The following is a 107406-nucleotide window of genomic DNA, read 5'->3' on the forward strand; positions in this document are numbered from 1 at the left end:
AACCTGGTGCGTGTTCGGGAGGGGGATGAGTGGAAGACAGCATTCAGCACAACCACGGGGCATTATGAATACCTGCTGATGCCCTACGGTTTGATGAATGCTCCATCTGTCTTCCAGTCCTTTGTGAACGAGGTGTTTCAGGACATGCTTGGTCGCCGTGTGGTGGTCTACATCGATGACATCCTGGTGTATTCCGCTACTCGCACCGAGCATGTGTCCCTGGTTCGCAAAGTGCTGGCCCGACTGTTGGAAAATGACCTTTATGCCAAGGCAGAGAAGTGTTTGTTTTTCCAGCAGTCCGTCTCCTTCCTCGGATACCGCATTACCACCTCAGGTGTGGAGATGGAGGGAGATCGCATTTCAGCCGTGCCACGGTTAAGGAGGTGCAGCGATTCCTTGGTTTTGCCAACTACTATCGAAGGTTTATCCGGGGCTTTGGCAAGGTCGCAGCTCCCAATACATCCCTGTTGAAGGGTGGGCCGTCCCGGCTCCGCTGGTCTGCTGAGGCGGACCTGGCCTTCAGGAGACTGCGGGATCTGTTCACCTCAGCTCCGGTCCTGGCCCACCCCAATCCATCACTACCGTTCGTAGTGGAGGTGGATGCGTCCGAGGTAGGGATAGGCGCTGTCCTGTCCCAACGCTCGGGCACGCCACCCAAGCTCCGCTCCTGTGCCTTCTTCTCTAAGAAGCTCAGCCCGGCGGAGCAGAACTACGACGTTGGTGATCGGGAGCTGTTGGCTGTTGTCCGAGCTTTGACCATGTGGAGGCATTGGCTCGAGGGGGCGAAACACCCTTTCCTCGTCTGGACGGACCACCGTAACCTGGAGTACATCCGGGCAGCGAGGAGGCTGAATCCTCGCCAGGCCAGATGGGCCCTATTCTTCACCCGGTTTGATTTTACACTGTCATACATTCCGGGTACGAAGAACGTGAAGGCAGACGCACTGTGATAAAGAAATGTGTGAGTAAGATATGACTAAAATGTCACACCCTCAGTTAAACTAATAATGTATGACTATTAGTAGACTAGAGGGAAACGCAAGGTGGTGAGATATTCTATATAGCTTAAGGTAATGTCACCCAATTAGTTATGAAAATAAAAAAATTCCCTATTACAAGGCTATTCAAAGTCAAAAACAAATTCACTATAATTATAGGCTAACTGTGAGCCGCCCTGCACAATAAATGAACCAACATCATCGCCTAGGGCTATACTTTCTCTCCCAGACTAGTGTATAGACATTTTGGAGCGTAGTACAAGGTAACCAGTCCATCCAGTATGCATAATAATACAGTCACACTCAAAGGCGATTACTCAAATGTGTTTATTTTGGGGTATAGGCCTGACTAATTATGTACCAAAGACATCTTAAATCAGTTTTGTTTGATGTTTTTCTGAAATTCGTAATATATGGTAGGCTATGTATCGTATAATGGCACAATCATACTAAAACTTAAAATAAATCGGCCTTGAGCACATAAACCTATCCGTATGCATAAGTTCTAATATGCATATGGTTGTTTTGAATTAATCAACACCTTGGAAAGCGCTGTCTATTTTGTTGTGTTACGCTTTGAAACAACATCCAGAACGACCATGTTTTACACTCAGTTTCAACCTGCTATAGAACTTTCTTCAAACTGATCATCACAGTGAGATACGTTTTTAAAGTATGATACCGTTCTGATGATAAGTGTTTGATGTGATTTTCGATTTAATTTGCATTGAAGTCAGAATGGTTAGAGGGACAATAGAGCCCTGAGTACCAGGATATTAGGACTTGATGGTTGTTAGGGAGTTGGGTACTACCAAATCAAATCACATTTTGTCACATACACTTGTTTAGCAGATGTTATTGTGGGTGTAGCGAAATGCTTATGCTTCTAGCTCCGACAGTGCAGTAATATCTAACAATTTCACAACATATACCCAATACACACAAATCTAAGTAAGGAATGGAATTAAGAATATATATATGGACAAGCAATGACAGAGCGGCATGGACTAAGAAACAGTAGAATATTATAGAATACAGTATATACAGTGGGGAGAACAAGTATTTGATTACATGCTTTGTAAGTAGGAAACACTGCCGATTTTGCAGGTTGAGGTCTGTCATTTTTATCATAGGTACACTTCAACTGTGAGAGACAGAATCTAAAACTAAAATCCAGAAAATCACATTGTATGATTTTTAAGTAATTCATTTGCATTTTATTGCATGACATAAGTATTTGATACATCAGAAAAGCAGAACTTAATATTTGGTACAGAAACCTTTGTTTGCAATTATAGAGATCATACGTTTCCTGTAGGTCTTGACCAGGTTTGCACACACTGCAGCAGGAATTTTGGCCCACTCCTCCATACAGACCTTCTCCAGATCCTTCAGGTTTCGGGGCTGTCGCTGGGCAATACAGACTTTCAGCTCCCTCCAAAGATTTTCTATTGGGTTCAGGTCTGGAGACTGGCTAGGCCACTCAAGGACCTTGAGATTGTTCTTACGGAGCCACTCCTTAGTTGCCCTGGCTGTGTGTTTCGGGTCGTTGTCATGCTGGAAGACCCAGCCACGACCAATCTTCAATGCTCTTACTGAGGGAAGGAGGTTGTTGGCCAAGATCTCGCGATACATGGCCCCATCCATCCTCCCCTCAATACGGTGCAGTCGTCCTGTCCCCTTTGCAGAAAAGAATCCCCAAAGAATGATGTTTCCACCTCCATGCTTCACGGTTGGGATGGTGTTCTTGGGGTTGTACTCATCCTTCTTCTTCCTCCAAACACGGCGAGTGGAGTTTAGACCAAAAAGCTCTATTTTTGTCTCATCAGACCACATGGCCTTCTCCCATTCCTCCTCTGGATAATTCAGATGGTCATTGGCAAACTTCAGACGGGCCTGGACATGCGCTGGCTTGAGCAGGGGGACCTTGCGTGCGCTGCAGGATTTTAATCTATGACAGCGTAGTGTGTTACTAATGGTTTTCTTTGAGACTGTGGTCCCAGCTCTCTTCAGGTCATTGACCAGGTCCTGCCGTGTAGTTCTGGGCTGATCCTTCACCTTCCTCATGATCATTGATGCCCCACGAGGTGAGATCTTGCATGGAGCCCCAGACCGAGGGTGATTGACCGTCATCTTGCACTTCTTCCATTTTCTAATAATTGCGCCAACAGTTGTTGCCTTCTCACCAAGCTGCTTGCCCTGTATTGTCCTGTAGCCCATCCCAGCCTTGTGCAGGTCTACAATTTTATCCCTGATGTCCTTACACAGCTCTCTGGTCTTGGCCATTGTGGAGAGGTTGGAGTCTGTTTGATTGAGTGTGTGGACAGGTGTCTTTTATACAGGTAACGAGTTCAAACAGGTGCAGTTAATACAGGTAATGAGTGGAGAACAGGAGGGCTTCTTAAAGAAAAACTAACAGGTCTGTGAGAGCCGGAATTCTTACTGGTTGGTAGGTGATCAAATACTTATGTCATGCAATAAAATGCAAATTAATTACTTAAAAATCATACAATGTAATTTTCTGGATTTTTGTTTTAGATTCCGTCTCTCACAGTTGAAGTGTACCTATGATAAAAATGACAGACCTCTACATGCTTTGTAAGTAGGAAAACCTGCAAAATCGGCAGTGTATCAAATACTTGTTCTCCCCACTGTACATATGAGATGAGTAATGCAAGATATGTAAACATTATTAAAGTGACTAGTGTTCCATTTCTTAAAGTGGCCAGTTATTTCTATAGGCAGCAGCAGCCTCTAATATGCTAGTGATGGCTATTTAACAGTCTGATGGCCTTGAGATAGAAGCTGTTTTTCAGTCTCTCGGTCCCAGCTTTGATGCACCTGTACTGACCTCGCCTTCTGGATGATAGCAGGGTGAACAGGCAGTGGCTCGGGTGGTTGATGTCCTTGATGATATTTTTGGCCTTCCTGTGACATCGGGTGCTGTAGGTCTTCAAGCTGCTCTGTAGATTCTAATTACTCGTATTTATTTGCACATATTATAAGAAGTGAAATACAGACAGTGAAAAGTAAAACATGGTGAGGTGAAAAAGTCTGAAATTACTATTAAAACAATTGTTTACTTTTACACTTTTTACAATCAGGACAGGACGAGAGAGGAGGGTAGACAAATGACAGCAACATAGAATACTAAGAGATAGCAACAGAAGAGGGCAGACGAGAGACCGTAACAGACGACACAGAGAATGTGATGGAGAGAGGCAGAGGAAGGGTGAGCACACAGTAGACTGTATCACTTAAAGCTGCTCTATGGATTCTAATTGCTGCACCGTGTGTGTGTGTGTGTGTGTGTGTGTGTGTGTGAAGAGAGAGAGAGTGTGTTTGTTTGGGTACTGTGGGATTCTTTAATCAGTTTTGACTCATTGGACAGGTCAGAGTCTGTTTGATGTTGAGTGGTTTTTGGCAATACACTGTAGATGTAGGCTATGTGTTCCAGATTAGAGAGTAGAGTGTTCCAGAGTAGAGAGACCCATAGTAGCAAATGTAATTGAGTACTGGCAGTGTCTGCTGTGGAAGGTGCAAGTTACCTAAAAAATATCTCAAATCTCAATGTTCTAATCTCTCAATATTCATCTCAAAGTGCACCAAATTCATGCTGTTGAAATTCCTCCGGGGGGAGAATGCATCCGGACCCCCCTACTGGCTTTGGGCTAAGCCCCCAATGTCTTCAAATCCTAGAAAAGCCCATGCTAAACAGTGATTTTTGTATTCACTGATGACATTTGTATTTTGCAAAAGGTGGTCTAAGATATGCAAGTCCGGTACAAAGGCAAGAAAATGATCAGAATTTCTGTTCATATATTTGAGCATTTGATAATTGCTGTTCTGCTATAGATACGTTTCCACATAAATCAAAAAATTGCTTGTACGCAATTGAGAAAAACTAATTTATTTCATTAGAACGCAGCAGCATGATTGTACATCCAGACCACCAGAGGCCGCTGTACATAATTTACCACTACTTAGTGTGACAGGCCCGTTTCTGGTTCTATTTCCTCTTCCTTCCCGAGTTTCCACTAGATAGCATAGCCACAAAGTCCAAATGTGCTACATTGTAAAAATTCATGAAAACAAAAATTAGCTTTTTGGTCTTAATTTACGGTTAGGCATAAGGTTAGCATTGTGGTTAAGGTTAGGTTTAAAATCGCATTTAAGAATAAATTGTTGAAATAGGTGGAGTATGACTTTGTGTCTGTGGTAACGACCCTTGCATTTCGATGTAAACAATTTACTAAGCATTTCTCATTCCGCGCACCTAGTTACCTGTGCTGTATTTGAGGTTATTTTCCTGTGAAAAACAGTAAACAATGAAGAAATTTTTCGAGGACATAAAGAAAGATATCAAATTCAAGTCAGCGGGGCCAGGAAAGAAACTCGCAGAAGGCGGCAGGTAAACAAACTTTTCTAGCGAACTAGCAAGCTAACGTAGCCAGCTAACTGCTATGCTCATGCTGTTGACAGTTCAGTTGTTGAAAAGCTGGTTATATCGACACTGCTAGTGTATGGTGTGTCTGATCCGTAGAGTTGCCTTCCCCGTGACTTGGATGGGCTCCGTTATGTTTGCTTTTTTAATGTTCAGGACGGTGCATCGTCATTACATTATCCTGGTTTACGGGACCCACGTGACCACACAGCGAGGAAGACATAGTCAGGAATTTGAGTACTTTATAATTAAATTCTAATTTAATAGGGTCAGTGCTCTCCGGATCCTTGGGACGACCCTACCCTAACCATTTAAAATGTGGCACGGACCAATTTAATAGGATCTCAATGGATGAAGAGCTGTGACTCACTGGTCTGGAAAGGAGGCCGTTTGTTAATGCGATATTCGCTCAGAAATGGAGCCGACTCATTGATTGGTTCTCACAAAAGTTTTTTTTCCTGGGGGGTTGAGACCAAAAGAGAATATTTCTATGTTTGAGTGCTCTCGTTTGGATTAGAAAATTCAACAGTTGTAATGGAAGTGGGCAGCTCTCGGGGGCTGTGGGTGTTTGAGTGAGAATAACCTAACCTATTAGACATAAAATAAAGACACGTGGAGTGAGAAAGACCCAGAGGAGAACCAACCAGTAAAAGCACAGCCCCCTTCATTATCAACGCATCGTGCCAATAAATCAAAACAGCCTTTCCAGACTCTGAAGTCAGGAGGACTTTGAGTTTGGTATCAGCCAGGCCATAGCCTGTTCTATTCAATGCAAACCCTTGTGATTGTAGCTAGCTAGCCATATAACTTTATACATCACAGCTTGCAGTGTAAGTGCAGTCAAATGGTGAACGTGTCCCATTCTGTTCCCTGCAGCTCCAAGCCCCGAGTGGTGCAGAGCACTGGCCCTGCCAAGCCCCGTCATGCTGCTCCCACTGAAGGAGCTCAGAAGGCAGGGGCTGCAGCCCTGGCCAGGATCGAGGGGCAACCACGCCCACGGGTACAAACCTCACAGGATGCCATCCGGCTCCAGGGTGAGATGGATACCTATGCATCCAACAACTGCTGCTTGAATGACTGATGATGTCAAAACTGTGCAGGTGTTTCACAGCAGTGGTCAGAAATAGAGAATTGGTTTGTGGGTTAATGGTCTTTCTTTATTTATCACTCCACAGTGAAAAGAGAGCTTGAGGCAGAAGCTGCAGCAGTAGCAGCGACTGAGAAGGAAAAGACAACAGCTGTTGAGGCAAGGAATACATTACATGAATGAATTTTCCCTTACTGTTGCTCACATACAAATGAATTGTGCCACTACTGCCATTGAGTTGTTATTTACAGCTAGTATGTGTCATCTTTTGCAGGGCTCCAGTGTTAAGGATCTGGCATTTCTCTCAGTAACAGGTGTGTATTTCACCTGCCCGCTTACTGGAGCCACCTTAACTAAGAGCGAGAGAGAAGTGCGCATTAAAGAGGCCATTTTCATGGTAGGTCTGAAAGTTATTCTTCTTTTTAAAGTCATATGATGTCATGATTGCATGATAATCATGATTGCATTATCTGATATTGACTAACATGAAGAATTGATGTAAAAAGCCTTAGCACTAATATTCCCCAAACCCTTTTTCATTAGTATGGTCCTGACTGAGTACACATGATAACCCTTGTCTTGTCCAACAGCGGTTTGAAGAGGATGCAGTGGAGGCTTCCATTATGATGGTTTATACCTTCAACAAGGACAGGGAGAAAGTCAAGGCTGCAGTGGACATCATAAGCAAGTGAGAAACAGAGGGGAATGGAACTGTCCTATTATGCAGGGTTTCCCAAACTCTGTCCTAGGGCCCCCCATGTGTGTACGTTTTGATTTTTGCCCTAGCATTTCACAGCTGATTCAAATAACCAACTCATCATCAAGCTTTGATTATTTGAATCAGCTGTGTAGTGCTAGGGCAAAAACCAAAACGTACACACAGGGGGGAGCCCAGGACTGAGTTAGGGAAACCCTGCATAATGTGTGGTTTACATTGTCCTGTTGACAATAGTTCATTCGATGAGTGTCCTGACACCCCATCATTTTCACCCATCTTGTCAGGTACATTGAAAACATCTGTAAGAACCCCACAGAGGAGAAGTACAGGAAGATCAAACTCAGTAACAAGGTGTTCCAGGTAAATTTGAGACATGAGGGTAATGTGAGACATGAGGGTAATGTTTTCTGTCGGTGTGGTCCATTCACTTCTCTCTCTCTCTCTCTCCTTAGGAGAAGGTGAAGACTGTGGAGGGCAGTCGTGAGTTCTTGCAGGCTGTGGGCTTTCAGAGCATCATGCTGGATGTGGAGGGACAGGGTAAACCTATCCAAATGCACAATCTGTGCTTCCTATAGTCTGTGTGGCCTAGTATGTTTCTGCAGAGGCATACTATAGGGCAGCGATTCTCAACTGGTGGGTCGCGGGAGGTTTTGAATGAGTGTCTGAGTATTTTTTTTAAATACACTATATATACAAAAGTATGTGGAAACCTCTTCAAATTTGTGGATTCGGCTATTTCAGCCACACCTGTTGCTGATGGGTGTATAAAATCGAGCACACAGCCACGCAATATCCATAGACAAACATTGGCAGTAAAATGGCCTTACTGAAGAGCTCAGTGACTTTCAACATGGCACTGTCATAGGATGCCACCTTTCCAACAAGTCAGTTTGTCAAATTTCTGCCCTGCTAGAGCTGCCCCGGTCAACTGAAAGTGCTGTTATTGTGATGTGGAAACGTCTAGGAGCAACAACGGCTCAGCCGCGAAGTGGCAGGCCACACAAGCTCACAGAACGGGACCACTGAGTGCTGTAGCGCCTAAAAATCGTCTGTCCTCGGTTTCAACACTCACTACCGAGTTCCAAACTGCCTCTGAAAGCAATGTCAGCACAAGAACTGTTCGTCGGGAGCTTCATGAAATGGGTTTCCATGGCCGAGCAGCCGCACACAAGCCTAAGATCAACATGCGCAATGCCAAGCGTTGGCTGGAGTGGTGTAAAGCTCGCCACCACTGGACTCTGGAGCAGTGGAAACGCGTTTTCTGGAGTGATGAATCACGCTTCACCATCTGGCAGTCTGATCGATAAATCTGGGTTTGGCGGATACCGGGAGAACGCTACCTGCCGGAACGCATAGTGCCAACTGTAAAGTTTGGTGTAGGAGGAATAATGATCTGGGGCTGTTTTTTCATGGTTCGGGCTAGGCCCCTTCGTTCCAGTGAAGGGAAATCTTAACGCTATAGCATACAATGACATTCTAGACGATTCTGGACTTCCAACTTTAAGGCAACATTTCTGGGGAAGGCCCTTTCCTGTTTCAGCATGACAATGTTCCCGTGCACAAAGCGAGGTCCATACAGGAATGGTTTGTCGAGATCGGGGTGGAAGAACTTGACTGGCCTGCACAGAGCCCTGACCTCAACCCCATCGAACACCTTTGGGATGAATTGGAATGCCAACTGCGGGCCTAATCGCCCAACATCAGTGCCGACCTCACTAATGCTCTTGTGGCAGAACATTCTTTCTCACAGTGTTTTCAATATAGAGTAAATAGCTGCAATATTTACTGGATTTGGTTGATCTTGTGGTCTCAAACCACTGAACTTAACATTCTTCATCAAGAATATGGGCAAAATGGAATTATTGACAATGAAAAAGGTGGGACTGTTGTTCCCTTGTCATATCATTGTTACATTTACTATCAATATAGCATTAAAAATAGTTTTCCAGATTGCATCTTTGACAACAACAAAAAAGTGACACGAATATTGGATCGCGACAGAGACAACCTGGTTCAATTTGGGTCCCGATGTAAAGCCAGTTGAGAACCACTGCTATAGGTGTTACCCGGGGTAATCATTTGCTGATTTATCTTGCCTTCCCAGAGGAGAGTGAAGAGTTCCTGGTGCTGATGGAGCATGACCCGGAGGCCCTGGAGGTGATGAAGGAGAGTAGGGACCGGCTGCAAAGGGGAGAACCAGTCAGAGCCCAGCTGGACCGCCAGCCCCAGGCCTTCAGACCCTCCCCCAATGCCATGCGCTTCGAACTACCCCCAGAGTTCTACAACCTCACTGCAGAGGAGCTCAAGAGGGAGCAGCAGCAAAAGTATGGACTCACTGATGGCACTGATTCTCTGATAAGAATTGTATTTGTTATTGTGTTAAATGATTACTGTACCAGTATTTAAGTGTGAGTAGGGTACACTCCGTTAGTGCACATGATATGTGTATTATTGTTGGGTGATTTGTTCCAGTTATGACTATTGTGTGTGTAAGATAAAGTCATGGTGGTTGTGTGTGGTATTCAGGAGCGAGGCGGTGGATAAGAACGCCATGCTGCGTACCAAGGCCATGCGGGAGAGAGAGGAGCAGAGGGAGAGGAGGAAATACAACTACACCCTGCTGAGAATACGACTGCCTGATGGAAACATACTGCAGGGTCTGTATCTGTCAGCAAACACCTACTTTAATGTGATAAGCAGATGTATAAACATGAGCAAAGAATGTTTCTGGTTTCTAACAGCTGGTGTACTGTAGGTATTCACCAGTCAAATGCATTGGGGCGCTTATAACTTGTTGACACTGACAATCATTCTTAGATACATTTGGCAGGACTCGTAGCTCTGCAAATCTTAATTGCACAAAACCCAAACTACGCTACAATATAACTTCCATGGTCCGTTGGCGAGAATCAGCTTGAACAAAGTGAGGTATACAATCACTGATTTACAAATAGTATTCCTGCCAAATAATAGGTTTTGTGCGATTTAAGATTTGCAGAGTTACGCGTCCCGTGGCTTAGGCGATTCCCCCCACCAAACTCTCACACACAACCAGACATTGATTGATTGGAGACCACTTGGAACAATTACAGAACATTTCGTAGGATTTCCTACCTGCAGCAACACTAGTGGAAATGCTGTAAATACCGGTAAAAGCACAGCTTTACTTATCACACATTATGCCCTTCAGGCACCTTCCTGGCCTGGGACAAGGTGTCTGTGCTCTTCCAGTTTGTGCGGGACTCCCTGGTGGACGGCTGGCAGCCCTTTGAGCTGGTGGCGCCTGGAGGACACAAACTCAGAGAGGACCAAGAGGTGGCCCTGAATGAATGTAGCCTGGTAAGCAGAGACACACGGATAGTATTGTCAGAAATGTAAATATCAGGCAAAATAAGCAATGCAATCCATTTACTTTTGTTGTACAAAGGTGCTGACTAATGTCTCTCTCTTGGAGGTCCCTGCGGTTCTGCTGACATTTTCTTGGAATGCCGCAGTGCAAGCGGACATTGCTGCCGCCGGTGGAAAGGGTCCTGCACTCCTCAAGCCAGAGCTACTGGAGAATATTCGGACCCTTGGCTGAACTGTCCCTGCGTCTCCTATCCTCGTCCTACCACCTTCCTGAGCCTCCACCTCCTAACCTCCCTCCTTCCCAGGTTGGAGATGACACCTTCATCCCCAAACCACATTTCAAAGGCTGTAGAAATACACTACTAATCCTTTAAAGGAAATACTAACAGGGGTTTCTAAGAGGAGACATAATGCCATGCAGTGTTTTTTGTATTGTACTCTGAATGTAGGATGAGGATCTGAAACGGCTACCCTTACACCTATGATTAAGCAATCAGAGCTCAGCATGGTATGAGATCTTGTTGTCAGTGTCACCCTTCTGCTCCGCTTCAACATGCATCCTGCTTACACAACAAATACGCTCAGATATACAATACTAGCTTTACATGTACGAGCGAATGGGTGGTTGAGACCAGACTGGTTGTCTAGTGGTAAGGGTTCGGTTGCTGCTTTTGTGAGCCAGACCAGCTGTGTACCACAATGTATAATGGATAAGCTATTTTATTTAAGACAGAACTTGTAATATTGTATTGGAAATCACTTGCACTTTAAGGTTGCAGCAGCAAGCATTTCAAATGATGTACATTAAAAGTGAAGGTTACTGGACAGAGCTCCTTATGTTTAAGTTCCCTTTGTTATTGAATATGAGGGAAAAAATGAGGGTTTTGTCACAGCAGTCATTCAATTGAGTAATTTCCTATTTTAATTATATTTCTAAATTATCAAGAATGTTATTTGATTTCAGCAGAATGGAAATCTGTGATAGTGGTGGTTGTTCGTTTTTGGATGGTTTGTACTGTATGAGACCAACAATGAAAGGACATACACACAACATGGTGACAAAATGAGCTGAGGTTTATCCCCTAGTCTTTATCCTGGTGGTAGCTGGAATGACAACAACCTACCTCTACTCACAGCACGCATATTCAGGCGTGAATCCAATGTTTCAGTTCAGTCCGGGCATGAACAGCAACAATTAGCAAAGCAGTTGGCTTATGTACCAAGATGTAAATGTTGTTTTCCTAGCCTGAAGGTCATGCTCTGTCTAGGTATCAAAGCTCAGTCATGTGTTTTGTTGCTTTTAAACCTGCCTGTAATAAAGACGACGGTTGCATCAAGATATTGCTGTATCCCCCAAAATTAAAAACATTCAGGATATGCAGGGCCCCATGTAGCTCAGTTGGTGGAGCATGGCGCTTGCAACGCGAGGGTTGAGGGTTCGATTCCCACGGGGGGCCAGTATGAAAAAATAAAAAAATGCACTCACTAACTGTAAGTCGCTCTGGATAAGAGCGTCTGCTAAACGACTAAAATGTAAATATGCAAATGCCTGCACATAAAAGCATGTTCATTTTTAAATAATGCTTTATTTAAAGAAATTGTGAGACACCTTTAATCATACCTGCAAACTGCAACAGTTAGGACAGGACAGCATTCTCTGCCACTGAAAAATGTAAGGCAAACCGCAACGTTTGTAATAATGGACGGCCATTTACTATTTCACCTCAACCATTATTAAGAACACACAAAATGGAAGTTTAGAATAGTACAATAAGCACTGTTTAGCAGCCTGAAAGACAACAGCACTTGCCATATTGAATGAAATCCATTAACAAAACATGAACTACTTCTTGATAGGAAGGATGAGTGGTGGCATGTTGATAAAGGCATCCAGATAAGGCAGGGGGAGGAGGGCATATAAAAGTGCATTACATTTAATCATTATTTATTTTTAATGAATTCAACCAGTTCAAGTATTTATTTATTTTAAAACAAATACATATATAAAAAGGAGGACACTGGGCCTACGGTGAAGCAGAAAGCAACTACTTCAGTGGGCCTGGTCCACTCAATTGGCTGTGGTAGCAGAGCCTTGACTGTCTGAGCCACCTTCCACTCCTCACCAAGCAAAGACATCCATATAAACATGTCTGACAACTGAACCAAGTAATGAATGGTTGAACATTGGAACAAAATACACAATGAGTTTCTTTGTCAGACACTTTCCTTTTTACAGGCAGCTGTCTGGTACTTAGAGGAGCAGAGTGGGGGTGTAATACCGTGTGGGTGGCATATGTGCCACTACCAGAGTGTGTTATCTTGATTGAAGACCTGATTCTATCTGTGACAAATGCACACACCCAGAGTCAGGGGCAGTCATTAGGCGGTGGCCAGGGTGGGAGTGGCCCGGGGCAGGAGGAGAGCAGCTGTGTCAGAGGGGGTCACCTCCATTTGTTCTGTGCTCTCGTTCTCTGTGGGCGAGGTATCTTTTCTGGAGGATCCTGCAGAGGAAGACATTCACTGTCAATGCCTCCCCTCCTAGAAATATCTAGGACAAACTATTACTCTGTGTCTCTCAATTCCTCTTAACTCATGTCTAAAGGCAGACAATATGCCAGGAAACTGACCTTTGTGTGTGCTGATTATGACGCAGTCTGCTTCATCCTCATCTTCCTCTGTGTCTGCCTGGAACCCGTCCGTCTTCATCGCCTCTGCCTGAGAGAAAGGAGTACTCATTAGGATCTGACATAACGGTCAAAGCAATAGGATCAGAACAAAAGTACCTCATATGAAGATTTCACCAGACGTGTCCTACCTGCTCCGGGTTGGCAGCCTTCTTCATGAACTTGGTGATGGACATGCTGCCGGCACTCTTCCTCTTGTTGGAGGGGGTCTTGGAGGAGGAGGGTGTGGTGGAGGGCTGGGGGGTGGTTGGGGAGTTGCCCTGTGAGCCTGTGGCCGCTGGGGCCTCTTCACGGGGCACATGGGTCCCTGAGGTGAGGTAGTTCCACTGGCAGGGTACAGGGAGGGCCTCCTGGATGAAGCGAGCCAGGACATCTGATTTTACGTACCAGCAGCAGCGTCTGTAGGCTGAGCGTTTCTCATACATAGCATTCCCCTTGATAAGGCGCTTGAGACGGATCCTAGAGCAGAAGAGGACGGAAGACCATTTCAGTTATGAAAAATGAACATTTTTATAAAGCATCTGCACATTTAATAATGACTGACTAATTCTGTAAAATAGGAAACATTAAGTAAAATCAGGTATGAAGTCACCTGGTGGGGATGTTGTCTCCTAAGTTCTGAGGGCTGGAGATGGGCGAGGTCGATTGCTGGCGACAAAACTCCTGGAACTCTGTGATGATCACCTTATTGCTGTTCACATTTCCATGGAGCAGTGGCAACAACTGGAACAGCACTGAAGATATGGTATGGGAGATAGGAAGGTTTTAAAAAATCTACATCTAGGCTTATTCATGCAAAGTTTGGGCGAAAGGTGGCATTCAATATGAACATATACTCCCTCAAGCAGCTATTGAGCATCTCAGGTCAGCCATGAAGACAGTTCACAATCAACTGTTGGCACAGTAAATACTAAGTGACTTCGATGCCGCATATAAAGCTGGTCTGAAAACAATACAGATCTCTTATGAGATTGTGAATGGTCTTTAGTTTAGACGTCAGTCTCCCTTGCAGTCTAGACAGCTGTCAATGAGTGCTTCGTGATGAGTACAGGTACATCTCATGTCAGTCTTGGGTGTTCCATCCATCACCACAATCAAAATATAGATTTTGGTGTAGACCAGGGGTAAAGTAATTTGGCTGCTTTCGGTCTTTACCGAGGTCAGGAGGGCCACACTAAAGATGGGTTATATTCCCTTTCCATCCAAATTATTTCCTTTCCGTCAAAATTTGCTAAAAGATGGTGCTCTATCCATTTGTATTTTATTTTGACGCTCCCTGTCTGTGTAGCTTTTGTTTTGGTGATTGTTACCAAGCGGATAGAGTAAAGACTGTTTAGTTGTAGGTCTATTATAATTTCTACAGTTTCGATTTGGTGTTATTCATTTCAATGTAGATTGAGGTAATTTCCCCCCCGGGAAAAAACGATGTGTTTGACACCCCTGGTGTAGACATAAATGCATGCTGAAGTCAGCTAGGGCACAGGTAACTACAGTTTAACCATTCAGAGCTACTCTCAAATAATGTCAGCCAAAACTAACCACGTTTCCATCACAAGTTTTTATGCGAGTAAAGTCATACCGCACAACAAAAAAAAAAAAATCACAACAGCTGTGATGGAAACAGGAATTTTCTGTACATTTTTATAAATGGCGACAGATAATCTTTTTGTCTGTAAAATGTATTATGCGAGAAATGGTGGTGGAAACGCCTTTATGCGCAAATATTGATATAACAACCATCATATCGAAGTAAACTTGTAGTCACGCGATGATATGGTGTGTTGTCTTCCCACTATGACTAGGGAAACCATGCCATTTATTAGACTACAAACTAAATAAGTTCTGATGAACTTCACAGGGTGGTGAAAGTGCACGGTGATCTTGAATAAATATTGAGGGTCTTATTTTGGTGACATGATGATCGATGCTTGACTGCCGTTTGACAAATAAAAATATCCATAATAATCTCATAATGTATCTTGAGCTCTAGCGGTTGGCTAGAGTGCATGTGCCAAGACCAGAGTAGGCACATTTGCTATTTCATTAATGTAACAATTTGTGACAAAACTATCAGTAGAGTCGAAAATGCGATGGAAACACATTGAACTTCAGATTTCTATTCAGTAAATGAACAATTACATTGTGTGCACTAAGTCATCACGCACATATTTTTATCTGCAACAAGTCAGTTTGGTGGAAACACCACTGGTGGGAAAACGCACATATTTTCTTTATGCGAATTTTAGAATATTCGCCTGAAAATCTGTAGCCAATTGGGTGGAAACCTAGCTAGTGACACTATTCGAATAGCACATGGCTCAACCAAATTACTAATTTACATCATTCTGTAAGAACTCAGATAAGCATATCAAAGACAAACATACCCGGTCAGTTTTTCCATACAAACCAAGACCTACATTTTATCACACTTCAGTCAGTAAAACATTATGACTCAAATGATCACTTAGCAGTGACAAGGCTAAGGCCGAAAAGGTGTAAAAGACAATATTGCAGAGACAAATGAACTCTGCTTTTATGCATGATGTTCCCCCGGGTATAAGAATGTACTCACGCTGCTCATCTTCTTGTAGTTTCTGTTGTAGTTTCTGTGTGTTGTCCTCTGGGGTTGTGGGCTCTGGCTTGGGCAGGGGTTCCAGCAGGCACACAGCGAACTGCTGGAAGAGCTCCAGATGGGGACCCTCTCCCTCCCACACACAGCCCCTCACCACAGCCTCTAGCACCTTCACCTTCTTCTTGGCCATCAGCTCATCCCACTCCCGGGCCTTCAGCTTCTGACGCACCTTCTGCTTCTCTGGGTCGCCACCCTCCTAGAATCGCACCACAGGGATAGGAGCAATTAAGTGTGCTAAAAATAAGTAGTGGATAAAGGTCTTCACCCCTTACAATGTAAAGCACTTCAAGCTCTTTATATCTGTTATTAGTCAAACCAGTCCACTGGAAAAGAACATTAAAGAAAATGAATGAGACAAGCATACGGATTAAGGGCAATTTAACGTACCTCTTCCTCCAATGCCCCCTCCCCGTCTGATAGGTATCCATGTGGTACGAAGAAACCATCCTCATCATCATCATCATTTTCACCTCCATCATTATCATTATCCTCCTGCAAAAACAAGAATCAGTTTGGGTCCTCACAATCAGCTATAATGATTCAGTTTGCAACAATGAGCTAATCTTGATATCAAACAGAACAGCAGAGCATCAAACACTGACAGAAGAGTATTCAAAAGAGACCTACCCCTTCACTGTGTGACAGGGACTCTCCTGGCTCCTCTTCCTCCCACTCCTCATCACTGTCCACCTCATAATCCAACAGGTCCTAGAGGGAACACAGACTTTAGTCCTACATAGAAAGCTCAAACATGGAAGTCACAGTACAACTGATGTCACCACCAGTTAGGGCTGGGAATTACCAGGGACCTCACGATATGATATAATCACAATACTTACAGTGGGGGAAAAAAGTATTTAGTCAGCCACCAATTGTGCAAGTTCTCCCACTTAAAAAGATGAGAGAGGCCTGTAATTTTCATCATAGGTACACGTCAACTATGACAGACAAAATGAGGGAAAAAAATCCAGAAAATCACATTGTAGGATTTTTAATGAATTTATTTGCAAATTATGGTGGAAAATAAGTATTTGGTCAATAACAAAAGTTTCTCAATACTTTGTTATATACCCTTTGTTGGCAATGACACAGGTCAAACGTTTTCTGTAAGTCTTCACAAGGTTCACACACTGTTGCTGGTATTTTGGCCCATTCCTCCATGCAGATCTCCTCTAGAGCAGTGATGTTTTGGGGCTGTCGCTGGGCAACACAGACTTTCAACTCCCTCCAAAGATTTTCTACGGGGTTGAGATCTGGAGACTGGCTAGGCCACTCCAGGACCTTGAAATGCTCCTTCGTTGCCCGGGCGGTGTGTTTGGGATCATTGTCATGCTGAAAGACCCAGCCACGTTTCATCTTCAATGCCCTTGCTGATGGAAGGAGGTTTTCACTCAAAATCTCATGATACATGGCCCCATTCATTCTTTCCTTTACATGGATCAGTCGTCCTGGTCCCTTTGCATAAAAACAGCCCCAAAGCATGATGTTTCCACCCCCATGCTTCACAGTAGGTATGGTGTTCTTTGGATGCAACTCAGCATTCTTTGTCCTCCAAACACGACGAGTTGAGTTTTTACCAAAAAGTTCTATTTTGGTTTCATCTGACCATATGACATTCTCCCAATCCTCTTCTGGATCATCCAAATGCACTCTAGCAAACTTCAGACGGGCCTGGACATGTACTGGCTTAAGCAGGGGGACACGTCTGGCACTGCAGGATTTGAGTCCCTGGCGGCGTAGTGTGTTACTGATGGTAGGCTTTGTTACTTTGCAGGTCCCCCCGTGTGGTTCTGGGATTTTTGCTCACCGTTCTTGTGATCATTTTGACCCCACGGGGTGAGATCTTGCGTGGAGACCCAGATCGAGGGAGATTATCAGTGGTCTTGTATGTCTTCCATTTCCTAATAATTGCTCCCAGTTGATTTCTTCAAACCAAGCTGCTTACCTATTGCAGATTCAGTCTTCCCAGCCTGATGCAGGTCTACAATTTTGTTTCTGGTGTCCTTTGACAGCTCTTTGGTCTTGGCCATAGTGGAGTTTGGAGTGTGACTGTTTGAGGTTGTGGACAGGTGTCTTTTATACTGATAACAAGTTCAAACAGGTGCCATTAATACAGGTAACGAGTGGAGGACAGAGGAGCCTCTTAAAGAAGTTGTTACAGGTCTATGAGAGCCAGAAATCTTGCTTGTTTGTAGGTGACCAAATACTTATTTTCCTCCATCATTTGCAAATAAATTCATTAAAAATCCTACAATGTGATTTCCTGGATTTTTTCTCTCAATTTGTCTGTTATAGTTGACGTGTACCTATGATGAAAATTACAGGCCTCTCATCTTTTTAAGTGGGAGAACTTGCACAATTGGTGGCTGACTAAATACTTTTTTCCCCCACTGTAGGTGCCGATACGATATGTATTGCGATTCTCACAATTCTATTCGTATAGCAAATCAATCTTGTGATTTGACGATTGCTCACTATATGTCTGCTGCAGAGAGACAAGAGAGCATGAGAAAACGAGTTTTGATCAGTTAGGGAAATAAGTGCTGAAAACATGTTGGCTCATTATTTAAAAAGATGGGAACAAGCTTTAGGATGAAAAATACCAGAGTTTTGGCGCAGGTACAGCCGACTAGCGCTAGCTAACGATACAAGGTAAAAACATTATTATAAAATAAAACAATTACAAATCTATACCTTGGGTCAAATATAGATATGTAACGGTATCGATCCCCCCCCCCCACATTATTTTCTCATATCGAATATGACAGGGTCAATTTTACATTTTTGTCATTTAGCAGACGCTCTTATCCAGAGCGACTTACAGTTATAGTGAGTGCATACATTTTCATACTGGCCCCCCGTGGGAAATCGAACCCACAACCCTGGCATTGCAAACGCCATGCTCTACCAACTGAGCTACAGAGGGCCTAAATGAGAGCAATATGGCAGAAACTAAGAAGTAAAAGGCTTGAAAAGGATCATGGTCAGAGAATGAGTGAAGCCTCACCTTGTCCTTTCTGAGAGGGCAGCGAGGGGAGATGTGGGGGCTGTTTTTCCTCCACGTGCCCCAATAGGCAGGTCGGTAGTTCTCACGGAACTGAAGGAGCTTCATGCGGCCGTAGCGCTGACGGTCAGGCACACCGTCCGGTTTAGGGCCCTCAACCACCACCATACACTCCCTATGCAGAGAACAGAAAGAGGGGCCAACGACAAAGTCAAAATAGGAGGATACATAAAATGGCCTCTTTCCAGTAGGAATCCCTGATTCTTCATAGTTTCACAAAAATGTCAAGAGTTCAGTAATTCAAGTCACTAATATTATGGCCACGCAAAACTCTTGATTTTTTTCCAGGTGTGATGGTCTCACCTCATAGGGTCTGTGCTTCTGGGCTTGGTCTGGCCTGATCTGCGGGGCTCATTTCTGGTCCAGTCCCTCAGGCCGTCCAGGCTTCCATCAGGTTTAGCCAGGTACCGGTCCAGTTCCTCCAGGACCGCCTCCTCACATTGGACCCGGGTCAGTGGCGCCAGACACATATGCTCCTTTATCTCAAACGGAGCAAACTTTTCACAGGCAGACGCAAGTGTCTGAAGTGGGAGAGACAAAAAGGAAAGAAAGTTTCACATTAAATTAACATGCCACCATTTTGTGATTTAGATTTTGTTTTCTTCTTGTTCAATCTAGTCAGTCAGAGGAATCTTACCTTTGTGGCCTGCTGGGGAGTCTTGGGTTTCTGTAGAAATCGTGTGATCTCGGCTTTCTCTGCTTTGAGCCTCTGTATAGAAAATGTGAAGATGCATTATCAGGTCTGTTACAATTAAATGGCAATTGTCAAGCTTTAAAAATGTCAGTCATTACATTTTGATTTAGAGAATAGAAACACTCCTCAGCATAAAAATGATCAACTCACATCCTTCTCTTCTTTCAACCGTTTCTCCTCATCTTTTTTTCTCTTTTCTTCAAGTTTTGCCCTGGGGGAAATTATATCATCTTAATATGTCAATTGCAAGAATTACATTTGCTTTAATAAATAAACGTTCAATCAATTTTTGCAGTTGCGTCAATATAAAAGTAACAAGACATTTCAGATCTGTTGCTAGCTGGTTTTTGATCAAGCAACACTCACTCTTGCTTCGATTTGCGTTGCTCCTCTTTCGCTCTTAATTTCTCTGCTTTTTCCTTTTCCTCTTTCTCCTTTTTCTCCTTTCTTTCCTTCTCCCTCTCCTCCTTCAGTTTGCGAGCCTCCTCTTTCTTCTTCTCTTTAGCTTCTTTAGCCTCCTCCCGCTGCCGCTCTCTCTCTTTGCGCTGGTGTAGCATCTCCTCTTGCTCCTGCAAACTCTATGGGAGAGAAGAAAGCACAATTCCGTTTTAGATAAGTGTCTAGATGAAGATGTTTAAATAGGCATTTGGATGCAAAAGTATGCCAATTAGCGGTGAAATACCGAAGTGACTTATTGCTGCTAATTATACCTTTAAAGATCGTCTTTTCACAGTTTTCTGCTCTATTTTAGGGGTGGTATTTGGCTCCTGTAATGAGAGGAAGAAAGGTAACATAGATTTATAATTTTTCATATCAGAATAGTGATTTGAAAAGTTAACAGGAGATTGCTGATGTACATTTATTCAAAAATCACTGATGACATTGAATGTTTATTGAATCTAATTGCCATTTTGTACTCACTGTGACAGTAGGAGTGTTCTCGGTCTTAGCAGCCTCTGGGGAACTCTCGGCCGCTGACAGAGAGCTGGTGGATGAAGGAGACAGCATGGACCCATTCCCATGACTGGACATATCAGCCTCGACAGACTCCTCTTGTTCTTCTTCATCCTCCTCTTCTTCCTCCTCCTCCGTGTCAGATCCCTGTGTGGTGTCTAGCTGTGAGATGGATGCAGTGTCCCCCCCTTCCTTCTGTTCATCACCCACCTTGCAATCTATGGGCTCCATCTTGACAGTGTGATCTGTTTTGGTGGCTGTTACAGCACTTAGGGTTTTGCTCAGGTGGTTGATTTGTGTCGGAGGACACGAGGCAACAATGGGTGTCGCAGGTTGCTTCTTTAAAAGGTCACTTGAATTGGAGTCCTCAGTGAGATCAATAACTATGCTTTTGGCAGGGGACGCTTGGGTGCTGCGACTCATGAATCCATCCAGGGGTCCGCGGCCATTAATCAGGGCCGGTCCGTGACGCACGGGTAGGGGGGAGCAATCGGATTCATTCTCCCCATCTGACAGCCCAGGCTCTGAGCGGGAAAGGGCGCAGGTCCTTTTGGGCTCAATGGTCTCCTTGGGCTCTAGATTTAGACGCTTGAATGGAAGGCGAGCTGAGGAGAAAATATCCTTTATCATCACTGATGTTCAAGTTGGACTAAATCCATTTCATATTAACAAGTCTTTGGGCAAACAATAATGACAGCTTTTAGAGTGATAAAGCAAAGACACTAAATTATTACAACGAATTTGATTCATTTGAAATATAAATTTACTAAATTAGAATTTCTATGAATTGTTTCAAATAGTTTGATAGCATTATGTATTATAAGTCTCCTTTTGCTAAATAAAACCATCTAATATGCATTCAAAACACCAGAAAGGTTCACTTACCCTGAACAAGCTTCTTGTTAGCATTGCTGGGTTTGACTTTGCCATCCATACCTGTAACCAAAACAAGGTATGGAAGATGAGATGACAACAATCCCACAACCATCCTCCGGTCATGAAACATTTTCTGAACAAAAATAAAACTCCTACATGCAACAATTTCAAAGATTTTACTCAGTTCATATAAGGAAATCAGTCAATTGAAATAAATTAATTAGGCCCTAATCTATGGATTTCACATGACTGGGAATACAGATATGCATCTGTTGGTCACAGATACCTTAAAAATCGGTAGGGGCGTGGATCAAAAAACTAGTAAGTATATGGATAATGGCGGGAACTGGAACACGCTGTCGTACATGTCGATCCAGAGCATCCCAAACATGCTCAATGGGTGACATGTCTGATGAGTATGCAGGCCATGGAAGAATTGGGACATTTTCAGCTTCCAGGAATTGTGTACAGATCCTTGTGATATGGGGCCATGCATTATCATGTTGAAACATGAGGCGATGGCGGCGGATGAATGGCACGACAATGGGCCTAAGGATCTCGTGACAGTATCTCTGCATTCAAATGGCCATCGATAAAATGCAATTGTGTTCATTGTCCGTAGCTTATGCCTGCCCATACCACAACGGGGCATTCTGTACACAACGTTGACAAACTGCTCACCCACACAACGGCATACACGCTGTTTGCCATCTGCCCGGTACAGTTGAAACCGGGATTAATCTGTTAAGAGCACACTACGCCAGCGTGCCAGCGGCCATCGAAGTTGAGTATTTGCCCGCTGAACTACAGTCAGGTCAAGTCCCTGGTGAGGACGATGAGCACGCAGATGAACTTCCCTGAGACGTTTTCAGACAGTTTGTGCAGAAATTCTTCAGTTGTGCAAGCCCACAGTTTCATCAGCTGTCCGGGTGGCTAGTCTCAGACGATCCCGCAGGTGAAGAAGCCGGATGTGGAGGTCCTGGGCTGCCATGGTTACATATTATTATAATATATTATTATGATATTATATGTGGTCTGCGGTTGTGTGGCCGGTTTGACATACTGCCAAATTCTCTAAAACGACGTTGGAGGTGGCTTATGGTAGAGAAATGAACATTCAATTCTCTGACAACAGCTCTGGTGGACATTCCTGCAGTCAGCATGCCAATTGCACGCTCCCTCAAAACTTAAGAGATCTATGGTGTTGTGACACAAAACCGCACATTTTAGAGTGGCCTTTTATTGTCTCCCGCATGATTAATTTGTATGTCGCTCTGGATAAGAGCGTCTGCTAAATGACGAAAATGTAAATGTAATGATCATGCTGTTAAATCAATTTATTGATATGCCACACCTGTCAGGTGGATGGATTATCTTGGCAAAGGAGAAATGCTCACTAACAGGGATGTTAAACAAATTTGTGCACAACATTTGAGAGAAATTAGATTTTTGTGCATATGGAACATTTCTAGGATTTTTTTATTTCAGCTCATGAAACATGTCACCAACAGAAAGTGCTGTGTATATTTTTGTTCAGTGTAGATCGATTTGTTTTTCAATACACTTTTACTTCACTATCAGTAACTGCAGTAGTACAATGGTTCCAGCTGCAAACATGTTATGAGCCACTTTCTGTTACACAAAACGGATACTAGAACATCAACCATTCTGTGCAGTACCTTTATAAATGTCCAAAATCAAAGGACAACCACAAGAATAGTCACTACACCTATGACTTAATCACCAACTACTTTATCCCCCACTGAACTGTATTCTTGCTATCAGCTAGTTCTTTGTTCTTAGTTTACTCATACTGTTAACTTGACAAATGCATCCAGGTTATTCAAGGAATGATCTGTAAAAATTAAATAAATGTCAGTCAACTAGGGAGCAATCAACAGTTATCTAGACTTGCCACTAACCAAGTAAACGGACTAGCGATGCAGTTCAAATAATTTTCAATATAATAGTTAGTAAAAACTAAATACGAGACTATGGTACAAGTGGTTGGGCAAACTATAGGGAGGTGTTTGCTTTGCTCTCCCGCCATTCGGTGAATCAATCTAAGCCCAGTGCAAAGGCCCGGGTGTAGCTAACGTTACACTCATACCGCGGCGGGGAGAGAAGGTTGCCTCAAAGCATATGTTAGTTCGTTTGTTAGCTAACATGCCAAGTTTATAACAGTGAGATAACAATGTGTGACTCGATGTCTAATTTAAATGATATATTTTCTGACTATCAACAAGCTGGTCAGCAAAACAACCAAAACACTCAATTTTGGTGCACATCAGCTAGCTAGCTTGCTAGCTGAAGGCAACGGGGTTTCTAGCTAGCTCGCTAGTAAGCTTAGCACAAACTCTCATCACATCAGAGCCAAATGACGTTAGCTCCCATGCTGGCTGACGAATAAATTATGAAGATTAACTAGACTAAGGAAACTTCAAGGGTAGATAACTACATGAAAGCTCACTTTACACTAACGACGTTACTAGTTACGTGTTTGAAAATGTTATGACGGTCTGGCTAACGTTAACAACTTAGTGTTAGCTAGTTAGCGAACCTTACTTGAGGTTAGCTAAAGTTACAACATGCTACTAGTAGTTAGCTGGCTAAATACAGCATGCTAGTTAGCTAACCTAGCTAGCAAGACAGAAGTTAGTGTTGACTAGCTATGTGGTCGTAGACAAATTGAAAGCTAAATCAAACAGTAACTAACTACCTCAGATAACTAAATGCCCAAAACATTTGAAGGTTAAAACATAGCTAAATATCGTCGCTACCTCTCCTCCGTGGAGTGGATGCTAAATGCCCGTCCACGGATGGATCTTCCACCGCCAGCATCACCACCACCATCCGAGAACTTCCCTCACTTTTGATATCCTTGTGCGGAAAAGCGTTGCAATAACACAAAACCATATGAAGTAGCAATATTGACAGGTCTTCCAGAGTAACACTAATATCATGCAAATATAATGTTGGCTGGGTATTATTACTTTTAAGACTAAGTTAATTTTATTATATCCGCATCTCCCACACGCTCCCTTTGCTTTGCCTGGATCCCCGTATCTTGCCTCGCGCCCGTCAGTCAGATTTGGCGGGAGTGTGTAGCTGTCCTCAGAATCCTTTGCTGATTGGCTGGATCACTAGCAAACCGAAGGGCGGGATCTATACTTTTTTTCTGGATATTTTGTCAGTCACGCCTTCTTTTGAGATGTTGTTCTTTATGATAGGTTGCTTTCGCTGTTTTCAAGAGAGTACGATTAGTGATTGGATGTCACCGAATAGTGTCGTGGAATAAATTCAAATAAAGTTGTGATTGGACGAAGTCACTCAGTGGGTTTAACCAAGTAAATACTCAAAACATGTTGACAATCAGAAAAAAAGTATGTACTCTGTAGCAATCAAAACACAAGCTTGCATGCATGCAACATTAAATTAATTAACAGAATGTCAGTCTGAATGTCTTTTAATGGGAAAATAAAATGATGGCAAAACAACATGACAAAGAACTGAAAATAATACAAAAGGCAAAACCTCTATGACGAGAGACACATGATGTAGACAAACGTTTCAAGTTTTAATGTCACGTGCACAAGTTCTGTGAAATGCCTTTCTTGCAGTGGCGGCTCCTGAAAAAATTCTCAGGGGGGGCAATTTTTCTGATGATTTAGGTGACCTACACACATTTTAAAAAAGATATGTCCAGCAACAACATGAAGACAGGGGCAGCATATAAGTCAATACCAGAAGCATTTATTGACTGATCTCAAAAGTGTTGGCTTACCAGGGTTGGTGGAGCCCTCAGTTTCATCTTTGCCTCGCAAAGCTAACTCAAACACTCCGCAAAACTTCACACACTGGATTAGCCGGCTGAGGATGTGGCGGTTCTTGCTAATGTCGTAGTAAATATATTTGTTATAGTGAATATGGAATATGATATGTTGAGTAAAATGTTGTGCTAAGATCTATTTAGGTCAGGAGCTGGTTATAAGTTCTGTTCCTATCCAATAACAATGGACAAAAGGGTCCTATCTTGTCAGCCTTGTCAGTTTCAGTTCTCCAGTAAACTTGACTAACCTCATCGTTGTGGCGGCGGACAGCTAGCCTGTATCCCTCATCCAGTTGAGTGGGAATGTTCACTCTCCCCAAAGCAGACAATCTCAAACAGCTATCCATGTGGGTCTTTGACAGCTCATGTTTCTTAATCTTTCCTGAAAGATGGTGCATGTCCGTTACACACCAGTCGCTGTCCAAGCGGTGCTGTCTGCCGTGCCGCCTTCAGGGTGAAAGAGTAAGCAGGGGGTAGCAGAAGACTGCATTAGCTACATCGCAGCCTGCTAGCCAGGTTTTTCGTTCGTACCAATTTTTGGAAAATCCTCGGGTGTAGGACTTCCCCCCTTTAGTAGAAACCTGTTGAATTATTAAATTTGGTCTGGGAGGTCCTAATTGTTTCGTTGCCAATTTATCTTCATTTGTTCGCCGACAAAAATGAACTTCTTTCAAAGACACAATCGAGTTGCACTGAAGCCTAGCCATTTTGATAGTAGTAGTGAATTGATTGACGAGGCTACCCGCTCTTTTCTTAGTTACGTTCATGGTTATGTTACGTATGACGAAAGCGCGTAAGTGCAAGCCCTCAGAAACCCATAGAGATTGTATTGAAAGCTCTGATATTTGAAAAAAATAGATTTTACATGGGAGTCTATGACAGACTTCTGGGCGATTTTCAACCTGACTGAAATCGCCCCAAAAGGGGGGGGGGGGGCATTTGAAGCACGACTTTAGCCTGATTGGACATTTAGTGGCACTGTGGCAGATCAGACGTCTAGATTACAACACTGATAACTACTGTTGCCGTGATATAATTGATTAGAAAAAAAATCCCTTCCTTTTCCCGTTTGGCAGTGCGTCGCCCATATCGCCCTATTGAACACACCGCCCCTGCTTTCTTGCAACCTCTACACCTAACAATGCAGTGATCAATATCAATGTAGTACTAAAAAATAACAACAAAAATAACTAGATGTAACGCTGAGGAGAAAATGAGATCTATAAAAGGAAAAATCATTGATTGTCGATCTCTTCCTCTCACAACAAGGCCATCATGTGAGGAATTCCTCCTTTTTTTTTTTTTTCAGATGCCCTCTCTCAATAAATAGATACAGTTGAAGTCGGAAGTTTACATACACCTTAGCCAAATACATTTAAACTCAGTTTTTCACAATTCCTGACATTTAATCCTAGTAAAAATTCCCTGTCTTAGGTCAGTTAGGATCACCACTTTAATTTAAGAATGTGAAATGTCAGAATAATAGTAGAGAGAATGATTTATTTCAGCTTTTATGTCTTTCATCACATTCCCAGTGGGTCAGAAGTTCACATACACTCAATTAGAATTTGGTAGCATTGCCTTTAAATTGTTTAACTTGGGTGAAACGTTTCGGGTAGCCTTCCAGAACCTTCCCACAATAAGTTGGGTGAATTTTGGCCCATTCCTCCTGACAGAGCTGGTGTAACTGAGTCAGGTTTGTAGGCCTCCTTGCTCGCACACACTTTTTAAATTCTGCCCACAAATGTTCTATAGGATTGAGGTCAGGGCTTTGTGATGGCCACTCCAAAACCTTGACTTTGTTGTCCTTAAGCCATTTTGCCACAACTTTGGAAGTATGCTTGAGGTCATTGTCCATTTGGAAGACCCATTTGCGACCAAGCTTTAACTTCCTGACTGATGTCTTGAGATGTTGCTTCAATATATCCACATAATTTTCCTTCCTCATGATGCCATCTATTTTGTGAAGTGCACCAGTCCCTCCTGCAGCAAAGCACCCCCACAGCATGATGCTGCCACCCCCATGCTTCACGGTTAGGATGGTCTCCCGTGTAGCTCAGTTGGTAGAGCATGGTGTTCAAAACGCCAGGGTTGTGGGTTCGATTCCCACAGGCGGCCAGTATGAGAGGGAAAAAATGTTTATGCACTCACTAACTGTAAGTCGCTCTGGATAAGAGCGTCTGCTAAATGACTACAATGTAAATGTGTTCTTCGGCTTGCAAGCGTCCCCCTTTTTCCTCCATACATAACGATGGTCATTTCTTTATTTTTTATTTCACCTTTATTTAACCAGGTAAGCCAGTTGAGAACAAGTTATCATTTGCAACTGCGACCTGGCCAAGATAAAGCAAAACAGTGCGATAAAAACAACAGAGTTACATATGGGGTAAACAAAACATAAAGTCAAAAATACAACAGAAAATATATATACAGTGTGTGCAAATGTAGCAAGCCAAACTATTTTTGTTTCATCAGACCAGAGGACATTTCTCCAAAAAGTACGATCTTTGTCCCCATGTGCAGTTGCAAACCGTAGTCTGGCTTTTTTTAATGGCAGTTTTGGAGCAGTGGCTTCTTCCTTGCTGAGCGGCCTTTCAGGTTATGTCGATATAGGACTCGTTTTACTGTTGATATAGATACTTTTGTACCTGTTGTTTCCTCCAGCATCTTCACAAGGTCCTTTGCTGTTGTTCTGTGATTGATTTGCATTTTTCGCACCAAAGTACGTTCATCTCTAGGAGACAGAACGTGTCTCCTTCCTGAGCAGTATGAAGGCTGCGTGGTCCCATGGTGTTTATACTTGCGTACTATTGTTTGGACAGATGAACATGGTACCTTCAGGCGTTTGGAAATTGCTCCCAAGGATGAACCAGACTTGTGGAGGTCTACAATCTTGGCTGATTTCTTTTAATTTTCCCATGATGTCAAGCAAAGAGGCACTGAATTTGAAGGTAGGTCTTGAAATACATCCACAGGTACACCTCCAATTGACTCAAATTATGTCAATTAGCCTATCAGAAGCTTCTAAAGCCATTACATCATTTTCTGGAATTTTCCAAGCTGTTTAAAGGCACAGTCAACTTAGTGTATGTATACTTCTGAACCACTGGAATTGTGATACAGTGAATTATAAGTGAAATAATCTGTCTGTAAACAATTGTTGGAAACATTACTTGTGTCATGCACAAAGTAGATGTCCTAACCGACTTGCCAAAAGTATAGTTTGTTAACAAGAAATGTGTGGAGTGGTTGAAAAACGAGTTTTAATGACTCCAACCTAAGTGTATGTAAACTTCCGACTTCAACTGTACAATTAAGAGTTGCAGACAAAATTATCATTGATCAACTCCTTTGAGAATACAGTTGCCAACCAAGTACCATGTCTCAATGAAAATCACCAGAAAATACTAAAGTTTCGGAAAAGTATGAGCCTTTTTGTTGAGGTGTGGGAGGCAAGTTGTAGAGGTAGTGATGGATTAATTAGGTGTGACTGAGATCAGCAGAATTGAAGTTTCTTCACATATTGTTTGCGTTTCTGCTACTGTCGGGTGCAAAAGGTGTTGTAGGACATATTTGTAGGACACAGTACGGTACCCACATGGAAAAGACAGTTGCCTAAGCCTATGGTAAATACAATATAACGTATGTCAAGGGAATCGGACAATAGTAAACTCCTGACAATAGAAAAAACTTATTCAACATCAACTCCACAAAACTGATAGTTGATCAAGAAAATACATCATTGTTAATTTGCCATAACGTAGCTTTTCTTATCTAGGGACAAGAATTATCCAGCTCTCTCTGAAGTCACACGTCTCCTGTCCACGCCCTCTATAGGTTACGGGATCTGTAGTTTCACAATCGAAACAATCGTATTTAAATTTGCTTTGGTGGGACCTGTGTTGAACTACCACTCCCTCAATGCAGTGCGGTGGCTTTGGTTCGACGCGACCCCTAACGGTTTCCACCAGCTAGATACCACAGCCACAAAGTCAACATTAGCTATACCATACAAATTTATGAAAACAAAATGTCGCGTTTTGGTCTTAATTTAAGGTTAGGGTTAGGCATAAGGTTAGCAATGTGGTAAGGGTTAAGGTTAGGTTTATGTGTAAAATCAGATTTTAAGAAGATAAATTGTAGAAATAGGCGGGGTTTATGCCTTTGTGGCTGTGGTAGCTAGTTACGACCATCCCGAACCGAGCTTGAGTTAGTGGTTTTCAGGTAGGTGCTAGCAAAACATTGAATTACAAGAAAATAAGTTACACAATCACTAGCTTTATTTCTTTAACATTGAATCTGCTATTAATCAGTTCATTGTATCCACATGGCAGCTGACCTTTTTATGACATTTCGCTTGAAGACCGCTAACAAATTATTATCTACATACTGACAGTAGTACTAGCTAACTTTACGTTAGCTAATTACCTGGCTAATAGGGGTAGTTAGTCAAAATTGTATCTTACGCGTGGTCTTATTTTCTTGCCTAAATATAGCTAGCTACTTACATTTCTTATTTTTACGAAGTTATCAAAGGTAAGTGTATCTTTTAAACTGGGTTTACTAGAAAATTACCTCCTAGCTAGCATACCCATATCTAGTAGGGACACGTGACCTGACTATCTCATGCATATAATTTAATCTTTGTCATCATCTTGATATCACTGAGAGTATTTTGTTGTTGATTAGTTATAAATCACACACTGCACGTTCCCAGATAATTATTTATTTGAATGTTTATGAGATGTAAAGTATGCCAATTATTTGTGTTATGTTGCAGGAAAGGACACACATAGGATTTCATAATGACAGGTTTGTATCTAAATGTTTTGCAATTGAAGTCTTGCTGTAAACAATGCAATTATGTTCTTCATGAAACATGACATGTACCTGTTACAAGTAATGTATACGCATGACACAGATTATAAGTGACACACTCAATCTTTTTATTGAAATAGCCATACCATACTCATTAGGGCTGGGAATTGCTAGGGACCTCACGATATGATATTATCGCGATACATTGATGCCGATACGATATGTATTGGGATTCTAACGATTCTATATGTATTGCGATTCGATGTTCCCAACCTATTGCTCACCATATGTCTGCTGCAGAGGGACAAGAGGGAGCCATGTGAAAACAAGTTTTGATCACTCATGGAAATAAGTGCTGAAAACAAATTGGCTCCGTATTTAAAAAGAAGATGGAGAACAAGCAATGAAGGAAAAATACTGGAGTTTTGGTGCAACTACAGCCAACTAGCGCAAAAATAATATTACGATTGTCAAAACAATACGATATATTGGCAAAAATAATATCCTGACGTAACTATATATATATATATATATATATATATATATATATATATATTTTATTTTTTTATCGCATTATTATTATTATAAAAAATAATAATTTAATCACAAATTTTCATAGTTAAATTGTGGCCATAAAGATCAACTAATAACACTGACCACTTTCACTATTGTGCCTCACCATTTGTTATATTCCAAAAAAATCTCAAAATTCACCGTATTCTCGTTTCACTGACATCCTGTTTTCCCACGTGTAATCATCCGTTTCCTGTTTTCAGAGCGGGTCAACAACTTCCCCCCGCTGCCTCAGTTCCTAAGAATCAAGCCCTGCTTTTACCAGAATGTGGAGGAGGAGATCCCAGCCCCGCACCGACAGCTGGTGCGCAGGGTCTACAACCTCTGGATGTGTGAGTTACACCAACAATCTTTATTGGGTCACATATAGGCCTACTCTGGGAACTGGACTGTGTTTCATTCAATGCTGAGTGAATATGTTAATGTTTTGTGGTGTCTCTGCTCCTCTCTGCAGTGTATTCAGTCACACTGTGTGTGAACGTGGTGTCATGCATAGCTTGGTGGGCAGGAGGTGGAAGTGCAGCCAATTTCGGCCTTTCCCTGCTCTGGCTTCTTCTCTTCAGTCCGTGCAGCTACACATGCTGGTTTAGACCTCTCTACAAGGCCTTTCGGTAAGGTCCACTCAACAAACGTCAAGCCAAACATCTATAATTTTGCACTCCAAATACAATTTTCTTGACTGACTCCATAACTCCCTTTCTCTTTCCTAGGGCTGACAGTTCCTTCAACTTCATGGCCTTCTTCTTCATCTTCTTCCTCCAGTGTGTTCTTGCTCTCATTCAGACTGTGGGCATCTCTGGTTGGGGTGCTTGGTGAGAATGAATATTTTATATCCTCAAGTCTGGAAGGGACTGTCTAGGATTTTGGCTGCTATATCTGAATGGCTTGTGCCTCACTTACCTCAGGAATATAGAAAAATCTTCACAGCTTAGCAATAAAGATCACCTGTAGATTATGTATCAATGCCACCTTCATTTTACTCACTGCAGTGTCATGCTGTGATAGGTGAATAACTACAGCTGATGTAATCCAGTATTCATGCCATTGACAAATACTAACCCCACTGCTCCACCACTCTGATGAACCCCCAAAGTGGTTGGATTGCGACAGTGCTGTTTTTCAGCTACAACGTGGGTTCTGCTGTAGTCATGCTATTCTCAGCTCTGCTCTTTACTCTGGTGACTGTGTTGATGGGACTGGTTCTCATCAGGGTGAGTCCAACGCGCACACACACACCTAAAAAATGCATGAGCACCTGGAAACACACACACAAATCAGAAAAATACATAACATTTTGACAATTCACTCATTGTAGGCAAGGAAAGAGAATAAACTTTCAGGACTGTATGACTAGTTGGTTTGTCTGCTCTGCTTCTATCAGGTTCATAGGATGTACCGTGGCGGAGGGGGCAGCTTTGAGCGTGCACAGGAAGAGTGGACCAATGGACTCTGGAAGAGCGCCCCTGTGAGAGAGGCCGGCTTCAATGCTGTCACTGAAACTGGCCCAAGCCTACCCCAATACCCTGCTTCTGTGCCAAGCTACCCAGACAATGGCCCCTGGTAAAACCCTAAGTGGACTCTAGATGGAGACAGAGCACTTTTTCCATGGCATGCAGGATAGTCCACCACACCACACTTGTCCACCACATCACACTTGTACAATCTCACCTTGATAATATATGAAATGCATAGCTGGAATTTAAGTAAGAATGTTAAGAAAAAAAGGATAATCAGCTGATTTTATTCAGCAGTACTTCATTTTAGATTTAAAGAGGCCACTGTTATAGACACTGTTTACTGGAGTGGGAAGCTTTTCCAGGAAAACTAATCTAAGCCTTATATTGTTGGAAAAATGTGTGATGGATATCCAAAATATGATCCATTACATATGTTTAAATATTTTTATTTTCTACTCTCAAAATATGAATATGTTCCCTCATATTTGGAAGAGCGACTGAAATAAAAAAAAATATGATTTTCATTTGTACTTGGAGAGCTAGAAAGGGGTCTTGTATTATAGATTGTTTATATTACAGTAGCAGAATTAATACTGTTCAATAAAATTGATATGTCAAAGGCTTGTGCCTTATCTTAAAATGTCTGAAACAGAAAAGAAGCAAGGTGATTTCAAAGTTGTCTTTGGATCAATTTTGGTGGCTATATTCGGTGATCAATTCTTGCCAATTCAATACTGTACTGTATGAAATCAACAAAAGCCTTAACACTACTGGACGTGACTGAAGGATCAGGGTTCTCCTCTTGTAGCTGGAAATATGGATGTTTTTACTTAGTGATAATGTATTGTTTTTTTATTGATATCACAAGTGTTTGTTTTTGATACCTTTTCTTTTTACTTGATCTTCTTTGGCTTGTTTCTGAAAACTAAACGCGCCTTAATCGTACATACAGTATTTGCATGTAAAAAAAATATTTGCTTGACTGTCGCCTTAAGTACTGCTACATGTTTCAGTGTAACTAGACAAAGCCAATGAGAAATGTGCTTAAACACATTTATCACTAATGCTAGATTTCACATCAAAGGAATATTTTATCCTTCTTATTCAACCTGAGCCTTTTATTTTTCACTAATCGGGTGCAGTGTACTGATCTCTTCTTTCTTTGCTTTTGATGGTCAGTGCCCTGTTGTGGAAGCACCCTTCTCTCTAGCCAGTACTCCAAAACAGCTCATCTCTGTCAGTGTGTTCCAGGCTGGAGTCTGGCTGGGAGAGCAGCAGCCACTCATCTTGAGTATGTGACTTAACTTTTATTTTCTATTCAAGTGTTCCTCTCCAGGGTTAACTACCATAATGAGGTTTATTTTTTGTTTGTTTTGTATGGCTTGTCTGTAATGCGTGTCATTCTGTAGTGAATATTTAGACATTCTTAAATGCTTCAAATGCGTTGCTGCAATGACTCAGCCTAGAACAAACCATCCTGATCTTGCAAGCTTACATTGTTTCGCTACACAGATACTGTGTCCGTGTATTGAAACAGAATGTAAGCTTGCGAGATCAGGATGGATCGTATGAGGCAAGCAATGACTCACTAACTTAAACAATTCAGTAAATATTCTTATTAAGACCGTCTGACTGGTGTTATTCAGCTTCTCTTCCTGACAATTATCACATCACGTTTTAGTGTTTATTTCATACTTTAAAGTATGCATTTATTTTCAATATAATCAATACAGTATAAAACTCCATACCAATACTGTATTCACAGCTGTCAGTAGATCATAATGGCTGGCTGGGATATACAACACAGACCTCATCTGTCCATCATTGTGTAGTACAAAAACAAACTCCAGTGAAGTGACTGACATTACGTCAGTTACGTCACACATCTTACATAAAAAAGGTCCAATGCAGCCTTTTTATCTCAATGTCAAATCATTTCTGGGGAACAATTAAGTACCTTACTGTGATTGTTTTCAATTAAAATGGCCAAAAAAGAAACAAAAATAGTGAGAAGTTAACATGTATTGGGGGTATGATATTTGTGATTTGAAACTTTCTCATCATTATTCACAATTTATTCAGGACTATCTGTAATCATGGTAGCATCCACATTAACGTAGAAGTGTTTAGAATCATATTCTATTCTTATTTACAATAAAGCTGACTCAAATGACACAATACATGATTTACCATTAATTTCTATTGGGCACAATACTTTTGGAGCTCACTGTATATTTGCATTATGGCATGACTACACAAAATAAATTCAACCTGGTGGGGAAATGTTTTTATGGACAATTCCTAGAAAAATATTATAACAAACGTGCCTCTAAGTCCAATATACAGAGCCTGACATGGCCTTAGTGTCCTAAATCAGCTGCCTGGTAAGAGAGAAAGAGGGCAAACCCCCAGAGAGTGGTGAACACTCAGGGTCAGATCTCTGACTCGTTGTCAATGTAACCCAAACCGTCCATAGTGGAAATGTTGTGTCCTGGAGAAAAGTGGTGCTCCCCATTCCCTTTGAAAGCTATGACTGTGTGATGGTTATTGTTAGCGTTATGACTGGGTGTAGGTCCCAGCAACTTCATTTCTGAAGTCCTATTGTTTTGAATGTGCATGTAGTCAACTGACAGCCTTTTCACCTGGCAGGCACCTGAGTTCTCTGAAGATCTGTTTCTAAAGCTTCCTTTATACAGATTCCAGGTTACTAGACCAACCAGCATCAGAGAGAGGAGAGCTACCGCCACCTGCAGGCCTACCACCCTGCCATCTTCACTCCGTGACTCAGGAGGGAGAGGGGGCTCCAAAGTATGTGGCACCTCCAGGAGCTCTGGTAGTGGGGTATTGTGGCTATGGGGGGACTCTGTCGTCGTCTCCTCCTCATCCTCTGTGTTAGTGTGGGGCTGCAGTTGATAGACTGCCATAGTCCTGGTGTGCGGTCTGCTGTTCACCTGCTCTACAGACTCACAGGTGTACTGGCCCGCGTCGGTGGCAGAGGCATTAAGAATGAGGATCCCTCCGTTGTAGATGTAATACTTGGCATCAGACGGCAGCTGTTGCCCTAAGAAGAGCCAGTGTACCTGAGCCAGGTTGGAGTCAGGATGGCACGGCAGCTTGATGTTGTTCCCAGGGACTAAGGTGTAGTTCTCTGGCTTCACAGTCTCTGCAATACACACAAAAACGCAAGCATTCCTATGTGCATCTACTCGTCAAAGGAAGTGATGACTACATCTGTTCTTTGTTCGTAGTGTGCTGAACATTTAAATATTGTGAAATCAATTTACCTGATTTTGGACATTTTGATATATTACCATCTTTTAGACTTTGAATCATGTTCCTGAAAGATAAATAAACTTGAAACATTAGGGTATACTTAAATTCTAACATATAGTAAACACACTAATCTTTATTTAAAGTCAGAAGTTAGTCTACAGTGAAAACGTACATGTCAGAGGATGAGCTGGCCACAGAAGAGCAGATGCCAGTGGTGAGGTCCCATCCACAGTAAGGGTCTCTGGCCAAGACACAGTCCAGACACGACTCATAGCGGCCACAGTCACTCAGAGGCATCTGCACAGCTCCATACTCTGAGCCTGCATACAGCTGACCCTGGGGAAACAAGAACACAAACCAATACCACATGAGTGTCAGCAGCTCGATGAGTCTGTTCCACCCACTGTTGGTAACAGCAATGACACAATGCCATTCTCCTCGAATGATCTATTGTAAGTGCCAAGGAAATAAAAAGTAAATGAGTAACCATCGGTCTGCAGAAATGCCAGGAGACAACAATAAACTGCCATTGATCCCGTAAAACCCTTATGTTTACATTGTATGAATGACCACAATATCAGTAAAACGTTGTTTTGCAAAATGCTTCGTAAAATGTTGCTGCACCTTGGGAGTTTAAACCAGAGTTGCCAATAAGAACTTTGTGAAGAACGCATTTGTTAAATGCGCTATACAAATCAAGTTTGATTGACTGAGTTAGTGTTACCGTGCTGGAGGAGAGGCGTAGCGTCCTGATAGCCTCTGGGGTCTGGTACAGCTGTATTTCCTCAATGATGAACATCTCCCCAGCGTAGTTCACTGCCTTCTGCACATAGCCGTTCTCTGTAAGGAGAGAAGGACACCCATGTCATTGTCTGAGATCCACTGCCAGAAGAAGTCTGTTCTAGGGCTGTGTGTGCGCTGTACAGTACCTGTGCCGATGAACATGACTGCGTATCTCTCTCCATCCAGAGCTTGCACGTTGTCCACCACCAGTCGTGTGAACATGGCTCCTTTTTTGACCAGCAGCGGACCCCCAGTCAGAGGGCGCACGGCCTCGTCCATGAGGGGCCGGTCCCTGATGAACTGCAAGGTCTTGTCTGGCAGGTCCAGGGAGCGCTCCATCCCAAGGGCCCGCGCTGCATTGTTAATGCACTGAAAAACAACAGAGGATTGATGAGTGGTAATAACTTGAAAATAATACATTTATTAGTGCTGAGTTAGTAGCTGAACTGTAGAAAAGTAGATCATTTCCTTTTGTGGCCCTAAACCATTTAGATCTTCACAATAATATTAAAATGGGACATACGGCTCCAGGTCTGGGGGTGGGCACCTCTCCACTGTACATGACCCACTTCACATGCGACGTCTCCACAGTCACTGGCGTCTTAAACTTCCCCTTATTGAACACGTCTCCGATAGCTGACACACTGTACGCACACACTGCAGACATGTCGGACAAGCTCCTAGAGCAAACACACAGTCAGAAAAACTTGTTTGATGTTTTCAAACCACCAGTATATCATGGTTAGGTCCCTATGTCTTTCCTGACCACTTGGAAAATACCCTAGGCACTAGTTATAGTTAGCCTTCTATTAGCCTGGGGTTTCTGGTCAGGTCACAGGGTCGGAAAAAACTCCTGGCCCTATGATTATGGTAAACGTGCGTGTAAAGCAACCATTAAAAACATAGTGAGAATCTCAGTCCCCTTCCCACTGAAACAATGTTGCCAACTTTAAAGCCACTGGATTCTACTGACAATACTCACGACTGGGGAGTGAACACTGCGTAGAAAACACTTTTGCTCCAGTCATCGTTTTTGAGTAGGAAGACATCCTGTACAATGGAGGGCAGGCTGGACTCTGGCAGAGAGCAGTCCAGACGAGCCTTCAGGAACGACGTCCACTTCCTCTGGAGCGTCCGCTGGCCGCCCATATCCCCCTACACACAGTGTGAGTTCTAGTCAAACAAGTGAATGCTTTTGGAGAGAAGGGACACATGCACACACTATACCCTTGCACTGTTTAAACAGTGTACACATACTTTCCTTTCTTTATATTTAAAATACCATGTATGGACCAATGAAACTTATTGCAACTGAAAGTAAATTTGTAGCAAGTTGTTACCTTGCATACACGAGCCACTCGTGACACCATGAGCTTGTTGTAGAAGTCATACTCCATGGCGTTCTCGCTGAAGAACAGGTAAACCTTATCATCATCGCCCTCTGGGTTGTTATTGCTCTCGGGGACAAGGTCCATGTACACAAAGTTGGGCTCTGAAATCATAATGAGCACTTATTACGCTACCTATCAGGAACTGTTTTACAGGAGTAGCTGAAGTTTCATAATTCAAAACACAGAGACCTATAGGATCTAGGTTATTACTCAAGGCACATAGAGTATGTAAAATGCTATGGATGCATTTTGCCATTCAAAGTTCATCTTCAGGTGTTAGAGGAGATATGGTGCAGACATTAATAGAATCTAAGGCATGGTGTATAGCAGTATACAAGTTTATAACACAAGTATGAACAGAAAGGGAGAGCTGACCGTTGAGCCAGGAGCTCTTAAACTCGGTGCGGAGTGCAGAGGAAGAGCTGCGGAGAACCACAGGCTCAGAACCCAGGAAGTTGATTGAGGTTGCAGAGTACAGGTCATTTCCTGGCAGATCAGAGACATAACAAGAATCACAACGGGGAAACATAATGGATCTTCAAGCAAAGTAAATAATATTGTAAATATTTGGAGAGTTACAGGTGCAATCTTTAATTTTGCCACTGGCAACTCAAAGTAGTATAAACACATTCAGCCATAAAGCAAAAAATGTGTTCAATTCAAGAAGACCCAGCCCCCTCACTTTACAAACTCTCCCCCTCAATTAACAAACAAGTGCAGCGGCAGCACTTTCAACTGAAAATGAAAGTTAGAGATTGCACCTTTGAAACCCCACTTTTCAGTTGGTGCCCTTTGAACTTCAATGGGTGCACGATTGTGAGGGCAGATAACCAGAGACAGACAGAGAGTCACAGTACATACCGACCATGATGGAAGAGTATCTCTGGAAGGGATCAAAGGGGCATTTCCCTTTTCCCTCCTCCTGCGCTTCCTCTAGTCTCAGCTGTCCTTCAGAGTACGTCTGTCAGGGTCAGAAACAAAGCCACTATTTAGCCTTATTCATTCACATTGTTTCAGGGAGAGAGAAGCAGGAATATACCCCAGAGGGCAAAATTAGTTAACACTCAGTTGCCACTAACAATAGAGAGACGGAAGGCAGATAGGTGTCTGTAGTATGCAAACATTTCACACTCACTGTAAATATTCAGTGACAACTGCCTGCCTGCAGCAGTCACATGATTGCTTCAAACAACAGAGCTATTCTTACAGGAAGATGTCCTGCTGTCCTGTTCTGGCCAAGCTATACTTACCATGTAATCACAGGTGGGACTGAAAGCATTTGTCCCGCACACATACATTCTGCCGTCATCCACTTTATGCAGCGTCCGGATGTAGTTACGGCATTCGATCTGCAAGAGAACAGGGATGAGAAATGTCAAGGTTGATATAGTAATGTATGATTTCAGTGTATGTATCTGGTTCTGTTTGTCATGTCTTCTGTTGGTGTTCAGATAAACAACTCACTTCACACAGCTGTCTGCGGGGAGAACTGTTTCATGATTGATGGAGCCACTTACTTCAGCATGTTTCCCTTTGTATGTGCACTCCATCTGTTTCTCCTCAGTGACCCGCCAGTACACCTGACACAACAGAGAGCTGCACGTCAAAGTATGTTCTAGGTAATGGATTTATGGTTCCAAGGCATTGGTATTAGGTCACCGCAAAGTAGTTACAGCAGCCTTTTATTGCAGTCCATTTGTGATTTATAAAATTGGTGTATGCAAATGATACAGGATTACTGATAGCTAAAGAGGATATCTGAATACCTGTAATAAACAGAAGTTCTACTTCCTACCCATGACTTCTTGATGGAGATATCATTGATGTCCAGGGCATAGACAGCCTCTCGAGCCCCAAGCAGCAGCAGGCCCAAATCCTCTCGAACCAACATGGTGGAGTAGTTACAAATCCCTTGCTCTCTGAACAGCTTCATATTGTCTAAACAGGAAAGCATTTGAAAACTCAATGATAGCTCTGTATCACAAACTGTGTGTGTGTGTGTGTGTGTTCATTCACTAGTTATAAGGCCAACATTTTAGTATTTGAGGAAACTTCACTACACCGTTATGAGAAAACAGGGGAGAAGTGAGAGTGAGGGACTTACCCTGGTAGAGGACACTCTTGCGTGGGATACAGTTGTGAGTGTTGTATTCACTAAGAGACAGAGGAAGGAACAATCCACAGAAAACACCCAGGGCAGAGAGAGGAGACATGGCTTCTTGCCCAGGTGGGAGGGGATGTGTGGGAGCGCTGCTTAGTCTTGCTCACACAATAACACACTGTAGATCAAGGACAGCAGTTCATGTCTCTATAGAGACTCCAATCTTAGTATTCTGATGGTCGATAGCTATGTTGGTATCAGCCTCCAACAAACACTTGCCGCTGCTGCTACCTCCTCTGTAGCTCAGGAGTGAATCCATGCTGTCCCAGGTACTGTTGTAGGATGTGGTAGCTCAAACTTCCCAATTCAGGGGATCTTTATGCTGGTCCAGAGGCTCTCACCTAGGGACATGAGAACACAATACATGAGTGAGAGCGACACAACATAGACTACTATATGCCGTCTAAAGACAAAATATAGAACATGTTGATTTTATGATCCAACTGGCTAAAAGGAAGAAATGAAGAGGTCTCCACCTCCCTTACTCTCTCTTCCTGCCTGTCCTCCCCCAATAATAAGGACCTGGGTAAGGACCTGGGTGTGTGCTTCTTCCTTTTGATTACCAGGATACTAGCAGCTGGGAATATGCTCAGGTAGGGGCATGCATGCAGATCACACTGACTATCTAATATAACTTTCTGAGTTCCCTGTGAGTCACTGGTTTTAATACTTGGGTTGGGTCCCTTCTGCTCCTATGACTAGAGCACTTGAGTTTTTCCATACCATAAGACCTGACTAGGACAAACAGTGGGCCCTAGTTAAGGACTCTCCACAGTGATTTCAGTCTACGCAAATGGAGCTCCGTTTGAGTCGCATTCCAAAAATGCAGCCTCACAAAAGTACTTAGAACTATGTAGAGAGCTACACAAACGACCCTGCGTCGGATCCGTTGAGTAGACTGTGGAGAGCCCTTTAAACTAAACAAGGGCCCATGGAGTTTTTCCAAGACAGGTCACGTGCACAAGAAAAACCTAGGGCCCTATCCATGACAAGCAACACAAAACGCTGATGACTTATTTCTTTCAAAGTTCAAAAACACAGAAATACTGTTAAACGGACTCAAAAAACTGACATGCTGGTTCCTTGTTGTTACTTTAAACACAGAAACATGCTGGTGCATGCTAACGACTGCTCAACTGTTGGCAGAGCAAGGAGAGCACACATACCTTACGCCTCAGGCGAGTGGGGCTACAGTTAAGCACTACAGCTGGTTTGAATGACTACAAGTTGTTATTCACTGTGTTTGACAGACATGTCCAAGCAGTGAAGACAAGCAGTAATGCCTACAACAGGGATCATCAACTAGATTCAGCCGCGGGCCAACTTTTGGATGGTCGGGGGGCCGGAAGTGGATGGTCGGAACATAATTACAAATAATTTGTAGACTGCGAATTGACCGCAAGAAGCCCAAACAGATATAATATTTGACTAAAACATAATCATTTCAAACCTTGCTTACATTTGTATACGATCACTTGCCTCTCTATTATGCGTGGGAATACTTGGGAACAGATTTCCAAAATTAAAAATCACTTGGAGCTGATTTCCTGGTGTTTTTAGTATTTTATGGCAAACAATGAAACATTTAACACGTTGAGAGAGTCAATACAAAACACGTCGTCAAATGATGTCACTGACCCTCCAGTGAAGTTTCACATCAGTCTGTAGATTCGTGAATCTTTTTATGACACCTAAGCCACATCTATCTACATGATCAACCATCCTCACCTTTAGGTGGCTTTCAAACGGCGTGTGAAGTATTTGAGAAACACAATGGTGTGAAATCCGATGGTGTGTTCTTTTATAGGAGATGAATGGTAATTTTTCTAGTACAGCCAGTGAAACCAGCTTGAGGATCTATAAAACAAACAACTTAGAACTACGCAAAGCCCAAGTTACATCATTTGTACAATTGAACTTTTCTCAATTTGAATATATTTTCTAATGCTGACTGCATCATGCCTGATTGTTGTTTACTCAATCGACAGCTCCATAATTGATGCAATTCACCTACAGTTGAAGTCGAAAGTTTACATACACCTTAGCCAAATACATTTAAACTCAGTTTTTCACAATTCCTGACATTTAATCCTAGTAACAATTCCCTGTCTTAGGTCAGTTAGGATCACCACTTTATTTTAAGAATGTGAAATGTCAGAATAATAGTAGAGAGAATGATTTATTTCAGCTTTTATTTATTTCATCACATTCCCAGTGGGTCAGAAGTTTACATACACTCAATTAGTATTTGGTAGCATTGCCTTTAAATTGTTTAACTTGGGTCAATCGTTTCGGGTAGCCTTCCACAAGCTTCCCACAATAAGTTGGGTGAATTTTGGCCCATTCCTCCTGACAGAGCTGGTGTAACTGAGTCAGGTTTGTAGGCCTCCTTGCTCGCACACGCTTTTTCAGTTCTGCCCACAAATTTTCTATAGGATTGAGGTCAGGGCTTTGTGATGGCCACTCCAATACCTTGACTTTTTTGTCCTTGTTTGCCACAACTTTGGAAGTATGCTTGGGGTCATTGTCCATTTGGAAGACCCATTTGCGACCAAGCTTTAACTTCCTGAATGATGTCTTGAGATGTTGCTTCAATATATCCACATAATTTTCCTTCCTCATGATGCCATCTATTTTGTGAAGTGCACCAGTCCCTCCTGCAGCAAAGCACCCCCACAGCATGATGCTGCCACCCCGTGCTTCACGGTTGGGATGGTGTTCTTCGGCTTGCAAGACCCCCTTTTTCCTCCAAACATAACGATGGTCATTATGGCCAAACAGTTCTATTTTTGTTTCATCAGACCAGAGGACATTTCTCCAAAAAGTAAGATCTTTGTCCCCATGTGCAGTTGCAAACCATAGTCTGGCTTTTTGATGGCGGTTTTGGAGCAGTGGCTTCTTCCTTGCTGAGCGGCCTTTCAGGTTATGTCGATGAAAAAAAAAAAAAACATGTATGCATTCACTAACTGTAAGTCGCTCTGGATAAGAGCGTCTGCTAAATGACTAAAATGTAAATGTAAATATAGGACTCGTTTTACTGTGGATATAGATAATTTTGTACCTGTTTCCTCCAGCATCTTCACAAGGTCCTTTGCTGTTGTTCTGGGATTGATTTGCACTTTTCGCACCAAAGTACGTTAATCTCTAGGAGACAGAACGCGTCTCCTTCCTGAGCGGTATGACGGCTGCGTGGTCCCATGGTGTTTATACTTGTGTACTATTGTTTGTACAGATGAACGTGGTACCTTCAGGCCTTTGGAAATTGTTCCCAAGGATGACCCAGACTTGTGGAGGTCTACAATTTATTTTCTGAGGTCTTGGCTGATTTCTTTTGATTTCCCCATGATGTCAAGCAAAGAGGCACTGAGTTTGAAGGTAGGCCTTGAAATACATCCACAGGTACACCTCCAATTGACTCAAATGATGCCAATTAGCCTATCAGAAGCTTCTAAAGCCATTACATCATTTTCTGGAATTTTCCAAGCTGTTTAAAGGCACAGTCAACTTAGAGTATGTACACTTCTGACACACTGGAATTGTGATACAGTTAATTATAAGTGAAATAATCTGTCTGTAAACAATTGTTGGAAAAATGTATTGTGTCATGCACAAAGTAGATGTCCTAACCGACTTGCCAAAACTATAGTTTGTTAACAAGAAATGTGTGGAGTGGTTGAAAAACGAGTTTTAATGACTCCAACCTAAGTGTATGTAAACTTCCGACTTCAACTGTACATAGCAGATGTTGAGAGTAGGGTAAATGTGTAAATTAGGCTAAATGCTGCATTGGGTATAAACTGAGTGTACAAAACATTAAGAACACCTTCCTCATATTGAGTTGAACCCCCTTTTGCCCTCAGAACAGCCTCAATTCGTTGGGGCATGGAGTCTACAAAGTGTCGAAAGCGTTCCACAAGGATGCTGGCCCATGTTGACTCCAATGTTTCCCACAGTTGTGTCTCCAATGCTTCACCCAGTTGTGTCAAGTTGGCTGGATGTCCTTTGGGTGGTGGAACATTCATGATACACACGGGAAACTAATGAGCGTGAAAGACCCAGCAGCGTTGCAGTTCTTGACACACTTAAACCGGTGCGCCTGGCACCTACTACCATACCCCTTTCAAAGGCACTTAAATCTTGTCTTGCCGATTCACCCTCTGAATGGCTCACATACACAATCAATGTATCCATTGTCTCAAGGCTAAAAAATCCTTCTTTAACCTGTTTCCTCCGCTTCATCTAAACTGATTGAAGTGGATTTAACAGGTGACATCAATAAGGGATCATAGCTTTCACCTGGTCAGTCTGTCATGGAAAGAGCAGCTGTTCCTAATGTTTTGTACACTCAGTGTATATACAGGGCCTTCAGAAAGTATTCATAGCCCTTAACTTATTCCAAATGTTGTTGTGTTACAGCCTGAATTCAAAATGGATTAAAGAGTTTCTCATCCATCTACGCACAATACCCCATAATGACAGTGAAAACATTTTTGCAAATGTTGTGAAAATGAAATACAGAAATATCTAATTTGCATAAGTATTCACACCCCTGAGTCAATACTTTGTAGAAGCACCTTTGGTGGCGATTACAGCTTTGAGTTGTCTTGGGTGTGTCTGTATCTGCTTTGCACATCTGGATTTGGGGATTTTCTCCCATTATTCCTTGCAGATTTCCTCAAACTCAGTTAAATTAGATTGGGAGTGGCGGTGAACAGCAATCTTCAAGTCTTCCACAGATTTTCAATGGGATTCAAGACTGGGCTTTGGCTGGGCCACTCAAGGACTTTCACATTCTTGTTCTGAAGCCATTCCAGCATTGCTTTGGCTGTATGCTTGGGGTCATTGTGCTGTTGGAACGTAAATCTTCGCCCCCAGTCTAAGGTCGTTTGCACTTTGAAGCAGTTTCTCATCAAGGATTTGCCTGTATTTGGCTCCATTCATTGTTCCCTCTATCCTTACCAGTCTCCCAGTCCCTGCTGCTGAAAAGCATCCCCAAAGCATGATGCTGCCACCACCATGCTTCATGGTAGGGATGGTGTTAGACGGGTGATGAGCTGTGCCTGGTTTTCTCCAGACATAGCACTTTGCATTCAGGCCTAAGAGTAAAATTGTTGTCTCATCCGACCACAGAATCTTTTGCCTTATGCGCTCAGTCTTTCACGTGCCTTTTTGCAAACTTCAGGCGTGCTGTCATGTACCTTTTTCTCAGGAGTGGCTTCAGTCTGGCCACTCTCCCATAAAGCTCAGATTGGTGAAGTGCTGTAGAGACTGTTGTCCTTCTGGCAGGTTCTCCCATCTCAGCCAAGGAACTCTGGAGTTCTATCAGAGTGGTCATTGGTTTCTTGGTCACCTCCCTGACCAAGGTCCCTCTTGCCTGTTTGCTCAGTTTGGTCGGAAGGCCAGATCTAGGCAGAGTCTGGGTAGTTCCATATTTTTTCCATTTACCAATGATGGAGATAATTTCTAGAGTGTTGAAACTATTTTATACCCTTCCCCAGATATATGTGTCATCAAAATTCTATCTCGGAGCTCTACTGACAGTTCCTTGGACATGGTATAATAGTTTCTGCTCTGACATGCACTGTCAACTGTGGGAATTTATATAGACAGGTGTGTTTCTTTCTAAATTATGTCCAAATCATGTCCAATTGAATTGGCCACAGGTGGACTCCAATCAAGAGGATGATGAAAAGAAATTGGATGCCCCTGAGCTCAATTTGCACATGAGCTCAGGTGCATCCAATTTGATGGCAATTTTCAATAAATTAGCAAGATTTTCTAAAAACACTGTCATTATGGGGTATTGTGCGTAGAATACAGTGGGGGAAAAAAGTATTTAGTCAGCCACCAATTGTACAAGTTCTCCCACTTAAAAAGATGAAAGAGGCCTGTAATTTTCATCATAGGTACACGTCAACTATGACAGACAAAATGAGAAAAAAAATCCAGAAAATCACATTGTAGGATTTTTAATGAATTTATTTGCAAATTATGGTGGAAAATAAGTATTTGGTCAATAACAAAAGTTTCTCAATACTTTGTTATATACCATTTGTTGGCAATGACACAGGTCAAAAGTCTTCACAAGGTTTTCACACACTGTTGCTGGTATTTTGGCCCATTCCTCCATGCAGATCTCCTCTAGAGCAGTGATGTTTTGCGGCTGTCGCTGGGCAACACAGACTTTCAACTCCCTCCAAATATTTTCTATGGGGTTGAGATCTGGAGACTGGCTAGGCCACTCCAGGACCTTGAAATGCTTCTTACGAAGCCACTCCTTCGTTGCCCGGGCAGTGTGTTTGGGATCATTGTCATGCTGAAAGACCCAGCCACGTTTCATCTTCAATGCCCTTGCTGATGGAAGGAGGTTTTCACTCAAAATCTCACGATACATGGCCCCATTCATTCTTTCCTTTACACGGATCAGTCGTCCTGGTCCCTTTGCAGAAAAACAGCCCCAAAGCATGATGTTTCCACCCCCATGCTTCACAGTAGGTATGGTGTTCTTTGGATGCAACTCAGCATTTTTTGTCCTCCAAACACGACGAGTTGAGTTTTTACCAAAAAGTTCTATTTTGGTTTCATCTGACCATATGACATTCTCCCAATCCTCTTCTTGATCATCCAAATGCACTCTAGCAAACTTCAGACGGGCCTGGACATGTACTGGCTTAAGCAGGGGGACACGTCTGCCACTGCAGGATTTGAGTCCCTGGCGGCGTAGTGTGTTACTGATGGTAGGCTTTGTTACTTTGGTCCCAGCTCTCTGCAGGTCATTCACTAGGTCCCCCCGTATGGTTCTGGGATTTTTGCTCACCGTTCTTGTAATCATTTTGACCCCACGGGGTGAGATCTTGCGTGGAGCCCCAGATCGAGGGAGATTATCAGTGGTCTTGTATGTCTTCCATTTCCTAATAATTGCTCCCACAGTTGATTTCTTCAAACCAAGCTGCTTATCTATTGCAGATTCAGTCTTCCCAGCCTGGTGCAGGTCTACAATTTTGTTTCTGGTGTCCTTTGACAGCTCTTTGGTCTTGGCCATAGTGGAGTTTGGAGTGTGACTGTTTGAGGTTGTGGACAGGTGTCTTTTATACTGATAACAAGTTCAAACAGGTGCCATTAATACAGGTGACGAGTGGAGGACAGAGGAGCCTCTTAAAGAAGAAGTTACAGGTCTGTGAGAGCCAGAAATCTTGCTTGTTTGTAGGTGACCAAATACTTATTTTCCACCATAATTTGCATATAAATTCATTAAAAATCCTACAATGTGATTTTCTGGATTTTTTTTCATCAATTTGTCTGTCATAGTTGACGTGTACCTATGATGAAAATTACAGGCCTCTCTCATCTTTTTAAGTGGGAGAACTTGCACAATTGGTGGCTGACTAAATACTTTTTTTCCCCACTGTATATTTTTTAAATTCATTTTGAATAAAGGCTTTACTGTCATAAATATATTTTTAGTCGTGGATATTAAGTTCAACCACCTCTGGCATAGTTAAATATGTAGCGCTCCACTAGAGAAGGCAAAGGGCATCCACATGTGTACTTTGTGGCGGACCTGATATGGCAGCACCCAGAACACTAAAACCCAAACTTGCACTGACACTCCAATATCATCATCTGGAGATTGATTTGGTGCAAATGGTCTGAAAATAGGCCTTAGTAGTGCTTCTACATTTGACTTGAGCAAAAATGCCCTCTCCTAATCTGTAGGCTACTGCTGCCCAGAATTGAGTTGTACTGTAACTGATTTACCAGAGCTGTGAATGGCAGTGACAGTGTGTTCCATGGGGCTGGGTTTGAACAGGAAACTGGGAGTTCACCTCTGACAGTCCTTGTGTCATAGCCACTGTTGTGAAACACCATTGTGTGGAGAAAACACACCCAGTTCAGGACGAGATTATGTTTTCGCTAGCTCAGATAACTAAAATAAATAATTTTATCAAGATGACAATAGGCCACCAGATGTGTTATTAGGTTGAGAAAGTTAATTAGCTGGAATAATAAAACGAATTGCTAAACGTTTTTGCCGTGAATGGGGTTATGAGTGACCAGGGTTATGTATAGTGAAGCCACTGGGGACTTCATATACAGTGCTGTGAAAAAGTATTTGCCCCCTTTCTAATTTTCTCTACTTTTGCATATTTGTGATACTGAATGTTATCAGATCTTCAACCAAAACCTAATATTAGATAAATGGAACATAAGTGAACAAATAACACAACAATTACATATTTATTTCATAAACAAAGTTATGCAACACCCAATTCCCCTGTGTGAAAAAGTAATTGCCCCCTTACACTCAATAACTGGTTGTGCCACCTTTAGCTGCAATGACTCCAACCAAATGCTTCCTGTAGTTGTTGATCAGTCTCTCACGTCGCTGTGGAGGAATTTTGGCCCACTCTTCCATGCAGAACTGCTTTAACTCAGTGAGGGTTTTCAAGCATGAACTGCTCGTTTCAAGTCCTGCCACAACATCTCAATTGGGATTAGGTCTGGACTTTGCCATTCCAAAACTTCAAATGTGTTGCTTTTTAGCCATTTTCATGTAGACTTGATTGTGTGTTTTGGATCATTGTCTTGCTGCATGACCCAGCTGCGCTTCAGCTTCAGCTCACAGACGGATGGTCTGACATTCTCCTGTAGAATTTTCTGATACAGAGCAGAATTCATGGTTCCTTCTATTAAGGCAAGTCGTCCAGGTCCTAAGGCAGCAAAGCATCCCCAAACCATCACACCTCCACCACCATGCTTGACTTTTGGTATGATGTTCTTACTGTGGAATGCAGTGTTTGGTTTTCGCCAGGCATAATGGGACCCATCTCGTCCTCCACAGTGACGTGAAAGACTGATCAACAACTACAGGAAGCATTTGGTTGGAGTCATTGCAGCTAAAGATGGCACAACCAGTTATTGAGTGTAAGGGGGCAATTACTTTTTCACACAGGGGAATTGGGTGTTGCATAACTTTGTTTATGAAATAAATATGTAATTGTTGTGTTATTTGTTCACTTATGTTCCCTTTATCTAATATTAGGTTTTGGTTGAAGATCTGATAACATTCAGTATCACAAATATGCAAAAGTAGAGAAAATTAGAAAGGGGGCAAATCCTTTTTCACAGCACTGTAGGCTATAACAATTTATGAAACAATGTTTTATACAATGACTTGAGTATAAACAGACAATAACCTTTTATTTTATTTACTAGGCCCTGTTCTAACAAATTGAGCACAATCAGTGAAACATGCATGGCTAGGCTGCCTACACAAACACATCATGGGCAAGTCTCAGCAGGAGCTGGGAGACAAAGGAAAATTTGAACTCCTTCAAATCTCACGCTGCTCACAGAGGCTCCTCCTTACAGTTTTATGGGAATACCCAACTTCTGCCAACTGACATATTGACTATTTAATTGAGCAGGTCCCACTTTGCCACTGGGAATATCGGCATACCAGGCTGGTCATGTCCAATGTGTTTCCACTGGTAAAATCAATCCTTATTGATTTAGAGAATTTACACCAATGTTTCCTGCCTCTGAGCTGTCATGCAGCGTACCAATTGCACTGGGATTTGACATTGTGTTACCAGCTATGTGTGTCGATAATACACAACAATGACAACATGTTCATTCATCTCTCATGAATAATAAAAATGATATGCCATTTAGCAGACGCTTTTATCCAAAGCGACTTACAGTCATGTGTGCATACATTTTTACATATGGGTGGTCCCGGGGATCGAACCCACTACCCTGGCGTTACAAGCGCCATGCTCTACCAATTGAGCTACAGAGGACCACAGATTACATAAACATTTGACCAATTACGCAAGACGTTTGGTTCTGGGTTAATTACATGTTCATTGACATAAACCCATTTCCCTATTACAATATAAACAATCTTTGAATAAATTGAAAATATTACCTATTGTTCAGATATTTAAAGTCATTCTGTGTTGATGACATCTTTGGGAGAATAGATTTTAAAAAACAGTGGACAGCTAGTCAAAAAGAGGTTCCATCTAATACATGATTGAAAGCACTTCTCATAATTAATAACAGACGTTTGCATAATTCTCAGTTAGTCAATGTTTCTGACTTGACTGTGATTTACCTGCTGATTCAACCTCACACCTGGACTATGTCTATAGTCCATGAGGTGTGTTATTATGACTCATAAAAACGATGTAAAATAATACATTTCTGATTCTGATAAAGAAATGAAAGGAATGACAGATGGGAAAAGGTGAGTTATAAAACGTACGTGCTATAACCCTTTAATTTAATCGGGCTAATATTGATAAGTTACTTTTATTACTGAATAGGACAGGTGAAAATCACTACACCTTAAAACTAGTCAAACGTGTCCACTAAAAGGAGTGCACGCCGTGGATAATAATCTTGTTACACCACTTTACCTGCTACCAAGGTGGCTGGCTAGTTAGCTTGCTAGTTGAGAATCATTTCACTTGTTACAAATGTATCTCACCCATGAAGAACAACCCAACAAATGCTGCTCGCGCAAGTTCAAATACCAATAGACCGACACGACTTACCGGTAATAGCACTATTTATTCTCAGTCTACATCGTTAGAAATTGATCCAAAGTATCTTCCATTTCACATCGATATTATCTTTCGGCTCCACCTGTAACGTTTGCTGGCTAGTGTGCGCGTTAACGCGATAATCCCATGGAAGCGGTCTCTACCAGTGCCGCGTTCAAAACAACTGGGTACTCGTAAATCTCCACTTCCGACATCAGTGTATTCAAGACAACTGGGAACTCGGAAAAAAACGAGCTCCGACTGGTAAAAACGTTTTCAATGGTCATCCAACACGGAATTCCAAGTTGGAAACTCGGGCATCTTTATCGAACTCCGACTTCCGACCTGAAGGTCACTGACGTCATGATTTGACCTCGTTTGTTCCTGAGTTCCCAGTTGTCTTGAAAGCACCACAAGTACCTGGTTGGGGACATGCATCACGTGACCATGTTTTTCTATTTTCGAATGATTGACGTTGATTGACTGTTACATTAGACTGATATATTTTCTCAGTTTTTAGGATGATACCATTTGACGTGGTTTTCTGGTAGGCTATAATTTTAAAGACTTTGTCTAAAACGAACTTGATGTATGTTATTGTCCTTGTATACATGTATAGCACAATTGGCAGTCACATAATATTTGTTCACAATTTTGACACTAGCATTGCAAGAAAATATTGAAATATGGACTTTAATTAATGCACTATTAACCGCTATAGACATTTCTTTTTTTACAAAGGCTACCGATACAAAAGACTGTACATTCCAGAAAATAGCACTTATTTTCCTTATTGCTAAATTAAGCTTTACAGAACTTGGGTAACTTTAAATTACCCTGAGAATAATATTTACACAACAAAAATGTTTAATAGAGGTTAGGACAGAGTCAAACTACACTCACAACACAAGAGATAAAAAATTACTTGCTGAGATAATTTCAGTAGAGGAAATATGATTAATTGGGAACATAAAAAGTATTAGGGTTTTGGGCTGTATTTGCTTTCATGGGCCCTGGCTGGAGTTGGGGTCCTGAAGTGTTTATTGTCATGGGCTGTGGCTGGAGTTGGGATTGTGAGGTGTTTGCCGTCATGGGCCCTGGGTGGGTTTGGGGTCCTGAAGAGGTGTTTGTTGTCATTTGCCCTGGCTGGAGTTGGGGTCCTGAGATGTTTGCTGTCATGGGCTGTGGCTGGGGTCCTGGTGTGTTTTAAAGGAGGAGGAATCTTCTGGTTGTCCATCTGTATTCCTGGACGCGGAGAGGGCTGTTTTATTGCAGATCTTGGTAGATGCATATTCATATAGATAGCATTCTCTGGAAATAAACAAGAAAAAAAAATACTCCAAAGTAATTGTCACACCAACAAATATTCACATCTGATTGACTGTCTTTGCTCAGCAGCCTGCACTGTCAAGAAATGTGTAGATTGGGCGGAAAGGACAAGACACAGCTGAGAAGCTGCAAAGAATGAACCAGTAACCACAGGCAGTGAGACGTTCACCTATCCTCCCCTGCTCTGTCTCAGAGCTTTTAACCACATACCACCTGCTCTCTCATTCAGAATGACTAAGGAAAGACCTCACTTTGTGCAAATTAGCTGCTCTGTAAATGAGTGCACCGGGCTTGCTGTTTTTTCATTTTTTTATCTCTCTGTCTCTCTGTCTCTCTGTCTCTCTGTCCCTGTGTGTGCTATGATACTTATATACACTACCAGTCAAACGTTTTAGAACACCTACTCATTCAAGGGTTTTTCTTTATTTTTACTATTTTCTACATTGTAGAATAATAGTGAAGACATCAACACTATGAAATAACACATGGAATCATGTAGTAACCAAAAAAGTGTTAACCAATCAAAATATATTTTATATTTGCGATTCTTCAAATAGCCACCCTTTGCCTTGATGACAGCTTTGCACTCTCTTGGAATGCATTTGGAATGCATTTCAATTAACAGGTGTGCCTTCTTAAAAGTTAATTTGTGGAATTTCTTTCCTTCTTAATGTGTTTGAGCCAATCAGTTGTGTTGTGACAAGGTAGGGGTGGTATACAGAAGATAGCCCTATTTGGTAAAAGACCAAGTCCATATTATGGCAAGAACAGCTCAAATAAGCAAAGAGAAACGACAGTCCATCATTACTTTAAGACATGAAGGCCAGTCAATACGGAAAATATCCCATCCCATCTGGTTTGGGCTTAGTGGGATTATCATTTGTTTTTCAACAGGACAATGACCCAACACAACTCCAGGCTGTGTAAGGGCTATTTTACCAAGGAGGAGAGTGATGGAGTGCTGCATCAGATGACCTGGCCTCCACAATCCCCCGAACTCAACCAAATTGAGATGGTTTGGGATGAGTCGAACCGCAGAGTGAAGGAAAAACAGCCAAAAAGTGCTCAGCGTATGTCGGAACTCTTTCAAGACTGTTGGAAAAGCATTCCAGGTGAAGTTGGTTGAAAGAATGCCAAGAGTGTGCAAAGCTGTCATCAAGGCAAAGGGTGGCTATTTGAAGAATCTCAAATATAAAATATATTTTGATTTGTTAACACTTTTTTGGTTACTACATGATTCCATGTGTTATTTCATAATGTTGATGTCTTCACTATTATTCTACAATGTAGAAAATTGTAAAAAATAAAGAAAAACCCTTGAGTGAGTATGTGTTCTAAAACTTTTGACTGGTAGTGTATATTATAGAGCTTTCTTTCCTTTTCTTTCATGTGTTGCATATGCTCTGATCATCCTCCCCCTCTACAAACTACTCCTCTCTGCTTCAGGTCACACGATCTGGTTTGAGATTAAGTTCAAAGTACAGTGGGGGAAAAAAGTATTTAGTCAGCCACCAATTGTGCAAGTTCTCCCACTTAAAAAGATGAGAGAGGCCTGTAATTTTCATCATAGGTACACGTCAACTATGACAGACAAAATGAGAAAAAAAAATCCAGAAAATCACATTGTAGGATTTTTTATGAATTTATTTGCAAATTATGGTGGAAAATAAGTATTTGGTCACCTACAAACAAGCAAGATTTCTGGCTCTCACAGACCTGTAACTTATTCTTTAAGAGGCTCCTCTGTCCTCCACTCGTTACCTGTATTAATGGCACCTGTTTGAACTTGTTATCAGTATCTTGTGTGGTCCTCTGTAGCTCAGCTGGTAGAGCACGGCGCTTGTAACGCCAAGGTAGTGGGTTCGATCCCCGGGACCACCCATACACAAAAATGTATGCAGGCATGACTGTAAGTCGCTTTGGATAAAAGCGTCTGCTAAATGGCATATTATTTATATTTTATTATTATAAAAGACACCTGTCCACAACCTCAAACAGTCACACTCCAAACTCCACTATGGCCAAGACCAAAGAGCTGTCAAAGGACACCAGAAACAAAATTGTAGACCTGCACCAGGCTGGGAAGACTGAATCTGCAATAGGTAAGCAGCTTGGTTTGAAGAAATCAACTGTGGGAGCAATTATTAGGAAATGGAAGACATACAAGACCACTGATAATCTCCCTCAATCTGGGGCTCCACGCAAGATCTCACCCCGTGGGGTCAAAATGATCACAAGAACGGTGAGCAAAAATCCCAGAACCACACGGGGGGACCTAGTGAATGACCTGCAGAGAGCTGGGACCAAAGTAACAAAGCCTACCATCAGTAACACACTACGCCGCCAGGGACTCAAATCCTGCAGTGGCAGACGTGTCCCCCTGCTTAAGCCAGTACATGTCCAGGCCCGTCTGAAGTTTGCTAGAGTGCATTTGGATGATCCAGAAGAGGATTGGGAGAATGTCATATGGTCAGATGAAACCAAAATATAACTTTTTGGTAAAAACTCAACTCGTCGTGTTTGGAGGACAAAGAATGCTGAGTTGCATCCAAAGAACACCATACCTACTGTGAAGCATGGGGGTGGAAACATCATGCTTTGGGGCTGTTTTTCTGCAAAGGGACCAGGACGACTGATCCGTGTAAAGGAAAGAATGAATGGGGCCATGTATCGTGAGATTTTGAGTGAAAACCTCCTTCCATCAGCAAGGGCATTGAAGATGAAACGTGGCTGGGTCTTTCAGCATGACAATGATCCCAAACACACCGCCCGGGCAACGAAGGGGTGGCTTCGTAAGAAGCATTTCAAGGTCCTGGAGTGGCCTAGCCAGTCTCCAGATCTCAACCCCATAGAAAATCTTTGGAGGGTGTTGAAAGTCCGTGTTGCCCAGCGACAGCCCCAAAACATCACTGCTCTAGAGGAGATCTGCATGGAGGAATGGGCCAATATACCAGCAACAGTGTGTGAAAACCTTGTGAAGACTTACAGAAAATGTTTGACCTGTGTCATTGCCAACAAAGGGTATATAACAAAGTATTGAGAAACTTTTGTTATTGACCAAATACTTATTTTCCACCATAATTTGCAAATAAATTCATTAAAAATCCTACAATGTGATTTACTGGATTTTTTTTTCTCATTTTGTCTGTCATAGTTGACGTGTACCTATGATGAAAATTGCAGGCCTCTCATCTTTTTAAGTGGGAGAACTTGCACAATTGGTGGCTGACTAAATACTTTTTTCCCCCACTGTATGTATACCAGGTAAATACATTTTTGGAACAAAAACCGTCTTGTACCTCTGCTCTTGCATCCCCTTCGTTGTAGTAAGATCCAGATGACCACTAGAAGTGTGACAAGTATGGCACTCGCTGCTCCCACTGCTACCCACAGCCTCCAGTCTACAAGCAGACCCCCATTGGAAGGGTGAGACAGAGTTACTGGTTGGAGGGAGAGGAGGGTAAACAGCAGTTATTTCATTCGACATCTTCATTCAACACTAGTGGTGCGCAGGTCACATAATTAGTTAAATAAAGTCCACCTTTGTGCAATCTAAGTGTCACATGACCAATTTGTAAGTCGCTCCGGATAAGAGCATCTGCTAAATGATGTAAATGTAAATGTAAATCTGTCACATGATCTCAGTATATATACACCCCAGGCCCCAGAGTCTGCAACACCACTGAAGACCAAGGAGCTGTCCAAACAGGTCAGGGACAAAGTTGTGGAGAAGTACAGATCAGGGTTGGGTTATAAAAAAATATCAGAAACTTCCCACGGAGCACCATTAAATCCATTATAAAAAAAATGGAAAGAATATGGCACCATAATAAACCTGCCAAGAGGCCGCCCACCAAAACTCACGGACCAGGCAAAGAGGGCATTAATCAGAGAGGCAACAAAGACACCAAAGATAACCCTGAAGGAGCTGCAAAGCTCCACAGCAGAGATTTGAATATCTGTCCATAGGACCACTTTAATTCGTACACTCCATAGAGCTGGGCTTTACGGAAGAGTGGCCAGAAAAAAAGCCATTGCTTAAAGAAAAAAATAAGTTTGGTGTTTGCCAAAAGGCATATGGAAGACTCCCCAAACATATGGAAGAAGGTACTCTGGTCAGATGAGACTAAAATTGAGCTTTTTGTCCATCAAGGAAAACGCTATGTCTGGCGCAAACCCAACACCTCTCATCACCCCGAGAACACCATCTCCACAGTGAAGCATGGTGGTGGCAGCATCATGCTGTGGGGATGTTGTTCATCGGCAGGGACTGGGAAACTGGTCAGAATTGAAGGAATGATGGATGGCGCTAAATACAGGGAAATTCTTGAGGGAAACGTGTTTCAGTCATCCAGAGATTTGAGACTGGGAGGGAGGTTCACCTTCCAGCAGGACAATGACCCTAAGCATACTGCTAAAGCAACACTCAAGTGGTTTAAGGGGAAACATTTAACTGTCTGGGAATGGCCTAGTCAAAGCCCAGACCTCAATCCAATTGAGAATCTGTGGTATGACTTAAAAATTGCTGTACACCAGCGGAACCCATCCAACTTGAAGGAGCCGGAGCAGTTTTGCCTTGAAGAATGGACAAAAATCCCAGTGGCTAGATGTGCCAAGCTTATAGAGACATACCCTAAGAGACTTGCAGCTGTAATTGCTGCAAAAGGTGGCTCTACAAAGTATTGACTTTGGGGGGGTGAATAGTTATGCACGCTCAAGTTTTCAGTTTTTTTGTCTTATTTCTTGTTTGTTTCACAAAAAAAATATGATTTTGCATCTTCAAAGTGGTAAGCATGTTGTGTAAATCAAATGATACAAACCCCCAAAAAAGCCATTTTAATTCCAGGTTGTAAGGCAACAAAATTGAAAAAATGCAAGCCACTGTATGCAGCTACGCTCCCCATCCAACCTGACAGAGCTTGAGAGGATCTGCAGAGAAGAATGGGAGAAACTCCCCAAATACAGGTGAACCAACCTTGTAGCGTCATACCCAATAAGACTTGAGGCTGTACTCTCTGCCAAAGGTGCTTCAACAAAGTATTGAGTAAAAGGTCTGAATACTTATGTAAATGTGATATTTCCTTGTTTAAAAAAAACAAAATTTGCTAACATTTCTAAAAACCTGTTTTTGCTTTGTCATTATGTGGTACTGTGTGTAGATTGATGAGGGGAAAACTATTTTATCAATTTTAGAACAAGGCTGTAACGTAACAAAATGTGGAAAAAGTCAATGGGTCTGAATACTTTCCGAATGCACTGTATAATTAGATACATACAGCTTCTCTTCTGTCATTATATGCTGCCCTAGAAGACTAAAATAAACCCTTGCTCACCAGAATAATGTAATAAATAGATAGAATGAGTGCTTCAATCTAGTCAATCTGGTCTCAGAACATTTAATATTATTTTGTATGTAAATCCGAGACACTCCATTTAGTAGGATATGTTACGTTTCTTATGATATGTATTAATTTGGGGATGTCCATTACCCATTTCATATGATATATTACGAATTACAATTCATATTATATGTTAGGAATTTGCAAAATGTACAATATGTTAGGAATTTGCAAAACGTAGTATATGTTACGATTTGCAAAACATATTATATGTTACAAATTCTAGCTAGGTGGCTAACGTTAGCTAGCTGGCTAACGTTAGCAAGTCTAGGGGTTAGGGGTTAGGGTTAAGGTTAGGGTTAAGTTTAGTAGTTAGGTTCATTGGTTATGGTTATGGTTAGGGTTAGGGGAAGGGTTAGCTTAAATAGTTAATGTTAGGGTTAGGGGAAGGTTGAGCTAAAACGGTTAGGGTTAGGGGAAGTGTTAGCTAACATACTAAGTAGTTGCAAAGTAGCAAAAAAGTAGAAGGTAGTTGAAAAATTGATAATTAGGTAAAATGCTAAAGTTTTCCGTGATAAGATTCGAACTCACAACCTTTTGTATAACGCAAACGTCTAGCAACTCAAAGGTTCCGAGTTTGAATCTCATCACGGACATCTTTAGCATTTTAGCTAATTAGCAACTTTTCAACTACTTACTACTTTTTTTCTACTTTACAACTACTTAGCATGTTAGCTAACCCTTCCCCTAACCCTAACCTTAACCCTTTTAGCTAACCCTTCCCCACCCAACTTTCGTTTTTGCCTTAAGTAACCATATGTCTTATGTAACCATACCAAACGTAACATTTCCTACTAATTTGAGTGTCCCGGATATACGTTTATTATGTTATGTCTAGTCTATGAGACCAGGTTGATCTAGTTGACATCAGCAAAGTTCTCTGTGATCTCTGCTTCTTTCAAGGAACAAAGATGGTTAGGGACCAGGGAGAAAATGCAATAACAAAAAAACAAAAGAACAGACAGTCTTGTGACTATCGAATTTGTATAGCTCCTCACAACCATCACACAATCATCACATAACATGCTATTATCCTCTTTTACCACTTCACCAAATCTTTCCCAAACATTTATTTTCTGTCCCTCCCTTCTCTTTACTTTAAATTCTCAATTTCGCAGCTTTTCTCTTATTGAATTAAACTCCGACATTAAACTCATGCATTTGGCAATTGGCATGTAGGCTATTTGGCGCCCATACAGTTAGGCCTTAAAGCTTAGGCTTATGCACTAATGCCAGATAGCCTAAGATAATGAAAGAAAAGCCTCAATGTAACCTATAGATATAAATTGGACAAGAATTATACATTTATGGATTTTGTAAGGTATTGTTTTCTCTTTATTCAACCCGCCCAATATTTCATTACCCTAAATCCACCCGTGGGGACTGCAGGTTATGAGTCAACCAACGCATCACTCACTACCACACACATACATACATACATACATACACATACATACACATACACACACACACACACACACACACACACACACACACACACACACACACACACACACACACACACACACACACACACACACACACACACACACACACACATATATTCACACAGTGAAAACGCCTATGGTTTGTTGGAGGATTTACCTGTCATCAATGTAGTATAAGTGGTACTTTCTACCTGGCTGTCCGCTGCAATAGAAAGACCATAATGAGGTTTTTAGAATATTTACAGTATACCATTCAGTAACAATAGTAGTGCTGCCACTGATGCTACTGTTGTAAGACTCATCATCATAACATTTCTAAACATTTCACAGAGACTCTGATGAATTAGATAAAAAAGGATTCCCTTTTGTACTTACTTATATTAACATGAGTTCCATTGCTACATGCTTGTTGAAGGGCGGGAATCTCTACTGTGACACGGCAAAAGTACCATCCACTGTTATTGTGTGTAACATCTTTAAGAATGAATCTGGACCAACTCTTTCCAGGTTCTTTAGATACATGACCCCCAGCATCAGGCTTCACAGTTTTGTCAGCCGAATGGGTGCTGATGTTCAGTTTTATATCAGAGCTGCAGCTTGAGTGGCCAGTTCGGCTGAAATACCAGTTCACCTTGACACGAGTTTGGGGCTTAAAACTGCAGTTCAGGGCAAGAGAGGAACCAAGATGAACTTCCACAGTCCTTGGTGGCTGATCCAGGATCATAGTGCTCAGACCAGGCTTCACCAACATTCCTGTCGCAAGAGAATGCACACAATTGAGAGTTTAGTTGTTGGATTATTTAGAAGCAAACAAGAGATTGTGTGAGTACAGATCAGGGAAAGAGCAGAGGAAAATCAAGGAGCTATGAATATAATTGCAAAAAGCAAATGCAAATGTTTGTATGACCATATATTGTCAAATTTAAACCATGTATTGAAGAGTTGAAGAGCAAGGAATAGTAATCCCACCTATAAGAAACAGCAAGAGGGTCCCTTTTCTCCAGATGTCCATTTTATGGCTCAATGGTGGGCTTCTCAGTGTGTCCCTACATGTCATAGCTACAGTACCTTCCTGAGTGAGATGAGGAAGGACTCTCTATGTGTGGGTGGAAGGAAGTGCTTAAAATTTCGGTATACTGAAAGCAGTCATGGGGTGAGGGGTGGTGGGGGATGCACATATAACTACAAAGACTGGTAGACTACATTAAAAACAACTATTGCTGAGTTACTAAGCTCTACACACATAGTTGTCCTGCAGTCACAGGTGTCCTCAAACGTTAGTACTGTAGGTGTGCACTGTGCAATTTAAGGGGCATATGCGATCTATGACTAAGTCTGTGTGGTCAGAGAAACTGTACGTGCTTCCGAGAGTTTGTGGGTTTTGGTCCATACGTGTCAACTCACTTCGCCACTACAATCAACGTTAGAATATCCATGTGATTTCCCATCCCAAAACAATACTAAGATCAAATAGCCATGCAAAGTTTATGATTTACATAGGGTTTATCAGCTTGAAGTGTCATGAAAAATTAAGTAAGAAGATGAACCCACACAGAATATGTACAGTCGTGGTCAAAAGTTTGGAGAATGACACAAATACTAATTTTCACAAAGTCTGCTGCCTCAGTTTTGATGATGGCAATTTGCATATACTCCAGAATGTCATGAAGAGTGATCAGATGAATTGCAATTAATTGCAAAGTCCCTCTTTGCCATGAAAATGAACTTAATTCCAAAAAAACATTTCCACTGCATTTCAGCCCTGCCACAAAAGGACCAGCTGCCATCATGTCAGTGATTCTCTCGTTAACACAGGTGAGAGTGTCACTCTCTGGAGATCACTCTGTCATGCTGATTGAGTTAGAATAACAGAATGGAAGCTTTAAAAGGAGGTTGGTTCTTGAAATCATTGTTCTTCCTCTGTTAACCATGGTTACCTGCAAGGAAACACGTGCCGTCATCATTGCTTTGCACAAAAAGGGCTTCACAGGCAAGGATATTGCTGCTAGTAAGATTGCACCTAAATCAACCATTTATCGGATCATCAAGAACTTGAAGGAGAGAGGTTCAATTGTTGTGAAGTAGGCGTCAGGGCGCCCAAGAAAGTCCAGCAAGCGCCAGGACCGTCACCTAAAGTTGATTCAGCTGCGGGATAGGGGCACCACCAGTGCAGAGCTTGCTCAGGAATGGCAGCAGGCAGGTGTGAGTGCATCTGCACGCACAGTGAGGTGAAGACTTTTGGAGGATGGCCTGGTGTCAAGAAGGGCAGCAAAGAAGCCACTTCACTCCAGGAAAAACACCAGGGACAGACTGATATTCTGCAAAAGGTACAGGGATTGGACTGCTGAGGACTGGGGTAAAGTCATTTTCTCTGATGAATCCCCTTTCCGATTGTTTGGGGCATCCGGAAAACACCTTGTCCGGAGAAGACAAGGTGAGCGCTACCATCAGTCCTGTGTCATGCCAACAGTAAAGCATCCTGAGACCATTAATGTGTGGGGTTGCTTCTCAGCCAAGGGAGTGGGCTCACTCACAATTTTGCCTAAGAACACAGCCATGAATAAATAAATAAATAGTCCCGTGTAGCTCAGTTGGTAGAGCATGGCGCTTGCAACGCCAGGGTTGTGCGTTCGATTCCCACGGGGGGGCAGTATGAAAATGTATGCAGAGCGTCTGCTAAATGACGTAAATGTACCAACACATCCTCCGAGAGCAACTTCTCCCAAGAACAGTTTGGTGACGACCAATGCCTTTTCCAGCATGATGGAGCACCTTGCCATAAGGCAAAAGTGATAACTAAGTGGCTCGGGGAACAAAACATCGACATTTTGGGTCCATGGCCAGGGAAACTCCCCTGACCTTAATCCCATTGAGAACTTGTGGTCGATCCTCAAGAGGCGGGTGGACAAACAAAAACCCAGAAATTCTGACAAACTCCAAGCATTTATTATGCAAGAATGGGCTGCCATCAGTCAGGATGTGGCCCAGAAGTTAATTGACAGCATGCCAGGGCGGATTGCAGAAGTCTTGAAAAAGAAGGGTCAACACTGCAAATATTGACTCTTTGCATAAACTTAATGTAATTGTCAATAAAAGCCTTTGACACTTATGGAATGCTTGTAATTATACTTTAGTATACCATAGTAACATCTGACAAAAATATCTCATAACACTGAAGCAGCGAACTTTGTGAAGACCAATACTTGTGTCATTCTCCAAACTTTTGACCACGACTGTAGAATGTGATAATGAGTAAACAACATTGATGACACATTGTTTATTTTCATTTTCATTAAAATGTGTCACTTTTTATGATAGGGAGAAGACAGGAGTCAACACAGGACAGGCAGCCTACTAAAACATGAAAAACCTCACGTGTCATGTCATTCTATTTGGTGGAAACCCTGAGGATAAACTAAAGAATACAATTTAGCATATGAAATAGGCCTTTAAATTAATCATCATTTGCATTTCCTCTGTAGTTGCTTTTCATTTTCAAAGGAAAACGCATAGCCTACACACCCAGAAACAGACTGGAAACAGTGTTTCACATAAAAGCTACAATACCCAGAGTTCCCCTCTACTGCATCTGCGCAATACACACTACGGCCCTAGGCGTTGGACGAAAGATGCAATGCACTCCAGCAGCATCAGTACCAGCCCAGTAGTGTGTGCTGCAAATAAACCAAAAAGAGGGGACGGCGAAGAATAGCCTTTATAATTACTGATACACCGGTACCGGTTCCTTGGTCTAGCAAGATGGGTGATCAGAAGGTAGGATGGAAGTGGCGGAACAGGTGTTTTGTGTTTGCTGCGGTCTCAGGGCGTACAAAGAAAGGCGAGTAGCGCGAAGGACGGGAACTTTGTTGCTGTTTTCTATCATTGGATTGTATTCCGTCCTTCAATACAACCTTGAATGGTTACATATTTTAATTGATTTAAAACACCATCCGTATTTCGCGGAGGCGCGTCGACATCAAGGTTTGCAGTACCTCAACCATTCGATGCTCATGAGCATCAAATTTCGCCAAGAAGACTCCAATTCGTGCGCGAGAAAAACTGCGCCTGGCTAGGTCTCAGAATAGTCTTTATTGATTTAACTTGTAAATGCATACCAGTCCAAGACACATTAACAGCTGTCTGTTTTTAGTTTTTATCGATTTGCTGAGACCGAGGTTGCAATAAGTGTAGAGAGTGTCCCGTTATCCCTATGATTGGGGCCTGGCGCATAGCCTCTCGCATGAAGGAGCATATTAAATGCTTATTGGGTTGGGAGTGTATGATTCTATGAACCTGACGGGCGTGGGACTGGACTGTGGAAATGTCTCACATAATTTGCCTGGATCTTTTTAATGCAGTATCATAATGAATTCAGATTGGCTGCTGCAGAGATAGGGTGCATAGTGTATGATGATGGGTTAAACCTAACCACTGGAGAGGAGACGCATTATTACATTATATGGATGCGTATCCTTATGGTTATGTAGCAAGATGTTCGCCCTTGTCACAGTTTACACAGAAGGGAAAATTACTGGGAAGAGATTCAGGGGACTAAGTAGCCTACTGACCATTTATGATTCATCCTTACTTCTTTAAATGTACGCTAGTATTGTTAGGAGTCACTACTGATGTGTTATCTTGAAGCAAGGCATCTCAAGGAAATATTATATTCTACGTATTGAGAACTTGGTCCAATGTCCAATGTGATATGTAACAATGTTCTCTATAATATATTTGTAGGCTTAATAACCTTTTGTATGTTGTTAAGGAATCGCTTCATAAGATTACCACAACCCTGGCCCTGAAGAATGAGGAGATTACAAACTTCATTTGCTGTCTGAAACAGAGCCTGGAGAACCTGGAGGTATTGTACACAACATCTGGCTGTTCTAACATTAAGATTACAGTCTGACAGTAGGATATGTGCACAACACATATAGACAATACACACATGGTATTATGAATTTGGCATGGCATGGTATACTAGTCAGATGGACTGGCTGGATGTACATGGTATCTATCAGTGAACTGATTCCTTCCCTATTGACCCCTGCAGGGTAACTCCAGTCGTGTCCAGGAGGACCTGGAGACAGAGTTCAGCTCCCTCCACTCAGTACTGGACGATATGAAGGACAGTATGGTCACCAGGATCAAACAGGAGAGGGCCAGCCGCACCTATGAGCTACAGGTCAGTTCACCTTTATTGGCCATTTACTGGATAAGGGTTTTACATGCCTTTGCTTTGCATTTTCTTGAGCTTCCAAGATTTCAGTCATTAACATTCAACATTGGAACAATATTTTGATGACTTCCCCAGGCTATCCGATCATAAGATCAGCTCATGATCAGTGTAGCATGACTCATTCTCAGGGGCACAATCGGGTGAACTTTTTGTGCAGACTGATTCAGTGTTGCTATGAAAGAAATGTTGCCATGAAAGGCTGTGTGTGTTGGGGTTCACAACGTTAGTATTCCTAGAGGATTATTGTGTCTGTGTATAATCCTGTTTTATCTCTTAGCCTCTGAGTGTCAGTCAGTCAGTCAGTCAGTCAGTCAGTCAGACAAAGCCACGGCAGGGGCAGCTTTGTAATGACATCACTACACTACATCCCTCTGTGCTTGATTTTGTGAGTGGGTAGCCAAACGGATATATTGTACAGCTTCCAGTAGGTTAATTGAAAATAATAATGAAAAAGAAAGTGATTCATGGCTATTCAACTCAAATAACTTTTCTTATGAACTTTTCCTCTGATGGAAAGAAACTTCAATGACACAGTAGAGCATAGAAGACCTTCATTATATTGAAAGGAAACATTGTCTGGACTGTGATTAAATATATCATGCTCTCTCTCTCAGAGTCAGCTGAGTGCGTGCTCCAAAGCCTTGGAGAGCTCAGAGGAGCTTTTGGAGGTAGCCAATCAGACTCTCTGCTCCTCGGAAGCAGACGACTTCACTCAGGTAACGGCTGGCAAAATCTTCTACAACCTAACTTTCATTTACATATTTTATGCAATGATGCCATGATGGCATTGGTATTTAGCTTGAGGATATCCATAATGGTTCATAATGGTTTTAGTGGCATGACTGTTGTTTTAACACAGTTACTACCTGTTTCTTATCTTTATTTACCTTTATTGTAAAGCAGTATAGTATAGTATGTTGATCTGATGTGGTTCGTTGTGATGTGTGTACTTATTAACACAGATGTAATGTTTTTATTGTAAGGATGTGGCTGCAACTCAGTTCTCTGTTTGTCCGTTTCTCCCCTCTCCTTCATTTCCTTTTGCTTTCCCTCTCTGCTTCTCTCCAGGCGGCCAAAGACATTAAGGATAGGTATAGTAGATTGCTGCCCATTTCTCAGAGTATCTTCTTAACTCCCTAACCATCTGCTCACCCACATGCTTTCCAACAAAATCTAGATTAGATACAATCACGCTGTAGCACGCTCTTTCTTCACCACTCTGGCATTTCATCTCAGCCTTTTCTCTCTCACCTCACCTGCCCTCTCTGTCTCAAACATGTGTCAGTCCCTCATGGCACATGCTCCAGTCTATCCCCTCTCTGGCAGTGTCAGTTTAGCTTGTATGTTTTGTGTATGTCAGTTCATGATTCATGAATGTTTTTGTGTGGTACAGTAGAAGAGTAGTTAGTATGGTATTATAGCTCTGTTTAGTGATTAGTTACAGTAGTACTACAGTACAACATTCACTAACTAATGTGTCCCGTCAGTCCTTCAGTGGGTTGAATAATGAGGGATGTCTCACTGTGTGTTTTTGTTTGTGGGAGAGCAGTGTGACAATGGCCCCAGCCTTCCGTTTGTCGCTGAAAGCCAAAGCCACTGACACCATGAGTCACATGATGGTGGACTTCACCCAAGAGAGGGAGATGCTGCAGGCCATCAAGTTCCTCCCAGGTCAGTCTGTGAACTGTCATGTCTCTATTGGTTTTTCTTTAAGAACTGAACTTTATAGTTAATGTGAATTGTGATTTTAAAAAAAATACAATACTGCTGCCTTGTCCGTGTACAATGATTTTGTATTTTGCTTGTGGCTAGTAGTGACAAATGAGTAGGACAATAAGGCTAATCTCAATCTCTCTATCTTCCCCAGTGCCTGCGACCCCAGAGATTCTGGTGTCAGAGTGCCAGGTGTGTGACAACACAGTGACGGTACAGTGGGCTCTGCCTGAGCCCGACAGCAAGATAGACCACTATGACCTGGAACACCGCCACACCAACCACGAGGGGCCGCCACGCGCCCGAGAGGACTACCCATGGATGGTAGTGGAGGGCATCCGCGAGACCGAGTACACCCTTACAGGTAAGAGTTGACTCGAGAAGAGAAGTACGAGTTAGGGTTAGAGTTATGGTTAGGGTTGAGCCGGGTTGTGGACAAGAAACTAGCGTTAGGGTTAGGGTTGAACCGGGATGTGGACATGAAACTAGGATTAACGTTAGAAATAGGGTTATGGCTAGGATTAGGTTTGAGCCAGGGTGTGAACATGAAGCTAGGGTTAGGGTTGAGGGTTAGGGTTGAGCCGGGGTGTGGACATGAAACTATAGTTAGCTCCGAAAGTATTGGGACAGTGACAATTTTGTTGTTGTTTTGGCTCTGTACACCAGTATTTTGGATTTTAAATGATACAATTACTATGAGGTTAAACTGCGGACTATCAGCTTTAATGTGAGGGTATTTTCATCCATATTGGGTGTACCGTTTAGAAATTACATGATTTTTGTACGTCTGTAACTTTCTCACTCATCATTATTCAAAATTTCATTCAGGACTGTCCATAATCATGGTACCATCCATATTAATGTAGAAGTGTTTAGAAACATATTATATTCTTATTTACAATAAAAGTGAGCCCGAAATGATACAATACATTATTTACCATTAATTTCTATTGGGCACAAAATAATCAGAAACACAACCAAAACAAACAGCAAATGCATCCAACAAGTTTGTAGAGTCACAAGCTTGATGTAATCATTGCTTGCCAGGAATATGGGACCAAATACTACACTTTTGACTACTTGAATACATATATAAGTGAATTTGTACAAAAAGTGCTGTAATTTCTAAACGGTTCACCCGATATGGATGAAAATACCCTCAAATTAAAGCTGACAGTTTGTATCATTTAAAGTCCAATGTGCTGGAGTACAGAGCCAAAACAACAACAAATGTGTCACTGTCCCAATACTTTTGGAGCTCACTGTAGTGAGAGGAGTGTAGTATGAAAAAAGGCCTGTCTTTGGATGCAGTAGCCTAGGAGTAATACGTTGACTCTAATCTACCAAATGTAATTGTCAAGTAGCCATCAAATTCATTATTATTATTATGTATTTTCAGGGCTTCGCTTCGACACACGCTACATGACATTTCGTGTGAAGGCATGTAACAAGGCTGTGGCAGGAGAGTTCTCTGAGCTTGTAACACTGGAGACACATGGTGAGTGACCGGAACTGGACATAGTCCTCCACCGGGAGAATGTATGTAGCTTATTGTCCTTAATGGCCTAATGATGTCATGATAAGAATGAGTCAGCAAACCCTCTCTCCACCTCTCCTTTCAGCTTTCCTGTTCAAGCTGGATGCAGGCTCGGCCCATCAGAACCTGAAGGTGGAGGACCTCAGTGTGGAGTGGGACAGCTGTGGGGGGAAGGTTGTCCAGGACATCCGCAAGGACAAGAACAGAACCAACCAATCTCCCATGCACTCACCTGCCAGGTCAGAAACACTTTATGCCAAATCCTTTGTGTACTCTTAACAGTGTATAGAATGAAAGTTGATGTTCAACGTTGGTGGCCTCCTCTCCTAGGACGGCCATGAATTCACCTAAGAGAGTGCCGTCTGCTCGGGTCGGCAGAGACCGATTCACGGCTGAGTCCTACACTGTACTGGGAGACACTTTTATCGACGCAGGCCAGCAGTACTGGGAGGTGCGTTTCGATAAGGAGAGCAAGGCGTTCGCTGTGGGCTTGGCCCTGCGGAACCTGGGCCGCTTTGACCAGCTGGGGAAGAGCAATGCCTCATGGTGCATCCACCTGAACAACTGGCTGCAGCAGAGCCTCACAGCCAAGCACAACAACAAGGCCCGCACCCTGGACTGTCCTATCCCGGACCGCATAGGGGTCTATTGCAACTACGAGGAGGGTGAGATGGATCTCCTGTTCCCTTTGTAGCAGTTTCCTCCATCCAGTTAGCACCACTTAACTCAGACTGACATACAGCATGTTGTTATCTGGACTTCATTAAATTGGTCTGGATTAAGGATTGGACCAGGAATGGGTTGGGTAATGTAGTCAAATGAACATGTTCATTTCACTGGTGCCTGTCTGCAGTCTGCATCTAGTCTGGAAGACACATTTCAGTTGAATGCATTCAGTTGTACAACTGACTAGATATCCCCCTTTCCCTTTCCACTCAGTGTTCCTTAGCTATGCCGCTGTATCAAATTTCAAGCTGCCTTTGTCACATTACCTTTCTCTCCATCCAGGTGCACTGTCTTTCTACAACGCCAGAACCAAGACACTGATGCACACCTTTCGAACCAAGTTCACGCAGCCTGTCATACCAGCCTTCTCGGTGAGAAACATCGATTTTTGGGTGGCTCACAGATCAAAAAGTTATGAAACCACTACCGGTATCTTTGATAACTCCTGCCTGTGAGTTAAGCATGTGCTCTGTCTCCCCCTGCAGGTGTGGAATGGGAGTTTCTCAGTGCAGACGGGTCTGCAGGTGCCCAGTGCGGTGCAGAGCGGCCAGAGGAAGAACAGTGGTACCAGCAGCTCCAACGCCAGCCTCACCTAGACCCACCTGGGCCCCAGCCAGAACCAACCGCTGCAGCAGAACTTTACCCCATTCAGGTTGTGTGGTGTTAGCTGCTCACCCAAACGCCCCCATACACACCATACCTGGCTGGGGCGATGGGTCCTACTCTGCCTGATCCCAATCAGCTCACTACACCCTGTGCCTTCCAGAGAGGTGCCCCCATCAGTATACACACTTATGCAGAACTGAATCATAAAGTCATTTCATTCATATCCATAATTCAACAAAGGCCAAATGAAGATAACCCAGTTACCAATATATTAGGAGCTAGGCACAATATTATATGTTAATATTTCAATGCAACAGACAAAGACCCCAATGCAACTAAAAACAAATAGTCCATATAACGTGGTAGTAGTACAGTAGTCATTAATACATACTGAATGTTTGGAATCCTCTGCCTCTAATTTTGCTAGTTGCTTCTCAGTACAGAACCACCTCATTTGCCTGTATAACCCAAATAACTTTGTAGCACAACGACCTGCTTATAGTCACTATATAAACACTAGTTTATTGCTACATAAGGAAGAATGTATTGAATTCTACATTGCCAGCAGCTGTGTGGACCAGGTGAGACAGAGCTGGAAATACAGTACTGCTGATTGGATCTTGGGGAAGTGTTTGTATGGGTCGGAGGGTCTGAATATTGTATTTTACTGTAACGAGTGTCCCCCTGACTTGTGACCGTTTAATCACCACCTGAAGTGAGAAGAGAAGCCATTTTATGAGCTGGGTGGGGACTACCTGGATAAGAAATAAACATTCCGAGATGATGTTGCAGCAAGTGTTTACCAATGTTAACACCAGTCCTTATTCATGTCACCTGATGTCTAAACTCAGTGCTGGGATGCTATTATTTTAAATACAGTCTACGTTGATGGTATGCATCGTGTGAATATAACCTGCAATGCTTTAAAGCTTCCACTGGAGAATAGTTTTTACTTTACTTCATGGGTAAAGATATTTGACATGTAAATATGTTCCTTACATTTTTCCACTACAGTATGTATGTGTCTGTCATACACTGTTAATAAAGCAGTAAGACAGCCCTGTGTTCCTCTCAGTCTGTACATTGAGGACCAGAAGTACATTTCAGGTGTCAAGACTACTACATTTTGAAAGATATCAGATCAATTTTGTTCTCACAAGAATAGAGACAGGATCCCTGTGATTCCTTTGATTTCATTCAGGATACAGCCAGAGACAATAACACATTGGCTTCATTGCCTTTCTGACAAAAGTCTGTTGTAGAATTGAGAGACAAATATATAGTGATCTCAGTATAAATATAGAAGACAGAAAAACACTGACAGGTTTAGACAAATATTTGATACTGTAGGCATATTGTACTTTTTCAATAAATATGCAAATATACAAACAACTGTGGTGAGAATAATGTGACATTTACATGGCGATTTACAGTGCGTTAATTTGCTAGTGTCTGGGTTAGATGAAGCGATACAGGAAGGAGGAATCGATAAGGCATTCATCTTCGAGTCTGAGCTGACACAGCCAGCTGAGAAGGAGCAGGGCGAGATCAGGCACCCAGCCCAAGGGAGGAGGCGGCCAGAGTAGCCCAGAGAGGCTGAGTCTGACAGAGGGAAACACGGTCCATGTCTGTCTGTCTACCATAGAAAGTGACATGTTAGGGCAGTAGTAGTAGAATGTTGAGGGAGTGTCCCCATTTTGTTGTGATGCCATTGTTGTAGCAGGTTTTTCCCACTTGCTGGTTGACTAAGCTGCCAGGAGAGGTTATTGATATTGCGCCCGCCTCTTCTCCAACTTCAACTTGAGCTCCTCAGAGATGGCTGAAAGGAACACAAGAGAGTAAAAAAAAACAGCATTTAAGGATTTAACTTTGGAATGGTTTTATTTGCATTTCAACAATACATTTGTAACAAGTTCCCTGAGCTATTACCTCTCAAAATCATATTCTAGATGGATGGAACTCTTCTAAATGAAAAGATAGTAAAAAGAAAAGATCAAAATGGTTGACCTACTCTGAGCCACAGTGTCTGGTGTGACAGAAGTCACAGTGATGCTTCTCAACCTGGTGTCAGGGGTATCTGTAGAGGTGGAGCGGAAGGTATGAGGTGTACGAACAGAGGGCACCAGTGGTGGCATCAGGGCCTTCCTCTCAGGTCCTACAACACAAGGGAGAACAGTTTCATTGACTGATTGATTCCCAAAGGGAAGATTCAGTGGATAGCCTAAAAAAGATACACGCAAGACTAAAAACAACAAGGTGCCATGACACGTTTTTTTTTGCATGTCGACTGCCTTATAAAATGATGTACAGTGCATTCGGAAAGTATTTAGACCCCTTGACTTTTTCCACATTTTGTTACGTTACAGCCTCATTCTAAAATGGAGTAAAGTGTCCCCCCCCCCCCCCTCAATCTACACACAATAACCCATAGTAACAAAGCAAAAAGAGGTTTTTTGAAATTTTTGCCAATTTATTTAAAATAAAAAACTGAAATATCAAATTTACATAAGTATTCAGACCCTTTACTCAGTACTTTGTTGAAGCACCTTTGGCAGCAATTACAGCCTCGAGTCTTCTTGGCTATGACGCTACAAGCTTGGCACACCTGTATTTAGGGAGTTTCTCCCATTCTTCTCTGCAGATCCTCTCAAGCTCTGTCAGGTTGGATGGAGAGTGTTGTTGCACAGCTAATTTCAGGTTTCTCCAGAGATGTTGGATCGGGTTCAGGTCCGGGCTCTGGCTGGGCCACTCAAGGACATTCAGAGACTTGTCCCGAAGCCACTCCTGCGTTGCTTGTCTGTGTGCTTAGGGTCGTTGTCCTGTTGGAAGGTGAACCTTCACCCTAGTCTAAGGTCCTGGGCGCTTTGGAGGAGGTTTTCATCAAGGAGCTCTCTGTACTTTGCTCCTTTCATCTTTCCCTCGACCCTGACTAGTCTCCCAGTCCCTGCCGCTGAAAAACATCCCCACAGCAGGATGCTGCCACCGCCATGCTTCACCGTAGGGATGGTGCCAGGTTTCCTCCAGACGTGACGCTTGGCATTCAGGCCAAAGAGTTCAATCTTGGTTTCATCAGGCCAGAGAATCTTGTTTCTCATGGTCTGAGAGTCTTTAAGTGCCTTTTGGCAAACTCCAAGCGGGCTGTCATGTGCGTTTTTACATATGCCATCTCCACAGAGGAACTCTGGAGCTGTCTCAGAGTGACCATCGGGTTCTTGGTCACCTCCCTGACCAAGGCCATTCTCCCCAGATTGCTCAGTTTGGCCGGGTGGCCAGCTCTAGGAAGAGTCTTGGTGGTTCCAAACTTCTTCCATTTAAGAATGATAAAAGGCCACTGTGTTCTTGGTGACCTTCAATGCTGCAGAAATATTTTGGTACCCTTCCCCAGATCTGTGCCTTGACACAATCCTGTCTCGGAGCTCTACGGACAATTCCTTTGACCTCATGGCTTGGTTTTTGACCTGACATGAACTGTCAACTGTGGGACCTTATATAGACAGGTGTGTGCCTTTCCAAATCATGTCCAATCAATCGAATTGACCACAGGTGGACTCCAATCAAGTTGTAGAAATATCAAGAATGATCAATAGAAACAGGATGCACCCGAACTCAATTTCGAGTCTCATGGCAAAGGGTCTGAATACTTATGTAAATAAAGATATGTTTTTTATTTTTAATACGTTTGCAAACATTTATAACAACCTGTTTTCGCTTTGTTATTCTGGGGTATTTATGTGTAGAATAAGGCTGTAACGTAATAACATTTGGAAAAAGTCAAGGGGTCTGAATACTTTCCGCATGCACTGTATCTACCAAGACCACGAAAACAATCTGTTGTGAACAAAAATTATCTTTGCAAGAAAGCAGAAGTCAAGACAACAGGCTGCTCACCAGAGCTGAGCGGCACTTCACTTGACAGAGATGTCTGATGGGGCAAATGGGGGGTCTGACGGGGCATCATCACTGAAACATAAAACAATATGTTTCAAAATGTTGCTCCTCTATACGTTTCAAGTACATAGTTCATGAAATATCTTTCAGTTTGTTAATGGCTGAGGCAAGGTATTATAGTAGTGATTTTATATTAGTTTTTTTGAAATTCAGTTTAGTTTCAGTTAGTTTTCATTATTTAATTTTTATATTTAGTTTCAGTGTTAGGGACAGAAAGTAGCCTATGCGTGGGAGGCTAGTCCCATTTATGTGTTATAGGCCTATAGCAGGGCTCTCATATCAGAATATTTGTAACAACCTAAACACTACTCTATTTAATCAAATAAGCCTCATGTAATTGAGTGTTGGAGAGTGCCCCTGGCTATCCATACATTAAAAAATTCAAGAAAATGGTGCTGTCTGGCTTGCTTAATATAAGGAATTTGAAATTATACTTAAGTATATTTTAGCAATTACATTTACTTTTGATACTTAAGTATATTTAAAACCAAATACTTTTACTCAAGTAGAATTTTACTGGGTGACTTTCACTTGAGTCATTTTCTATTAAGGAATCTTTACTTTTACTCAAGTATGACAATTGGTTACTTTTTCCACCACTGCAGTTTACTAAATCGTTTTTTCCTATTTTAGTTTTAGTTAACTTGTTAGAGTAGTACGGTACCAGTAGTTTTAAGATAGTGGGACTCACCTGGCAGACGAATGCGTGTGGGAGGGGTCTGAGAGGGGTGAGTAGGCTGCACAGTAGTGTCTTCTTCCTTTTCTTTCTCTGGAAAAGAACACAGACAAGAATAGCAACCGAGGGTGAGGAATTAAATCATACTTGAAGTGTGTTTGAAGACAGAGGGGAGGGGGACAGAGGATAGTACTCACGGGTGTCATTGAGGTAAAGACTCTCTCCTCTATCTGACTCAGACTCTGGAGTTGGTACACGCTCTCTTGGACCTGGGATTAAAACACAATATTCCCTTTTATCTCCTCTTTAGCATAACAACTCATTGAAGCTGTTCATTAATAAGGCAAAACATTCATAATTTGAAGCTTGAGATAGAAGTTGCCAAGTAGATCTAGGATAAGATCCTTTCCCATTGTCTTACGTCAGATTGCGTCTAACATGACGCAAATGGACTACCTGTCTTGTCTACTTGTCAAAAAATGTGTGTTAAAGGCAACTATCTCTAATTCCTAATTTGAATGAGAGCTATAAGTGGTTAAGTGCATTTGGTGACATTGTTAACGTGTGAGTGCGTGTGTGTTTGTTAACAGGGTCAAGGAGGTCCCAGTAAAGGATGTATGTATACCTGGTTTGGGAGGTAGAGCAGGGACTGGCACACGGGGGATGGGAGTACTGGGGACACACTGCAGACTCTTCTCTCCATTCTCCTCATTTGCCTGAACAAATGCTGCGGAGACAGAGGGCATGAATGGTATGACCAACATGACTGATAAGCCAGAGCTATATTTAGTTCATGATGGACAAGGAACAGAAACCCAGAGGGAAAACTGAGAATGAGAGGGAAAACTGAGAATGAGAGGGAAAACTGAGAATGAGAGGGAAAACTGAGAATGAGAGGGAAAACTGAGAGCGAGAGGGAAAACTGAGAGCGAGAGAGAGAGAGAGAGAGAGAGAGAGAGAGAGAGAAAATGAGGAAGAATGTAAAAGAGACAGAACGTAAGATGGAGCGAATGAAAGAGAGCAGTAGTAAGTGGTGTGTGCTCTGTCTTACTGATGCTCTCTTCATAGGGTCCTTCCATAATGAAGGGTGTCAGAGTTCCATTAGTCCTGTCCACCAGACAGTTGATGACATCATGCAGTGTGGCACAGGAGATCTACAGGCAGAACCATCATCATTAACATTCTGCATACACCACCTCATACTGTAAATACAGTGAAACAGCTGACAACTCTGTCAATATGGCCCATTTAGAGAAACATTTAGCATGCACTCTGTGCCAGCAATCAGAGTAAAGTGCTCAGAGATTGGCTAAAACTAAGGCCTTATCCAGGTCATAACATCAAAAAGCACCAATAAAGGTAATAGATTTGTCTGTTTTTCAGGAGAAAACAAGGGCAGGCAAAGAATCTTATGGTTTATTGTCCTGTGACTACATGTGGAATATTTCATCAATGTCTTCCTTATCACTCCCTCACATTGGGTTAACCTGAGGTTCAATGCCTCTCTAGAGTCAAGACAAGAATTCCCATTCATACATTTAGAATGAGGAAAAGTGAGAAATAGTTATTTGCCATAAAGAAAATAACTTTTTATAAATTGATTATTTTATGTTCTATTAGACAAATAAAAACTCATTAAAGTATTGTGTTTAAAGTGTTGTGTGTGGCAGTGGACAAGCAGGTGTATTCGGGAATGAGGAAGCAGGAAACACTCACTGGAGTCTCTACATCGATTGTGTATCCTCCGTCATGTTTCCTTGTCACGCGATAGTGTCTGAACACAGACCTGACAGAAGAGAGCGATAGTATCAATGAGCGGCACATTAATTGATTATAAGCAATAATCTGTCACATGAACAAATAAGTATGGGCTTTCCTTCACTTGATTCAGCATGCATGTTGCTTTCATAGACTATTAATCAAATGATCATGTGACATGTATTTTCTTTGATTGTACTGTAGGAATGGGGAAGCGTACCCATTGAGGTCCTGTCGAGTGGTGACAGCCAATGAGGCGCCGTCCCTGCCGGGCCGTAGTAGCAGGTTCCCACAATCAGAGTGTCTCTCCAACGTCATCTCTGCCTCAGTACGAGACACGGGCTGGTAACACCTGCACACAGAACATCCACATATAGCACATCTGAACAGTAGTACAAAATTGGGCAAACAGAGCTAGCCAGACACCAGTAAAGAGCCCAGTGTAAACCTCCGACTATCAACACCTTTGTCCCCTAGTCTTATAATGTACAGTCATGGCCAAAATTGTTGGCACCCCTGAAATTTTTCCAGAAAATGAAGTATTTCTCACAGAAAAGTATTGAAATTACACATGTTTTGCTATGCACATGTTTATTTCCTTTGTGTGTATTGGAATAACACAAAAAAAAACAGGAAAAAAGCAAATTTGACATAATTTCACACAAAACTAAAAAAATGGGCCGGACAAAGTTATTGGCACCCTTTCAAAATTGTGGATAAATAAGTTTGTTCCAAGCATGTGATGCTCCTTTAAACTCACCTGGGGCAAGTAACAGGTGTGGGCAATCTAAAAATCACACCTGAAAGCAGATAAAAAGGAGAGAAGTTGACTCAGTCTTTGCATTGTGTTTCTGTGTGTGCCACACTAAGCATGGAGAACAGAAAGAGGAAAAGAGAACTGTCTGAGGACTTGAGAACCAAAATTGTGGAAAAATATCAACAATCTCAAGGTTACAAGTCCATCTCCAGAGATCTAGATGTTCCTTTGTCCACAGTGCGCAACATGATCAAGAAGTTTGCAACCCATGGCACTGTAGCTAATCTCCCTGGACGTGGACGGAAGAGAAAAATTGATGAAAGGTTGCAACGCAGGATAGTCCGGATGGTGGATAAGCAGCCCCAAACAAGTTCCAAAGAAATTCAAGCTGTCCTGCAGGCTCAGGGTGCATCAGTGTCAGCGCGAACTATACGTCGAAATTTGAATGAAATGAAACGCTATGGCAGGAGACCCAGGAGGACCCCACTGCTGACACAGAGACATAAAAAAGCAAGACTACAGTTTGCCAAAATGTACATGAGTAAGCCAAATTCCTTCTGGGAGAACGTCTTATGGACAGATGAGACCAAGATAGAGCTTTTTGGTAAAGCACATCGTTCTACTGTTTACCGAAAATGTAATGAAGCCTTCAAAGAAAAGAACACAGTACCTACAGTCAAATATGGTGGAGGTTCAAAGATGTTTTGGGGTTGTTTTGCTGCCTCTGGCACTGGGTGCCTTGACTGTGTGCAAGGCATCATGAAATCTGAGGATTACCAAAGGATTTTGGGTCGCAATGTAGGGCCCAGTGTCAGAAAGCTGGGTTTGCGTCCGAGATCATGGGTCTTCCAGCAGGACAATGACCCCAAACATACTTCAAAAAGCACCCAGAAATGGATGGCAACAAAGCGCTGGAGAGTTCTGAAGTGGCCAGCAATGAGTCCAGATCTTAATCCCATTGAACACCTGTGGAGAGATCTTAAAATTGCTGTTGGGAAAAGGCACCCATCCAATATGAGAGACCTGGAGCAGTTTGCAAAAGAAGAGTGGTCCAAAATTCCGGGTGAGAGGTGTAAGAAGCTTATTGATGGTTATAGGAAGCGACTGATTTCAGTTATTTTTTCCAAAGGGTGTGCAACTAAATAATAAGTTAAGGGTGCCAATCATTTTGTCCGGCCCATTTTTTGAGTTTTGTGTGAAATTATGTCAAATTTGCTTTTTTCCTGTTTTTTTTGTGTTATTCCAATACACACAAAGGAAATAAACATGTGCATAGCAAAACATGTGTAATTTCAATACTTTTCTGTGAGAAATACTTCATTTTCTGGAAAAATTTCAGGGGTGCCAACAATTTTGGCCATGACTGTATATATAGGGCACTCACGCAGGCATGTCCCCTACGAGGCTGAGGTAAAGGTTGGAGCTGGATGCTGAAGCAGGGGTAGGGGACAGGGTCTTCCGTCTCTCCCTCTCGGTCTCTACCGTCTCTCTCATCATGTGGATCTGGCCTGGCAGCAGGTTGAGTGAGCTGGGCACTGACAGCTGGAGGGAGAGACACAAGGAGTATTTACCATCATTTAGACCAAAGGCCATGAAACACTGGAAATGTTTGAGGCAATATTGACTAAGCTGTGTGCCATTATGCCATTGTTGCCAATGCTATTTCATCAAATGGCGGGTCATGTTTTGGAGGACGCATGACTCGACCTTCGCCTCTCCCGAGCCCATTGGGGAGTTGCAGCGATGAGACAAGATCGCAATTGGATATCACGGAATTGGGGAGAAAAAGGGGGGTAAAATTACAAAAAAACAAATAAAAATATTCTATTTGTGATTAGATGTTATTATAATCCCTTCCAAGACTGGAGAAAGTCCCTTTGTGTTTTTTTGATAAGCAGTGCTTGAACCCAGAGATAAAATGAATTATTCTCAGTTTACTGACCAGGTATTACCAGGAAAACTAGCCTACTGAGCCATATGTGGTATGATAGTGAATTAGCTGTATCATGTTTCACTAACCTCAAATACAGAGTAGATGAAACCTTTCCATAGTTCTCGAGCTTCTAGACTTGGGGCCTGTAGAGGGAGGGAGAGAACCCATTAAACCATTGATAAAACAATAGTAATGCAAAACAAAAAGGAAAATAGTCAGCCATGTCCTTACAGTGATTTTGATCTCCCCATCCTCCATGCGCAGGATGAGTCTGGCTGCCTCCAGGTTTCTGTCCCGACTGCAGTCATCCGTCACGGAGATGAGGTCACGGAGCTCCAGTTTCTCCACATACTGTTGAAAACACACACAAACGAGTATACATTGATAAATGGGAGTGCCCACCACCCCAATAGACCAACCACTGATCTTTCCTCTATCTAATGTCCCCTTCTCTAGCCCATTACTTCCAGTTAACTCACATCGCTGTCGTTGGTGTTGTTGAAGAAGAAAAGAGTGTTCCCACACAAGCATGTCCATAGTCTCCGAGATGCCTATTCAGACAGACAGACAGAGATGGTGGAAGATACACAAGACAATGGCTATCATACATTGCATGACACCATAAAGACATAAAGAGGCCAATTTACAAGAATACTGCATGAGATAAGCTGGAATTCACCATCTATAGTTCATGTCAGTATAGTCGCATGTAATGAGTTGTCATTTGAGTCACCAGTCTACACAGTGGCACATTATATTATTGTTGAGAATTGTTCTCCCAGTGTAATTCATGTAAATCCTGTTGAACTGACTGACCGAGTCTAGTTCCCATCAAGCTCACCTTTGTGACAGGACTGGCTTGAATTGTGAAGATGACCACACCGTGGGTGGCTTTTGACAATTTTGGGGGGATTCCTCATATCTTACTCATTGGTAGGAAAAAGTTTGGTCCAAATCGGATGTCGGGTACTATATTTATTGAATATTATCTGAATCCTATTAATTAAAAGGGCCCATTTGGGTGCAATCAATTAGCTTAATTTCTCAGAGATACAATAAAATAATGTTTCAGGAATGCCAATCTTACCTGTTTCTAACCACAGAAACAATGTCATAACAATCTGAGATGGTGGGTATCATGGCTTGCTGAAATGACATGGAACGACTCTGGCGGTAAATAACAGAACACGCTGAATGACAGATTAGGAAAACAACCAAATACCATCACGCGATACCTTTATTAGCGCCCCAACACTGTCCAGTCATGTCTGAAGCCCATCCCTACGCTCAAATAGGACAATACAGCAAATAAGACAATAATAAAGATTTGTCATTCATCTAATCTGTCACACCAGCCTGCTCTAATCTTAATGCCTTGTGACATTCAGTAGTCTAACCAGTTCTGTCTCTGTCATCCCTTGGCTCCTTCAGCGAGAACAATCAAAGTCCAAAAGAAACACCCTACACATTTACCAGAAACCATTTATAATGTATGCTCCACCCATAGTACACATACTAGAGCCGGCATGCAGACATTTTCTGCGTTAGTTATCCAATTAGCCAGGAATATTGTGACCATCGCAAACAGTAAGACAATGTCTCAACTGTGGCCTGGTGAATATGGCTTAAAAAAGTAAGAAAGAAGGGGATTAATTGTTGGTGCAAAGACTACTGTCCTTCAGGGGAATCCAGACATCACAAGACAACCCAACTTTAATTGTTCCATATAGCATATGAAATGTTCAGCCATTTGGCTCACAGGGATATTGTTTCGTGTCAACTGTTAAAAGTAGTCCTTGTGCAGAGTAGGGCTGGGAATTGCCAGGGACCTCACGATACGATATCACAATACTTAGATGCCGATTCTCATGTATTGCGATTTGATACAGTGAATTTATTGCGATTTGATGTTCTAAACATGTTGCTCACCATATATCTGCTGCAGTGGGACAAGAGAGAGCCATGAGAAAACTCGTTTTGATCAGTCATGGAAATAAAAAGGCCTGAAAACAAATTGGCTTCCGAAAAGAAGATGGAGAACAAGCTATGATGCTAAAATATTGGAGTTTTGGTGACGGTACAGCCAACTAGCGCAAAAATAATATTGCGATATTGTCAAAACGATACAATTTCACAAATAATATTTTGATATGTAACTACAGTTTAAGTCATAAGTTTACATACACCTTAGCCAAATACATTTAAACTCAGTTTTTCACAATTCCTGACATTTAATCCTAGTAACAATTCCCTGTTAGGATCACCACTTTATTTTAAGAATGTGAAATGTCAGAATAATAGTAGAGAGAACGCTTTATTTCAGCTTTTATTTCTTTCATCACATTCCCAGTGGGTCAGAAGTTGACATACACTCAATTAGTATTTGGTAGCATTGCCTTTAAATTGTTTAACTTGGGTCAAACGTTTCGGGTAGCCTTCCACAAGCTTCCCACAATAAGTTGGGTGAATTTTGGCCCATTCCTCCTGACAGAGCTGGTGTAACTGAGTCAGGTTTGTAGGCCTCCTTGCTCCCACACGCTTTTTCAGTTCTGCCCACACATTTTCTATAGAATTGAGGTCAGGGCTTTGTGATGGCCACTCCAATACCTTGACTTTGTTGTCCTTAAGCCATTTTGCCACAACTTTGGAAGTATGCTTGGGGTCATTGTCCATTTGGAAGATCCATTTGCGACCAAGCTTTAACTTCTTGACTGATGTCTTGAGATGTTGCTTCAATATATCCACGTAATTTTCCTTCCTCATGATGCCATCTATTTTGTGAAGTGCACCAGTCCCTCCTGCAGCAAAGCGCCCCCACAGCATGATGCTGCCACCCCCGTGCATCACAGTTGGGATGGTGTTCTTCGGCTTGCAAGCCTCCCGCTTTTTCCTCCAAACATAACGATGGTCATTATGGCCAAACAGTTCTCTATTTTTGTTTCATCAGACCAGAGGACATTTCTCAAAAAAGTAAAATCTTTGTCCCCATGTGAAGTTGCAAACCTTAGTCTGGATTTTTTATGGCAGTTTTGGAGCAGTGGCTTCTTCCTTGCTGAGCGGCCTTTCAGGTTATGTCGATATAGGACTCGTTTACTGTGGATATAGATATTTGTGTACCTGTTTCCTCCAACAAGGCCCTTTGCTGTTTTTCTGGGATTGATTTTCACTTTTCGCACCAAAGTACGTTCATCTCTAGGAGACAGAACGCGTCTCCTTCCTGAGCGGTATGATGGCTGCGTGGTCCCATGGTGTTTATACTTGCGTACTATTGTTTGTACAGATGAACGTGGTACCTTCAGGCATTTGGAAATTGCTCCCAAGGATGAACCAGACTTGTGGAGGTCTACACATGTTTTTCTGAGGTCTTGGCTGATTTCTTTTGATTTTCCCATGATGACAAGCAAAGAGGCACTGAGTTTGAAGGTAGGCCTTGAAATACATCCACAGGTACACCTCCAATTGACTCAAATTATGTCAATTAGCCTATCAGAAGCTTCTAAAGCCATGCCATCATTTTCAGGAATTTTCCAAGCTGTTTAAAGGCACAGTCAACTTAGTGTATGTAAACTTCTGACCCACTGGAATTGTGATACAATGAATTATAAGTGAAATAATCTGTCTGTAAACAATTACTTGTGTCATGCACAAAGTAGATGTCCTAACCGACATGCCAAAACTATAGTTTGTTAACAAGAAATTTGTGGAGTGGTTGAAAAACGAGTTTTAATGACTCCAACCTAAGTGTATGTAAACTTCCGACTTCAACTGTATTTATTCCCCCCCCCCCCCCCATCACTAGCATAGAGTTGTATGGTTTGTTAAACTTTTAAATCAAAGGTTTTTGTTTGGCATACATTTTAAGTGAAAAATCTGAGTATCAGTGCAATTTCGTTACCGTGGAATTGCCCGACATCTCTTGACATGTTGGCTTTTGTGTTGTACCATGACGATAAGAAATCTTACAGGAAATTCCCGGGAGTTTCCAGGTTGCTCAAGTAGTGGCACAGGCTCATTCCACACATTAGTGAGTTAATCACTCATCTGGAACAGCCCTTCTTGCACAGTCAACCACAATAGCCCCAAGGTTCGCCAAAGTATATGTTGTCTGGTCTTTGGCTCCCCAACGTAAGAAGGCTTGCACTCCTAACCCCCCGCGACCAGCAAGTACAAAAAACATCCTCCGTTCAGGCTGCAAAGGCATCGGTTTTCACCATAATTCGATTTAATGGCGGCTCGGACAAAAAAAGGCGGAAATATGCATAGGCCTACTGTCTAACTACAACCATTTTCCAGCACCATGGTAGAGTGGTTGAAGCAGTCTGTTTACCCCTGGCTGAAGACGGTGCGCAACATCCGGATGTAGCATTAGGCACTCTAGCATAGTGGCGGAAAATTGTGTTTTATTAAGAAAGTACACATATTTTCCCCGTTTTTTAAAGTTCGGTCACCCATTAAATTGAGTTAAATGAGGAAACAGATGTGTCACACTCGTTCATGAACGAGAAGGACCAAGGCGCAGCGTGATATGCATACATGTTTATTTGAATATTAAACACAATGACAAAACAAGAAACGAAACTCCAAGGTACACAAACAACATACCTAACACGGAACAAGATCCCACAACCCACTAGTGCCAATAGGCTGCCTAAGTATGGTCCCCAATCAGAGACAACGAGTGACAGCTGCCTCTGATTGGGAACCACACCGGCCAACATAGATCTAGAAAACCTAGATCACAAACATAGAAAATCACACCCTGGCTCAACAAATAAGAGTCCCCAGAGTCAGGGCGTGACAAGATGCCTTTGCAGCCTGAATGGAGGATGTTTTATGTACGAACCAGTCGCCAAGGGACGAGTGTATTACCGGCTGGGCATATCACGTCCAGTCAATAGTGCCTGCAAACTCAACTCTGGACCTCGAAGTCAGTTCCACTGCATTTTTTCATTGTTCCCCTCTAATCAGGGACTGATTTAGAACTGGGACACCAGATGTGTGCAATTAATAATCAGGTAGAAGAGAAAACCAGGGCGTGACAGTACCCCCCCCCCAAATGTGCGGACTCCGACCGCACAACATAAACATAACAGGGTAGGGGCCGGGTGGGCATTCCGCCTTGGAGGCGGATCCGGCTCATGGCGTGACGACCTCTCACTCTTCGCCTCCCTGTTGCGCCCCTGGTCTGGTCTAGACCTCGGCGCGTTGCTTCCCCTCTCCTTCCTCCGTCTATACTCCAAGCCCTGTCTGGACCCTGGTGTGGGAGACCCCGAACCTGGAGAGGGGCTGACGTCTGGGTCTGGACTGGAGCCGCTGACTGGAGCTGGACCGGGCACCGGTGGAGCGGACTACTCAGGCTCCGGACTGGAGCCGCTGACCGGAGCTGGATTGGGCACCTGTGGAGTGGACTGCTCTGGCTCCGGAGTGGAGCCGCTGACCGGATCTGGACTAGACCCCGGTGGAGCGGACTGCTCTGGCTCCGGAGTGGAGCAGCTGACCGGAGCTGGATCAGGCACCGGTGGAGCGGACTGCTCTGGCTCCGGAGTGGAGCCGCTGACCGGAGCTGGACTGGACCCCGGTGAAGCGGATTGCTCTGGCTCCGGAGTAGAGCAGCTGACCGGTGCCGAACCAGGCACCGGTGGAACAGGCACGGGTCGTGCCGGACTGGACACACGCACCACTGGCTTGGTGCGAGGAGCAGGAACAGGCCGGACCGGGCTGGCGACGCGCACCACTGGCTTGGTGCGAGGTGCAGGAACAGGCCGGGCCGGGCTGGCGACGCGCACCACTGGCTTGGTGCGAGGGGCAGGAACAGGCCGGGCCGGCGACGCGCACCACTGGCTTGGTGCGAGGGGCAGGATCAGGCCGGGCCGGGCTGGCGCCGCGCACCACTGGCTTGGTGCGAGGGGCAGGACTGGGTTCCTTTATTAACCCCCGCTCCCTCTGCTGCCTAACCAGCTCCTCTCGCCGTGCCTCTACACTTTCCTTCTCCCTTTTAGCCTCCTGTAGCCTCGTCATCCACCCCGTGTGCCCCCCCCCAAAAATGTTTTATTGGGGTTGCCTGTCGGGTCTCCGTCGTCGGCACGGTTGGCGCCGTTTCTCCTCTCCTGCCTGGGCATCTACCTTCGCCCATGGCCCTTTCCCCGCAAATATCTCCTCCCATGACCACCATTTGCCCACCTGTGACATGGCTATTCGCTCTTCCTGGGCACGCTGCTTGGTCCTCGTTTGGTGGGATCTTCTGTCACGTTCGTTGATGAACGGGTCAGACCAAGGTGCAGCGTGATATGCATACATGTTTATTTGACTATTAAACACAAGGACAAAACAAGAACCGAAACGTGAAGTCCAAGGTACACAAACAACATACCTAACACGGAACAAGATCCCACAACCCACTAGTGCCAATAGGCTGCCTAAGTATGGTCCCCAATCAGAGACAACGAGCGACAGCTGCCTCTGATTGGGAACCACACCGGCCAACATAGATCTAGAAAACCTAGATCACATCATAGAAAATCACACCCTGGCTCAACAAATAAGAGTCCCCAGAGTCAGGGCGTGACAAGATGCCTTTGCAGCCTGAATGGAGGATGTTTTATGTACGAACCAGTCGCCAAGGGACGAGTGTATTACCGGCTGGGCATATCACGTCCAGTCGATAGTGCCTGCAAACTCAACTCTGGACCTCGAAGTCAGTTCCACTGCATTTTTTCATTGTTCCCCTCTAATCAGGGACTGATTTAGAACTGGGACACCAGATGTGTGCAATTAATAATCAGGTAGAAGAGAAAACCAGCAGGCTCCAGACCTCGTAGGGTAAGAGTTGAATACCCCTGCGACAGTGGCTCCGTCAAAAGACAGGTAAATAGCGACCACTAGCGGCTGTCCAGGTTACAACAACAACTGATCCCTCAATGTTGTGCTCATACCAATGGCTCATTGATACAATCTCCAGAATTAAAAAAATAATGGGCAAGACTTGTAAGCATGTATGACCTTCATAATGTTTAATTATCGTCGCATGATGGCAAATAAGTCTTGCTGCACAACCGATTGGCAAACATACTGCAAATTGAGAACTCGTGTGACTAAACTGAATAAAAAGAAACTACACTATGAAACAAAGATAAATTACATAAAGAATGATAGTAAAAAGCTTTGGAGGACCTTAAATGAAATTTTTAGCAAAAAGGCAAACTCCGCTCCATCATTCATTGAATCAGATGGCTCATTCATCACAAAACCCACAGACATGGCCAACTACTTTAATGATTTTTCAATTGGCAAGATTAGCAAACTTAGGCATGACATGCCAGCAACAAAACGCTGACACTACACATCCAAGTACACTACCAGTCAAAAGTTTGGACACACCAACTCATTCAAGGGTTTTTCTTTATTTTTACATTGTAGAATAATAGTGATGACATCAAAACTATGAAATAACACATATGGAATCATGTAGTAACCAAAAAAGTGTTAAATATTTGAGATTCTTCAAATAGTCAGCCTTTGCCTTGATGACAGCTTTGCACACTCTTGGCATTATCTCAACCAGCTTCATGAGGTAGTCACCTGGAATGCATTTCAATTAACAGGTGTGCCTTCTTAAAAGTTAATTTGTGGAATTTCTTTCCTTATTTCCTTAATGCGTTTGAGACAATCAGTTGTGTTGTGACAAGGTAGGTGGGGTATACCGAAGATAGCCCTATTTGGTAAAAGACCATGTCCATATTATGGCAAGAACAGCTCAAATAAGCAAAGAGAAACGACAGTCGATCATTACTTTAAGACATGAAGGTCAGTCAATACAGAACTTTGAAAGTTTCTTCAAGTGCAGTCGCAAAAACCATCAAGCGCTATGATGAAACTGCCTCTCATGAGGACCGCCACAGGAATGGAAGACCCAGAGTTACCTCTGCTGCAGAGGATAAGTTCATTAGAGTTACCAGCCTCAGAAATTGCAGGCCAAATAAATGCTTCACAGAGTTCAAGTCACAGACACATCTCAACATCAACTGTTCAGAGGGGACTGTGTGTATCAGGCCTTCATTTTTTTTTTGTCATTTAGTAGACGCTCTTATCCAGAGCGACTTACAGGGGCAATTAGGGTTAAGTGCCTTGCTCAAGGGCACAGACAGATTTTTCACCTAGTCGGCTCGGGGATTAGAACCAGCAACCTTTCGGTTACTGGCACAACGCTCTTAACCACTAAGCTTCATGGTTGAATTGCGAAGGAACCACTACTAAAGGACACCAATAAGAAGAAGAGACCTGCTTGGGCCAAGAGACATGAGCAATGGACATTAGACCGGTGGAAATCTGTCCTTTGGTCTGATGAGTCCAAATTTGAGATTTTTGGTTCCAACCGCCGTGTCTTTGTGAGACGCAGAGTATGTGAACGGATGATCTCTGCATGTGTGGTTCCCACCATGAAGCACGGAGGAGGAGTTGTGATGGTGTATGGGGTGCTTTGCTGGTGACACTGTCTGAATTATTTAGAATTCAAGGCACACTTAACCAGCATGGCTACCACAGCATTCTGCAGCGATATGCCATGCCATCTGGTTTGCGCTTAGTGGGACTATCATTTGTTTTTCTACAGGACAATGACCCAAAACACACTTCCAGGCTGTGTAAGGGCTATTTGACCAAGAAGGAGAGTGATGGAGTGCTGCATCAGATGATCTGGCCTCCACAATCACCCAACCTCAACCCAATTGAGATGGTTTGGGATGAGTTGGACCGCAGAGTGAAGGAAAAGCAGCCAACAAGTGCTCAGCATATGTGGGAACTCCTTCAAGACGGTTGTTAAAGCATTCCTCATGAAGTTGGTTGAGAGAATGCCAAGAGTGTTGAAAGCTGTCAAGGCAAAGGGTAGCTACTTTGAAGAATCTAAAATATATTTTGATTTGTTTAACACTTTTTTGGTTACTACATGATTCCATATGTGTTATTTAATAGTTTATGTCTTCACTATTATTCAACAATGTAGAAAATAGTAAAAATAAAGAAAAAACCTTGAATGAGTAGGTGTGTCCAAACTTTTTACTGTATGTCCTTGAACCAATTATTTTTTAAATAGAACACAATAAATTGAGGATAATTGAGTTGCTAATGGCAGCCTGCAGTACCCCTGTCGGCCTTCAACTTGAGATACTCAATGAGAGGGGGCAGCACTGAGCTAGCTTGCAACGTTACTTACATTTACGTCATTTAGCAGATGCTCTTATCCAGAGCGACTTACACTCACTGAGTAGCTCAAACTGGGCATGTTATGCCACGTTAAAGAACTCGGAAACTCAGAACCTCGGAGTTAAAATGTGCATACATTTGTTTGTACTATTGGTTGATAATAATATTTTCCAAGTGGAAAACTCGGACCCCATCTTTCTACAACTAGTTTCCAAGTCGTACATTTCTGAGTTTCCGAGTAGTCTTGAACTAGGCATTATGTCTCCATGGCTTCGTTTATACAGGCAGCCCAATTCTGATCTTTTGTTCACTAATTGGTCTTTTGACCATTCAGACCTGCTCTGAAAAGGACCTGATGTGATTGGTCAAAAGACCAATTTCGTGGAAAGAAAAATATGAGAATTGGGCTGCATGTGTAAAAGCAGCCCATGAGATGCCATCTTAACCAACTTCAAATGTTATATTAAGTCTTCATATAGGAACGAAAGCTGTCACGTGATCGATGGTTTTGGCCATTATACAGTCATTGGTCTACCAGTAGCGCACAGAGGCTAACTACCTTTAGCGTTTATTCATGAAGGCATCTTCGGGCCAGGGGTGTTTTGTTAAGAGCCCCGGACGCTCGTTCTGAACTTTAACACGCATTACTTATGGTATGATTTTGGATACATAAGGAACGTATCTTTCATATCAGCAATAAATAAATAAAAATACATGTTAAATTACTACACTTTATAGGGTTAGTGTTCCCACAGGTCCATATCTCCATGTTGTTTACGGAAAACAGACAGAAGTGACCACCTGTGCTAATTAGCTATCTAGCATGCTGGAACACCTGTATGTAAGCATAACTGGGTAGGAAGTATTCGGAAGTTTAGTTTGTCGGCAGGAGGCACACAGCCATATGGATCTGTGCAAACCTGCTACAAGTGTGTATATTTGTTTGATTATTTCGTGGTGTCTTAATCGACACAGGAAGCCTGTCTGACCTTAGTGTATTTAATTACTACTAGTCATTTTAGTCTTTTTTTTTTTTGCAGACGTTCTTATCCAGAGCGACTTACAGTTAGTTAGTGAGTGCATACATTTTCATACTGGCCCCCCGTGGGAAAAGAACCCACAACCCTGGCGTTGCAAGCGCCATGTTCTACCAACTGAGCTACAGGGGACATAAAGTAGCATCATCCTTATACCTTGTCTTCGAATGATCTTTTTTCCAGGTATCCTTCGTAGTAGCAGTATGGAAGCTGGTTGCGCTGTCGCCCAGCTCGCTTGGTGGCCGCCATCAGTGCCGAGCGCGACGAAGAGTTTACGCACCGGGACAGTGATTCACCGCTCTCCTGGTTAAGTGGTTTGACAACACCTGGGTGGATTTATGGCTTTAAGAAGTTTACAAATAAAAAATGTATAACATAAGAAATCGATAGTCCCTGTCAGATTAGAGCCACGAGGTTTGTTGGTCGTCGAGCTGTAATTTGGAGAAGCTTTTGTTATGTGCGCAAGTATCATCTGACATTCCTCTCTTGACTGGAAACAATTGCCCTTTTCGGTTGAATTGTCGGTAGAGTACTGCAGGTGCCACTAGAGGCAGGGCAGGTGTCTGTCGCCAAAACACGCCCACTGCAAGCTAAACGCTGATTGGTCTATTTCACATTGGGGCCATACCGGTTTTTCCAGATGAGGAAGAGCACAGACGTTTTTACTTAAAGTTTCGGTGAGTGCAGGAACTACCATAATAAAAAATAGTTTCTCACTATAGTTGAAGTTTTAATTAGGCTACTTATTTAGGCTACCAAGCTCAAAGCGTACACGGTCTCCAAAGCCTGTGTTAACCTCATACCTTATTTTCGACGTTTATCCCCAAACCGTATTCTTTCCACATTCATGTTCCCCATAGGGATGGTTTAACGAACCAGAGGTAATTCATTTCCGGGTTTTAGGACTAGGCTACAAGCTGGCGAGCTCTATTGTCACGGTGAAGGTTTACTTGTAGGTGGAGGTTTGCTGCCCCCCACCGGATTTGTTTCGTTAAATTGCTCCTTTTCTAGATAGAGGAACCTCGCAAAGGAGGAAAGAGACCAGGGGGAGCGTTGAACTGACTGTAAGAGGAGGAGATTCTCTAGTGGCTAAATATAGGGGAATTGAGGGCTAGGGATGATTAGGTTTGGACAAGGTTAACTTATTTTACATAGATTTGATTGTAAATGTCTCTTTGGCTACTTGTGGAACGTGTTTATAAATGCCAGAAATTAAATGTTTTTATTATTTTCTCTTCGCTAGAATCATCGAATGGACTGACTGGCCACGTACATAGCGGCTGTCTCAAAGCACCGAGCGACACTATCTTTCCGGAAGCAGGAATTTGTAAACTGATGATCTAATTCTACCATGTAATTACTAATTTATAGATACATATACATTTTTACTATATCAATGTCCGATATCGAGTGGACATTGCATAGTAGTAGCCGATGAGACATAGGATCAAAGAAACATCGCTTTTGTTTACGGGGAGAGTGACAAGGACGGGAGTGAGAGAAAGAAAGGGGAGGGGAATTGACATTAAAGCAACACAACAAGGAAACCACACTGCAGATACAGACGCCTTCATTTTATGTTTTTGAATAATAGCTCGCCAGCCAGTTTGGCGAATTGTGTTTATTGAACATATTCTGTGCATTGCTCTAAAGTGCCCCGAAAAGAAAACCTCTTGGCGGAGTTGGAAATAAAGCCGCTCTCCGACGCTTTCAGAGAAATGGGTGAGAATGATAAAATAGTGATTTTAATTATAATACTCGGTGAAATTAATCTCGAGCAGCAGGCCTCGTGTTACGGAGAAATGCAGAATAACCAATGGCCAGAAAACAACAACAAAGCGCATACATATTTAATCTAATTTTAATAGTGGTAATTAATAAAATAGCAAATGAGATTCAATCAGTAGGCTATCATTTTGTCCCTATGGAATTCCTTCTGCGTTTTTGGTTTCTTACTAACCATACAAAAGGACGGTGTCTCACAAAGGCCCCAACGTTAATTAGGGCTACCACAATTATCACAAGTGGCAACTAATTAGCTATGTCAAACAGCTCTAAATATAACATGTCCTACAGATTATTACTACATTTTAACTGTGACAGGGATTTATGTGGGTCAGTGGGTGACTTCTTGACCTCAGATGTCATGACCCCTTTATTTGTATTTGTATTTATTAAGGGTCCCCATTAGCTGCTGCCAAGGCAGCAGCAACTCTTCCTGGGGTCCAGCAACATTAAGGCAGTTATATACAATTTAAAATATTACATGACATTACATTTCATAACACTTTTCACAACACATTGTGTTCCCTCAGTCCACTACTCTACTACCACATATCTACAATACAATATCCATGTGTACGTGCGTAGAGTGCATGTCTTATCATGTGTATGTGTAAGCGTGTGTCTCTTCACAGTCCCCGCTGTTCCATAAGGTGAATTTTTATCAGTTACCTGATGTGGAATAGAGTTCCATGTAGCCATGGCTCTACGTAGTACTGTGCGCCTCTCCATAGTCTGTTCTTGACTTGGGGATTGTGAAAAGACCTCTGGTGGCATGTCTTGTGGGGTATGCATGGGTGTCCGAGCTGTGTGCTTGTATTTAAACAGACACCTCAGTGCATTCAGCATCTCAACACTTCTTACAAAAGCAAGTAGTGATGAAGTCAATCTCTCCTCCACTTTGAGCCATGAGAGATTTACATGTATATTATTAATGTTAGCTCTCCATGTACATTTAAGGGCCAGCCATGCTGCTCTGTTCTGAGCAAGTTTAGAGGGAATTGTTTGTTGGACTCAAGGATATAATATCTTATTTTGGATTAATTACCATCTTTGGTTCCTCATTTCATGTCAAGGTCATGGCACCTTATCATGTTTTCATTTGGACATGTTTTTGTTACATTGTAATAAGAGTGGTTCCTCTCTCTAAGATCTCACCTTTCTATTGTATACATGGCCTACAAATGCATCATACATAACATTTAATGTGTGTGTGTTTTCAGGCTCTGAGCCACCCTTGTCTCCACAGGTGGTGGAGGAGGGAGGAGAGGAAGAGGAGGAGGAGCTGAGTGGAGGAGAGGAGTCTGATCTAAGGACCCCTTCAGGGCGTGGCTCCCTGCTGACTAGGCGAGGCATCACCCTGAGAGTGCTGCTGAAGGACGGCCTGGTTGAGCCTGGGGACGGAGTGCTGTCCATACACTACCTGGTAAAAATATAGTAGATGTCTATACATTACCTGGTAATAAGATAATAGTATACAGTGAGAGGAAAAAAGTATTTGATCCCCTGCTGATTTTGTATGTTTGCCCACTGACAAAGAAATAATCAGTCTATAATTTTAATGGTAGGTTTATTTGAACAGTGAGAGACAGAATAACAACAAAAACATCCAGAAAAACGCATGTCAAAAATGTTATAAATTGATTTGCATTTTAATGAGGGAAATAAGTATTTGACCCCCTCTCAATCAGAAAGATTTCTGGCTCCCAGGTGTCTTTTATACAGGTAACGAGCTGAGATTAGGAGCACACTCTTAAAGGGAGTGCTCCTAATCTCAGTTTGTTACCTGTATAAAAGACACCTGTCCATAGAAGCAATCAGATTCCGAACTCTCCACCATGGCCAAGACCAAAGAGCTCTCCAAGGATGTCAGGGACAAGATTGTAGACCTACACAAGGCTGGAATGGGCTACAAGACCATCGCCAAGCAGCTTGGTGTGAAGGTGACAACAGTTGGTGCGATTATTCGCAAATGGAAGAAACACAAAAGACCTGTCAATCTCCCTCGGCCTGGGGCTCCATGCAAGATCTCACCTCGTGGAGTTGCAATGATCATGAGAACGGTGAGGAATCAGCCCAGAACTACACGGGAGGATCTTGTCAATGATCTCAAGGCAGCTGGGACCATAGTCACCAAGAAAACAATTGGTAACACACTACGCCATGAAGGACTGAAATCCTGCAGCGCCCGCAAGGTCCCCCTGCTCAAGAAAGCACATATACATGCCCGTCTGAAGTTTGCCAATGAACATCTGAATGATTCAGAGGAGAACTGGGTGAAAGTGTTGTGGTCAGATGAGACCAAAATTGAGCTCTTTGGCATCAACTCAACTCGCCGTGTTTGGAGGAGGAGGAATGCTGCCTATGACCCCAAGAACACCATCCCCACCATCAAACATGGAGGTGGAAACATTATGCTTTGGGGGTGTTTTTTTTCTGCTAAGGGGACAGGACAACTTCACCGCATCAAAGGGATGATGGACGGGGCCATGTACCGTCAAATCTTGGGTGAGAACCTTCTTCCCTCAGCCAGGGCATTGAAAATGGGTTGTGGATGGGTATTCCAGCATAACAATGACCCAAAACACACGGCCAAGGCAACAAAGGAGTGGCTCAAGAAGAAGCACATTAAGGTCCTGGAGTGGCCTAGCCAGTCTCCAGACCTTAATCCCATAGAAAATCTGTGGAGGGAGCTGAAGGTTCGAGTTGCCAAATGTCAGCCTCGAAACCTTAATGACTTGGAGAAGATCTGCAAAGAGTGGGACAAAATCCCTCCTGAGATGTGTGCAAACCTGGTGGCCAACTACAAAAAACGCCTGACCTCTGTGATTGCCAACAAGGGTTTTGCCACCAAGTGCTAAGTCATGTTTTGCAGAGGGGTCAAATACTTATTTCCCTCATTAAAATGCAAATCAATTTCTAACATTTTTTACATGAGTTTTTCTGGATTTTTTTGTTGTTATTCTGTCTCTCACTGTTCAAATAAACCTACCATTAAAATTATAGACTGATCATTTCTTTGTCAGTGGGCAAACGTACAAAATCAACAGGGGATCAAATACTTTTTTCCCTCACTGTATATTTATACACTTTCTGGTAATAACAGATTAATGTACACTACCTGAAAATACATGTTCATACACTATCTGGTAATAATGTTTATTACAAACACTACATATGTTATAAGCCTTTGTAAGCCAAATTGCATCCGTTTCTACCTGTTCTCTCCCCCTCTCTCTCCCCAGGGTAAGAAGTTTGTAGGCGACCTGTTGAATGATGGGAAGATCCGCTGGGTGGAGACAGGGCAGATCTTCAACTCTCCCAGTGCCTGGGCCACACACTGCAAGCGCCTGGTCAACCCTGCCAAGAAGTCAGGCTGTGGATGGGCCTCGGTGCGCTACCGGGGCCAGAAACTAGTGCAGTACAAGACCAGCTGGCTGCACAAGTACCAGCCCAGCGCAGACATGGTGAGAAGGAGTGAGAGATGGATGGTGGTGAGAAGGAGGAAAAGAGGGGTAGTAATAATAATATAATAATAATATGCCATTTAGCAGACGCTTTTATCCAAAGCGACTTACAGTCATGCGTGCATACATTTTTGTGTATGGGTGGTCCCGGGGATCGAACCCACTACCTTGGCGTTACAAGCGCCGTGCTCTACCAGCTTGTAACGCCAAGAGGGGTAGTAAAAGAGGGGTAGTAAAAGGAAGCAATGGAGGTTTGTTGATATGGAAACTAAAAGCTCTTGAGGGAAAAAAGGGGATGCTGAAAGAAGGAGATTGGGAGAACTGCTGTAGAACACTGTTAGTATGAATACTGGCATCTCACACCCTCCCTCTTCCTGTGACGTCAGAGCCTGGTAAGCGAGGGAGAAGATGATGAGATGGGTGATGAGGAGGAGGAAGAGGGGAAGACGGCAGTGCTGACAGATGACAAGAACAGGAAGAACAAACCTGAGCTGCATGGTGAGATATTAAATCCATCAAGAATCTGGAGAAATGGCATTATGTAATTTGAACTATGTATGGTAGAGAGTGATATGGGAAAGGGATAGATGTATCTAATGTGTTTTCTCTTACAGATATCAGCCTTGTGCCCAGGAGAGGAGACAGAGAGCGAATCCCTGTCAGATACTGCACTCTGGGTACCAGGGATGCTGCAAGGTATAATTGTGCTCGTGCCAGCCTATGTCTCTATATAATGCATATAAGTAAGCTTCAACACTAATCAAACACATACTGTATATCGACAGGGATCCACACACGTTGGTGGAGTTATCTGCTTTCTCAGCCATCAACAGGTTCCAGCCTTTCAATGTTGCTGTATCCAGCAACGTGCTGCTTCTTATGGTAAGCATGAGTCATACAGTGGTAGTAAGAGAGGAAATGTACAACCGGGGTGTAGGCTACAGTTTGAATCTGTTTTATTATGGGAAAGTGACAAAAGTGTGATTGTGTGCCCTCAGGATTTCCACTGTCACCTGACCACCAGTGAGGTGGTGGGCTACCTCGGAGGACGATGGGACACTAACACACAACGTGAGTATTTCCTACAAAAGCAGAGACAGTGAGCAAACAGGACATTGCACTTCCCCTCTGACATTACAGTAACGATCTTCAACATGTATGATGTTCATGGCCTTGTCTGTTGTGCCCTTTGCTGCTTGCAGTTCTGACAGTTTTAAGAGCATTTCCCTGTCGTACACGATTGGCAGATAGAGATTCGGCCTCTGCTGTTGAAGAAGAGGTAAGCCCTAGCAACACTGCTAATATCAGGATATGCTCAACATACGTCAATTCCATAGTATGAGTATGATACAATCATACATGTTTGTGTGAAATACAAATAGTCTCTTCTTCCAATTACAGATATGCCAGAATCTGTTCATGCGAGGGCTGTCATTGGTGGGCTGGTACCACAGTCACCCTCGGGGCCCCGCCCTGCCGTCCCTGCAGGACATCGACTCCCAGATGGACCACCAGCTGAGGCTCCAGGGGAGCAGCAACGGCTTCCAGCCCTGCCTGGGCATCATCTGTGGTCTGTACTGGGCTTGGACACGGGGCCTGGAGCTCTTGCAATCAGTTGGCACCAACGGTAGAAAACGCTTTCAAATGAAAATAACCAGACATTGAACTAATATTCCAATGTGTCCCTGATTTTTAGGCCCCTATTACCATGGGAACCAGGGTGTGGCATCCACTATAACGCCGTTCTGGGTAGTGCCACCCCCTGAGGTGAGTGCAGTGGTAGTACATGCCTTAATGAATAAGAACATATTCCTCTAAGACAAGGTAAACCTCTATAACACTTATCACCATTCTTCCATCCACAGCAAAGGCCCAATGACTATGGCATCCCTGTGGCGGTGGAGGTGACCTATGTACAAGATAACTTCCTAACCAGTGATGTCCTGAATGAGATGGTACTGTTCGCAAACTAAACTGAACAAAAATATAAACACAACATGCAATAATTTCAACGGTTTTACTGAGTTACAGTTGATATAAGGAAATCAGTCAATTGCAATAAATTAATTAGGCCCTAATCTATGGATTTCAAATGACTGGGCAGGGGCGCAGCCATGGGTGGGAATGGGAGGGCATTGACCTACCCACTGGGGAGTAAGGCCCAGCCAATCAAAATGAGTTTTTCCCCACAAAAGGGCTTTATTACAGAAATAAATACTCAGGTGACTGTTCTCAGGCGATCCCGCAGGTGAAGAAGCCGGATGTGGAGGTCCTGGGCTGGCGTGTTCAAATCAAATAATATTTTATTTGTCACATGCGCCGAATACAACAGGTGTAGACCTTACAGTGAAATGCTTACTTACAAGCCCTTAACTAACAATGCAGTTTTACGAAAGAATACCAAAAAAAATCACAAAAAATACAATATAAAATAATAAGAAATAAAAGTAACAAATAATTAAAGAGCAGCAGTAAAAATACCAATAGCGAGGCTATATACAGGGGGCACCGGTTAGTCGAGGTAATTGGGGTGATATGTACATGTAGGTAGAGTTGTTAAAGTGACTATGCATAGATAATAAACAGAGAGTAGCAGCAGTGTAAAAGAGGGGTGGGGGTTGATGCTGTTGGCCTGTTGATTCTGGTCAGTCCACAGGATTGACTTGTTTGAGGGCACCACATGACTTACTTTCTTTGTTTTTGTTTTCCGTGGGTGGTCAGGTAATTTCTCTGAATCTGCTTTCAGGAGGTCATACAGACAGCTGGCCCTCCTAGAAAAGTATTTGATGTACTGTCTGTAGTAAGTGAGCAAACCAAGCATTTTTCTGAGCTGGCCCACAGTCTCTGGTCTGATTTCTTTCAATGCTCTTACGGCTTCAAAATCGGCTGGGTCAACTCTGCTGCCCTCTGCAGATACTATTCTGCCCAAATAACGGACCTGGGGTTTAAAGAGATCACACTTACTTGGCTTGAGTTTGATGCCATACTCTCTGAGACGCTGCAAAACATTTCGCACATCATTCACATGGCTGTCGAAAGTTTTACTGAAAACTAGCGTGTCGTCCAGATAAGGAATGCAGATGTTATCCCGGAGCCCTTCCAAACATTCCTCCATACAATGCTGAAAAGCTGCAGGAGCGTTCATGAGGCCGAATGGCATACGTATCCACTCATAGAGTTCCCACGGGGTCACAAATGCTGTCAGTGATCTGCTTTCTTTAGAGATGAAACCCTGGTGATACGCTTTTCCTTGATCTAAGAGGGAGAACCAGGAATGACCACCTAAACTGTCCATGATGTCCTGGACCCGAGGGATGGGCTGGCGGTCGGGATGTGTCTTTCTGTTCAAGTCTCTGTAATCTATACACAACCGGAGGGTCTCGTCCTTCTTTCTAACGCACACGACAGGTGAAGAATATGAAGAGTTTGACTTCCTAACCCAGCCCTGGGATATGAGGTCATGAAGGTAACCCTTCATCTCCTGATACAGTAGCCTGGGCACTGACATGTATGTGCGCTTGACTGGTTCAGAGTCCTTTAGAGAAATAGTCATTTTCAATCGTTCAATGCAGCCAATGTCATTGTCTGATCTGGAGAAGGAGTGACATTCTTCTCTAAGCATTTGCCTAACAACCTCTCTCTGCTCTTCGGTTAGGTGACTTAAACCTACTGGTGGATCCCACTGTTCAGTAGCAGTACATGGGGTTCGAACGCTGGTGTGATTCACTGTGTCTGGGGTGACAGCTTTTTCACAGACTTGGGCAGGTAACACAGTCATAATGGTTTGTACTGTACTGATTATTGTGCGTCCTAGCAGGGCAATGTCGTGGTCAGTGGGGTTAGAGACATCAAGCATGATAACTGGAAAAACACCTTTCCTGACTCTTACTAGTGTGTCAAAGAACTCAAGTTCATCTGGCCACTGCGGGTTCAGGTCTGGCTGGAAAAGCATTGTCATGTCCTCTTTGAAAGGCTGGGAAGCTACACGGCACTCAATCTGAATGCTACTGTGTTTTGGTACAGCAACCTTCTCTTTCTTGGTTTTCACTGCGTATTCATCTGTCTGTTCTGCGCTAACAGCCTTTATAAAAGCTCTCACCTTGTTTCTTTTGAGGCTTGGGAAAGCTTTTTTCACTGTACTGTACCGTTTAGTCTTTTCGGTCATTGTCAGGATGTGCTCAATAACATTGAAACCTATGATGGGATGAGATAGGTGACAGCCTTTCATTACCAGCACTGGGATGATCAGTTCCTTCGTTTGGTCAGTTTCAGAGGCTAGCCGAAAAGTTGTTTCAATCCATCCCAGGTACGGCATTTCAGTCCCATTTGCTGCCGTCAATCTTAGATCATCAGGTGAGTCCAGAATTTCTGAAACATCCCTCAGCCTTGCGTTTGGGAGAGATTCCTCTTTCCATCGTTCATCAATGACCGATACCTGAGAGCCTGTGTCCCATAGGGCTTGGAGGTGGTGGCGATTCAGGTGACACTCAACAAGGCACTGTCTGCCGACTAGCGAGGTGACCTTATGGGGGTGGCAAACTTGAGCTAGGGATGGTAAAGAGTGGGCATTTTCCTCTGTACAGGAAAGCTTTTCACTGGTAGAGTCAATTTTCAGGTGAGTGCATTTTTCCTTATGTTTAGTCCAATGTTGGTTTTGACATCCTTTGGAACAGTACAGTGTCTCTTTACATAATGAACATTGTTTCAGGTTCTCAAATGAATCTTCTCTGGCACAATTTGCACATTTCCGGGTCTTTTTGGTAGCTACGGTTAACACTCGTCCCTCAGCGGTAACTCTTCCCCGTTTAAAAGGGGCCTCTTTTGATGGTCTGACTCCCCGGATTTTACATCCAGCTTGAAAATGTTCTCCACTCCCACATCAGAAGCAGTGTGTGCAGCGTGCATCTGTTCTGGCCTGCTGGCAGACAAAACACCTCCTTGGAGCTTGAGCAGAGTATACAGTATATCGGTTGGTATACAGGTTAGGTGCATATTGATGCTGCGCAGGGTCAGGTGTAGTAGTTCCAAGATGGCGTAGTAGTGCAGTTCTGTTTTTGTCGTGTGTCTGTAAATAGCCTGTAAATACCCTGTTTTTTTGTATTTTTCGTACATATTTCCCTATCAGACTTTTCATCCTTCTACAAAATATACTTTCCTGCAACCCGCCTCACTCAATGTGGAACGGATTCTATTATTGACTTACCTTTATCTAGAATCTCCAGTTGAAACTAGCTAGCCAGCTAACTAGCTACTTGCTATTAGCCACAGCTAGCGGTATTTCACCCAGAACATTGGATTTTTTTCTGCGGGATTAATTTTAATCACTGGACATTAATCACCGGATATTCGGCCAGTCTGCACAGCGCGTTATCGACCCAGAACATATCAGTTTTTCCGCCGGAATCACTGAATCACTGGACCTTTAACTCCGGATTCATCGCTACCAGCTAGCTGCAACAAAATGGACGCTGTGGTCTGGCTAATCATCCTGAGCTAGGCCCATCTCCCGGCTATCTACCTCTCTGTCAACCGGACGGGACCACCTAGTGTTGACACGGAGCCCCGCCGATCCTACACGACTGGTCTGCCGACGTAATCGTCTGATGTGGTTACGACGTTAACCACGAAGATTCCATCTGCTAGCCCCGGCCCGCTAGCACACGCTAGCCGTGGCCTCTTACGCGCTAGTGCTTTAGCAGCCTCCGAACTATCCTATTGCTGTTCACCGGACCTTATGATAACTCAGCTATACAGCTGATGTCTGCTGGACTGTTCCTTTTTACGGTACTACATCCTGTTTATGTTTAGCCTCAGCCCAAACATGGTTAGCTTATTGTTGTTTTTGTACTATTTCACTGTAGACCCCCCAGCCCAGCTAAACCTGCCTTAGATAGCTCCTTTGTCCCACCCCCTATACACGCGGAGACCGACTCAATTGATGCCTCCAGCGATGCTATCTCTTTCATTGTTACCCAACGCTTAGGTTTACCTCCACTTTACTCATATCCTTCCATATCCTTGTCTGTACATAATGCCCTGAATCTTTTCTATAACACCCGGAAATCTGCCCCCTTTATTCTATGTACCCAACGCACTAGAAGACCAGTTCTTAAAGCCTTTAGCCGTATCCTTATTCTAGTCCTCCTCTGTTCCTCTGGTGATGTAGAGGCTAACCCAGGCCCTGCATCCCTCAGTATCACTCCTACTCCCCAGGCGCTATCATTTGCTGACTTCTGTAATCGCAAAAGTCTTGGTTTCTTGCACATAAATATCAGAAGTCTACTTCCTAAGTTTGAGTTATTCACTGCGTTAGCACACTCCGCCAACCCTGATGTTCTAGCAGTGTCTGAATCCTGGCTCAGGAAGGCCACCAAAAATTCTGAAATTTCCATCCCCAACTATAACATTTTCCGTCTAGATAGAACTGCCAAAGGGGGTGGAGTTGCAATCTACTGTAGAGATAGCCTGCAGAGCTCTATCATACTATCCAGGTCTGTACCCAAACAGTTTGAGCTTCTACTTCTAAAAATCCACCTTTCCAGAAATAAGTCTCTCACTGTTGCCGCTTGCTACAGACCCCCCTCAGCCCCCAGCTGTGCCCTGGACACCATATGTGAATTGATTGCCCCCCATTTATCCTCAGAGTTCGTACTGCTTGGTGACCTAAATTGGGATATGCTTAATACCCCAGCCATCCTACAATCCAAACTAGATGCCCTCAACCTCACGCAAATTATCAACGAACCTACCAGGTACAACCCTAAATCCGTAAACATGGGTACCCTCATAGATATCATCCTGACTAACATACCCTCTAAATACACCTCAGCTGTCTTCAACCAGGATCTCAGTGATCACTGCCTTATTGCCTGCGTCCGTAACGGGTCCGCGGTCAAACGACCACCCCTCATTTCTGTCAAACGCTCCCTAAAACACTTTAGCGAGCAGGCCTTCCTAATTGACCTGGCCCAGGTATCCTGGATGGATATAAATCTCATTCCGTCAGTAGAGGATGCCTGGTTGTTCCTTAAAAGTAATTTCCTCTCAATCTTAAATAAACATGCCCCATTCAAAAAATACAGAACTAAGAACCGATATAGCCCCTGGTTCTCCTCAGACTTGACTGCCCTTGACCAGCACAAAAACATCCTGTGGCGTACAGCATTAGCATCAAATAGCCCCCGCGATATGCAACTTTTCAGGGAAGTTAGGAACCAATATACACAAGCAGTCAGGAAAGCAAAGGCTAACTTTTTCAAACAGAAATTTGCATCCTGTAGCACTAACTCCAAAAAGTTTTGGTACACTGTAAAGTCCATGGAGAATAAGAGCACTTCCTCCCAGCTGCCCACTGCACTGAGGCTAGGAAACACTATCACCACCGATAAATCTACAATAATCGAGAATTTCAACAAGCATTTTGCTACAGCTGGCCATGCTTTCCATCTGGCTACCACTACCCCGGCCACCAACTCTGCACCCTCTGCTGCAACTTGCCCATGCCCCCCCCCCGCTTCTCCTTCACACAAATTCAGACAGCTGATGTTTTGAAAGCGCTGCAAAATCTGGACCCCTACAAATCAGCTGGGCTAGACAATCTGGACCCTTTCTTTCTAAAACTAGCCGCCGAAATTGTCGCAACCCCTATTACTAGTCTGTTCAACCTCTCTTTCATAACGTCTGAGATCCCCAGAGATTGGAAAGCTGCCGCGGTCATCCCCCTCTTCAAAGGGGGTGACACTCTAGATCCAAACTGCTACAGACCTATATCCATCCTGCCCTGCCTTTCGAAAGTATTTGAAAGCCAAGTTAACAAACAGATCACCGACCATTTCGAATACCACCGTACCTTCTCCGCTATGCAATCCGGTTTCCGAGCTGGTCATGGGTGCACTTCAGCCACGCTCAAGGTCCTAAACGATATTATAACCGCGATTGATAATAGACAGTACTGTGCAGCCGTCTTCATCGACCTGGCCAAGGCTTTCGACTCTGTCAACCACCGCATTCTTATTGGCAGACTAAATAGCCTTGGTTTCTCAAATGACTGCCTCGCCTGGTTCACCAACTACTTCTCAGATAGAGTTCAGTGTGTCAAATCGGAGGGCCTGTTGTCTGGACCTATGGCAGTCTCTATGGGGGTGCCACAGGGTTCAATTCTTGGGCCGACACTTTTCTCCGTGTATATCAATGATGTCGCTCTTGCTGCTGGTGACTCTCAGATCCACCTCTACGCAGACGACACCATTTTGTATACATCTGGCCCTTCATTGGACACTGTGTTAACAAACCTTCAAACGAGCTTCAATGCCATACAACACTCCTTCAGTAGCCTCCAACTGCTCTTAAACACTAGTAAAACTAAATGCATGCTTTTCAATCGAACGCTGCTGGCACCCGCCCACCCGACTAGAATCACCACTCTCGACGGGTCTGACCTAGAGTATGTGGACAACTACAAATACCTAGGTGTCTGGTTAGACTGTAAACTCAACTTCCAGACTCACATAAAGAATCTCCAATCCAAAGTTAAATCTAGAATCGGCTTCCTATTTCGCAACAAAGCCTCCTTCACTCATGCTGCCAAACATGCCCTCGTAAAGCTGACTATCCTACCGATCCTTGACTTCGGCGATGTCATTTACAAAATAGCCTCCAACACTCTACTCAGCAAATTGGATGTAGTCTATCACAGTGCCATCCGTTTTGTCTCCAAAGCCCCATACACTACCCACCACTGTGACCTGTACGCTCTTGTTGGCTGGTCCTCACTACATGTTCGTCGTCAAACCCACTGGCTCCAGGCCATCTATAAATCACTGCTAGGCAAATCCCCGCCTTATCTTAGCTCATTGGTCACCATAGCAGCACCCACCCGTAGTCTGCGCTCCAGCAGGTATATCTCACTGGTCATTCCCAAAGCCAACACCTCCTTTGGCCGCCATTCCTTCCAGTTCTCTGCTGCCAATGACTGGAACGAATTGCAAAAATCTCTGAAGCTGGAGACTCTTATCTCCCTCACTAACTTTAAGCATCAGTTGTCAGAGCACCTTACCGATCACTGCACCTGTACACAGCCCATCTGAAATTAGCCCACCCAACTACCTCATCCCTATATTGTTATTTATTTTGCACCCCAGTATCTCTATTTGCACATAATCTCTTGCACATCTAGCATTCCAGTGTTAATACTATTGTAATTATTTTGCACTATAGCCTATTTATTGCCTTACCTCCATAACTTGCTACATTTGCACACACTGTATATATATTTTCTGTTGTATTTTTGACTTTATGTTTTTTACCCCATATGTAACTCTGTGTTGTTTTTATTGCACTGCTTTGCTTTATCTTGGCCAGGTCGCAGTTGTAAATGAGAACCTGTTCTCAACTGGCTTACCTAGTTAAATAAAGGTTAAATAAATAAATAAAAAATAAATAAAATAAAAGGTGCTTGGGGCTGACTGTAGTTGCTGTAATACTGCTGCTGGGAAACAGGTGGCTGGGGGTCCCTATCTGGCCTCCTAACTGGAGGTGGGGCATAGGCGTAAGGCGGTGACTGAAACATAGGCTGCTGTAATGTCTCCTTCATCTGAGCAATCTCTGCACTGAGACCTTTTAGGGAAGCTACACCTGTCTTAAGTTCAGCTAACTCTGTTAACAGTTCTGCGGGTATCTTAGCTTTTGCTTCCTTCACAGGACACTTTGCAGATGGCGTATCTTGTAACTGGACTACACTTACAGTTGTAGCAGGCTGTGGGGCATTAAACTGCTTTTTGTTTCGTCTTTCTATCTCATTAGCACAAGCAATGTTAAGCTTCTCTAGCAAAACCTCATCTGATGTTTCCCTATCTAGCAGGAGAGGCTGCATGTCTATCCTGATACTGTCACTCTGGAGACCTGTAAGGGTCATACTTAAGCCCTGATTCTGACTCCTGGGACGCAAATAGTACTTTCTGCCTCAAATCTAAGACGCGCATCAGGAAGCTTTGAGGGGTCTCCTTGCTATGCTGTGCTTCTGAAGCTAGCTGTTTGTAAAGCTCTGTTGCACTCTTCTCTTGGAAGTGGGAACGCAGGACGCATCTAAGTGTAGGAAGAGTTAGCTGGGGTTTACCTTCCAAGTAGTTGCGTAGCTGGGAGCCTGGAGAAATAGCCCTGATTACTGTGTCTACTATTTCTACCTCAGGATAGCCTCTGTTAAATCCATTCTCAATCTGATGGGCAAGGCTGGAAAAAGTAAGTTTATCTTTCTGGCCCGATTCACCTATCTGACCAGACATTTTTAACTCTTTGCGCCAGTATGAGCCGGGCTGTGCACTGGGTGAGAGCTACATGCTCCCCTGAAGATGGGCAGGGGGTTGGGGTTGGGGCTGGCGCAGAGAATCACTGGCTTTGGCTGCAGTACTCTGCTCAGTTCCCACTCCTTGTTGTGGGGTTACAGTTCTCAGTTCCTCTATTCTGAGAAGTGTTCCGGCTGTTTCAATATCATGGTCAGTTTGCCCTGTTTTGTTATCTAGGCCACTGATCATCTCTGTCATTTTGTCTTTAAGTAGCAACAATTCCGACATGCCGCCATCTTCTAACTCTGCAACTTCCTCTCTTTCAAGGAACATCATAATGTGAGTCATCAATGATATACGGGATTTGTCTTGAACATCTCTTCTCTGTTCGCCTGTGATGTCAAGGAAATCACATATGTCTAGTAACTTGTCTTTAGTCAGGGTGTGCAATTCTCCTACTACCTCTTCCTGTAGTTCTTCCAAGGCGGTTGTCATGTTGACAGGACAGGAGGGACTTTTACTGTGCAGTAGTTGACTCTGAATTAGATGGTCCTTACTGTCTCTGATGGTCTCACAATGGCCTCAGTTGACACGTACTTAACCACTAACTTCCAGCTCCCCTCGAACAGCAACACTTTCCTCACTGCAGCCTGCCTGGGTTGTTATGTGGGGATTTAGCTGGCTCGGAATTCAGCGACCAGGATGTGGAAACTGGACATCTGAGCAGCAATCTAAGCGGAGCATCCAAAATGTTACGCCCCTGAAAAAGGGGAGAAATAATCACGAGTGATGCAGTTATGTTTCCTCACTGAGAACTTTAGTGTAATGAGGAAAAGACCGCAATTTCCTCGGGAACTTGGGTGGAGACCAGAGCAATCGATCTCAGGCTCATAGATTAAGAGCATTTAGTAGATCACAGATTAACACTTTTACCCTTAAATTAGGCACCACAAAATAAAGTAATCAATATCACGTTTACACATTCCTCTTACAATTTGTACCCTTTGTACGCTTGATGGATTTTAACCCTTTAACACAATTTATATGAATTTTATCAATCTCTATGAACTAGTACTGAATGCATGATCTTTTTAACCTTAGATATTTTAAGATCCTCACATACCATGAACTTACTGATACTTTTTAGTGTATAACAGGCTATGAATACTTCCTTTAACCTGTCACATACGCACTACCCTCTGTAGTACCTTGCGGTCGGAGGCCGAGCAGTTGCCATACCAGGCAGTGATGCAACCAGTCAGGATGCTCTTGATGGTGCAGCTGTAGAACCTTTTCAGGATCTGAGGACCCATGCCAAATCTTTTCAGTCTCCATAGGGGGAATAGGTTTTGTCGTGCCCTCTTCACGACTGTCTTGGTGTGCTTGGACCATGTTAGTTTGTTGGTGATGTGGACACCAAGGAACTTGAAGCTCTCAACCTGCTCCACTACAGCCCCGTCGATGAGAATGGGGGCGTGCTCGGTCCTCTTCTTTTTCCTGTACTCCACAATCATCTCCTTTGTCTTGATCACGTTGAGGGAGAGGTTGTTGTCCTGGAACCACACGGCCAGGTCTCTGACCTCCTCCCTATAGGCTGTCTCGTCGTTGTCGGTGATCAGGCCTACCACTGTTGTGTCATTGGCAAACTTAATGATGGTGTTGGAGTCGTGCCTGGTCATGCAGTCATGAGTGAACAGAGAGTACAGGAGGGGACTGAGCACGCACCCCTGAGGGAACCCCGTGTTGAGGATCAGCGTGGCGGATGTGTTGTTACCTACCCTTACCACCTGGGGGCGGCCCGTCAGGAAGTCCAGGATCAAGTTGCAGAGGGAGGTGTTTAGTCCCAGGGTCCTTAGCTTAGTGATGAGCTTTGAGGGCACTATGGTGTTGAACGCTGAGCTGTAGTCAATAAATAGCATTATCACGTAGGTGTTCCTCTTGTCCAGATGGGAAACGGACTCATACGGGGAGAGGTTGAAAATGTCAGTGAAGACACTTGCCAGTTGGTCAGCGCATGCTCGGAGTACACGTCCTGGTAATCCGTCTGGCCCTGCGGCCTTGTGAATGTTGACCTGTTTAAAGGTCTTACTCACATCGGCTACGGAGAGCGTGATCACACATGGTCTGTGGTTGTGAGGCCGGTTGGACGTACTGCCAAATTCTATAAAACGACGTTGGAGGCGGCTTATGGTAGAGAAATGAACATTAAATTCTCTGGCAACATTCCTGCAGTCAGCATGCCAATTGCACGCTCCCTCAAAACATCTGTGGCATTGTTTTGTTACAAAACTGCACATTTTACAGTGGTCTTTTATTATCCCCAGCACAAGGTGCACCTGTGTAATGATCATGCTGTTTAATCAGCTTCTTGATATGCCACACCTGTCAGGTGGATGGATTATCTTGGCAAAGGAGAAATGCTCACTAACATGGATGTAAACAAACTTGTGCACAACATTTGAGAGAAATAAGCTTTTTGTGCGTATGGAAAGTTTCTGGGATCTTTTATTTCAGCTCATGAAACATGGGACTAACACTTTACATGTTGCGTTTATATTTTTGTTCAGTATAGTTATAATCATAGTAACCATACCTATGCAAATAAATTCAATGGTAGGGCATCGTCTATTTTGTCACTGTTCTTACTGTGTTCAATTATTGTTCCACAGATGCTGCTGGTGGACTTCTACAGGGCAGCCCCTGACCTGGTGCAGTTCCATCAGTTCTGGTGTCCTGATACCACCATGATGGACAAAATCAAGGTCTGCTCACATAAGAACTCATTAACAACAGGAAACCGCATACCATCTCACTTTTTGGCATATCTTATTAAATTATTCTAATTCCTTATTATATGCTTTTTGGCCTTTCACTTACGGCCTGATGCTAACTTGTGATCCGTGCGCGTTATCCAAATTATCACACAAATCTCTCATTGACATCAATACAGTTGCGTGAAGTTTGAGTCATGCATATTATCTCCAGCTAGGATATGTCCTTCAGAGATTTCCTCCTCACCTGTTTGGTTTCTCTCTGTCTCTCTTCTTCAGGGCTCTCTGAGTGGCCATGCACCCAAAGACCAGGCCTATTCTCAGATCCTGGAGCATGTCTACAACCAACTCATCAATACACACTAAGCTGGAGGAGAAATGAGGTTGGGTGTATGCAATGGCTTCAAATGAAAATCTATATAGTTCACTACATTTGTAGGTCTCTATATAGGGAATAGGCTCTACACAGAGAATAGGTTGTCATTTCTGACCTTTGTCTGTGGCGCTTCAACTGCTGCCCTGACCTCAGACATACTGTAAGTGAATGTGCACTGTCCTGATGGAGATGGTGACTCCTGAGTCCAGAGGGCGAGTGTACTGCTCTCCATGGCCTTTTCTTACTGTGAGGTCTTTATCACTGACATTGTTTGTACAGTATGACATGATGTGCGTGCTGTGAATGTGTCCCCTAGCGTCTGCTGCCAGTGCTTGACGTCAGACTGTTACAGAAGTTGACATGGAAATAAGGATCTTCGTCTTCTCTATTACCTGTGGTGTATTTATCTAAACTGTGGTCTGTGACATGTGGAAGTACTAATATGAGAAGAATGCTTTGAACCTGCTGAATATCTAATACATTAAAAACACACACTGGAGCTACTTCTGTGTTTGTCTGTGTTGGTGCTTTGGAAAGAGCTACACTGCCACCTTTCGTCCCAACAACCTATTCAACATTACAAGCCAAAACACAAAACAAAGGTAAAAAATAATAATTCGTGTAAAATCCAAGCTCTTTACATGCATTAACTCTCTATAAATCACTGCTAGGCAAATCCCCGCCTTATCTTAGCTCATTGGTCACCATAGCAGCACCCACCCGTAGTCTGCGCTCCAGCAGGTATATCTCACTGGTCATCCCCAAAGCCAACACCTCCTTTGGCCGCCATTCCTTCTAGTTCTCTGCTGCCAATGACTGGAACGAATTGCAAAAATCTCTGAAGCTGGAGACTCTTATCTCCCCCACTAACTTTAAGCATCAGTTGTCAGAGCACCTTACCGATCACTGCACCTGTACACAGCCCATCTGAAATTAGCCCACCCAACTACCTCATCCCTATATTGTTATTTATTTTGCTCTTTTGCACCCCAGTATCTCTATTTGCACATAATCTCTTGCACATCTAGCATTCCAGTGTTAATACTAATTGTAATTATTTTGCACTATAGCCTATTTATTGCCTTACCT

The 107406-nt window shown here is 43.0% G+C and overlaps 7 protein-coding genes across 13 annotated transcripts; 4 read left to right on the forward strand and 3 right to left on the reverse strand.

Annotated features, from left to right (window-relative positions):
• The first annotated feature begins 5017 nt into the window (after positions 1-5017).
• On the forward strand, positions 5018-11934 carry LOC311131458 (UBX domain-containing protein 6-like). The gene is made up of 11 exons (XM_084164471.1): positions 5018-5409; positions 6319-6476; positions 6618-6688; positions 6804-6926; positions 7120-7217; positions 7532-7607; positions 7700-7784; positions 9352-9571; positions 9774-9904; positions 10438-10586; positions 10702-11934. The coding sequence occupies exons 1-11, from the start codon at positions 5327-5329 to the stop codon at positions 10825-10827; spliced, it is 1320 nt and encodes a 439-aa protein (XP_084020597.1). The 5' UTR covers positions 5018-5326; the 3' UTR covers positions 10828-11934.
• A 236-nt stretch (positions 11935-12170) lies between these two features.
• LOC311131453 (chromatin assembly factor 1 subunit A-like) lies at positions 12171-24576 on the reverse strand. 2 transcript variants are annotated; one of them, XM_084164462.1, is made up of 17 exons: positions 24493-24576; positions 24280-24379; positions 21509-21559; positions 20591-21228; positions 20380-20436; positions 20036-20247; positions 19820-19880; positions 19613-19684; positions 19279-19496; positions 18919-19090; positions 16539-16619; positions 16299-16403; positions 15852-16107; positions 13872-14013; positions 13411-13738; positions 13223-13310; positions 12171-13096 (listed from the first exon to the last, which is right to left on the reverse strand). In XM_084164462.1, exons 2-17 carry the CDS (start codon positions 24350-24352, stop codon positions 12975-12977), a joined length of 2676 nt encoding a protein of 891 aa, XP_084020588.1. In that variant the 5' UTR covers positions 24353-24379; positions 24493-24576; the 3' UTR covers positions 12171-12974. The 2 variants fall into 2 exon arrangements, with proteins under 2 accessions (XP_084020588.1, XP_084020587.1); XM_084164461.1 differs by lacking the exon at positions 24493-24576 and having other exon boundaries at positions 24280-24480.
• Positions 24577-29509: 4933 nt separating this feature from the next.
• Positions 29510-33801, forward strand: LOC311131461 (secretory carrier-associated membrane protein 4-like). Of its 2 annotated transcripts, none has more exons than XM_084164474.1 (7): positions 29510-29552; positions 30109-30140; positions 30923-31051; positions 31174-31330; positions 31430-31531; positions 31813-31930; positions 32101-33801. In XM_084164474.1, the coding sequence occupies exons 2-7, from the start codon at positions 30134-30136 to the stop codon at positions 32281-32283; spliced, it is 696 nt and encodes a 231-aa protein (XP_084020600.1). In that variant the 5' UTR covers positions 29510-29552; positions 30109-30133; the 3' UTR covers positions 32284-33801. The 2 variants fall into 2 exon arrangements, with proteins under 2 accessions (XP_084020600.1, XP_084020601.1); XM_084164475.1 differs by having other exon boundaries at positions 29530-29864.
• Positions 33802-33846: 45 nt separating this feature from the next.
• Positions 33847-50493, reverse strand: LOC311131454 (semaphorin-4E-like). The gene is made up of 15 exons (XM_084164463.1): positions 50347-50493; positions 39728-40125; positions 39419-39561; positions 39141-39203; positions 38874-38972; positions 38485-38584; positions 37999-38109; positions 37573-37724; positions 37215-37387; positions 36756-36912; positions 36379-36601; positions 36174-36289; positions 35622-35785; positions 35461-35513; positions 33847-35339 (listed from the first exon to the last, which is right to left on the reverse strand). The coding sequence occupies exons 2-15, from the start codon at positions 39834-39836 to the stop codon at positions 34609-34611; spliced, it is 2394 nt and encodes a 797-aa protein (XP_084020589.1). The 5' UTR covers positions 39837-40125; positions 50347-50493; the 3' UTR covers positions 33847-34608.
• An 11776-nt stretch (positions 50494-62269) lies between these two features.
• Positions 62270-69392, forward strand: LOC311131037 (fibronectin type III and SPRY domain-containing protein 1; the record flags this gene model as incomplete). Its single annotated transcript, XM_084163861.1, has 12 exons — positions 62270-62284; positions 63279-63374; positions 63567-63698; positions 64367-64468; positions 64821-64843; positions 65302-65423; positions 65620-65829; positions 66865-66963; positions 67088-67241; positions 67333-67667; positions 68011-68099; positions 68214-69392. The coding sequence occupies 12 exons, from the start codon at positions 62270-62272 to the stop codon at positions 68322-68324; spliced, it is 1488 nt and encodes a 495-aa protein (XP_084019987.1). The 3' UTR covers positions 68325-69392.
• LOC311131457 (signal-transducing adaptor protein 1-like) lies at positions 69117-88524 on the reverse strand. The gene is made up of 14 exons (XM_084164470.1): positions 87798-88524; positions 77886-77957; positions 77638-77757; positions 77493-77549; positions 76858-77015; positions 74937-75068; positions 74675-74744; positions 74010-74112; positions 73584-73685; positions 73156-73227; positions 72974-73051; positions 72223-72294; positions 70346-70489; positions 69117-70153 (listed from the first exon to the last, which is right to left on the reverse strand). Exons 1-14 carry the CDS (start codon positions 87888-87890, stop codon positions 70098-70100), a joined length of 1329 nt encoding a protein of 442 aa, XP_084020596.1. The 5' UTR covers positions 87891-88524; the 3' UTR covers positions 69117-70097.
• Positions 88525-88677: 153 nt separating this feature from the next.
• LOC311131456 (MPN domain-containing protein) lies at positions 88678-106820 on the forward strand. Of its 5 annotated transcripts, none has more exons than XM_084164467.1 (15): positions 88678-88705; positions 88885-88994; positions 89295-89363; positions 90647-90849; positions 92669-92890; positions 93277-93388; positions 93505-93586; positions 93676-93772; positions 93889-93961; positions 94093-94169; positions 94292-94460; positions 94587-94657; positions 94756-94845; positions 105840-105932; positions 106221-106820. In XM_084164467.1, the coding sequence occupies exons 3-15, from the start codon at positions 89360-89362 to the stop codon at positions 106305-106307; spliced, it is 1380 nt and encodes a 459-aa protein (XP_084020593.1). In that variant the 5' UTR covers positions 88678-88705; positions 88885-88994; positions 89295-89359; the 3' UTR covers positions 106308-106820. The 5 variants fall into 5 exon arrangements, with proteins under 5 accessions (XP_084020593.1, XP_084020592.1, XP_084020591.1 ...); XM_084164466.1 differs by having other exon boundaries at positions 88679-88777; XM_084164468.1 differs by having other exon boundaries at positions 88685-88766.
• Positions 106821-107406: the final 586 nt, after the last annotated feature.

This window comes from Coregonus lavaretus (assembly GCF_964263955.1).
Source record: "Coregonus lavaretus genome assembly, chromosome: 6".
Taxonomy (NCBI): Eukaryota; Metazoa; Chordata; class Actinopteri; order Salmoniformes; family Salmonidae; genus Coregonus; species Coregonus lavaretus.

Excerpts from the sequence above, each read along its gene's own strand:
- LOC311131458 (XM_084164471.1), top strand. The coding sequence starts at position 5,327 with ATGAAGAAATTTTTCGAGGACATAAAGAAAGATATCAAATTCAAGTCA. Across the intron at positions 7,608-7,699 it reads TCAGTAACAAGGTGTTCCAG|GAGAAGGTGAAGACTGTGGA; the intron begins GTAAATTTGAGA and ends CTCTCTCCTTAG. Across the intron at positions 7,785-9,351 it reads GCTGGATGTGGAGGGACAGG|AGGAGAGTGAAGAGTTCCTG; the intron begins GTAAACCTATCC and ends TTGCCTTCCCAG.
- LOC311131453 (XM_084164461.1), bottom strand. The coding sequence starts at position 24,415 with ATGGTTTTGTGTTATTGCAACGCTTTTCCGCACAAGGATATCAAAAGT. Across the intron at positions 21,560-24,279 it reads ATCCACTCCACGGAGGAGAG|GTATGGATGGCAAAGTCAAA; the intron begins GTAGCGACGATA and ends TTTTGGTTACAG. Across the intron at positions 16,620-18,918 it reads GCCCTCTCAGAAAGGACAAG|GACCTGTTGGATTATGAGGT; the intron begins GTGAGGCTTCAC and ends TGTTCCCTCTAG.
- LOC311131461 (XM_084164474.1), top strand. Across the intron at positions 31,532-31,812 it reads ATCTCTGGTTGGGGTGCTTG|TGGTTGGATTGCGACAGTGC; the intron begins GTGAGAATGAAT and ends GAACCCCCAAAG. Across the intron at positions 31,931-32,100 it reads TGGGACTGGTTCTCATCAGG|GTTCATAGGATGTACCGTGG; the intron begins GTGAGTCCAACG and ends TGCTTCTATCAG.
- LOC311131454 (XM_084164463.1), bottom strand. The coding sequence starts at position 39,836 with ATGTCTCCTCTCTCTGCCCTGGGTGTTTTCTGTGGATTGTTCCTTCCT. Across the intron at positions 38,585-38,873 it reads GTCCCACCTGTGATTACATG|ACGTACTCTGAAGGACAGCT; the intron begins GTAAGTATAGCT and ends TGACCCTGACAG. Across the intron at positions 35,514-35,621 it reads GCCAGCTCATCCTCTGACAT|GAACATGATTCAAAGTCTAA; the intron begins GTACGTTTTCAC and ends TTTATCTTTCAG.
- LOC311131457 (XM_084164470.1), bottom strand. The coding sequence starts at position 87,890 with ATGGCGGCCACCAAGCGAGCTGGGCGACAGCGCAACCAGCTTCCATAC. Across the intron at positions 77,958-87,797 it reads AAAGATCATTCGAAGACAAG|GCATCTCGGAGACTATGGAC; the intron begins GTATAAGGATGA and ends CTGTCTGAATAG. Across the intron at positions 77,016-77,492 it reads TCATCTACTCTGTATTTGAG|CTGTCAGTGCCCAGCTCACT; the intron begins GTTAGTGAAACA and ends CTCTCCCTCCAG.
- LOC311131456 (XM_084164467.1), top strand. Across the intron at positions 93,962-94,092 it reads ATGGGACACTAACACACAAC|TTCTGACAGTTTTAAGAGCA; the intron begins GTGAGTATTTCC and ends TGCTGCTTGCAG. Across the intron at positions 94,461-94,586 it reads CTGCCTGGGCATCATCTGTG|GCCCCTATTACCATGGGAAC; the intron begins GTCTGTACTGGG and ends CCTGATTTTTAG.